The sequence below is a fragment of the Xiphophorus couchianus genome, chromosome 9 (genome assembly GCF_001444195.1).
Source record: "Xiphophorus couchianus chromosome 9, X_couchianus-1.0, whole genome shotgun sequence".
Lineage (NCBI taxonomy): Eukaryota > Metazoa > Chordata > Actinopteri > Cyprinodontiformes > Poeciliidae > Xiphophorus > Xiphophorus couchianus.
In genome coordinates, this window is record NC_040236.1 from 30,429,799 (window position 1) to 30,533,967 (window position 104,169).

At 37.2% G+C, this 104,169-nt stretch overlaps 5 protein-coding genes across 7 annotated transcripts; 2 read left to right on the top strand and 3 right to left on the bottom strand.

Moving 5' to 3' along the window:
• The first annotated feature begins 413 nt into the window (after positions 1–413).
• cfap144 (cilia and flagella associated protein 144) lies at positions 414–2,568 on the top strand. The gene is made up of 4 exons (XM_028028906.1): positions 414–625; positions 1,471–1,530; positions 1,625–1,728; positions 2,459–2,568. Exons 1-4 carry the CDS (start codon positions 502–504, stop codon positions 2,552–2,554), a joined length of 384 nt encoding a protein of 127 aa, XP_027884707.1. The 5' UTR covers positions 414–501; the 3' UTR covers positions 2,555–2,568.
• Positions 2,569–2,574: 6 nt separating this feature from the next.
• On the bottom strand, positions 2,575–6,665 carry ebna1bp2 (EBNA1 binding protein 2). Its single transcript, XM_028028905.1, has 10 exons — positions 6,602–6,665; positions 6,429–6,510; positions 5,450–5,533; positions 5,176–5,348; positions 4,205–4,328; positions 3,882–3,971; positions 3,718–3,793; positions 3,479–3,569; positions 3,197–3,365; positions 2,575–3,109 (listed from the first exon to the last, which is right to left on the bottom strand). Exons 2-10 carry the CDS (start codon positions 6,501–6,503, stop codon positions 3,062–3,064), a joined length of 930 nt encoding a protein of 309 aa, XP_027884706.1. The 5' UTR covers positions 6,504–6,510; positions 6,602–6,665; the 3' UTR covers positions 2,575–3,061.
• A 22,363-nt stretch (positions 6,666–29,028) lies between these two features.
• On the top strand, positions 29,029–43,488 carry tmem125a (transmembrane protein 125a). 3 transcript variants are annotated; one of them, XM_028028734.1, is made up of 4 exons: positions 29,029–29,292; positions 33,774–33,895; positions 35,290–36,542; positions 41,017–43,488. In XM_028028734.1, the coding sequence occupies exon 4, from the start codon at positions 41,389–41,391 to the stop codon at positions 42,085–42,087; it is 699 nt and encodes a 232-aa protein (XP_027884535.1). In that variant the 5' UTR covers positions 29,029–29,292; positions 33,774–33,895; positions 35,290–36,542; positions 41,017–41,388; the 3' UTR covers positions 42,088–43,488. The 3 variants fall into 3 exon arrangements, with proteins under 3 accessions (XP_027884535.1, XP_027884534.1, XP_027884536.1); XM_028028733.1 differs by lacking the exon at positions 33,774–33,895; XM_028028735.1 differs by lacking the exons at positions 33,774–33,895; positions 35,290–36,542.
• A 3,281-nt stretch (positions 43,489–46,769) lies between these two features.
• On the bottom strand, positions 46,770–82,380 carry ap1m3 (adaptor related protein complex 1 subunit mu 3). Its single transcript, XM_028028465.1, has 12 exons — positions 82,179–82,380; positions 73,515–73,671; positions 72,848–72,915; positions 72,263–72,393; positions 63,459–63,606; positions 62,282–62,408; positions 57,151–57,293; positions 55,380–55,451; positions 54,241–54,399; positions 52,830–52,955; positions 51,446–51,521; positions 46,770–48,223 (listed from the first exon to the last, which is right to left on the bottom strand). Exons 1-12 carry the CDS (start codon positions 82,218–82,220, stop codon positions 48,201–48,203), a joined length of 1,272 nt encoding a protein of 423 aa, XP_027884266.1. The 5' UTR covers positions 82,221–82,380; the 3' UTR covers positions 46,770–48,200.
• A 1,353-nt stretch (positions 82,381–83,733) lies between these two features.
• c9h1orf210 (chromosome 9 C1orf210 homolog) lies at positions 83,734–91,845 on the bottom strand. The gene is made up of 4 exons (XM_028026703.1): positions 91,693–91,845; positions 86,813–87,302; positions 85,748–85,942; positions 83,734–85,052 (listed from the first exon to the last, which is right to left on the bottom strand). The coding sequence occupies exons 2-4, from the start codon at positions 86,952–86,954 to the stop codon at positions 84,853–84,855; spliced, it is 537 nt and encodes a 178-aa protein (XP_027882504.1). The 5' UTR covers positions 86,955–87,302; positions 91,693–91,845; the 3' UTR covers positions 83,734–84,852.
• Positions 91,846–104,169: the final 12,324 nt, after the last annotated feature.

The following is a 104,169-nucleotide window of genomic DNA, read 5'->3' on the forward strand; positions in this document are numbered from 1 at the left end:
GAAAATAATTCCAAGTATGCTAAGAATAAGTTTCTAGATCTTGATGTCAGTCATGTACGCAGACAAAGAGCTAAAGTATACATATCTGAAGCTGCTTGCAATATTAAGAAATCAAGCTTGTTTTTTTTTTGTTTTGTTTTTTGCAGAAACCAGTAGCCAAAATAAATATGCAGTAGAATGAGACACCTACAAGAGTTAACTTATTATTTTTTCTTTTTTTCAGTAACGTTTTCTGATATTTGCCAGTTTTCTTGCTCTTGTTTAGGAATGTCTGTACATAACAGATTTCTCCTCATTCTCCCGGCACAATTTCTAATTTATTTCAGTAGAAAATATTTCTTTAATAATTTGAAACTTTCGTGAATAGCTGCCGGGCGCGTGGCACCATCGTGCGCTCGAGCCTCGTAACTGCAACTTAAAGCAACTTTTACTGTTGCTGGGCAACACACAGCCCGTCAACTAAAGAAAGAGGGTCCTTGCCCTGCTACGCTATTTCCAACTATGGCCGGTGGTAGGGAGGAAAAGGACCTTGTTCATCTAAACGCAATTCACGTTGAGAATGTAAAGAAAGAGCGGCGATATCAAAAACTGCACACCGAGTTCAGCATCAACCCTTACAGGAAGAGTAAGTTGTCTGTTTTATCCCCCTTTAATTTCTACAAAACAAGTAAAGCATGAGCACATGCTGCAAGATTATTTACTGTGAACTTGTAAATAGTACAAACAATTTCAATTAATTTCGAGATCTAAAAACAAAGAACTATATCACAAATACGTGTTTAAAATCACTGCACAGAAAAAAAAAAAATGCGAAGGCTTATTAGGGCCGTATAAAAAAGGAGTACATTTCAGCCAAGAAATTCAGGAATGAGATTAACCTCAGACGTTTTCTAGAAAAACTTTCTGAGATCCAAAAGTTAAAGATTTGCGAGAATAAAAAAACTTTTTATTAATGTCAAATTTTCTAAGTTGTTTTTTTTTTTAGAGGAATTTACTCCTCGTTTTTTTCTACAATGATTCTAAATCGACACCGTGAAAAACTAACCTTACATTCATTATTGACTTTACTACTATGGGCATTTCTTTTTAGACAATTAGATGGATAAAACTATCCCTTACATTTCCTTTATAGAAGAATAAAGTTAAGTGACACTATATAGTTTAATTAAATGTCAAAGACATCATGTAACAGTAACTTCAGCTACAATGAAACAGCTCCAATTTTTACCGTATCAAAAGATACGTTGTAGATATTTAAAAACAATAAGGTGGAAGGTTATTGCCTTAATACTTGTCAACATTTTCTGAAATGAAGTTTTCAAATAAGAACAAAGAGTCAAATGATTACTCACTTTTGTCTGAGTGTAAGTTTTTTTCTTCCAATGTTTCACTATCCTGAATGCATTTATATTTAAATACATTCAACTATTTGATTCAAAATTAGTTTTTTCATGAACCTCTCTCTTGTAGTACATGTCCTCCCAGACAAACCCATGTGCAGGAAGCCACCAGAATCACTGTCAGAGGACAGTAAGTTCATTTACACTGAAGAGAAAATATTTGTTCTAAATTAAAAAATCGTCAGTGTCATTAAAAAAATAAATGTTTGTTTATTTATTTGCAGCAACCTATATTGACGCCTACCGAAGGGTCCGCATGGCACCGATATTAAAGTATCCCAGGCCCATCACTGAAAGTCAAGAGATTGGATGGTTTGCCAGTGAACTGGTAAGGAATAACAGGTTTTATTGATATAATGAAAGTCCAGTGGACACACATCAGAGTTGGTTGGGCCTCTTTTTGCTTGAATATTGTGTGGCATGGGGATTAGCTGTGGCTATGCTGAAGTGTTAGGGGAGTCCAGGTTACTTTCATGCCGACCTTTAAATGGCCTGCATTGTTGCCTCTAGTGTCTCATCTTCCTCTTCAAATTACCCCATGGGTTTTCAATGGGTTTGATAGCCATTGAAGCACAGAGATATCTGTGAACAATGTATCGGTACTTTCAGCAGTATGGGAATGTAAAAGTCCTGCTGAAAAGCAGCATTATCACTATAAATTATGACTGCAGAAAGAGCATGAAGCGCTTTGAAATTTCTTACACAACAGCTGTGCTGACTTGATTTTATAAGACACAGCAGGCAAACCTCAGCAGATGATGCAGCTCCCAAATCAGAGACTTTTGAAATTTTGTGTTGGTGTTTGAGCATTTAGACTCTGTGCTTCTTCACTCATTTTGAACTCTGAGGAATTTAATTTATAGCCAACAGCCCGAGAAACCCCAAACTAACCAATGAATGACATATCTAACTATGTGCGTTATGCATACTGAAATAAAAAAACCTTCCATTTTTTTATAGAAGATGGTCAATTCCCTCAGAATACTGAATGTTTATTAAAAATAAAACAAATCTCCAAGTGTTACTCAAAACTCTAATTCTGCTGTCTTTCCCACTAGCCTCCACATGACCGTCAAGACCCAAGATTAAACTTCCCACGACGTAAGACAGATATCACTCAACTTGCTCTTTTTGTGAAAAAGCGTGGCGATTAAACCATAAAAACACATCTGTTGTGTTCATCATTAAAACATTCCTGCTTTATTTGCATATGTGTGGTTTACTCTCAAAGTAAACCACAAATCTATACAAAACACATTACATACTAATGAATGGGCAAAGGCAAAACTGACAGCAGCTTGGTAATAAAAGGTCATGCCACATAGGAGAATCTATTAAGTCCAGGGGCAGATTCAGAAAAACACAAAAACAGTATCCCAAAGTCAGAATACATGGTATCCATTAGACAGCACGGCAGCTGGAGTAGATACTGACATGTGGTCTCCAAAAATGGCTTAAGACCATCATTCGATGACCAATAAAAGATGACTTGAAAATGCCTGGAGTAAAACATCTGTTTTTCATCCAAGTCTGCAGTTAACCTCTGTCTGAACAGGATCCATCTTAAAGTGTGTGTTCTAAAAGGGTTTTACGGTGTTCCAACATCTGCACACGATTCCACGTTTAATAACATTGTATAAAATATATACATGTAGTCCAGTTTATGAGCGACCCTTCATCTTCCTGCGGACAGACTTGCCTGGACGTTTCTGAAAATCCAAATGGAAAATTTTAGGAGTCTTTTTACAAAAAGTTTGCCCCAGTATATATGTTGTTTTTATGTGCATTTGACTCACATTTTTATTTTTATTCCCTCCTTTGCCTTTCCTTGCTCCCTTGTCGTGAGCCATTTTGGCTCGGAAACCGGAAACATCGTTGAAGCTCTCTTTGGTGTTCCACTTCTTCCCGCTCTTTTTACCTCCAAAGCCAAACTTTTGATCCTTGTATTTTCGCTTAGGATTAGGGCTGTCACAAGACATGAACAAAACAAGTTGAGGCTTTAATAAAAATGAAAATGAAGAAGTATGCAGCTTTAAAAAAAAAAAAAAAAAAAAAAAACATATGGAGAAAATAATTACCCCTTTTTGGGTAAAGCTTTCTTTGACCCATCAGACGAATTCTTAGATGCTTTCCGGTCTCCTTCCAAGAAATCCAGTTTGTCAGTCATTCCTACAAGGAAAAAGAAAAAATTTAGAGAGGAAATGAAACCCATAAAAGACTCACTACATCTACCAAGCTTTTAAATAAATAGAATAAACATATACGTTACAAGAAAAAGAAAGCCATTTAAAAAAAATTACAGATGTAAAAATCACACCTTTCTGGTATTTCTTTACTGCTGACATCATAGCCTTCTTCTCCTTCTGTCTCTTCTGAATCACCTCTGTTTGGACCTGACATCCAATCAGATTCCACATAGTTTCTCTTGTTAAACTGGAAAATGTGTGTTTAAAATTTTGTGAAAGAAAGGCACAAACAAACCTTTTTCCCAAACTTCCTCTGCTCACGCAGCTTTTTGGCCTTTTCAGACCTTTCCAGGATCATCTGCTTTGTGATCAACTTTTGCCTTATCTAAAGAAAAAAAAAATCACATGCATTTAAATAATTTCTGATAAAACATCAGCAGACCTGTGTAAGTTTTGTTTTTAAAGTGTGGAAAATTAAAGTCTAAAAGAGGCAATTTGTTTTGTTAATTTTGTAGTTTGAACAGCAATGATCAAAGGTTAGAGTGAATACAAAAATTACTAGTATAAACAATGCAGCTTTGCAAGGGGACAGGCATTTGTGAAAGATGAACAATTTACCTTCTGCATTTGCTGATCTGACTTGGCCATCTCTGCAAAATAATCATCCGGCCTCTTAGTGGCTATATTGTGCACTTTGAGGAGAGGCAGGGCCTCCAGGACTGTAGCCTGACCTTGTCGGTAGCTGGAGTTTAACACAGATTGTGTCAAACAATTAGTAATCATTGGCAAACTGAATAATAAATCACAGTGAATAATTGTCAACATGCATATAGGCCATTAAAAGCAACAATAGTGTGTTTTTTGTTTTTTTCTCCACAGTTTTTTTTTCTCACTATTAGATATGAACCAAGAATAGCTGGTGACTGGAATCAAATGATTTTTTACCATCGGCATAGACAGAATCTCAATTATTCAATGTTTTTCCCCAATCAGTGAACGATAGTAAGCACAACCAGGTGATAACTTTCTTCAGTGTGGACACAGTTACTGAGTGAAGTTAGCTTTTTCAGCATCTGTGAGGTGTTCCACCTCACAGATAATGTTAGATGAATGTTAGATTAAATAATGTTAGATGAAACCTAACGATGTAAGAAGCTATTTAAATGAAGTGAAATAAATTACAGCAATTCTAAAGGCAGAATGGCAAAGTTGCTAAATATCATCATTCCAAGCTGTTAAAATGAAAACAAGGATTGCTCTGTTTTTGTAAACAGAGAAAACAGTGTTTAAAATGTGATCGTATTACCCATTTTGCCTTTGTTTTAAGTTGAAACTGAAACCCTGCTTTTAAGACTTTCATCTCACACACTTGGTGTGATCTGTGACCTGTCATGTCACAGATCATGACAGGATGGCTAGAAAAAAATATTCTGAAGGCTGTTGTTGTATCTTACAGCTCAAAAAAAAAAAAAACTTAACCGGATAAACTGGTATATGTCACAGAAGAAGAAAAGACAACAGGGGTTGGGGGAAACTTATTTTTTCAAATGTTCTTATTTTTTTCTGTAGTCTAACTAGCAACTACTTACAAGAACATTTCTCTTTGGAAATCATCATCAGCATCGAGTTCTCCATTGGTCCCCGCAGAAACTTTCATTTCAATTTTAGAGACGACATCTTCAGCTGGCAGATTGGTCATGTCTAACCTCTCCACCCAAGGTAGGTCTTTGCGGAAATCAGCTAGGCACTGTTTCAACCCCTCCTGCAAAACAAATACACAGAACACACATTAAATGGTCACATTAAAAGCTTCCAACAGTTTAAGTGTTATTTACAGGTATCCTGTAGATATAAATTACTCACCACATTGTTGACAAGCTTCTTATTCTTCTCCACCAGAACGTTCATCCCAGGTTTTAGCAATCCCTTAGAGAAAGCTTCCTGAAGCTTGGAAATGCACACAAAGAGTCTATGTAACTAAACAGTAAAAGTGTAAATATCCACAAATCGTATAACTTTCATCAAATGTTTTATAATCATTTTAAAACAACACTTTCGGATATTAAAGTTAAAGTCTTAAATACAACAATCTATATTATGTTTTACATTCTTCCAAAGATCATGAAAACCTCCAGACATAAAACTCAGTCCATCTGTGGCATTTTCTCTGTAGCTATTCCATTCACATCAATAAATCTTAAACCTTTTCACATTTAGTCAAAACAGTTTTATTTTGCAAGTAAGAGAATATTTCTCTCATTACACACTTAAAAAGCACTTTAGTGTAGTGAGGCAATTGTGTTTATCATTGGCATCACTATTTTCCATAATATCTCATTATTACACACAGATTATTTTGTGTGTAATGAAAAGGGGAGTATAGCACTCTCCATTTCATCTTAAATGGACAGTGCTGCACTCTCTTCATTTAAGGTGGTGGATTAAACTGTGTAAAATAATAATAATCAAACTTTTGTGGCCCCAGAATCATTTTTAGGTCCCCATGGTAAAAAGTTTGGACGACACCGCTTTGAACTCAAGACTTTCTGAATGAACTCAAAGGTGACAATAAGTAAACATAACTCAAATACACTCAATGCCAAACAGAAAAAAAAATAACGGAAATGAAAATGCTTTAGCAAACTATTTTCAACATTCTTACTCAGACCTTGGCATTTTAATGTTAGATACATCATGTTTTTGAAGCCAGAGCGGAACGTTTTTCAAAACAAATACACCAACACCAGTCCGAGTATCATTCGCTTGCAAAGAGCACAATACATTCCTGTGTTTGTGGTGCTGCTCAGCTAATTAGCACCTTTGATGCTAACATAAAACCTACCTGTCCATCCGATAATTCACTGGCTTCATCCTCTGAACTCTGGTCGTGCAACGAGTCCTCTTCTGCTGACTCCATAGTAAAACTGTGGAGAACAATAAGATCAAAAATGTGTTCCTAGTTGTGTAAAAACGTGGAATTATCTGGCGACGATACAACGTAGCACAGCCACTCACATGCTTGAAGTAGCTCGCGTGGGGAGGAAGTGACGTTCTACCGGAAGCACGTGGTAGAACAAAGGTTCCTACCCAGGAAAAAGGAATTCAGTTATGTCAGAAAAAGTAAAAACAAAAAGAAAAAGTCTCAGATTTCAATATTCTAACTGTTATTAGAATAAAGAGAATAATTTAAAGTAAAATTGGCACTTCAAAAACGTGACGTTTGACTCAAAATCTATTTTCTCGTAAGATTTTAGTTGAAATGAAAAAGAAGTACGCATGGGGGCGCTGTTGTGCACATAATATGACATTGGATAAACAGCACCCTCATTGTTGGAAAAACAAACAAACAAAAAGAAAGAAAACTTGCAGTTTTGATCAGAGATTTAACAAAATTAATTATTTCAATAGTGTCTTTCAAGTATTTTTCTTGAATAATAACTCAACAATCATTCTCTGTGTTGAATGATTATATAATCAACAACTGTGAAGTTATGGAGGATTTTATACATTTATACATTTGATACACGTTGAAAATTATACATACAGTAGAATCCATCAGAAGTGCTCTAATAAAATTTTACCTGGATATTTAATCAGATTTCTTATCAGTCTAATCAATCCCCAAATTTTCTATTGACTGTAGTTGGAGCTATTCCAGAGCATTACATCTCAGATGCTCTAGCCACTCCAAAATCCAGTATTAGAGTATGTTTGAAATTATTGTCCTCTTGGAACACATTATGATGTCCAATTGTCAACTATTATGCTGTTTATTTGAAGAGAAACAGAATAATTTGGAGTTTTTCCATCCATCCTTTTTATTTCACATGATGACGGAAGACCGTTTTTACTTTTATTTTATTTTGGAGTTGAGGTAAAAGCCAGAGTGTGTGCATGGTGAATACAAATGTACTCCTACCAGGAGCATGAAAGTGACTTGGTCTTTCTCCAAATGCCACTTCAAAGGGAATCATCTCAAGTGGTCAAGCAAGAATATTAACCCAACTACTCCATTGAATACTGACTTGAATAACAGTAGGAATACATCAAAATAGTGTGTCAAAAATTTGAGCTTAATATAATATCTCAAAACATTGTCAGTTTATAAAAATGAGTAAATAAAGGCACAACATTTAGTTAACCTGTCCAGTATTCTTGTTCTCTTCTTACTTACTATTACGATTTTCATTATAATCTAATTTATACTAAATGCTAAAAAAAAAAAACTTTTTAGTTTTGTAATTCACAATTCAGTCTAGTGACATTTCCAGCAGCAACGTGAGAAGGTATTCAGATATGAAGAATCCCCTCATGAGTACCGTCACGAGATCAATCAAGACAGAAAAATCTGAGGTACAATGAAAACAAAAACTGAATGAAAACACTTTCACACTAATCACTATTTTCAACATTTTAACTAGTGAATGGCATACCTCCCAAGAGATTTTACAAATTAATATCATTCACTATATATTTTAACATGTTATTTTAGATACATTTAAAAGATATTCTAAATACATGCACATTTCTACAGAATATCCGGTATTCCTTATGAAGCACTAAAACATGATTCTGTTTTTAATCTGTTCATTGTGACACTGACTTCACTGTTTTAAAAGTTGCATTTAAGCTTAACAACATAATTGTTTTTTAATTATCTACATGAAATGAGCTAAAAGAATAATAACAGAGAAAGAGATTATTAAGGAATATAAATCATATTATTTAGACATGTACACGTTTTAAGAACCTTTTCTTTGGTATTTTAATGAGACATTTGGGATGGAGTTAGAATATGCAAATGTTGTTCTTCGTCTATAAGTCTTATAGACTTCAGAAGATATTCTATCACTGATACAGAATACACACGGGATGTTTCAGATAAACAATCCAGGACCTCTGATGCTCATTTGAGATTTTACAAACCTCTCAGTTCCTTTTCCTTCTTGTCCTCAAAGGAGAACTCTCTTAGACCCTAGACACTCCCAGCCTTTTTTTGTCTGGTCAAAATTGATGTTGATGATTTGTGCTTTATCCCCTTAATTCCGGCATTCTATGCATGAGGAGCTTTTTGAGACACCTTCAAAAGGAAAAATACCATCATTTCCATTTCTGTCATCATATTCGCTGAAGTCAGACAGAAAGGCCGTCACCTGAATTCACATCTGACTGTCACTACTTATCACAGAATGACTGGCTGCTTCCTGACAGTGGATTGAAAGGAAGCTGCATTCGCTCAGAGGAGTTTTTGTGTATTCATGATGACTCTTGGCCAGAGAAATAGATGACAGCCCGGCTGAAGCCTTCTGGAGTCTGTACTTTGCCACTACTCTTCAAACTATTTGACTCAAATAAAGTAGTAACTACTGGTAGTTAGTTGTATCTGTTTGCTAAATGCTTCACCGTTTTTCAGGGCTCTTGTTTTTTTCTATTTTCTTAAGTTTGATTTCCCACTCATCATACATTTGAGTGTCAGATACTTTTGATGGCATTTTTAAACTGTTCGTTTTCTGTGTCACTTGGTCGACAAATGTTTTCAAGGAATTTCGGAAACAAGAACTTTGAGCACAAGTTCAGTTTTTGGACTTTCCATAATGTACATAGTAACAATGTTGGTATATTGGTATGTTTATATATCTGTGCCCTATTTTTTAACTTCTTTTTTATAATCAATTTAAGTTTTAAGTAGTTATTCTTCTCTGAGAAAAGAACAGTAGAACTACATCATTAATTCTGCCAGTTGCTAATATCATTATTTGCTTATTGTATTTAACCTTGATTTTACCAGGCAAAATATCTGAGAATCAGTTCTCTTTCATATCAATGTGAGGATATTTTTTTTACCAAAACTATATTATTCTAACTTTAAATTACAAAGTTATGTCTCCACCAAAGCTTTTATACTTTAAAGCAACAACTGCCATATTATTTTAAGTATGTATCCAGAAGAAATATTTCCAGCAGTTACTTAATGTAATATGTACAGTATGATACAAATAAGATTGACTTTTCTGTTATTTTGTTGTTGTTGTTGTTGTGTTTTTTTATTGCAGTTCTTGTCCATAATATGAAAACAACAGTGAGGTAAGCACAGAAAAAGTAGAGCAGGCAACTATTTGCTATATCATACTAGTATTAAATGAGTTCTGACTGTCAGATTTACTAAAACTGCTGACAACATATGCTGTGATAATTCAGAAATGTAGTTTGGAGTAAAGAAACAATGAGTGCTTCTGTGCATTTTAACCAATTAAAATACTGCAGAAAACTGATGTGACTGAATTTAAGGAGGTAGAAGAAGAATAGGAAGCAAATACCCGGAATTTAGTCCGAAGGTCTTCTGTTATGAAGACCTTAATTTTTTGTTAAATAAAATTGTAACAACAAAACTTTGTATCAAGGAAGAAGATGGCAAAGTAGACACTGGCACCGATGTTTTCTCATTGAGATAGAAAGCAATGTCAGATTTCATGTCCCACATAAATTAGATCTATCTGTTGACATAATGTATAAAAACTGTGAATGAATATGACATGAATAAAAGGTGTCTAAAGGTGACTTTTTCTTATCTGTTTTCATCCTTTGGAGGGAGTTCCCGGTGAATTATCAAAAGGCCCGGATGTGCTCTGTTTATTTCCCTGGACTTTGTATTTTTCTTTTTCTGTGATAAAATAGTGTGCTGACCCAGAAAACAGCTCCACACCCACAGGATGTGTAATGAGGAGGTCAGACCAACCTTAACTATTCATTAAATTTTTTGCAACAATCAATAACACTTTATCTGTAACTTCTGTTGATAATTAGTCACAGGTGGACAAAGAAGAGGTACGCCTATTTTAGTTGAAAGCTTGGTTCTTATTACATGCTCTTGTCAGTATATATGCAGGAAATTTTTAAGAAGAAAAAAAAGCTGTCTAAATGTATGTAATATAAAAAAAAATGCATATATTGTCATGTATGGTTTTCCTCTCTGGAATTAAATGCATGTATGCCCTGCAAAATATTTCTGCAGTGTTTATTTTGTCCATACAGCTGCTGATTATGCTCATCTGTAATAAGACTTGTAATATATATATAAAAGCTGGCATGAATCATCAGACTGCTTGGCTTTCTGTCAGGGGAGTGCTCAACCCTCAAACCAATTAGTGTGTGTACTCCCTTATGCTTAGTTATATTGTCTAACTCAGTAACTGCAGCCTATGTCTTTCTTAACTCACCACCTCGTGATCTGCCATATCTTTGTGTAAATAAAATAAAACAAACTTTCTGCTGTTCTGCTAAATAATTAAAATAAAATTCACTAAAGTTGATATTGTGAGAACGTTATGTTTTCACTCTAAACAACTAAGACTTTTCAACTGAGAGGTAAATCCTTGTAAAAATGATTCTTACCCTTTATTTTTGGCACATTACAACACAAATTTTAATATATTCATTCATTTAATTTATTTTATATAATAGAGCGACATAAATTAATTAATAATTGAAATGTAGAAGAAAAATTGCTTGTTTTTAGCTTTGATTTTACTAACAAAGAGGCTTACCATTAAACCAAAACGTTACATTTTGGTTTCACTTGAGCAGAACACCTTCTTTCACCTGTTTGCCTTGTCCTGTAAAGGAAAGCGTTTTGATATGTTCAAGCCTTGGAATATTTTATAATGGAAGTATATAATGTTTCAAACTTTTAATCAACTTTATCTCTGACCTGCTTGGTTTGTCCCTGGGTGTTTGTTGACTTTCTGAATACAGTTGACTGCATTCAGAAGGCTTTTTTTATTTAGGAAACTAACAGGAAAGGGGACTAACACTTTTTGCAATTTTATTTTTAGGGAAATTTGTGTTTCCATTTTAGATATTCTCCACCAGATTATTTTGTATTTTCATGCTAAAACTAGGCACAGGGTAACTTCTATGGCGACTTCTCAGATGTGGATTCATTAAAGGTGCAGATCTGGCAGGTTCATACATAAACATGTCCTGAGGTGGTGAATGAAAAAAAACTGTAGACACTGTTCATTTCTGGTTATTAATACGTAAATTCAATTTCTGGGTTTCATTTCAGTGGTCTGCCAATGGTCTCTAATCAAACACTTAGAGGAACCTTTCTCGCCTTCTTGTTTGCTTTCATTACTTCTAGCCTCCTCCCAGCCGCCCCTTACTCCCTCATTTCTCCACTTCTGGGTTCCTCCTCCATTCTGACACTGATTAGAAGAGAAGAGACAAATTAATCTGGGAGCTCCAGGTTGCCAGTTTTCTCTTACGAAGGACATTCACTGAATTTTTATTGAAGATGCAACGTCAGCTTCTATAACAGCTAAGGGGCTAGATGCGTGTGCGTGTGTGTGTGGGCATGCATGTGCATGTGGGCGTGCACGGGCGTGTGTGTGTGTGCCGTACATAATCACCTTATTATATGGCTGTGAATAGAATAGAGAATTGATCTGATTAAAGGTTGAAAAAGAAGAAAATGTGAGGGGAGGGGCCTGCAGTGTGGAGCAGCTCTGAGTTAAACATGATGTCACAAGCAGGAAATTAAAGTAAGAAGAGGGTGATAAAGGATAGGATAGACAGAAGTGGAGAATGGAGGATAAAATGGGTAGAGAACAAATATGAAGTTAGACCAGAAAGAAGAACCTGACAGAAAAGCAGAGATGTAAAGAGAAAAATGTATTTGAGTAAACTTGTTCTGTCAGTGAAGTACTTTTTAAGCAAAATTAAAATGTATAAAAATTTACGAAACTGTTCTAAAAGTTATATTTTGTCACTTACTTTACATAAATAAATTTTAGCATGTACTTGATATGTATTCCTGTCTACATAATCAACAGAAGGCAGATGGACGCTTGCACTGAGCCCAGGTCTTGTTCTGTTGGAGGTTCCTGAAAAAAGTCACTCTGTGTCCTGAGGACTTGCATGCCAGTGACTGTGCAGTCAGCTGGATTATCTTAACAAGGTAACATCTAACTCTTTTGAAATACAGGGTCAGCCAAATTCAGTTTTTTTTTTCCATTTTTTTCCATTTTTTTCTCCGCAGAGTTTTTGCGGCGCTAGTGGCTCGTATTTTTTCGACAGTAGGCAGACAGGAAGGAGGGTGAGGAGAGGGGGAAGACATGCGGCAAAGGTCGTCGGGACCGGGAGTCGAACCTGCAACGTCCACGTCGAGGACTAAGGCATCCAAACTCCCTGCGCCACCACAGCACGCCCTCAAATTCAGTTTTAAAATGGATTTGGATTTGTAATTGGATCAGAATTGGATTGGATATTGGATGTAATGGAATGAATTGGAGCAATATCAGTCTTGTGAAGTATCATGTGATGGTGTGTGTGTGTGTGTGTGTGTGGGGGGGGGGGGGGGGGGGGGGGGGGGGGTTGTACAAGTACCACTGCCACTCCATTGCCACTCTAGCCAGTTAATGTCTGGACCGATTCTTTTGGGTGTGTCTCCATTGGCAGTGTGTTCCTCACTATGTGGGCGTGAACATGGGCAGGAACGTGGCGGGGAATGTGGTCACATGGGCAGACAGTGAGGACGTAGGAACTGTGGTCGGCGCTCCAAAGATGTCATTTTGTACAGTACCTTGGGCATCCAGTTTCTCCAAAACCTCTCAGTATACTTGTTTGTTGCTGTCCAATTGACAAAAAGGTTTAGATCTGTAGGTTTCACCATCAAATTACTGAAAATGAAAAATGGTCTGGATGTTGTTGATGTAAATCCGCAGGCCAATCAAAGAATGCAGTCTGCTGTCCATCAACCTGGCTAGGTCTGGGTTGTATCACCCTTGAAGTGGTTCAAAAAAGAAGAACCTCTTAGTATCTGTATGTAGAGGAATCTACTGTAGCTGGGGCTGACTGAGGAAGAACAGGTTAAAGCCACACCCACAGAGAAGGGACTAAAGTGATTGCATAATAATATTTCCCAATATAAAAACAAAGTCACTGCTTTATCAGTCTGGAGTGACATTGCTGAGTTACTCCAGATTGATCCACAAAAACAAACTGCTCTTTAGTCGCACAGCTCCTCAGTTAAACCATCCCGTTGTCCTACTCAGAAATACTCTGGATTCATCGCACAAATGCTCGAGCTCACAGTCATGCACCACACACATCAGCCAGTCAGCAATTCCCTGGGAGGCTCGGCACTAGATCATAATTAGAGCCAATCAAAAAAGAAGCGTACAGCCTGTTACTTCCTGCCAGCCGGTCAGTTGGTCCATCTGGCCATGCTCAGGCCGTCTGTGCTCCACTAACTCTCTCACAGCAAGCAGATAGATTGTTCTTATTTGGGTGGAATATGTTCAAGTCATGTTCTGACACAGTTTTAACACACAGCACTACCTGATGCCATTACTAAGCACTTTCAAAATGATTTACAAGTGTGTGTTTGAGCATGTGTTATGTGTCTGAACCTATGTCCCTCTGTCATATCTTTGTGCTCCCAATCTGTACTTTCACTTTACTTCCAACTGTCCTTTTTTCTTTGTTTTAATTTTCTTTTCACCTCTCTTTATCTCTGTCTGTTCGCTTCACTGCCTCCTCTGTCCTGCTTCTCCTCCTTTCAGTATGTTCCTCCCGATACGTAATTGCCTTTCTCACTGACTCATTCTCTCCTCATTTATCTCCTGTCTCCCTGCATCTTTCTGATTACCTCTCTGGAATTCAGGTTTCCTCATCACTTTGCTCCACAAACAACTTTTTGCTCCATCTGTGTTGTGGTTTCATGACCTTCAAGCAGTTTGGCAGATTTATTCTAAAGCTTTTATGTCACAAAATTATTTGTTTTAATGTTCAACAATTGAGTTAGTTATTCCTAATTTATTACTTTGTTGAAGCACCTTTAATTTCATTTCAGTCATTTTTGTTAGGAGTCCAGCAAAAATGACTGACCCCAAGTGAGGATCCCACATCCTCACTTGCTAATATTTGTCCCCTCTGCTTGTCAAAGAATCTATCAGGTTGTCAGGACATCTCTTGTTCAAAGCCCTCTCCAGGAGAATTCACAGATCTTCTTTTGAAAAAAAAAAAATATATATATATATATATATATTTTTTTTTACAAAACCTTATTTTTTAAATTATGAAGCAAGTCTTTTGTTGATTTGACTGTGTGCTTGGACTCACTTTGATGCTGAAACATAAATTAGTGTTATTCTTCCAGATTCTTCTTGTGAATGTTTAGTCAGTTTTATAGAGAATATAAAAAACATATAGGGAATATAAAAAACCAATGTGACATGAAGCATAGATATGTCATTGTTTAATGTTTCTGCAGCTCTTTCAGTGTCGTTGGCCTATTGGCAGTTTTCCTGAAAAATGTATTTGCTATTCTTCCTATAATTTTGGTGAAACATGTAGTTTGTGTAATGTCCAGGTACCTTTGTTTAATTGATCCTTTAGATTCTCTGCAACCTTCATGCAAACTTATGGCTTTAACTGAAAGCTGCAAGTGTGGAACAGTTAAGAAAACCCAACTGGGGCAGCAGAATCTTATTTCAGGCTAATCAGAGTCATAATTAATGGCAGGTGGAAACGCAAGATGACAGAAAGCTGAAAGTCAATCAGAAGGTGCTTCAGCCAAGTGTTTGTTTGCATAGGCAGTTGCATTATAGCAGCTTTCTTAAATATTTTAAATTCAACTGCCAGACAAACATAGTTCAGTTGAATAATGTTTACTTATTACTTATCCAAGTAAATTTTTTTTGTTTAAAAAATCTGACATTTTTACAGGAATATTTATGGAGCCATGATGAGGGATTTGTGTACGATGGACACCATGATGGGACTTGCTGGGAGAACCCAGTCAGATGTCTAGCTCATGTCCAGAAAGGCTATGTTTTCATTCTTCCCAGATTCTTTCGAAAAGTAATTTTAACTACATTATTTGTACATTTTAACAAATTTATCCTTGCATCCTTTTTTTTCTGAAAAGTGGTGTTTATTTTAGTGTTCAATGAGGCTCCATTTTCAGGCAGCGTGGAGGAGTGATGGTAGGATATACATGCAAGAATGTTGATTACTTGATAAGAACCATGTCATGTTCCGTGTTTTTCTGTGTGTTTATTTTGAGTTTCCTGTGTCTCCATGTTGTCCTGTCTCCCTTTGATTACTCCCAGGTGTTTCTCATTCCCTGATTACCTCCTGTGTATTTAGTGTCACCAGTGTGTCTTTGTCGGGTCCTTGTCTAGCTGTCGTCTCACTTGGCGTCCTGGTCCCTGTTGTCCATGTGCCCAGTCTCTCTCCTATCCTTCGTGTACCGGTTGCTACCGGCGTCGAGCCCAGGCTTCCACTCGGCCGTGTTGCCCGGCTTTTGGATTTGGTGGACTGAGTACTGGTTGGACATTACTCATTAAAGACATTTATTTCCTCACATCCTGGGTCTCCCATCTGCTGCCTTCACCAACTCATACTGTTTTATGACAAATCAAGAGTACAAACTTTTAGGACTGTCCATTTTTTTGTCTTTGCTTCTCTTTGCATGACTGTTCTTGTATTAATCAGACCTATAAGTTTGATGTTGATGCTGCAAAAATCCTATTTTTAGTTATAAAACCCTATCCTAAAAGTCGTATTTGCAGAGTTGAAACCTTCTGATATGACTTTAATAGTGAAGACATTGACATACTGGAGGATAATAAGGGTCTGAAGGTTCATTTTAGATCTTTCATCTGTCAGATTATCATTTTCAAAACTCGTGAAATTTACCAATCTGATTTTGTGTTTTTCTTACTAAAGGAAAGACTTAACATTTTATAGTTATCTTATTTAGTAAAAGACACAAATTCACACCTTAGCTGTAATCCTTTATGTAATTAGTTTTCAAGCCCAATGAGGAAGAAACAGATTTGATTGATATTTACTTTGAAAAGTGTCAAAATAAAAAAACTAATTGGATAAGCAAATAAATGTCTCTTTGGCTTTAATGGGAAGATTTAACGTGTGTATTCATATGTGCTTTTTTGAGATTCTCCGCCAACTCATGAATAAAGATTTGCTCGGAGTGCAGCAGCTGCTGTTCACGTTGGTCTGCTGTCAGACTGGTTTCCAGCTCTACCTAATTATAATACGTCTGAAAACAGCTGCTTATATTTTAAGCATCTTTACATAATACAATATCAATGGATTTTTAGCTTTTGTAAGAGGTCTTAATGAGAAATATTAGACAGCAAACATCTCAGCAGAAGCACACATCTGAAAGGAGAGTACCTGTTTAATTTTCTAGGGCTTCGTGTTTGACGGGAGAAAAATGTGCTTGAGATTTCAAGGTTTAATGAGAGAACAAAAGGAAGTAAGACCTGAACAAAAAATCTTCTAAAGCCACAAGGGAATCACATTAAAAAAGATCAAACAAGGTACAAATAGAAAATAAAGCCTTTTGGTCTTACTATTCCTTCTATTCATGGTCATCTAATTCACTTAGTTGAAAGTCAGTTCACTCTCTTACAAACCACGTAAAACGAGGTAACAAGGTTATTTTTGATTAATTACCTACTGGCTTTATGCACACAAACCTTCATAAATCTTGTTAAGACTAAAAGCAAAACTCTGATTAACTTGTCAATCCTATTTTCACCCTTTTTTCACCCTAACAGTTTAATTACACTGGAGAAAAGAATGTTTTGTAAAAAATTGTTTTCAGCAAAATAAACATGCTAATTCGTTGATGTGAACCTGAGAAGACTTATTATTGTGTCCTTCTTAGCTAACAGAAAAGATTTGATGGGTTTAAGGATAAACTTTGCCAAAGTTTTGATTTAATGCAGATAAATACTTTATATATTGAGTATCCATATTTACTTTTCACAAACTGAAATCTAAGATTATCAAATGATCAAATTAACTGATTGATTTCTTTAACTAACCAGACTGTACAGGTTAATATTGTTACTTGTTACGTGTTTTTGAATTTCAGTGTCAATTCATTAGAAATTTAATTAATGTGAAATTCACAAAACTCAAAAAGAAATATTTAAGATATTGATAGACTACTCAAAGAGGTTATGTAAAGCTTCTAAATTGTTATAATAGTAAGTTCAGCATTATCAAGAACAACAAAGTGTCATACTAAATTATCATGTCACATGAACAAAATACATCAGAAAAAAATACATGTGAACAATAAAAAAATAGAATGTTTGTCAAAACATTCAACAGGAATGTTATTATTTGATTACCTCTCAATAGATAAAGCAATTTGGTTGATCACAAGATAGCAACTCCATGCATTTAGACATCTGAAGGCGGTGAAGGCAAACTGTTTAAACCAAACATCACAACTGGGAAGAAAGTGCGTTTCAGTGACTTTGTAGTTGACATGGTTGTTGCAGTCAGACGGACAGATTTCAGAAACGTCTGATCTTCTATGATTTTTCATGCACAATGTTGTTGCGCAACACCCCCCCCCCTCCTTTCTGTCTCTACTCTCTCACTCTCGTACTTCCTCTTCTGAGAGGGGAGATGTGCTACCAGCTCTCCGTCTAACGGGTCCGTTGAGTTTCCTAAATCTGCTGGGATTTACCCTGTCCAGAACTGAAGTAAACTCTGTTTAAGCTGGTTTCGAGAAACGATTCGCCTGGTTATCTGACGGCCTACATCCAGGTGTCCCACCCTTCTTCCCCCTGTGAATTAGCCAGACTGAGCAGCCTACAGCCAACTAGTTTCACAGAGCACACCTGTTAACGGTCGCTCGTTCTCTATTTTGCAACTTGCATTTGTTATTGAACCAGGTAGGTTTTAGTGACTCGGTCGAGTCCCAAGGATGATGTTTTAAATATGGGCTACCAGCAACCTAAAAACATTTTCCACTTTTTCCTCTCCAGAATCAAACATCACAGCTATTTTACAACCATCAAAGAACTTTAAGGTGACTCATTAACTGAATGTCCACAACATCTTTTAGATTTTCTTTATGCTAAATATTTTATTAGTAAGGCATTTTTGCAAGGGTCAGTACAGCTTAATTCAGTAGCAGAAATAATCAAATAAGTAAAATCAATCATCTAGTCTATCTTTCCCTACTGCTGACACTGAGAACTAAAAAAGGGAACCTTTGAGAGAGACGGACGGAGTTTGGCGTCTCGAACCCCAGACCTGGCACGACAACGAAGAAGGTGCGGCAGCAGGAGGAGGAAGTTGATCGACGAAGGCAGGGATCTCTGTAGGTCCGATGAACTTCTTCTCCGCATGGATGGTGAGGTCACACAGGACTTGGTGCTGGCAGGAAAAAAGGCACCAGTTCTTCTTCCTTGTCTTTGTCTTCATCTTTGTCTTTGGGGTCTGAACCCAGCCGATGAGAGAAGTGCGATTCGAAGCCACAGATTGTGGGCCTGACGGGTTGGTCTCCATGTGCAGGACAGTCTCCGGCTCCGTGGCCCCGGCTCTTCTTCAGCTGCAGAGTTCTTTGTCCATCTCGATCTTGGCTCGAAGCTGCCCGGAGGATCCAACGAACGGTTCCTCTTTTGCACCCACCTTTTATAGGGTTTATCCACCCCCCTGGTGCGCCTGCTGTCTGCTTAGACAGATGATCTCATATCCATCACTGTCTTACAGACATTTCCTGATGTCTGAGCCAATGTCTCAGGGTTGCTCAACCTCCTGTTTCCATATAAGGTGCTGATCATCTCTGCTCTCCTGTTAGTTCCCCTTTTTCCCTTCCTGTCACCTTTCACCTACCATCTACCTCCAACATATCAGTGATGTTTAATTGCAGTTTTACAACCTTTTACACCATTTCAAGTTCAATGTCAAAATCACATTTATATCACATTTATTTTCTTTAGCTTCTCTGATTTAGCATTCATTTATAATTTTATAACCATAACTTATTAATTATTCTTATTATAATCTTAATGTGAGTTATTACAGATGTTTTCTGAAAAGAAACCAAGAATAATCCATGATTCTAATTATTTGATACCAAAGTTACAGTTACTTGTTTTTCTTGTAAGTGTTCTCACAAATATAAGTGTAAGTATTATTACAAGTAAATCAATATTAATATAAGTATTTTACTTTGAATCTTATCAAATTACTCAAAATGTTTAGATTTAATTTTTTAAAACTTTCATGCTTTAAAATAGTCTCAGCTATTTTTATAAATCTGCAGGCTGGAAACTTCCTCTTTTTCCAGGAAACCTGCTTTTCCTGTTTAATGAATCTTTCTGACTGACTATGATTTCTTATGATTAGATAGAAAAAAGTAGAATTAAAGCAAAGTTTGCATGAGACAAAAACAACACACACAACTAGATTTATTTTATTGACACTTAAGTCTACTGTTGGGCCTTGATGTCACTTGACTGATTCATTATAAAGATAACTTTATTTATTATTACTGTTAAACTAACTTTATTGACACTTAAGTCTACTGTTGGGCCCTGATGTCACTTGAGTGATTCATTTTAAAGATAACTTTATTTATTATTACTGTTAAACTAAAATCTCCAGCATGGGGAAGTGGGATGAGCTCGGATTTTCTTGACAACAACCATCTGAACATCATTCCAAAAACAGAAAATATGCAGTGAGCGGTGATCGTGTGGACAAACATGTCTCGCTGATGTCAGAAGTCAGAAAAAATGGGACAACAGAATAAATAATCTTTTGCACCTTAATAGTAATAGATAGAATTACTTTATTCATCCCAGCAGGGAAATCATTTCACAGTTACAGCAAGAATTTTTTATACACAGATTAACACACACACAACAGGAGCTGCGTCTGCAGGCAGCCAACGCCATTTTAAAGTCGTCGGGACCGGGAGTCGAACCCACAACGTCCGCGTCGAGGACTAAGGCCTCCAAACGTGGGGCGTGCTAACCCCCTGCGCCACCACCGCACACCCCTTAAATTAAGTTTTTGATGTTGTTTTGAACCCTGACGGTGTTGTGAACAAAAACTGTTAATTTAGATGCATGTAAGACAAATGTAAAACAGTGGTTGTGCAGAAGTCGGTAAGCTTTTGAAATAACCTATAACCAATTAATGCCTTCCTACTCCTTCAAATTGGGATTAAAGACTTCTTGGGTATTTACTCAAGATTTAGACATGAACATGAGTCTGCTTTGATTCAACTAGATTAATCATCAAGAGCAGTTTATCTATCTATCTATCTATCTATCTATCTATCTATCTATCTATCTATCTATCTATCTATCTATCTATCTAGTGTTATTGGGTGAATGGACTTTTCAATTTGTACTAAAAGTTCCCCTGTAGTTTTTGGTTGATGAGAGTACTTTAGATGTCTTCTTTGTGTCCAATTGTGTTAAAATCTGGTGACCGTGAAGGTGATACAATATGATTCAAACATTAACCTTTATCAAACAATTCAGTGACCCCCAGTTGTACACAGGAACCAGGCACTGTCATTTTTGGAAAAAAGGACTACCTTCAGACTAAAATGCTTCATCATGAAGTGCTCCTTATTTCCATAGATGAAAAGTTGACCCAGAACCAGTGAAATGGTTCAGATCATGGGTCTCCTCACATTGGGGACAGCAGCTCGTCTCAAATGTAAACGTTTCTCTTGTCCTTGAGTCTGGTTTTTAGATCACTTTATAATCATTTCTAAATATCTTGAACAACAGTGCTGCTTACATTTTCTGTGTAATTAGCATCAAACCAAACCTATTGACCATTTTAGTAATTAGAATTTTACTGTTTTTTTGCTCTGGTGCATCAGAATCAAGTGTTCACCACAGCCACTGTTTACTGATGACTCTCTCAGCTCTAACTGCAGATGTCACTGTAGTCCCTGTAGTATTAAAGCAGACAGCTGAACAGTCTTGGTGACTACAAATCCTGCCCTCTGTTTCCTAACAATAAACTCTCTTTCAAAGTCACTTAGACCTCTTTCTGTTACTCAGCATTTTTTAAAGACAAAAAGGGAGTCATTGCTGGATACTGATGACCTCATCTCACCGCATATCTCCCTGGTTTGTCTGAATTAGTTGTTTCCCTTCTCATTTATTCACTTGAACTGCTTTTTTAAAATGCCTTCAAACAAAATACAGCATCCTCCTAGCCCACTGGCAGCCCAAGTCAAAAAGCATAAAATACAGATCCTTAGACTACACCATCAGAGTACATTTATATTGTGAGGGATAAAAATCTTCCCTGACAAGAAACAACAACACAGAGTAACTTCTGTGTTGTTTCAGCCATCTGGCTATAATTAATATCCTGCTCACAGGCCCCGAGGCCGTCCAATTTCACTTTTCTGGTAGGTTCCACCAAATTGTTATGTGAAACATCTGGATATTTCATAGATGGATGAACAGATGGGTGGATGTTTTAAAGAGTTCATTTTGCTATGCACTCCACTATGTTTTCTTTTGGAAGAGAAAGGCCCACAGCATCACAGATCATGTCCGACATTTGACAGTAGATAAAAAGCATGTTTATAAATATGTATCCTTTGTTTCAGGAAGATTTACCTGAATTGTTTGTTTTCAGAGTGAAATTAGGCTGCTGCAATGAATGACTCATATTTTTCCATATCTTAAGAAGGGTTAGCAATAAGTGTCGAGAGCACCACACGTTGCATTTTAAGACAACTTACAAGCTAGACTTGGAAATGAATTTACAGAGTCAGATTTGTGATGCTCATTAGAGTTGAAAGACACAGCCAGATATGAATAATTAGTGCATCCTCATAGTTCTGGTAGAGCTGTGACCCCATAAAAAACGGGAATAAGGGTTACTGTGGGCTTTCTCTCATTATTGGCAGCATGTAGCTATTATCCTACTACTGGTTTGGTGTCTTTAATACATGAGATTAAGATTCATGCCACATGCATTTTAGCTGTTGATTACCCTCATTCGAAGGCTATTTACTTTGATAAGATTAAATCAAAAAAAGACATGAAGAATTTCAGTCTTTATCATAATAAAATGTAAAGGAATGCAAATGATTGGCCATGTTCAATGGATTGGCAGTAGGTGTTCTAGAAGAAGCAGAATAAACTGAAAGTGGCAGTGATGGTATACACATATTGTGTTCAAAGCCACATTGAAAAGTTACAGGTTTCAGTTACCGTAGGGTTAAGAGTTGCAGATTGAGAGTCAAAACTGCAGTGCAGAAATATAAAGATGGAGCAACAGCATTTTAACAAACATTGGCCAGATCTATTACCATTTCTGAATGGATGCAGAAGACAACTGGAGAGGGGCAGATGGAGAAAATCCCAGATTATAAAGCAAAAACTCAAAATCCTAGTGCCAATCCATGTGTCTAAATGCAAAATCATTAAACAGAATCAAATCCCAAATCAGGTGTAGCTACTGACATCAAGATGAATTAAAAGCAACTTACAGAGGGATCCGACAAAAAGCATGGACAAGAAAACAGGTTTAGGAGAAAATAAAACCACAGGACCAGTTCACTGAACCACTGAGACAAGGACTGCTTCACACAATCTGGCAGAGAGCAGGTGAAACAGAAGGGTAGTTAAGCAGAGTGGAACAGGTGCAGGAATTAAGGCAATTATGAATCTGCAGAGGTGGTGCCTTCATCAGTGAAGACAGACTCAAACTGTGAAAGGTTACTATTCATTGCTGTGGCTTCGCAAAAAACTATAATAATGTAGTGGTAATCAGCTTATGAGTGCTGTTTAAGAAAGAATGTCAGGTAGGTTGATTGACGTGTTTGGTCATCCTCTTCTCATTTAGAGTTGTAGTAGACATTTAACAACAATATGGTTCTAATTTTTTTTCCCTAAATGTTCTAAAAATTTGCATTTTTAGAATATAACAAAAGCGATCTCATTTGCAAGTAACCAAAATTTTTTTTGATATCTTCTTTTAAGTCCATCTTTAGTCACTTTGTTGTTTAAGTATTTAAACTTTTTTTCCCAGAAGTTGATTAGGGATTTCACTCAAATCATTTAAGTTTGATCAAATGTTTTTTTTCTAGTTTTTCTTTTCTTTTCTTTTTTTTTTACATCCTCTTTATGCTCTAACTGGGCTGTTTTCATTCTAAATGGCATCATCTCAGTTTTTGTCACTAGATTAATCAAAGTCTATATCTTGTACGGATGAGGAGATCATGTTGGAACTTCTTTTGGTAAGAAGCAAAGTTTCTTTTCCCACCATCATTGTTGACAGTTGCAGTATCAGCCTACCAACAAGGTGGCCTTAATTTAAATGGAAATGAGTTATTGGTCCTTTTAGGTCAAGGATCAGGGACCCAATCAGTGCTGGTGTATCTATTGAGCCTTTGCAAAATTCATTCATATGTGTGCATCTTGTGTTGTTCCCTTTTGAGTAGTCACGGTTTGATAGTTCTTAAAATCCTTTCTGAGAATATTCTGGGCATCATGCTGGGTTATTTAATGACCGACTCTAGGTTTCAAAGTTTTGTAAAATTTAAGCTAGGACTGGGTGTGGAAAATTTATCAAATTTAAATAAGAGTTATGTACAAACTCTTTGAGGGGAAACATTATCAATCAATCAATCAATCAATCAATCATTAAACATTAGAAATCAATCTGAAATTAAAATCAGAAAGCAAAAGTAGACAAAATGTAGAAATAAAAACAATTTTAATTGATAAACAAGCCAAAAAGTAAAGTTCATAAAAAAGCAGATTTTGAACTTTTAAGTCAGTCAACAAATTATGTTTTATTTTTATAACATTTGGTATTAGAAATAACTTTCTGATATGTAATTTGTATTAAGAAAATGCTTTTTTCAAATTCAAATTCAAAAACACCTTAATGATCCCAAAGTGATAATTTAAGTTTGCATATGAATGTGTCTATGTTTTAGATATCTCTTTGTTTTGAGTTTAGACAAAATATGGCTAGATTCCAGTAATAGTCGTTAGCAAAAATGTGTGTGCAGATGTTATAAGTTGCCTAGTGGCTTCCATTAATCATGAACAATGTCCTTCTTTCTTCGCTTGTTACTTCAAATGTTCCTTATATCCTAAGACATTATTTATCAATATTTTTCAGTTTAATGTTGTTTTTCAAAAGTCTTTATTTTTCTACATTACTGTACGGATCTCTGATTTACCTACTCTCAAAATACTGCCAATCTTTTTTGTTAGAAAGGTTGCTGTCTGACTACATAGTCATGCTTCTTCTTGGAGGAAATGTGATGTTTTCTGATGCCAATGTCACTGTTTCTGACAGTCTGTCACAGTTCTGCTCATAAGTCTTCCAGGTGGAGCTCTGCACATGATAGACACAGATGGAGTCTTCCAGCCACGAAGAGCAACTGAAGGAAAACAACTCATTGAGACTCACAGGCTGTCAACCTCTAAGCAGTGAGCAGGCATCAGAGAAAAAAGCCATATTTGGAGTCCAAATTTGCAACTTGTTTTGCCTTAAAATGTTTATGCGTTCAAATTATTGTAATGTTTTCTACAGAAATAGTGGACTGTGAAGGACTAACTCTTAGGAAGTAATTAAAACCAATTCCAATAAAATATATCAAATTAATCAGTTTTCCATGAAGGAACTTGATTGATAAAATCATTATCTTGTATAAAAAATATCTTGCTGCATTTCAGTTGACCATATCACTGCACAATTTGACATTTTGAAAATAAATCCACTAAATGGAAAAACTTGTGTTTTGATAAAAACTTCTGGCGCTAGAATGATTTGGGCTTTTGAATGTATTTAAATGACTTTATTTTACAAAACTGCAATGGAAACACACAAGTCACATGATCAACAACCAGATGTTGGCAATGGCGCAAACCACGAAAAAGAAGACGACAGGAAGTAGTTGAAGGAACGTGGCACGGCATGTTTGTTGATGACTTATCGCATGAACTAACTTATTCACATGTGACTTTAACTGCGTTTCTTATTTAACCGAAACAAGATAATTGCAAATGCATCCAGTCCAACACCATAGAGTTAAATCTCCAGGGAATCTGAGAAATCGGAGAGTACACCGGGAAGGATAATGCTAGCAAAATTTATGATAAAAAAGCAAGTGACAATAAATGGGATTAAGTTTAGTAAAGCAGATTTATTCCATCTGGAAATAGTTAGTCTTAGCCATGTTGGTCCACTATACTTTTGTCTTTTTTAAAATGAACTATTATTAAATTTACCCGTAACTCTGAAGAATAGTGTTTTTATATGATTCCAATTATGACACATCTCTGGGCAATACAGCAGCTAAATGGATGTGAGGTAGTCTTGGCCTAGCCAAAGAGAATCAATCATTCAGTCTTCGAGTCAGAGACGCCTTGATCAATGTGTTATATCACACACCAAGGTTATTTATCAGCCCAACCAACTGACATAGAAGGTATTTTCTTTCAAATAAAAAAAATGAAACGCTGAGAAGACACAAATTGGTGCTGTGATGCGTGTGATGAACAAACAAAACGGCAAAAGTGTTTCTGCATCCAGATGCAGTCCCACTTTCACACTCCCAGATTCGCTTTCACATTCACAATACTGTAACCAACACAAGTACACTAATCAGCTCCTGCAGCTTTGGTCTATAAATAACATTTTTCTGCCAGCACATGACAATTCTGTGGTAGCACCACAATACGCAAGTGACGAACCATGAATGAGGTACTTGATCTAATTTTGGATCGCAGCCCTGATGAGGATGAAAATATCGAACTTGAAGAACAAGCACTGCAAGAAAGAAACTTGCTGAAATGCGGAATATGATCCACACTGTTACCGCTGTACTGATGAAGAGGCACAAATAATGCCACATATTCAGAGATGAGTTCACACACATGAATGCTTTCTGAACCCTATCTTCTATTTTCCAAAAGCTGTTCTATTATCACATGTTATATATGTAGTTTTAATAATTTGAAAAACCCTTCATGTGTGATTATACGTAAATCTTTGAAAGAGACAGTAAGTTTGTAATTTGTATTGCCTATAAAAGAGCCTTGCCAAATATTACTTTGTTCCGCAACTTTCAAACTAAACTTTTAGATTATCTGAACTAATAAAAGCTATAAAATCTGAACTAATTAAGGAACACAAACCCAGACCAAACCATGTACTTAAAGAAAATGTCATCTTTGCCCAAATGAAGGTGAACCTGATCAAAAGGGAATATGTTAAATACCAATGAAGATATTAATCAGCACATCATAATATTAACCCTGTGTGAGAAATGATTGTATGCCTTTAATTGGTCATTTCAAGAACTGCTTGGATAAATACCATTTCGGAATATTCTTTTTCCATCCATCCATCCATCCATCCATCTTCTTCCGCTTATCCGAGGTCGGGTCGCGGGGGTAGCAGCTTCAGAAGGGAGGCCCAGACTTCCCTCTCCCCAGCCACTTCTTCCAGCTCCTCCGGGGGAATCCCGAGGCGTTCCCAGGCCAGCCGAGAGACATAGTCCCTCCAGCGTGTCCTGGGTCTTCCCCGGGGCCTCCTCCCGGTGGGACGTGCCCGGAACACCTCACCAGGGAGGCGTCCAGGAGGCATCCTGACCAGATGCCCAAGCCACCTCAACTGGCTCCTCTCGATGTGAAGGAGCAGCGGCTCTACTCTGAGTCCCTCCCGGATGACTGAGCTTCTCACCCTATCTCTAAGGGAGAGCCCAGCCACCCTACGGAGAAAACCCATTTCGGCCGCTTGTATCCGCGATCTCGTTCTTTCGGTCATGACCCAAAGCTCATGACCATAGATGAGGGTGGGAACGTAGATCGACCGGTAAATCGAGAGCTTCGCTTTTTGGCTCAGCTCTCTCTTCACCACGACGGACCGGTACAGCGCCCGCTTGACAGCAGACGCTGCGCCAATCCGCCTGTCGATCTCCCGCTCCCTTCTTCCCCCATTCGTGAACAAGATCCCGAGATACTTGAACTCCTCCACTTGGGGCAGGACACCCCCCCTGACCCGGAGAAGGCACTCTACCCTTTTCCGGCTCAAGACCATGGCCTCGGATTTGGAGGCACTGATCCCCATCCCGGCCGCTTCACACTCGGCTGCGAACCGATCCAGCGAGAGCTGCAGATCACGATCTGATGAAGCCAAAAGGACCACATCGTCTGCGAAAAGCAGAGATGAGATCCTGAGGCCACCAAATCGGATCCCCTCAACACCTTGGCTGCGCCTAGAAATTCTGTCCATGAAAGTGATGAACAGAATCGGTGACAAAGGGCAGCCCTGGCGGAGTCCAACTCTCACCGGAAACGAGCCCGACTTACTGCCGGCAATGCGGACCAGACTCTGACACCGGTCATACAGGGACCTGACAGCCCGTATCAAAGGGCCCGGTACCCCATACTCCCGGAGAACCCCCACACAGGGCTCCCCGAGGGACACGGTCGAACGCCTTCTCCAAGTCCACAAAACACATGTAGACTGGTTGGGCGAACTCCCATGCACCCTCCAGGACCCTCGAACCTCGGATTCAGGAAGAGCAGTGTGGTTTTCGTCCTGGTCGTGGAACACTGGACCAGCTCTACACCCTCAGCAGGGTCCTGGAGGGAATATTCTTTTTATGTAAGAAATATTGCTTACTTTACTTTCAGACTTACTTTTATATCCTATTCACATTGTTAAATGCTTCAGTCCTAAGAAAAAGAAATTTACAATAATTAAAATTTCAGTTAGATTTCAGAGAGAAATTAGCATCTAGATGCTGCCAATTAAATTCACCGAATTATGTGAAAGTGCTACTTCTAAAAAAAAAAAAGCAGCTTTTGGCAATTCCTGCTCTGGTGCATGCAGATGTATTAACACAATGCCACTCATTATTGACTTTAGTGAAGCCATTACTGCTGTGCATCAGTGTAGTCTGGTTCATAAGGTTATCTTCAAACAATCATGAAGGCATTATTCTACAATGATAAACTTTATCAGTGTGTAAAATCTCTAAACAACTTCATTCCAAACCACAATGCTAAAAAAACAACAGAAACAAATCAAACAAAAACTAAAGTTAATATTTTAAATGTATAGATAATTTATAGATAACCAAAGCTTTGTCATACAATTTTAATGGCTTGCCCCAAATCATAAGATGTCTGAAATACCTGAAAACACAATGACTGTAACATATTGATTAATGCAAAAAATATATATATCTTAATTGCAGTTTTTACTCTTGCACATTATTATATGTCGCCTCTGTATTTGTAATAACGTTTCTTAAAAAAAGGAATACCAGAGCTAATACTAGCTGGAGGTCATGCATATCCAGTCAGTGTCCAGAGATTATTGATTCCACTTTATTATTCCACAGGTGCTGTAACACCTGAGGGGATAATAAAGGATATTTCTATTCCATTCTATTGGCTGACTGATCTATCACAGATGGTCTGGAGTTGTTAAAATGACTTCTGTTCAATAAATCTGTCCCCCCTCGGGGTTTTATATGTTATTGGCTCTCGTCACGTGCGGGGCTCCCCGCTAAGACTCGCGGCGGTGCATCCGTTGATTGGGCGCCTCTTCCTCTCTGTCTCCACCCAGCAGCGTCCCCTGCCGCCGCGCGCTGCCATACCTGCATTAAACGGGGGAAGTCCGTCGATGCGGTGAGCAGGCGAAGGAGAGAAGCTGAGTCTGCGGACGGAGAGCCAACGGAGGCGGCGAGGCGGGCACTACAGCCGCAAGGATCGGAACATCCTGGTCCAAAAGGCTGAAGGTGCTCAGCGAGATACAGCTGTGGGACTTTACGTAGCCCATGGCTGAATATTAAAAAAAGGACCTTCACGGCTCAGAAAGGAAGACATCAGACTGACAAACCAAGTGCGCAGGTAAGACTCGTTTAATAATCCAGCATCCCTAAAGAATGGAGCTGTGCTGTTGGGGTCTAACTTTTTTCCTTTCTAAATCAAACTTATTTAATTTGACTGGTTTAAACTTTAATGTAAGTTTTTTACTATCACATTAGAATGCTTTTTGAATGTTTTAATTTTGCGTGTAGGATTGATTAGTTACCTAATTATTTAGATAATAAACTTAGCCCTTTGTCTTTAGTGCGTTTTGTGTATTATCTGTCTTTCCTTTTCCCTTTCTTTTTTCTTTCTTTTGGAAGGAAATTATTCGTTTCAAATAGGATCTAGTTAGGGCTTATTGTATGATCTTTAAAGTGCTTCAGCGTGCTTAGCTGTGTAAAATAAAACCTCAGCAGTAACCATTATGATGTGCCTTCTAATCATACTTCACAAAACATTAATTTAACATTGTTACATAAAGTTTTTACTTTGTGGGTAATTTTCCTGACAGGAATAAATCTACACAATACAAACTTTTTAGCAATTTCAATAAAAATCTTTCTAATATTTTAAGAATCTGGATGGACTTCCTCTAAAGCGTTATACCTCTGCCTTCTTTTATAAACTGTGCTGTTCTGTTCCATCAAAACAAGGACGTAAAACATGATGTCAGTAATGAAGCACACCCTAACCTTTGCACTGGCAAGGCCTGCAGTCTCAAAATGCTTACTGTAACACTGAAATACACTGTATCTCATCAGTTCATAAGGCTACTGTCATATCAGTTTTGCTGCATTGTGGAAAATCCATAAAAACACACATAAAGGAAGTGTTGTTGAAGCTGTATTCAATATTGCAATTGGAACAGGTCGATACATGGTTGCACGGGCATGACCCCCAATGGGCTGCTATTATAGATCGGTCATAATGTTGATGGGAGATTAATCATGACAGGGCATATGAAGTAGGCTTAACATGCATGCAGTCACCCTCAGTCTTCTGAAAACACTCCTCAGTGCTTCTAAGGTGACGTCTGATGCTTAAAACACAAGTCAGGCCGAAAACAACATGTGATAGTCCTCGTTAAGAAACAGCCTGAAGTCAATAAGAAGAGCAGGATGAAAGAAGCGGAGAAAAAAACAACAAAGTGAGTCAGTAAATGAGTGTGTGTTGAAGTTACGAGACCAAAATATGTGTATGTGTGTGTAAGAGATGGACATCACATACACTGTGGAAGTAAAGGGTAGATCATAGTATGAGATATCCTCCAGGGATTTTTTGCACGTGCACACAGTCTAGCATGTAGGGTGTGGGCAACAGCAGTCGTATTGATTGTGCTCACTTCTGTCCCTGGGCACATTACAAGGCTACTAATAAACATAATCAGTTTCACACAACCCTGCAAAAGACTACAATGACTTCTTTTTTTAAAAGATTTTCTCCTAAATTTGTTCCAACATCACTTAGGTAATGCATTGTTAGCATTTTGTTACCCTTGAATACCCAGAAAATACATATAGCATAACATTATTTGTTTGGATAAATAAAATAGCTGACATAGTAATACTACATAGTAGTATTTTAGGCATAGTAAATTATTTCAAAATTGAAGCCTTATCAAGAAAGAACATAAACAACTCACAGTCTGCAATTTGTAAGTTACCCTGCCCCAGAGAAAAGCATGGCCACATGATGAGGATATCGCTACCATGTTTCATTCCAAGGATGGTGTGTTCAGTGTTTTCTTTTATATATATATGTTTTTATTTTTCACTACATACACCATACACTTTGTATTTAAACCACAAAGCTTAACTTTGGTCCAGTCGGCCAAGAGCCCTTTCTTCCATATGTTTGCACTGCCTTCTGTCTTACTTGTTTCCTTTTCTCAACAATTTTACAAGCTTACAACTTTTCAATAAACATGAGATTTATAAAGTGAATTACTAATAGTTCTGTTATCCAGTTTCTCTCACCTAGAATTTCACTATTGAGGTGGTAATAATGACAGAAAGTGATTTCTCTAAAAATAATTCCCATTTTCTCCCTTTTAAAAATCAAAACTGTATGTTAATTAAAGAACATAGACAGTTTAAATTATATCAGTCCAATTTTGACAGATTTGTATACAGCAGTTATCTTGCTTATGTCAGCGTAGCTTCATCCAGGTGCCAGAAAAAGCTTTAAGTAATCTTTTTGGATTTTAGAACACAAAATGAAATAAGATAAAAGTTCTCAAATTTCAGACTATGCTGTTTTTGAAGAATATCCGTTAACAGTAGAATAATTCAGTTAACAAAGGAGCTCCTGTAGAAGGCTGTATTACAGAGGTATATTAGAATCCTCTGAATGAAGACACTCAGGTGTTGTATATCATTGTCATGAACAGGCTCATCAGGGTGTTTTGTATTGTTCTTCATTTTATGAAGTAATGTCCAGAGGTTCTACAGCGGTCTCCTGAACAGAAGCAGGATTCTTTATCACCTCATTTACCCTTTTGAAGTCACTGCCTGTGATGCTCTTACACCAACAGATGATGGCAGAAGATTTCACAAGAGATTTATGGCATCTTGCTCCAAACATTTCCACTAGAAATGTTTGGAACAAGATCTCTGAGCGCTTAAAGATCTAGAAATCTTTAAGCACGCAGTGAATTTTAAAAAGCAATGCTAGGTGAAATTAGGAAAAAAGCAGTCTTTCACCCATAATCAGCAGCAAAGTGGCAGAAGGAGACTTGCATGTTAATTGGTGAATTTATTGCTGTTGTAATATTCACAGCTGTGCATGGCCATAGGGAACAAATGGCTGGCCTGCATTTTTATCTTTTAGATTTTTCTTTTAAATTGAGAATAACTGAGACATCTATTGGGTCTATGTGCCGCGAGTTATACACATCACTGTTTCTTTACTGACGGTTTAAAAAGAGTCTGTTGCGTAATTATATGTCAGTCACATCAACCTGCAGCTTCTTCAGTTCAAATATCAAAGACCAACCACTAAATCCCACTTTATGATTATCAGTTGTTTAAGTGTATTTATGGTTAGGATGATAAAACTCCTGGTCATTTAGTTAATTTGCAAGTTTGTACTTTTACGGTTTTGATCATTTTGTACCCAGAACTGTTCTGGATGCCAAATGAGTTTTTGTACCAGCTGTGCACCAATCTGTACCAGCCTTAAAGATGCTCCATATCAACTTTGATTATCTATAATGTAAAGTACTATTTAATAATCTGGTCACATGCTGGTGCTAGGAAATGGGGTTATGTGACCCATATGAATTATATCTGTCTGCAGGAAGTCATCCAAAGTTATTTTGGGTTGATCAGGGCTCCTAATCTCTCATATTTGATAAGAGTCAACTGATCCAAACAGGGATTAAAACCACAGTAAATTGACATTGTGTTTAATATCAAATATTCAGTAAATGATATACAAAAGATTAAATTCTTAACAAGATTAAACCTTTTTAATGATTTTTATAATCTTTTTTGACACTACTGTCATTTATTGAATAGTAAATAGAGTGGAGAGAGAGGAGGAACACATGCAGCAAACAGTCTGAGACCAGGAATCGAACTCAGGACAACGACGTCAAGGACTGTAGCCTCTGCACATGGTGCTCATGCTCTACCAACTGAACCGCCCAATGCCCTAATTATTTAACTCTTTAATGAATCACCATACCTAACTACCAAGACAAATACCGGTAAACTGATTATGCAATGATTAAGTACATAGGTACGCATTGACCCAGATACAGGTACAAAATGAAAGGCTGGAAATGTTAATGGATTCATCCACATTGGGTGTATTGTGAAATAACAAAAGCACAGTGTTGCTTTTAATTCTTAATAGGCACAATTTGCTGTCATGAAAGCTAAACATAAAGTTTTGCTTCTGCTATTTTGACGGGAAAACAAAAATGTACATTATGCACTTAACAGCCTCCTGTCTTTGTGCAAAGTAAAATGGGGGAGGATGGTTACCAGGGTGTATCTACACAGATTTCCTCCCTTTGCCTCGAAACATATTTGGCCAGTTTATTGTGAAGTGAGGGTGAGCCTATGAGTGTCTGCCTCTGTGAAAACCTTGTGATTGACTGATCCTTGCTGTACTTTACCTTGTGCCTGATGGCAGCATCTTTGGCCTTGAAAACAATAATATATGTACACAGAATGTATGACATGACCTCCAACCAGAACTGTATTGAATCAGATAGTGTTGGGCTTTATCTTTATCAACAGAAACTGACAGTCTTCTTATGTTAAACTGATAAAAATTTATATAAGCAGTCTTACTTTTTTTTTAAGACCTAGGCTTTTACCGGTGACATGCATTTCTGTAAGACCTTACTGAGGTGGAATAGATAATGTTGACACAGGAAAACAGTTGTTTATGTTAGCATATATTATTCCACAAGGGCATTTGAGTCAGACAATCTCTTACTTGGATCCAGATGAGGATCTGTGGCAGTGGCAGGCAATCTTACCTCCCCCATCTACTCACCCTGTCTGCAGCACCAAAACTCCAACAGGCAGCACAAACGAGAAACACAGAGTGGCCACTGAGAGGAGGTCTGGTGGTGAGGCAGAGGAGCATAGGAGCAAGTTGCCTAAAGCTACAGCTTTATGCCAGATAAGTAGGTGTAGGAGGGAAAAGATGGACATAAATGTGTGTGTGTCTGACACACTAACCACATGGTTGTATGTGGTTAGTGTGCCAGTGGGAAAAAGTTGATAGCTTTCTGGGCTGCCCAGAGGCTGTTTTTAACCAAAAACTGATAAAATATCTTAGTCAGTAAATGTCTCAATTAATCTGGCTGGGACAATTGTGTAAATGGGAAGTTTAAAATCTAATAAAACTTCACAAAAGTCTATAATCACACAGGTAGCCCCATTAAATTGTTTCCTGAAACATAAAATGCTGATGTTTTTCTGAAATTCAGACAATTGTCTTTAAAGTGCAACTGAGTTTGATGGGCATACATATCTGGTGTTAAAAAAAAATAAAAAAAACATTTGAACATATAGCACAATATAATGGGTTAAAGTGTCACTCACCTATTAGAATCTGCATCCCTGCAGGATCTCAAATTTCACAGCATCCATCCTAAAAGTTAAGATATTTTTCCATAAAGGTTATTAAAGAAGTCTGACAAAATACAAAATACAGTGGTGTTTTCTACCACTGTCATTTAAGTATTTTACTGCCCAGATGTGTTTTTAGTTGGAGAGAGAGGAGTGAACCTTTAATAATGTTTCAAATCTGATTTGATAAAAACATTGGCTTTATGGCCAACTATTTAAATGTAGGAACATAGAATCTGGTTAGAGACATGACATTGCCAGCTGGCAGAATGAGAAATCTTAGTCTAAACAACAGGGCAGGTGAAAACAACATCCATTTGTGCTTCAAAATAAGCCTTAAGCCTAGCTACATCAGGATTTCATGGGTAACACATTTCCATGTTCATAGTGAAACCTTAAACCACTACAGGGACTGGAAGGCACTTTGCTAGACAGACCTGACTTTGTTCAAAAGTATTATATTTGAATAGCCATAGATCTCATGACAAAAAATCCTGTTACATCCCAAATACTGTACTATACAGTATATCTTGTATTATATATAATTATTGTCTTGCAAGTTTACAAAAATACTTTTAAAGTTTTAATGACCAGTAGTTGTCAAACCTTTTAAGGGTTTTTCCAAGTTTTCTGCAGACTATGCTCAGTTGTCTCCCATGTTCAAACTTTTGTTGGTTCTTTATCAAAGTAGTAGTTTAAGGGCGTTCACACTTATGCAGCCAGGTTTTTGAATTCCCAGATGAAGAACTCATGATAGATGTGACATTTAAGACAGAAAACTTTCTAAAATGATTTGTGTAACACTCAAATACAAAACCCTGTTTGTATCATGTGAGTGTGTACACTTTCTACTGCAGATAAGATGTTAGAGAGAACCTCAGAGACAGTTACAGAACAGAAGGTGCTGTTTTGGTAAAAAGTATTTCTGTCTTTCTGCCTCTCTTAGGTTTTCCTTTGTGATCCCTAACAGAGAGGACAGTGACACTGACTCGGCCATTGTCTCTGCACCCTTTCCGGATAGAGTGAGGCTCCCCGAGGTCCTTGCCTGTCCATTGTATCAGGAGAGAGAGAGAGAGAAAAAAGAAAAATCCAGCTTGTCTACATAAAGACCTATTCAGCATCATTCCTCTTGGCTGACAGTAACAGAATCCACCAAGAAAAGCAGTGTCCTTAGCCCCGAGCAATTCCCTTCATCCTTAGCCCCTTCTTCTCAAACCGCTTTACACCTATTCCTCCCCCTCAGCCTCAATCCACTTCCCAGCCTTATCCCCTATTTGAAGTCCCACATGACAGCTCAAAAACATCCGTTACCCTACCAATCCACACGAGCCTGCTCTCCTCTCCCTCCAGCCCCTGTGGCGCTTGGCACCAGTGCCCATCACATAGACAGATGGAGCCAACCCTGACCCCTCTCTTCGCCCATGGGGACGCCAAGAGATTCAACGCCTGAGTAAAGGAGAGGGGCGGGGGTTGGAGTGAGAGTGAGCGTGAAGAAAAGGAACAGGAAGAGCAGAAGGAGAGCATCACACTGTCACCACGGCAACACATCACACAATCTCCTGTGGACTCCCCATCAGCTGTAGTCGATGCTCTCGGATAAAATCACGCGCAACGGGAAGTTCAGCACATGTTTTCCCATTGGCATGTTTTTACTTTGGGTGTTTGACAGAACAATCTTCCTCTAGCTTCTTTTTGTCTGGGCAAGGTGTCATTAAAATACTTGATGAGGAAACCAAAGATATAGGAGGAAAACCATTTTTCTATGACATACAGACTCTGAACACTAATTTCAGATAGAAGCGAGCACCAAATGGAAACAGACTGAGAGAACTGAGTCAATCATTTGTTTCACCTGAGGAAACCAGAAGAAACAAATCTTGTGGGACTTCACACACTGTGGGTGTGCTTTTCCTTCCTGTTACCTGTGACATTCATATATGCAATACATTAATTGCATGGGTATTAACTTTGCACAGGAGCATTATCAGGTTCATTTTCCTGATGCCAAACCTTTCCTGTTTGGATCCTGTTTTATACATTTCTCTGCAGCTGATCAGGACTCAGATGAGCATACAATGCCAGGCAACCAATTTTAAGAGAGCCACGTTCCACAATAAATGAAGTGCTAATAGCCAGTGAAATGAATCCAGCTGGCCAACATAACAGAGAGGGGAATACCGGCATCCCAAAGCTTCCCAGGTAATTGGAGTGGAGTATACAGTGTTTTACTCTGAGGCACAGCTCCTCTCATGACCTAGTAGGCTGGAAACATGGAGGGGATGCAGAGAAAAGGAGACAGAATGATACTCTGTGTCCAGGGTTTACAGTTACAATGTCTTTTGAGAGTTGTCATCTTCACTCTCTGTGAATTAGCATAACAAAGACTGTTAGGACTATTAATGTCTATCTGACTTTTTTCACTTCAGTTTATACTGAAGCATCTGGAACACATTTACTATTCCTGTCATCTAAGAGACAAACATTTTTAAAAATGGTATCTTTTAGCATCAGTCATTTAATCACAAGTTTTGAAGTGTGCAGTTTTCTACTGGTTTTTAATGGTACTTCAGAGAGTAAAAGACATTGATATGATCCGCAATTAGTAATAGTTTAAGTGCGGAATAATTGGAGTACAAGGCAACTGAGCATGGAGCCAAAGCTGCCAAAAACGATGACATTACATTGAAAATACTGATGTTGAGCAAAAATGCTTAACACAAAATACTAAAGCCCACGTTTCTATAGAGAAACATTTGAATGGCACTTTGTTGAGTGAAGGGAAGGAGGCCATTAGAAATCTTGTCTAAGAGTACTATCTTGAAGACCTAATAGTTACCCATAAGATAGATGTTGTAATTTCTTCTCCCATTCTGACTAGTATTCTTACTTTATCTTAACAATATATTCTGTACTTAGAGTTATCACTATCTGTCTTTGCTGTGACATCATTATCCCTGAAGGGAGTTGTAGATTTTTTCTTCAAGCGTAAGCTCTCCTGATTCTGTGTTAGACAATGAATTGTTATTCAGCAACAAATGTCTCAGAACCAAAATCAGCAACGGTGTCCCTCAGGGATGTGTTCTCTCCCCAAACACCTCCTTTCTTTACACAAATGGTCGCTTCTCATTGGAACGATCTGTGAAACTTGCAGATGTCACCGCTGCTACTGGTCTGATCCAGGACAGTGATGACTCTGCATACAGACCGGAGGTGGATCGGCTTGTCCAGGGGGAGACACATTTCAAATAGACTGTTTTTTTTTTTGGAAGGATGAGGAAAAGTCCAATCTCTTCAGCTAATTTTTTGCAGGGGAAATAATTTAATTTAATTTTTAGAAGTATTGGTTGCACACATGCAATATGTGTGCTCATCCTCCACACATGATTTAAATCCAAAGTCCAAACTATGATAGCATTTTCTCTTTAGTCATATCGTTTGAGTTGTTAGTTCATAGTTAGCATCAACAAAACAAATAAATAGCTGAAATGCTGTGGATTAAAAGAGACAAACAAATAACTATTAAGTTGTGAAGTTCTCACTTTAAGCATTAAGGTATATTTTAGCATCAGTCATTTTGTGAAGTGCATTTAAAATAATCTACATTTATCTGTGTCATTATAGTCACAATGTTAGGTAAAATCTTTGCAATATAAGAAATGTCAAACAGATCAAGAAGTGTATCTCTAAGAATCTGGCCACATCCGTTTTATTATATCTGATGGTGATAAAACAATCATATACCTGTATGTCTGTGAAGATATTCTGTAAGACGTTGTTTGGCAAAATATAATAATACACTTATCATACAGTTTGACATACATAGTCGGACTGCTTGTTAGTCGTTGTTTTACAGGTTATTTTGGTTCACAGGAGATTTCTTACTGCTTTCCTCACCATATTATAAGTTTTTATCAAATGTGTCAAACAGGAATGCCTATTACTCTTCTGGAACCTAGAATGAACTAAACAAAAAACCTTTACTCCTTGTAGCAATGCTCAAATTAGTCCAGCACAGACATGTTTGGTCCCATAGTTTGTTAATTTTTGCTTCCCTGTATCATCTTTCTGCTTCTTTAAAGTAGGCCAGTGAAGCAGTGAGTCAGTGCTTTTCTACTGATATTTATGACACCAATCTGACACAGCTGATATAACAGAGTTTAGAGGTCACATAATGGATAAAAGTAGAAAAGCAGACAGAGGACAGCGGTTGTGCCTCTCTGTGTGTCTGTGGTGATGAGACTGTGGCCAACACAACACAAGTAAGATATAGTTGTGTCATTAAGGCTTCGATTTTATCTTATGATCTTTGTTGCATACCATTGCCTCTGGTTCAGTCATCCGGTGGCCTCTCTGCTTCATGTTTCTCGGGGCTGTTGAAGGAAATAAAAACAATATTTCATGAAATGGTGCAGCATAAATCAAGGAGGCTCAGTAAACGTTAGCTGTAGTATAAAGGACGGTTCTTCTCAGCTTTACAGCTTGGGTGGCTCAACCTTTCAGACACTAAAAAAACCACGCACACATAATACAACTCAATTATGGTGCTATTTCTGTGGCCTTACCTGTCACTGACACTGAGCTGAAACCAGCTGGGATTAATTAGTGACTCACAAACACACTCACACACATGACTTGCACGCCAAATGTATCTTCATTTATGTCTTTCTTTGACAAACACAATGCAGTCACACCATAAAAGTGATAAAGCGACGCTACATTCATATTGTTACCTATCGCTATTCATTTACAACTGTTGGCAGCTATAAACACACACAAGGCATGCGTGTGTTTTTAGCCTAATTATTCATCAGACACAGGATGTGAAGAGCTTCCATGACAGCTTGTTGCCAATAAACACCTCCCACCCCCTTGCTCTGCTGTAATTACCTCACTCTTCATTTCACACCTTGGTTATGCACCCTACATGTCCCCGTGTCAGGTTGCTATTGCTCTGCATCAGCGCAATGCAACACCTGTCCGAGCTTGCATTTAGCATTTTGGGTGTTTTTTGTAAATAATTCTCCCCCGAAAAAGTCAGTAAAGAATCATGTTTGGTTCCAATATGGCTCCCAAAGATGGAGTGAGTAAAAAAAAACAAAAAACCCCAGTCTTAAAACTGAATGCAAGATCATGTTTTGTTTACTCAGACTGTAATAGATTTTTGTTTGCCGGAGCGGTATTTGTGTTTGTGAGATCAACAACAGGCGAGGACAAGCTGTAACTCCTGTCAGCTTACGTCGGCGCGCACAGACCCATGCTGCGCACTAGTGACTTTGATGGAAACAGAGCCACTGACAGGTTTTTAAAGGCAAGCTGTTGACTGCCATAACCTTGTGGCTGTTTAGTCTTCCAGTGTGTACTGTTTGTGTTAACATGATTTTGAAAAGGGGCTTGGATAAGGTTACAAACAATGTCGCAGAGGCAGAATTTGCTGAGCATCAGGGAAATTACTAAAGAAGGAGAGAAGATGGAATTGAATGTATTGGGCCATATATAAGGATGATAATCTAATCCCTCATAAGACATTGGAAATGCACATAAGATATTAGGACTCAGCTGATATTCTTGCATGAGTTTGTATTTGGGAAAAAAAAAAAGTTTATATATTCGCTCCAGAATTTCATCTGTATCTTTAAACACAAATTGTTTATTCCATAGGAAGCTGATCCTTCTTTTTACCGAGCCGCCGCCGTGGTGGCAGCTCATTACCATAGTGATAATGAGAAATAGAAAAGGTTGCTGGAGTCAGCACAAGTTTGTTTTTCCTTTTTTTTTTACACAGTCTGAACAGGACTTTTGAGTGTTCAGAAAACTGTGCAAGAATCCTGTCATAATGTTATGTGACAAACATGATGATCTACGTTTGTCCTAACACCTTGTACAGTGAGCAGGATAATGATATATAAATCTCCAATAATTTCTAATAAAAATCCTTACCAAAGACTGGCATACTGGGATCTATAGATGCAAACTCTATGTTGAATTATTCAATAGGATGCCATGAGAAAGCTCTTTCTTTCTTTCAACCATAATCCCTCAATAAAACAAAAATCAAAGAATAAATATGAGATGAGCCTTATGTCCACTGTAATGTATGGTGGAAGATTTGTGATGGAGAATCTGGAGAAAACTTTTACTAATCTTTTATTCAGAGGTGCCAGTGTGTTGGGAGAACAACTGACCACATGTCAGATATTACTCATGCAGTGTGCAAAATATTTAATTTAATTTAAATACTGTTGATCTGTTTCGTTTGTTTCATTTAAAAAATCTATAATTTTACAATCTGCAAAGGAATGAGGCTGAAAGTTTTTCCTTTGCTCAGCATAAAAAGATAAAGATTCTATATCATGTGCCGACCAGACACTTTTACTAACTGTTGTTTTTTCAGTGGAGCTTTAATACTTCAAAATTGAACCTGATTTAAGATTTTGTGCATATTTAGGCATTTTAGTAAAGTGCCTCTCTGCATGGGCTTGGTGGGGAAGAAAGATGGAGGAGCACTGGATCTATTTCTGTGCAGTGATTTATTGTCTGGTTAGGAACAGAATAAATGTACCCAGTCAGTCATTGCAGCGTGCTTGCCACAGATCTCAGAATCAGTGGCAGAGAGGGCACCCATGAGAAAATAAACCCCACACACTACTGAATATATGTCTGTCTTATCTTCCAGGTGACTGCTGCCGCCGTGGAGGGACAAGCTAAAAATTCTGCTGCTGCTGCCCGGATTCTTTGCTTTGAATATTGATGCAGTAAAGGACAATTTGTATCCACTGGCTGTGGGCTATAAAGATTTTCATTCACACAGAGGCAAGCAACCTAAGATGACTTTCTGGAAACTTTTTGTACACACCGGTGCTGATAAGATCTAAATACACTGGGCTTAGAGGAGGCTTACAAATCCTGTAGAGTTTTAGATTTCCACAGTTAGAATTATGAATATTTTATTTAAATCATCTGGAATCTTCTTTTGTGTTTGTCACCGAGAAATCTGACAAAAGACTAAGGTCATTGGTGGATTCTGCTGTTGTCCATATTCAGCAGGATGCCAGAGTTGGACAACTTCCCCCCACTGAATGAAGACAGAAGCCCAGATCTGGGCCTTAACGGTCCGGCGGACCCGGCCCAAATTCAGCACAGCATCCTTGAGGAGCAGGTGGAGCTGTGGTGGTTCAGAAACCCCGGGCGGTCTTTACTTTGCTACAGTGTCTCGGTGCTCCTAATCCTGGGCTGCGGACTCGGAGGCGTCGGCCTTCTCTCCACCACCACCAGCGTATCGAGCGAATGGCGGCTCGGCGCAGGAACGGCCCTGTGCCTGTTGGCCCTGGGGGTCCTGCTCAAGCAGCTGCTCAGCTCGGCCGTGCAGGACATGAACTGCGTCCGAAGTCGACAACAGATAGAAATGCTGAAAAGCGGCGGCTTGTCTGACATCTTGGTGGTTCTGATCACAGGGATGTCGCTGTTGATTTGTGGAGGGGTTCTCCTGCATTTGGCGCTGGTTTACCATATGCCGAAGCCGGGCCAAGCCCTCAATGACATGTACATCTCTGGAGTGGTTTTGCTGACGGGTGGAGGAGTCGCCGTCGTGGGCGTTGGGATATACACTGTGGTGGCTGTCCTGCTGGGGAGAACAAGGCACGGACGGAGACTTGTAGACCGAGTTCTGAATGTGTTTACCGTGTCAGGACACATGGACCGCCACGCTCGCAGAGAGACCGCCTCCAGCTTGGCCAACCTCATATGAGGTCCGACTGCAATGAAGCCGTGTTGGATGGTTCCTGTTTCAAGTTTATTGGAGAAAATTTAACCCGAATTATCACAAGATTTTAAAACAAGATCCATTATTTTCTTCATTCAAATGTGCATGAAAGAAAAATGAAACAAATTTGGAAGATTTATATGAAGCTGATCAAACACAGAGCAAAAATAAAATATTTTATAATAGTGAAGCACAATAATGACAATAATACAAATAATACAGTTGAAATTAGTTATTTACATACACTGTATAAAAAGACATAACTATTTTGTGCCACCATAAGTCAACTAAGATAACATTATTTATGTTTTGCTTGTTGCTTTTATCAAAGTCAGAAGTTCACATAGAATATTGCGCCTTTAAACAATTTGAGAAATCATGTCATGGCTTTGGAAGAATCGTAAGATTGAGACACGTATTTTAGGACAACAGCTAAAACCTGGTGGGACATTGTGGACAAATGAAAGTAAATTTGTCAAAACACCAGGAAGAGAATGGCCTGCCCTGTCTGGTTTACACATTTGGTGTCATTTACAAGACTAGTTATAAAGTGATCATGTCAATATTCTGAAGCGGCCAGCTTACACCCTGATTTTAATCCTGTTATAAGTCACCCAGAATGTTTGAGACAACATATTTGTGGTAAAAGAAAATTGTACCAAATACCAGGGAAATCTACATAAACCTCTGATTTGAACAAAGTAAAAACAAAAAACAACAGAAAAAACACTGTTTCAATAATCTGGAAATTAGCAAAACAAAATTATTTCAGTTATTCTAATTTGAAAGCTATTGATTTGCTTTAATGTCAGTGAGAAAAAAAAATGGTTATGTATCTTTTTTATACAGAGTAGCTACATTTCTGGTTGGGACTGTATATTCTTGTATATTAATATTGTTTAAAAACATTTAAAGTGTATGAAATCGGGCCTATGATTACGTTTATTTATGTATAGAATCTCTGGTAACATTGGTACAACCGATGAGAAGTTAGTGTTATGAAGAGCATCAACTTAAAGTATAAAAATGACATTTTTTAATAAGAGGATGAATGTTGTTTTAAGTGATTCTGAATATTCAGAGACAATACGAACATTTTACAGTTCAGCACGTTGCAAATGTGGCAGCAGCTGTTGCTATGAGCAGCAGCTAAATGCATCGTAATAAATGTCATAAAAGTAACATCTGCTTGTTTAAAGGGTCCGCTTTATTTTGCAGGTATTGCATTCAAAATTATGCTAATTCACATCAAAGATTATTCATCTGACCCCTGGACAAAACCTTTGACTAATATTAGTACAATAATAGATAATTGTTCAGGATAAAAGCACAATCTGGAATACAAATGGGAGAATAAAGGATGGAAAGATTTCCAATGAAAAGTGATGTTTATGAACTGTTTTTTCAAGCTCTTGTTTATTCAGAACCACACTTAGTGACATGAATGTGAAAGAATTTAGTTCTTCTTATATTAGTGTGGTTGCGTAGTTCTTCTTCCGGGGTGAAATGTTGACACAGCATGCAAGTTTATTTTTCAAGATGCATTTGCTTCAAAAAAACAAAAAGTGGATCATGTCAGAAAGTGATCTGTCTAGAGAAATTCCTCGAAACTTTGTTTTAGGCCCTAGTTCTTTGTTGTTGTTGCTTTCTTTATGTTTTTCCAGTAGGAATGATTGCAAGCCATAGGAATATATGTTATCATCTCTGTACTGATGACACCTACAGTACATTAGCTGGGGCATTATTTTAGGATGTTTGGATTTCACATTTATTTATTTTTTCTATTAGCTGAGAGAAAATAAGTAATGGTTATATGGTCATTCTTCCCAGCTGACAGATGAAACTGAAATGATCACTCCCACTGCCACAACATCCCTGGTTCATCTCAGAAATCTGTGGCTTTTGACAGCGTAATGTCACATCATTCAAAACACCTTATTTAAGGCATCATTGGAAAATCTTTCTAACACTGGTAATCTCTCTATGCTGTACAGAAGGTTAGATGGTTGATACTTTGAGTCTCATCAGGACAATGATCCCCAACACACATCAAAACTGGTTTTGGAAAAACTAAAACAGGCAAACAGCAAGTTTCTGGGAAAGGTTCAACATCAACCCTATTGAAAATGTTCTTAAATGCCAGACTTGTGCCAGAAAACTAACCAGCAGTGGTCAAATATCCAGCCAGAACACCAGAAGCCTTGGGGACGGCTACAAACACAAAAATGTCAGAAAGCCCCTGAGGTTGTTGGGTCAACAACATCACACTTTGAAAGTCAGAGCTTGAATGCATCATTAAAAGTCAAAAATAATATGGTGTGCTTGTAAACCTCTGACCAGAATTTTTTACTTCAGTGAAACATCCTTCCAAATGAACTTTCAGAACTGATTTGGATAGACAGATTGGGGCCTCATCTGCAGTAATGAGGTCTGTTTAGTTAAAGAAAGAAAAGAGCTGAAAAGCAAAGATGCTTTGATAAACAGGAAGTTTTTTTTCTTGCAGCTGGCATAACATTTTGAATGAATAAAAACTATTTTACTTTTGTTAAAAGTTTGACAAGCCGTTCAGTTTAATTTCATCTCAGATAAACAACAAATTTCCATTGTTTTTCATCCGAGTGTTCATGCAGATCATGCCGCTTTGTTGTCTGAACACAAACGCACATCTTGCTGCCTTGAGACAAACAGGGTCAAACAGTTCGCCATTGTTAGTGAGATGACAGACAGCAGACTGAAAGAACAATGCACAAGGCCATGATCTTTAGGGGCTGGTGTAGGCTAGTACCACTTTTTCCTCCTGAACACAACAAACAAAATAAAAGCTGTTGTGATTTTTGCTTGTATAAAACGTGTCCAGCGAAGGCAATCAGCCCCAAATGAGATGAAGAAATTGAGAGATAAATTTCTTTTTCCAAAAAAAACCCAAAAACAAATACCGTATTTTCCGGACTATAGCGCACACTTCACTATAAGCCGCACCCACAAAGTTTGTTTTTTTTTTAAACTGGAAACTTACAGATATAAGCTGCACCGGGCTATAAGCCGCATGGTTCAAAGTGTGGGAAAAAAGTAGCGGCTTATAGTCCGAAAAATACCATACTCAAATATAATATTCTGAAAATTAGGACATTGTTAGCCTAAAGTGTTGGTCAGCTGCATAGTTTTTGCTTTAAAATCTACTTCTATATGAACTTGGATGAAATTTTGGGGGAACACACACTTGTGTTTGTAAGACCCAATAACTCAATGCATTTAAGGATAGAAAGTAAGCTATAAAGCCCAAGAAGGCCCCAGCAGACCCGACTGATAAAACGGTGGTAAAGTATAGACCCTGGCAAGAGCAAAAGAGAATTTAAAAAGCTTCTGGCAATCCCTGGAGCTCAGTGGCCTCAATAATTGTTAATTGGAAAAAGTGCAGAGGCACCTGCATTCATCGGAGATTCAAATGTATGGCTCGACTGAGCAACCAACCAGAAAAGGACTTAAAGCAAGAAGAAAAAGTCTGTCTGTTCTGATTAGTCACAACCAGTAGACAACAGAGCTCCAAGGACAACACACACACAAATCCAACACTGACCCTGTTTCTTGCATTTCTGTGACTTTAATGACTCAGAGACAAAGAAATACAACCCTCTAAGATATTTATGGACAAGCTGATAGCAAACTGATAGTGGGTGAAACAAAAATTACAAAGTCAAACTCAGGGCCTTTTCAAACTGGTTGTGATGACATGGTGTACCTATAAAACTGCCACTGCAGTAGCTAACTCACTCAGATCGGAGTCCGCCAGCCCCACATCGGTGTGTGATTACACAGGAGCACAAGCTGACAGACAATAGCATCATTAGTAAGAGGTGTGTGTTGCCTGCACACCCTCCCACACCACACATACAAACCAATACCTGCATTTCAGAGGCCTCCGTGTTGCTAGCATGATTCGGATGCACAAAGACAGATTTGGTCTTTTTAGGTTCTTTTACAGAGTTTCCGAATGCATAAATAAACACTGTCCAAAATGTTTAAATGTTATCTGAAGCAAAATCCATGGAAAGGAGAGCTGGTTGAAGACTTTTGCACATTACGGTTGGACTGACAAATGCCCAGCACTTCGTCAAAACATCCCTAATGTGCAGGATGGCGGTGCTACAGCGAGTCTAGGACACACTTGTATTTTTCAGGGCTGACAGGGATAAATGCACACATATACTGAGAGGCACTTAAAGAAAATAATCATCTGGCTGTTTTTGAGTGGCCCATCTCTTCAGTTTGACAAAGCTCAAAAGGCTCTGCCAGACAGAAAGAAATAAACTGCCAAATCCAGGTGTGCAAATCTGCTCAGAATAGAAAACATAAATCTGCAGCTGATGGCAAAACAGCGTTCAACAATGTGATGAATGATTAAGAGAGCGGTGAAGACGTCTAAGAAAATATGCTATCACTTTCTGAATTAGAATGAAATAATGTAGTTTTAAAGAACAATCTTTTACTAATGTACAAAAGGTGTAACATAAATACACTGAGTCCCAAATGGTTCAATGGAAGATCATCTCTGCAGAGAAAGGAGAATTAAATGAGTCAATTTCTAATAATGGTATGTAGGTAATTTTATGACATTATTTACAAAGTAGGAGTTGGTCTGGTAAAAAGCAAGGAAGCAAACTTTCAAGACTGGTTACAAAAAATTGTTTATTTCCAAATATATCCCTTTGTTTCCTATGGACAAGCAGTTGATAAATAAATCAGACAATATCACACACTTAAAAAAAGGCCCACTTATGTTTGTTCTGATCCAAGATGAAGGATTGATTGCAATAGAGACCCTTAAAAATATTCTAAAACCAACTGTTTAAAGCAGTGAAGTAACGTGATGTAAAATCTATAAAAGAGAGTGGGTTTTAAGTATCACAAATGGGTCCAAAAACTTGTAAAAGCCAGATGTCAAAAGCCAGCAAAAGAAAACAGTACTGGTAAGAGTTATAAGTTTACAAAGTCAAAATTTTGTGAAGCAAAAAACAAAAACAACCTATTCTACCTTAGCCCTTCCCATCACACTGTTAAGACTTCTTAACCCATTTGTTCTTTGATGCTTGAATCCAAACTGGATAAAATAATGCTGCATAAACAAAAGATAAGATCAAGATTGTTTTTCTCATACTTCTTCCTGGAGAGTTTCAAAGCTGTAAAGCAGATTTCAACAACAGGGACAAGGTTATAACCTCAGTCAGTGGGTTTTATCTTACAGTCGATGCCTCTGACAATATTGTGCCTTATTAATCATTGACCTGGTTGCTGGTGTTGGTTTCAGTGCACTGAGGATTATGTTCACAGTGCCTGTGGTGATGGTAGACATTTTCAGGGCCCTGAACTTGTATTGCCTTTCAGGCAGAATATATATCAGAGATAAAACTGTATCACAGTGATGTTTCAAAGTGATCGAAATATTAATAACAAATATGGGGAATGGGAACTTTGACAGTTTAATGAGCCGACTGATTTAAAGCTGTGGTTACGATCCGTCATAAAGCAACAAGGTAATGTTCTCCATTGACGAAGAGAAATTGGAAGCACATGGCACATTTTAAGTTTATCATATCACAAATCTCCATTATCAATGTCCCTCTTAGAAATAAAAACCTGCTTTAGCTCAGAGCTGCTCCTGCTCCATGTAATCAGTTAATTTACATGTTATACATACAAAACATCACATCAAGAGTAACACTTAAAATGTCAAGTTCTTACTAAAATTGTGTGCTAAATCAACAGAAATATATGACATTAAATTTGGAGCAGCAGAAGTCTGAACCAAAGTTGTTAATTTATTATTCATGTAATAAAAACGTTTCACTAGAGTCCTGGAAAACCCTTCGATGAAATGTAGGTCAGAGGTGATGAAACACTTCTTCCATCTTTGAAGATTGTAAATGCGGAAGACATGACTTCCAGTTACCATTTACAGTGGGGGGAAATGTTCAGATGTCCTCCTGCTCTTGTCCTCAGCTGTCGTCTCCTGACTCCAAGCTGGAGAAATGGAGACAGAGGAGACGGAGACAGGCAGAAGGAGGAACTACCCATTCGTCTAGCAGCAGCAGCTGTGCCCTTTAGTTCGTCCGGAGCTGGTAATCTGCCAAGAAATGTAACAGCGGAGCATTAACGCCGTTCCCGCAACACCCCAAAAAGTGCCATCAGAAGTGCTATCAAAGTAGGTGCATACCAATAAATCATATTTTAAATATTTGATCAAGTTTAAATGAAGTGAAGTGAAGGTTGTTTCCCAAACAAAATCTAAATATCACATTAAGTCATATTTATTGTGAAAGACAAGATCATCAAAATCTCCAGTAAATAATTTTTCAGCATCAGAATTGTGAGTAAAATCCACCTGTTCGAGTCAAACATGGAGAAATATGAACAAGATCCACTTTTGTTTCAAGAGGCAAATACATGATGGACAAATCTATGGATCAATGTTTAATTGCCATTATTTACCTACTCACTTTGGAATATACAGCATCCTCCAAATCAGTGGGACCCCAGAAATGTATATGTAAGAATCCAAAAAAGCCTCAATTTCTTAAAATCATAGCACTATTTCACACAAAACTTTGTCAGAGCAAAAATGGAAAAACATCTAGAAGTCTGATTATGGCTTCCAATTATCTAAATCATCCTACCATGCAATTTTGGTTAGAAAACAAACAAAATAAATTTAAAAAAATAACTATTCCGTTTGAGATGTCCAGCCAGTTTCATGGACTCTTTGATTAAATTAGTTTTAAATTGCTTTTCTGTAAAGGGTATTTTAAGCTCAAATTGTAGAATGTTAAAGTTTATCTCAGTAATGCTGCCAACAGAAGCACTAAAGTCATACACTACCTTGTTATTGTTAAATATACGGTGTGTGTCTGTGTCTCATAATTACATCTGAGCATTTATAGGTCCTATATGTGATGCAAGATGAAGCTTCAGACTGTACTTTTGGTTAGATTGAATAATACCACTCAATCATGTCAAAAGATGGTATTTAAGAACTGAGTTAGAAACTGTGTTCATGGATTCAGAAATATTCACTTTATATTATATTCTGGCACTGTTAAGGAAATAACCAGACATTCGCCAAAAGTCATTGAATGGAGTCTCTAGGAAATCCAGAAGAGCATTTATAGCTCCTTTATGATTACAAATATAATAGAAATAGGACAAGAATAGTTATTATCATTCATTTTTCATTAACTTAATAACAAGACTGCATGAAGAGTCTAAACTATTTTCTCTATAACATGGTCATAAACCAGGTGCAGCTTTGAACACAGAACTATTTTTCTGTACAGACAGATCATGTAAACTCAGCCCTTATTTAATGTTGGTTCTGATGATCTCTGAGCCAACCCAGAACCAACATCAACAGCTGATGGGATGTGGCAAATACTGCTTGTCAAATATATGCTCACGTCTCACACCATCCTTTGGTGCTTCGATAAAAAAGCTCAACAAAACACACAACACTTTGGCATGTGCCTCTTCCCATATGGAACGACTGAGCATGTTAACCATCCAGCTCAAAATGCCATAATTAAAAAGAAAATTGGAAATATATATTTTTGTTTCAACTCATCAAAATTGGATATATGTAATAAACGGATGAGAGAAAACTTGTTTAAAACTTTTTTTGTTTGTTTTCAATGAAGTGTCATAATCTCAAGCTTTTCTAAAGACACGACTTTGTTTTATTTACCCCCCCCCACCCCCCAGGAGAGGGAAAAAAGCATCAATAGAAAAAATCACAGTTAATATAAAGTTCTTAGTACAATACCATTACAAACCACTTATAGTGTTTACATTATCCTCATCCCCTCTTAAAAGTCAGAAGAAAACCATTCAAAATATTAGAAAAAGCATCAACATGTTTTATACCTGCCATTGCTTCATGCTACTTTACTGCTGTAAAGTACAACTGGGTGTGTGTTCAGTCATTAATAACTCAGTACCTTCAGTCTACAGTATCAGGGCATTATTTAATCAGCATGAAAGTAGTGGTGAGTGAAATTAGATCTTGTCCTTCTCTCCCCCGGTGCTGTCGAAGCAACAGTGAGAAAGGCGATAGCATTCCCTTCAGTCACCATATTTCTCATCACTCTTCTTACTTTCATCTTTACTCATGGCCGCCCTCCTGCCCCTTCCTCTTTCTCCTTTGCCTCCTTGCTGATGAAGCAGCAGGCAGAGTGAGGGGCAGTGGCATTTGCAGAGTGCCACCCTGGGAGATCTTTGGCACTCTTTGGCATCATTCAACCTCTTCACTTCCTGACAAAAGCCAGGTAATGAATATGACAGATGCAATAAAGATGACTTTTGTCCCTGTGGATAGCAGGTTTGGCACTTAAGGATTTCTGGCAGTGGGCCAGCATGGGGATTTGGTCTCCATCTCCATATCATTTCTGTTTGTGCCCTTCATGAACCCAGTGGGGAGGTACAGAGGATTATACTGAAGAGTATTACTTTAATGTGACTCTAATCCTGTCATATGAATTGCTTTGTAATATTCTCAAAAACCCAATGTGTTTAGAGGAAAGGTTTTACTACATGTTAAAGGAAGGGTATAGCAGTATGAGCAGATTATCAGACTTTCTATATCTTGTCCTTAGTGCCACCCAAGGACAAGGGTGGCACCAAACAGAAGGTTATGTTTGATTTAATTTTTGTTCAGACATAAACATAAGTGAAGCATTTGATTTTGATCATGTTTCTTGCACTTTCCTTCACAATTCCATCACATTACATTTCTCTTTTCATCTCAGCCCCATTTTTTTCTCCAATCAATCAAATTTTATTTATTGAGGACATGTTGTGAATGTTATGAATTGCAGATATAGACAGATGGATGGACAAGTGGATGAACAAACAGACAAAAGAGTAAAGGAATGGATAAACAAATGTGTAAATCGATGGTCAAACAAATGGCCGATGGATAAATACACCCCTTTACACCAATTTTTTTTTTCCCATTCTCCATTTTTTCTTGCAATACTTATCCACAACTCAAAAATCATATTGCACACACTTCCACACTGAGTAGGCACCCTGTTGGTTATAAGACCTTTCAGCCTTTATTGAGCATAAATCTAATATTCAAAAAGCCCATAACAAGGATTGACTGGGGTCTGAATCACTGCTCAATAGGTTTTAACTTTCTTTTTTGAACTTTTTTTTGGAGAAAAACCCTTTGCTTAAAAAATCCCTTCGAAAAACCCCACACTTTATCTTAACGAATGCATGTTAACTCATGAATCCAGATCCGAGGGTTGTGTGTGTATTTCATTGTTAGCTTTAACAATATTTATTCTCTCACCTCCACTTTGTGTGATGTAGCGCACCCACGGCAACGCCTGGTAGCCACTCTTCTCTATGATCTTTAGGTAGCGCACCTGAATAAATATACATATTATTTATAGGTATTTCACTCATTTACACATAAGCGGACACAGTCTGTAAGATATTCATTCTGAAGCTTGTAATTCAGCCATTAACTTCACGTAATGTCTGCAGCAGCGTGTTTCTAGCTGATGTGAAATTTGTGCATCGCTAAATCCAATAACTATCACTTTTATGATGCACTGAAGTGTCTACAGAGTGCCCACAATTATTAGGCAAGTTGATTTTATTACCGAATAAAGACAGTGCTCTTAGCCAGTCTAAAATTGTTCATTAACATCAGACCTGAATATTTAAAGTGAGATTTCTGGATTCCTTAGGAGAATATCTATGTATCAACAATTATTTGGTAGATATTAATGTGCAGAATTATTATGTAGATAAATGAAAAAACTTATTTTTTTCATCTTATTACTTTGTTAAAGTAAGAATAGTAAACTAAACTGTTTACATTTCTGTTAAAAAAAAAAATCAGTGGCCTGGACAGCCACCATTTCCCCCCTCAGCAACAGAAACTCTAATGGAGTCTCAGTTTCTTGATCTGTTGACCATCAACTATTTATGTAGCAGCAACCACAGCCTCCGTTACACTGCTCAAAGTGGTTGACTGTTTTCCTCCATGAATCTCCTGTTTCAGAGAAACCCACAAGTTCTTAATAGTACCGTTATTGATCCAGCCATGGCCCCATTCATTTGATCTGTCAAGAGTCACTTATATCTCATCGATGTAAAAAACTTTGACAACTGCATCTTCAGATATTTTTGATATTGATATTTCATGTTTGGTGTAGACCAGTAATTAGCCTTCTTCCCCTTGGTCATATCACTAAGTATTGAACATCTTCTATTTTTGGTAGGTTGCAGTTCTGAAATATAATCTGTGGAGCAGAATAGGTCACACGTTTGACAGATAATTTGTCATTTCTTTTCCACAATACATTTCTCACAATTCTATTGACTATTTGTAACAAATAGTTACTTAGTTAATTATAGTTTTCCTCCCAAAAATCTTGGAAATCCGAATAGTGCGACCTCAGTTAAATCAATTTTATAGCCTATTTGACCTGAGGAATAGAAGCTGCCTAATAATTATGCACATCCTGTTACAGGTGTTGATGTACTGAGGCCACACAAATAAATCCAAACATTCAAGTGATGCTCACTTTTCTAATGATTGTGGACACAGTGTATTTTTCTAGTGTGATGTGAACTAACCAAAAAAAGACCAAGTAGATTCAAACATTTTACTTCACCCATAAAGTCTTGTTCAAAATAAGAAACTTGTTCCTGAGGAGCTCTACCTGAATCCCAGAGACTGTGAAATAAGGGATCTCAAAATCAACTGTGATTGGTCTCTTTGCTTCCAACTCGTCGCTCTCTACACTGGGCAGCCCAAAGTGGGCCCGCATCACATACTCCTTCCCGCCCTGAAACAGAAACAAAATCAAGGCAACACATTGGTTACTGACATTCAGATGACACAGAGTCTTGTAAACTTCAGATATTTTACACAAGGAAAAAAACAAACTGCATTTATGGTAAGTCAAGACAACTTCCTCAGTCATAACAAGGTGAATCATTTTATAGAACTTCTGGCAAATAATGCTCCACAAGAGACACATAAAAACTGTTAATCATTCTTCAGAACATTATCCCAACACTGACTTTATCACGCTGTACTTTGGTTTTATTGCCTGGACATCAATTATTGTCAGTTCTGACTTTAAAACCTTTCAAATGAAGTACTTCTCTTTGGACGTTTAATATTCATCCCATGTAGAGAGGAAATAATGACTTCAAATCTGGCAGGAAAATTGTGCAGTCATGCAGTCCCCCAACTGTCACAGCAGACTGATTAATAGTTAGATAATACGATTGCAGATTTTTATAACCTTGCGCTTTTACACAAAATAAAGAAAAACACAATTTAAAGATATTCTTAGATATCTTTAAATTATTGATGAAAATTACATTTAAACTGTAGATGCATGTATTTTTAGTAGATTTTTTAGGTAAAATGGTATTTTTAGAGCAGGTTTATACAGGGTTGCAACATTTACAGACTGATGCTGCTTGCAAGTGAATGTAGCCACTGGCTTGTGATTTCAACCAGCCGCTGCTTTGTTTGTTTCCTCAACCTCCTTCATTAATTTCTTGTTAACTGAGGCTGTCTGGGAGAATATGCAATTTTACAGCGTTCAAAGGTGAATAATAGCATGGCAGTTACACATGAGCTGGATAACAAAACCACATCGGTAATTCCTAGCCCTTCCTGACAGGCTGAAGGTTTAATGAAGTACAGAGAAGATATCACAAGTTGACAGATGAAAGGAGTCTCAGCTGAATTAATAGGCATTAAGTTGTTTTGTTTTTTTAAAAGTTTTTTAAAGAAATTAATTTAAACAGGTTTTAAAGCAAAAAATGCCAGTAAAATGCAGATTACCAGTAAAACAGAGAGGAAGAAGATAAAATGCATGTGAAGAGATCAGGCAATGCATCCTGTGTATCTAAACACAACAGCTTCACTTTGTCACAAGCCTAAATAGTGTGTAAATATAATTGTCTTCAGTATTTTAAAAAATATAAAGGAAGATAACAGCGCAACAAAAAAAGCAGACTTTGCACCACCTGCAGTGAACATTGTGTAAATACATTTTGTTATGTTTACATGTGTATTTAAGTGACTTAGGAAAATTAGTATTTCACACTAACAGGGAAGGATTTGATGTTCCACTGCACTGCGCTCTTCTCAGGGACCCACTTGGCGCTGCCGGTGCTGGTCTTGAACTTGGGTGAGTCAGCGTCACTGGGCACCGGCACCATAATGGACACATTGTTGGCAGTGGAGCGACTTTTAAATTGACTACGGGCCTATAGAGGGTGACAGAGGACAGAGTTCAAAGGTCATTCAAGAGATTTTGAATGAATTACATCCTAAAGATTGTGCAGTGTGTGTGGCTTTGAGGGCATCAAACAGATGGTGAATGAAAATCCATTTGTCTCAAACATACTAGATAGAGAGAGAAAGAAATTAAACTAAGGGGAAGGTGTTTATTATTTTTATTTATTTTATTAAGTAATAAATAAAATGTTCCACTTTTTGTAAATTAAAAAAAAAGTGCAAAAATGTCATGAGTTACTGTTTTACAGTCCAAGCCTTATTGAACCATTTCTCAGTGGGAATTACGGCTGCAAGTCTTTTGGAAACTTTCTCATCTTTACAATGTAGCCTACAGAAATTAATTATTTTCTGCAAAGTAGCTCCAGCTCAGACTGATTGAGAGTTTTTGCCCAGCAATTCAAGTCTCACCACAGATTTTAACTTGCATTTGTGTCAGGACTTTGACTGGGCTGTTGTCCTGCTGCCCTAGTCTCAAATCGTTTTCAGCCTCTAACAGGTTTACTCCTAGGATTTCCATTTATCTTTTCATCTTTTTGGTTGGCTTGCCGTTTTGCCTTACTTATTATTTTTATTTTATTTATTTGTTTCAAGGATAACCCCTTAAGATGTATCACCTCATTTTCAAGGGGCTCCTTATACTTTTTGCATTATTCATGATTGGACAGTCTTCTGTAAGACATTTAAAGCTTGGGATATTGCTATTCACCCTAAACATAATTGCTTCAAAATATTATTCCTAAAACCGGCTGGGCGCCGTCTGCTTACTAATATTCTGGATATCAGAGCAAAGGGATCTAAATAAACCCATGATCCACTGTTTAAATAAAAAGAAATGTTGGAATATTGTTTCAATGATACATTGCTACACTTCTTTGTGTTGATCTCACATAAAATCCTGAAAAAAATACATTGTGGTCAGGCACTGTTTAATTTTGTCACTTGTCCTTACCTTCACTTTGATCTCCACACGGCTGTGAGAAAACTTTTCAATAACACTTTCGATCCATATAAGAGGCTTCACCTGTCGGGAACACACCAAGAGACACGGTGAGCAAGGTCACAAGAGCAAGAGTGCATTGCGCTGAAAACATCACATTACTAACAGAGTGGACAAGAGAGGAACCATGCTGTGCTTGTAAAAATGGAATAAATTAAAAGCAGTAAACATTTTAGTCAGGATTATAGCACAGGAGACCTTTTAGCAAATGTCTGACAGAGCACAACAAACCCAGGTCAATACACACTGGCTTTTTATTATTGCTATTTTTCCAATTGGTCATTGCAGCTCAGTATGGCTTAACTAGTTAAGTGCATGCTCAAAAACAAGTCCAAATAAAAGATTTATCAAAAACAACACAGAAAAATATTTGGTCTGCAGCTGGAAAAGGGGCAATTTATATATTTTTGCATGAAAGTCTCCACATTTACTTTCATTCACACAGCAGCAGTTTACAAAGATATTACACCATTAAATGTGGAAAAGGGCTCGGCCTGTGCTTTTTATACCAGCGATTCATCATTCATTTAATGATGCTCACATAATGAAGGCGCCTATTGTGCATATTAAACAGCAGCTAAATAAAATAAATGAAGAATACAAGGGAACAGGGACCAAACCTTTTCAATGATCCAATAAAAGATTGGGAAAAGAACTTAATAAATAAAAGAGTCAAAAAAATATGCTTGCTGCATTAAGTTTGAACAGGGAAGAAAGTTCTGTTCCTTTACAGAAATGAATGTGAAATCTACTTCTCCCTGATGACTTTGAATTACTGCAGTCTGAAGCCTGCAGTTTTCCCCTTTAAGTTTCATTTAAACTATTCTAGTATAGCATATAATTATAAATCTTATGAAAGCTGTTCATGGTTTTTTCACCTTTTTGCCAAATGTAGTTGTGGAACTTCTCATTGACAGCGTGCGAACATTTGCAGCATCAAAATCTCACATTGTCCTTTGATCTCTCAGAATTTCGTCTGTTTCTGCATCCCTCCAGTCAGAGACACTACTCCATGCTCCTACACCATTAGACACCAGACACCATTTTTCATGTGACACTAGTCACATGAAAAAGTTTCACAGTAATTGAATTTTCAAATTTATTACTATTTATTGATGCTTTCCTTAAACAAACAGTGTAGAAAATAGTAAAACTACCAATCCTGACAATACAAGCAGTTTTAATTAAACACAATTAATTGGAATTATTGTGACAATGATAAATCAAAATTCTTATGATACAAAATGTATCATGATAAATGATAAAATGATACAACAGTTGGGAGCTCTCATATTCTAAAAGATTTTCACAAGACGAAAAAAAACACCCCTTAATTCTTATTTAGGTGATAGCTTTTTGACTTGTCCTTGTAAATTGCGTAAGCTTGTAGATATTGTCTAACATACTGTGCTGAAACATCAGTCACACAAAAATAACTTATGACTTATATAAGTAAATCCTAAAAACCAAAACAACAGAAAACCTGCTTAAAAAGTGGTTAGGATTTGCACACTTTCTCTTATTATTACCACTACAAATGTAAGCAGAAGTAGAGGAAGGAAAATATTTTCTGGATAAACACAGAAGCGGCTGTGATGCAGGTGTCCGAGGCTCGGCACTGAATGAGGTGAATAATTCATGTGTTCTTGGCTCTGGTAATCTGCAGGTGGTTGATGGTACGTGCGCTCTTTATGAGGACAGATTTGTTTGTGGGTCCGCTCACCGTTGTGTTGAGGCGGTACGACATGAGCTCGCTCTCGCCATCGGGGGGGATGAAAGAGATGGTCCGGTCGTTCTCGAAGCGCGACAGACGGACGCACTGATGAAACTTCACATCTTCCAGCTCAACCGTCTTGCTCTTCTCTCCTGCCACAACACACAAACAGAAAGTTTTTAACGCAGTCCTGGGGGAGTGAATCAAGGTCAAGGTAATGACCAACCAACATGCACTCCATCTAACATGCACTGTAAGAGTTTTATTCTTCCATATCTACTTGCCCCCCCATTTCCTTCCCGACTATACAAATAGTTTGCAGCCCTAAAAATGGAGACATCTTGCCCTTGACACCGTCTGCTATCATTCCCCCACCCCCACTGAAAAATATAGCTACACCCACAAAATGAAATCAATTTCAACCTCAATTTTTAAAACTTAAAGTATCTTCAAGGTACGTTGTTAAGCTTCAGCAGCACCACACTTAGATAAAATCAATACAAATGAACTAAAGAGAGTTTCAATTCACTGCTATATGATCGTTAATAACTGCTTTAGTCATGTCTTTTGTATTCTACAGGGACAAAATAGACTAAAATATAACAAAATTCTAGGTTTTGAAATATCTCTCTCACACACCCATCTGACTGGTCAGAAAACAAAATAATTCAACAAAAAAATCTCCCAATTTCAATAACATCGTTTAATGCTTAATTCAGTAACACAGATCAACAAGTCATTGAGTCATTTGGAATAATAAATATTAAAAAATAAAATTAAAAATGTCCTTGCTATGTTTTCTGGCATTTAGCAAATATGAATAATTTTGGTAAATCCAACAAACCTAAAACAAGCAAAGTTCAGAGAGTGAGAAAGAAAATATGTTATTAGGTGAATGAAAATATCTGTTAAAATGTAAACATTTTCCAAATTCAGATTTTGTATCAAATGTTAGATTGTACTTTATTACAAAACCTCTGCAAATAGAATACCAATCACTTTCAAGGTCTTTACACAGAAATCAAACACATTATACTTAAAAACACCTAACTGAGGATTTCCAACATGATTTCTAGCACCTGTATATACCATGTAAATAAATTTAAGCAGAAGACAATTGTCTATAGCTGATTAATTATTTGCATTATCTTCCCATATTATGAGTTTTAAAATGTTTAAAACTTTCTGGCAAAACTTTGATGTGATTCAACTAAAAAAATTCCACTAAATATTTTTCCTACAGGCAGTGGAAAAGTGTGAGTCTGTAAAATGTAACACTCAACCTCTGGAAAGTCTGTATCTGTAGTGTGAAGCAGAAAGCCTAGCGCTCCCATCCACTGTGGTTAATAGAGGCTGCTGAGTTGTGGAAAAAGGCTGTAATGACTGTGGGTCTGTGGGCCCTTGGCTAAATCCTCCCATTGAACAGTCAGCCAAAACCTGCCTTACCTGCTCTGAATGCAACCCTGGACCAGCACTTAGGGCTGTCTGAGAGAAAGCGTATGAGCATGTGTGCATATTTTCGTATGCAGCTACCTTCTTCATTGTCCTCTTGAGTCGGTGTACGTGCAAAGGTTTATGCATCGCCTGTCTCAGCAGATGTGAGAAAATTGCCTGTTTCTCTATTGATTTCGGTTTGTGTGGGTGTGTGTGCGCTTGTATGTGTGTGACATTCCCTGAAGTCGGGACTGGATGAGGTCAGGTCTAAACTGACTACAGCTCTTTTAGTTAGGAAATGCAGGGAAGCCCTTTGAAAATGCTTCTGTCCTTGTTTTTTTTATAAGTAAGCAACACACAGACCATACCTTCCATGCATCATCAGCACAAGAGAGAAAGGAAAGGTCATATGGAACGCTCTTCATTGCTTGTCATTGCTCGTATGTTAGGGGCCAGAGGACAAGATAAATGGGTGTTTTTGTGTCAGCGGGGGATCGGCGAAGCAGCCAAGTCCCTTGTGGTCCACCTTAGGGCCACGCACACCTGTTTCCATGCTCTTAGTGCACAGAAGTAGACAGTTGGAACATAATCGGGTCTGCCTTTCACAGGAAACCTGTTTGCATTGACATTTGGTCGATCTTCCATCCATCTTGCATTTGTCTGAGCTGTGGAAGTGACCATTTTCACGACAAGAATATGAATTTTCTTCTGCAGATCTTGTTCTTATTGATTGTGAACAATGTGTTTTCACTTTTCATTTATAAAATTATTTAAACAAGTCATTTTTAAAATGTCATCTAGGCATAGCTTAGAATTCCCCTGTAGCCATCAGTATGTTTTTCACCAACGTTGGAATAATCTTGAGACAGCTCATTGGTTTTGCCAACATGACATGTTTCTTGTGAGACACCTTTATAATGAGACTCCTTTTTATAGTCAATCAGTTGAGATTGAAGCAGAAGATATTAACTTGCACTCAGTGGCCAAATTACTTTTTAATTACTGAGAGATTTTGCAAGCCTCTTTGCACCCCTCTCTTCATTTGCTCAATACCTTTTCCCCTTTGCCATTCCATTTTATGACAAATAACTTAATTTATGGACATCAAAGGTTTGATTTCTTTCCATGTGGGGATTGGATGGTTTGTTACAGACACCTGGTAAGAATTTAATCTCAATTACACCTTAAGAATTACATTTTCTTACAAGACTGGGGAATGGTGCAGTACTTCTTTAATTTTCTGTATGTTATTGCACTCAAGGAGATTTAACGTAATGGAAGGCCCCTTGATGCAGCCGACCCTGGAGCTGATACATTCATGTTGTCTTTCTATGTCAGATGTTCTAATATGTTGGTAAAAAGACTGAACTACTGGCATATCTGCATTTATAAAACTATATTAGACCTTCTTCTTTCATATTAAAAATTCAACATCCTCAACAAAGTGTTTGAGCCAACAATGTTCATTAACAAATCATGCTAATCTCAAAGGTAACAAATGATTTTGCTAACTTTTGTTAGAAAGTTGTCAAGTATTTTGTCACTCACGTTTTTTAAGATGTTTTATTGGCTCTAGTGGCCTTTTGATAGTGAATTGGCAGGGAAGTGGGTAATGAGAGAAGTGAAAAAACATACGGCAAGGGTCGCCAGGCCGGGAATTGAACCTGCTACAGCAGCATCGAGGGTGAAGGCCTCCATATGTGGGTTGTGCTTAACCCCTGCGCCACCACAGCACCCCTGTCACTCACTTTTTACCGAGTGGATTTAAGCTACATTTGGAACTCTGTAAATACCCGAATATCTAATTTTTGCTTCATTATGCTGTTTCAGTAGTAAATCTCAACCAGGTCTTTGCTGGAAAATTGAATTAAAGAATTAGACTTAATTAATATATGACTTAAACAATGAATGTTGCAGTGAAATGGAACATTGTCAATTAAAAAAAAATTATATCCTTATCCAAGTTCTGTGTTGTAGCATTTCTGGGCTTTGGCCAGTAGAGGGCAGCAATAAATGATTTATACACTCACTCCCATGTCTAACGAGACGGGATGCAAAAAAGTACAGATAATTTAAGAATATTTAGAAATGGCTATATATATATATAAATTATAAAACAAAACAAAAAACAAAAACACGTCTGAGTGCAAACGATAAGTGAGACTGATGTTTCTATTAATATTCACGGAGAGTCTGCATGGATATCTCCCAGAGTGTTTGATCATTATTCCTGATCAGCATTTCTAAGGCATTATGTTATTTGCTACATTGCAACACACAGCAGGGGGTGGAGGGAGCGGTGGATGTTGTGGACTGCAGACATTCCAGAGAGACGTCAGATAGCCACAAACCCTCACCTTTCATCTGCAGGGCTGCCGCCCGAGGTGAGGATTAACTCTGTGGCAAAGAGGCTAGACAGAGATGGAGCCTTCCCTCCTCTGTGAGAAGCAGAAGGGCGTGCTGAAGAAATGTAGGCTACGGAGGGGAGGAAGAGGAAGATGCTCAGGGAATTGGGAAGGAAAGATGTAGCTGTGGGAAACAATGAAGGTAGAAATTTCTTGGCAGAGACGAGGGGGGTAGATGGAAAAGAAAAGCAACGCACAGGAGTACGACAGAAAAAGGAGGCAGGGAGTGAAGGTGGGTTCAAGGTGAGTGCGAGTTGGTTTCTATCATTATTAACTTGCATATATTTTGCATTCCAAAATACACCTACAAAGCAATTATGTAATGAATTACATATTTTAGTAAATTCCTTCCTGTCACTAACACAAACTGGCAGTGTTTATTCAGTGTCAAACATCTTATGAATTTTTAGATGTCGAGAAGCAGTATTAAAAATTATGTGTAACTTTATGCAATTCTTGCTTAGTACTCCATATGAATCTTTTATAACCAAATTATAAAAATGATAATTTGATAATGATGATAATTTATAACTAAATTATAAAAAGGATATGACACCAAATGGGAGATATTTGTTTTAGTAATAGCTCATTTAAGGAAAATAAATACTATATTCTACATACCATATTCAGTCTTAACATTTGGTTAAAGACAAGAGCTACAGCTAGTTATGTAAATAAAACTCAAAATGCTATAATGATATAAGAATCAGGTGTGGTACAAAATTTTAAGCCTAACAGATCAGCTTGTTTCAATGGTACACAGAAGTTTCTTTTTGGTTTGTTTTAAAGAGTTCCAAAATGAAGATGATCTTCTGGGCCAAAATCTGACTGACTCCTGAATGCAGATTGAAAATAAGTTCTTAATGGGATTCGAAACAGAGGAACTTCCTCACCATCCTGTCAATGTGAAAAAAATTTATATAAAGAAAATGTTCATCATCAAAGTGTCCGATCATTCGAGAAATGGCTTCTGAGAAATGTGTTGATCCCGTTATTGGCTCATGACTGTTTATAGTAATTTTTTTCTTCATGTCTATTCTGAATGTTTTTCTTGGAGAGAAATGATTTTCTTGCTACTGTTTGACACCTGGCTAGCCTCCAGAAGTGTTGCTCACTGTACATGAACAGTCACACAATCCATCACTACACAACTATTCCAAAGCACAAAACTGCTTCCACTGTCAAAGCACATGAAGTTCCTACTTTCATTTTGACCGAATATTAAAACGAGGTGCCACTCTTGTTATAAATGTTTTTAGAGACACAAAGGGCTCTGAGTACTTAACCTTAATGGTACTTACTGCCGGTGAGCTCAAACAACACTTTGTCATTGAGTCCCAGTCTGAGTTCAGGCATTCCGGAAAGGACGACTTTTAGCTTGATGCTGCCCACTATTTCACTGCGCAGGACACTGCCATTGGCGCTCACCTACAAACAGCACAAAAAATCATTTTACATCAATAAATGTTACTTTTATCCCCACAGTATGCACATTTTATTTATTTATTGAGGACATAAATGGTGTGCAAAATTAAACGTTTTGTAGGCAAAAGGTTAAAAAAAGAATTAAGGAAAGACATTTAGATGTTAGATCCTGATCATCTATTTTTATGTTCATGTAGTTCCTGCTCATATAGGAGACAGTATCAAAGATACTTCATTAGTTTCATCTCAACTAGTACAAAACTGCTGTTGTTTCTGCAATACATGAAATATGGCATTTGACTGCAGTTGAGTTTATCCAAGTTTTGGAAAGAGAACATGTATATGTATGTACATCTGATCCATTTCTTTGGAGGTTGTTGTAAGTCATGAAGTAAACAAAATAGTCCTCTACAGCCTCTGCTGTGCATCGCAAAACCAGATTTTAGACTGTTTTAATGGCAACAGAAATAAAAAAACTGCGGGAAAAAACTGAAATATGTCATTCAAAACCTGCTTTTATTTTATTACAATTACTGTTAAGCTTTAGTTTTTGGTCCTATGATTACTGTTTATTACAAAAGGCTTGTAATTTAAGAAATTTTTTCTGAAGTTAAACAAAAAAAGATTAAAAATTCAACATGTTTTCTGTATTTCAAGGGTCCTTTTGAACCCTGTTGGGTCTTAAGTTGTTCAAACTTTGGTTTAACATGATCAAAATGGGGGTGGGTTTAAAGACTGCAGTATTGAAATTCAGTCAGAACAATAATAAAGACAACATTGCAATCAAACATGGTGAATAAACGGGTGAATATTTGAAAAACAGATAAACTAACAAGCCAGAGATTTGACAGATTTCAACTCTAATCCGCACAATAACGGCCCTTTTTTATTTTAATAAAACCATTCAGGAAATGAATGGAAAAAACATAAAAATCAAACAAATAGCTTCTTTTTACACTGTTTGAAAGCATAAAATATGCAAATAAATATTTATATTAAAAGTAGAGACTTTTTCACATTAAGGATTTCTAGCAAAGTAAGAAATAGTCTCACCAGAAGATTTACAGACTCTATAACATCCATGAAGACTTCATTCTTCCTGTACTTGATGCCCTCTGACCGCCATGACACAGCATTGGTGACAGTGGCAGGTGGTCGAGGTGCCCCAACCTCCAGCTTATGCCCCTGCTGGGTAATGTACCTGATAGAGACAAAAAACAGAGAAAAGATATTAAAAGAGCTCCTGCTGTGGCCAATGTCACTCAGTAATCCTGCAGAGCCTGACACCTGAAAAGCTGTGAAAGAAAATTTATTACAGCAAAAAATAATGCTGAAAGTCCTCATTAAGAGGGTTTGGGAAGATTAAGATATTATATCTTTTGAGAACAAAGACAAATGATTCAGTCATGAATTATTATTTATTAAAGACTTCAGTCTCCAGGGAAAAAAAATAACAAAATGGTGAGCTTAAATGGTAGGCACTCTGTCTTGTAAGGAATGTTTTTCCAGGTGATAATAAATGAGCTACTGTGGAGCAAAGAAATTAAAGGAGATTTGTATTTATTTAGTAGGAACTCTATTCATGCTCGTAATTGGAAAAGAGAGATTTACATAATCCATTTTAATGGTGCACTTGTGTTTGTTTGACTATAAACTATTGCCAAAGTAAACGAGCTGAACTAAAGATGTGTCATGAGTACTAAGGCATAAAAACATGCTTGAACACCTTGTATATGAAGACATGTACAGATTAAATCCTCAAATATAATAAACAAAAGGAAAACCTCATTTGGCACATTTTTAAAGGTACGTCAATTAGCTGTAACTCAACGGACTGGTGTCAAATGATCAGGGGATTGATACAACTCGATCTGGTACCGACTGATTCTGATTGAGTCACCAAAAGGTCTTGTTCAAATTTTCACCCACGCTAACCGTCAGCTTTATTAGCATATTTTGCCAACAGGGGTTTCCTTGTTGCCAAGCACAACTATCAGCATATCTGGGTTTCTGATGTGAAACTAAAAACTCGGTTAAGCTGGGTTTCATGTCATTACCAGATCCACATTGTAACGTCAGAGGTAAATGTTTAGCCACCAGCGTTGGCCTTTAGTACCCCATTTTGTTTTGCTTCTCACTCATCGGTTGAAACTTTGAGTTCCTGAAATATTCTAACCTGGGGTTTTCTTTTAAGCAGTAGGCTAATTGTTGTATCGTATTTTATTTTAGTCCTGTTTCAGTTTCAAAAGCACAGACAAGGAAGTCCCTCAAAACCCCAGTTGTCTCTGTACTATATTCACCACGAAAAGACACCATCATAAGGGCTAAGTTTAACAGGTATAAAGACATGTTTAATCAGAAAGAAATCACAGAATATTTCTCAGTTTTAACTCTGGGACAAAAAACTCATTTACTGTATACCATCAACAAATCTTTCACATAGTTTTTAATACTTAGGTACTCTCAATAATGATTTAGAATTTTTAAAGTCTTCATAAAGTTCAGTATCAAGTGGATGTGCAGAATGTTCTGTTCAAATTCTTTATTGACTGCAACAAAAGGTAAATAAATTATTCATTAGAAATAAATGGTTAGAAACATTAGAAACTTTTTTAAGAAGGATCCAGTAATCTATAGGCAAAACAGCTGCACAAGGGATTACGTCATCCCTAAGTGAGCTAATTTGTTTTAGAGGTCCTTTGTTACTCCAGAGACAAATAATGACATGTCATGAGAATAAAAAAGCAGCTGCAGTTAGATAAACAACATGTGACCAGACCTGTTGTAACAGTAACACCTGCGCACCACTCTGTACTTCTTACTGGCCTCATTTCCTCTGCAGAGCAGAGTTTGTCATTTTCTATTTCTAGAATATGATGCACTGCAAGGTGAGGGTCAAACACATTAAAATGTTAGTTCTAAACTGTGAAATATATTTATCAGCTTGTGAAACTTCTGATTATTCCACAGAGTGCAGTAAGAAATGTCTTCAAGTTTTCCACACAAAATGTTTTACATACAAATATCAGACAAAGATAAATTGTGTAAATGCAGATCAAGCAGGTGTGTTGTGAGAGGGGGAGACCTATACAAACCAATCTGATCCTATGTGAAAAAAGACAGTAACCTGGTAAACTTAATAACTACATGTTTGTTGCATCTATGTCCAGCATTGATTAGACCATTTAAACCCCCCTTTTTGGTTTTTTGAGTTATTCAGAAATGGACTCGCAGGTGTGCTTCACCAAGTCTGCATAAGCTTACGGACAGAAACTAATGCACAACCAATTCCATTCTGCATTTTCTGGTTTGAGAGCAAAGTTGATTGTTCCATCAATTACAACAGGTTGTCAAGGTCTTAAAGCAGTAAAGCAGCCCCAGACCATCATACAATCACCATTATGGCTGTGGGTATGATGTTCTTTTTCAGAAAGGTTTGTTTTATGGCAGGTGCAATGGGATGTCAAATTTCCAAAAAGTGTGACCCACTCATCGGTCAACAGAATATTTTCCGAAGTTTTGACAATCAAAAGGTTATTGATTGTTATTGTTAGCAGCGGTTGTTGGTTTAAAAGTCTCTCATACAGGCTATTGTTGCCAATTCTCTTTCTTCACTGTTGAATCATAAGCACTACATTTAACCATGACAAGCAAGGCATGCAATGTTTAAGATGTTCTGGCTTCTTTTGACCTCAAAAATTAGTCAAAAATTAGCGATTTCAGTAATTGCAATCAGCAGGCAGCTCCTGGGGAGGTACTCCACTGCTGCATGTTTTCTCCACTTGTGGATCATGGATGAAGTCCCAAAGCATTAGTACCAGAACATTAAGGACTCAATTTGACTCCTGATGCAATTTCAATGCTCTAATGATGTCAAATTAAACACACAGTGGCAGCATGCAACTCAAAAAGAAATGAGCAAGAAAGAGTAAACACTGGAAGAAAACAAGCCATAAATTCACTACATGGGCAATTGTGCAATAATTGACGTGAACATTGTTTTTAAATCCAACACTATATTGGATAGTGCCCTTTTTTATTTATTTATATAAGTGTTGTGTCTGTAAAATAACTAGTCCCATAAGAAACACCTGTTCAGTTTTATCTGTTATTGCTGGTGTTGTCTGATCTCAGATAAATCAGTCAAAATTTGACACAAGGGCTGCACAAAGGAAAGTATCATCTCTGCAGACCCCACACATTCTGGTCACAAACTGTTGAAGCTGTTACTTTCTGGGCAGGGCTACATAATGCCCTTTTCAAAACCCAGCCATCACAGAGACAGTTTCTTTGATGATTATTTTGACCAGAATAATCAGCTACTCATCTTTGAAACCAAAAAATATATATATATTTGCACAATGTTACACCAATCATGGTCTTTTTTTCTTCACAAAGAAATGACTGCAAATACATCTGCATATCATTCCTTTATCTTTATTTCATTTCCCCTTTAATATATGTATGTCATTTCTGTAGCGTGTAAGTAAGCGCCTGGAAACAAAAGTTACTTTCCTTGTTTGTGCTCACAATCTTGGCCAATAAAGCTGATGTTGTTTCCACTGCTGTACTTTAATTTAAATGCTCTGCTAAAATAGATTAATAATAATATTTAAGTGTAAGAAAAACCGAACGTAGAAGAAATTAGATACTCAAAAGAAGGGCCTGAGTCATAAATCGTTGTATTTACACTTAATGGAACTTTATACAAACAGCATGTCTTTACTGAAGCATGAGAGACAGTTCTATAAAACAAACAGTACTTCAGTTGCTCATTAGAACCATTCTGAACTGGTGCTGCTGACCTGCACTTGAACTTACATAGAGTACTTGGCTAATATTCACAAAACGATTTGATTCAGATGTTGTGCAGCCTCATGCTTTGATCTCCTTTAAAATAAACTCCATTAATTTCAAACACCAAGACAGAAAGTGATCCAAAATGGCAGCTGCTGCAGCAGTCTTCTATCCTCTCCCTCTGTGATCAGCCATAAGGCACGCACTACAAAGCAAGATTAGCAGCTTAGAGAGGTATCTCCAAGTTCAACTCTGGGTTTTTAGTGTCACAAAACTCTGACTGGTTCACTTATTTCTGAGATGAATCACCATGGTAACTTTTGCTGGATACTGAATCTGCTTCAGGAGCAGATCAGATAAAATAAAAAAAAGGAAAGAAATAAATCCCAGTAATATCAAGTCTTCCTGAGCAACATTTTGTATGTATATGTTACCTACACATGTACAGTGATCAGTTGGAGATCCCATATTAAGAAACAATTACATTTGGGCACTGTAGATATAATTTCCGAACTTTTATTTTTCAATTTCACCTTTCCTTTGTTGACTGAAATGTTTTTCTTGTGACTTCTCTTGAGAATCAGATTATAACTTTTTCTTCATATTTACCAGTTGGCATCTAAATAAGGTGTTAAAGCAAATTAAATAAGAAGCAAGCTTGTTCTTGGTTACTTGTAAAGGTTTAAATTCAATAGAGCTTTGCATATTCAGCAGATACAAAGCCAATTTTTATGCATAAATCCTCTCTTTGGCAACCTTTATCCCTTTAGCTGATTTTAAGTCCTAAAGGAAGCACTCATCTACTTTCATTATGAATTGATCAACATTAAGATTTTTTTTATTTGAATGTACTTAGAGTAAGTACAGGTACAGGGTTGAAGAAAAGTTCTTTATGCGTTTCATTTATGTAGTTTCAGGACTGTGTTTATAGCTCTGTTTTGATTTCCACTAAGGCTTGAAGGAAACATCTGTTTGGCTGTGCCTTTCGTCTACACAATGCTGCTCAGAACAGTGAGAGAATAACAAAACAATAAAGCTCCAGCCGGACAGGCTGAACAATGAGCAGCAACCAGTTGAAGAAGCATGTGAAGCCAAATTCAAGAGCAAATTTTCATTTTCGTGTTTTAAAACTACAGATAGAATAAAATCAACTGGAGCTGCTCTAAATCGACAAATCTTTTTAGCATGCTACCAGTGTCATGAACTATGAAGACAAATTCTGTAGATTAAGGAGGAAATACAAATGCTAATTGAAAGGCCTTGTTTTCGCTTCAAATGTACAGTTCTGTTTAAATGCCAACAGTAAAAATGACAAAAAACAAACAAGTTTAGGATTGATTGACAGATTAAAGCAGGAGATTTTCCCTTGTTTTCTGTCCCAATTCCTCACACTTCAGGGTCTTGAAAAGCCTGCTGAAATGCAAAAAAGTCTGATAGAGATGAAAGACTTTGACATATGAGAGTTTGGGTCGATGTTGAATTGTTTTGATGTTTTTCTATTTTGCCCTGATTCTCCTCGGAAATGCTAATGAAGGGATCTTGAAGAGCGTCTGGCACTAAGCTGACAGATTAGCATAACAATAGGAGAAACATGCAAACAAAGCCAAGGTTTTACTATAATAATGCAGATATTTGACCTTTCAAGGTAAAATAGGCATAAAATACACAAATAAAACTACATTTCTTACATTCAGTGTCTCATTAAAGCATCAATACCCCTTGACTTAGAGAACAAACAGCATCATTAAGACCAACAAGCAAAGCAGATATATTAGGGTCTGTCTGTGTTCTGTTTTAATGAGAATCTTAAAGCAGATGTTTGAAACAACCCAAATTTTGAAAATAACCTAAGTTTTGCCAAAAAAAAAATTGGCACAAATGCCCACCTTCCACAACATGGCCACTTAAACTGATTGGCCAGCAAGTTTTCTAACAAGATAAAATCTTCTGGCAAATCTGCTATGTTTGCAGGTATAAGTTTTGCAATCATAAGTTTCACAATCTTTTAATATGTTATTTATGCAAGAATCACAATAACATTTATTTAAAAAAAGTTTTAAGACTTTTTCTAGTTTGTCACAAGCCAAGCAGGAGACACAGCAAGAGTGAAGGAAGATGACGACGAGACTAAAACTGAACTTTTTGTCCTACATGAAGGCTTCAGTGTGAGGTAGGAAACTAATGCTGCACATCAACCTGAACATGACAACTCCACTGTGAAATATGGTGATGGCATCAGAAAGCTGGTCAGAGTTGATGGGATAATGGGCTGAACTAAATACAAACCAGTCCAAAAAAGAAACATCTTAAAGGATGCAAAAAAAAAACAAAAAAAAACTTGCGATTGGTGCAAAGGTTCACCTTCCAGTAGTGAGAACTGTCTCCCCTCAGACCTGCTGCAGGCCTTCTATCACTGCTCCATAGAGAGTGTGCTCACGTACAGTCTGTGTGTCTGGTACGGCAGTAGCACATCCGCGGACAAGAATGCGCTCCAGAGGGTTGTTAGGGCAGCAAAGAGAACCATAGGCTGTCCCCTCCCCACTATGGAACAGATTTACACTTCCAGGCTCCCCAAGAAATCTTTGGACATTTTAAATGACTCTTCACACCCTGGCCATGGTCTCTTCCAGCTGCTGCCATCAGGCAAGAGATACAGAGCAATAAAAACCAGGACAAATCGCCTAAAACACAGTTTTTACCCGATGGCAATCATGGCACTAAATTCAAAGGCATAAGAACTTCTGCTCTTGACACCACTTTGTTAAAAAATGTAAATTCTGTTGCGACACCTCCAGGCGCTGCAATCATCTTCTGATGTGTATTTATTTCTCATTTTGTACTATTTATTTCTTTATCTTTTTCATGTATGTATGTATATGTATATTGTATATTATGTATATACATATAACCTGCATTTTAACTTGAGTGGAGCAAATCTCAATCTCGTTGTAATCTGTTGATGACAATGACAAATAAATCTTATCTTATCTTAAAAATGCTATTTGTCTAATCCGATTGAGTTTAAGCTATTTTGCAAAGAAGACTGGACAAAGTTGAGACATTTCTCTTAAAACTCACTGCAGAACTAATTCCAGAAAAAGAAGTCTACCAAGTATGGACTCAGTGAGGTAGAAATTAAATGTATACTAGATTGGTCAGATTGTATTTGTAAAAATATGAAATCCATTTATCAATGTCATTCTCTTTCACAATTATGAACAATGGTGTTTTTGTCCATCACATCGCCCCAGTTAAATAAATTGACTCTTATAACTAACAAAAAATGTGAAAATAATTTCAGTATGACTACTTTACAAACCACTCTAGATTCATAGGTATATTTTTATGCATGAGCAACTTATTCTTTTTCCCCCACCCACACAATAACTCTTGCCAAGTATGCAGTGTAATATTGTAAGCGTTCTTATTGCTGCTGGGTCATTAAAAGGTTAAAGAACTGAAGTAACAACCAGAGACAAAGACAATCGGAGTGTGTGTGTGTCTATGTTTGGGGGTGGGTGTGTGTGTGTGTGTGTCTACTGTCTGCAGGGATGAGAGCGTGTTTGTCTCCGTGGAGGGTAGGGGAGCTGAGCTTTTCTGTCTGAGAGTCTTAAGTGTGTTCAGCTGAAGGTACCATTGTGTAAGTGCCAGTTGGAGACGAGTGATTCTCAGCATCATTCAGTCAACACACACACAGTACACAAGAGTCTTAACATCAAGCTACATGCAAAACTAGTTACACATAAGCAGCTAAGTTATACAATTGTACTTTTTAATGAAAATCAAAAAAGATAATGTGCAAACTGAGGCAATGTCAGAGAGTTGCTGCATGTTACAAAAAGTTGGGTCTTATCCTTGAGACAAATGCCTTTTTGAGAAGGGAGTAGAAGAAGACAAAGCAACCCTGTCTAAAACCAAAAGCACAGGAACAAAGTGTAAGCATTTCTCACCTTCCTCACTGGTTACGTTCTGCGTTTTATTATGACCACAGTTTAGGCCAATGGCTCTCAAAGCCTACTCATTAGGTACACTAATTCCCTCTCTGCTGCTTCCTGACATTATACCACAAAGTAGTTATCTCAAAGTCTCTTTATCCCTGATGGAAAATACAAGTGTCACTTGAACATGTGTAATTGGATCGGAAATTAGAACAAAGTGTTGCAGTTACTGCTTTCACGGGGCTTAAAAAATATAACCTTATTCACTTATCAGCCCTATGTTTAAATTATCATTTCTATGGAAACATTTGTTAGATATAATTGCCCAATCCTTGTTATAAAGACTGGTAATTATGTTACCCTTCCCTTTTGTTTCCTGCTGTGAACTGCTGTTGGGTTGGTCTGAAAATTTGGTTCCAGAATGTATTGGTGTGTTATCTTATGCAAAAACTGAAGCACCACAATAATTTCAACACAAAATGATTTTGACACCAAACCAGAAAACCACTCCATTTTCCACAAAAACCCTATTGGTTAAGAAATTTTTGATCACTAAACCACTTTTAATGCCAACTTAAACTGGGAGAAAGAAGAGCCAATTAATTTTGAAAAAATTTCAAAACGGCAACACAGGCGTTGGCGGTTCAACCCTACGTGAAGCATTCTGGGTTTGGGTAAAAAAATAAAAAAACCAATCACCCTTTGTTCCCTGCAATTTTGGCTTATGCTAAAGGATAAGCAACTGCTAGGAAAATCCTACAGCTAAATTGTATAATTGACAGCAGGTCTAAAAATAACATCTGTTTTCAGTTGAATTGTAGAGAGGATCTGTCATATTAAAGATGAAAATAATTAATCATAGTGGCTTTTTGACATCTGCTTTATGCTCAGTAAATATAATGTCAAATTAGTGATCTCAAAGGTTGACTACTGAAGGCGTCAGCGGAAGCCCAGTGGACTGATTTTGTGGGGAAGCCCATTGGTGAAAGACTTAGAATCCCTCCAAACACAATCCAAAGCAGCTTTGGCCTGTCATTATATTTAAAATATCACCTCGGTTATAAGGAACAGGTTAATCCAAGGACTTTAGTGGAGTCACAGATTGTGCATCACTTTTCTTACTCTTGTAGGATCTTGCTCTCAGTTGTCTGGGGGAATCCAAAGTCCATCACTTCATCCATCAGTTCATATACTGTCACAAAGTTGTCACGAATACTTTCCTCCTCCAGCTCTTTAAAATACTCCTTAAATACCTGCAGAAAGAAAAACGAGTTGGAGTTTTTTACATCAGCTCAGATAAAAAAAAATACATGGTGTGACAGTTTGTCATGCTGTGTAGGAACAGATTCTCCCTACAACAGGGTAGCAAATTACCCCTATTGCATAACTGAATTTACAAGAGCAAGCTGTAACAATTATAAAAAGATAAAGATAATGAGAGAGAGAGAGTAATAATAGGGAGTAGTTTTGGGCAGGGAGATGGAGATAACAAATGTAAAGACAAAGATGGCACACTTAAAACAAAACATACAACCACAATGCATTGTGGGATGTATGCACAGACATGGAGGCAGAATATGGAGTTGGCTGCCAAAGGGGGAGGAGCCTCCAAGTCCCAAAAGACCACCCCCAACCCAGCAGATGACACAGCACTAAAGGGATTTCCCTGGTATTAAAGAAAAGTTAAAGAGCTGAAGTATGACTCACCTGAACTATTCTATAAAGAAAGGAGTACACCAGAGCAGCGTTGGCATTCTTCTTTGTCATTGCTACCACTTATGAAGAAACTGTTAAGAAAAAACACTTTTCATCCAAAGGTTGCACCCAAAATAATTATTTTCACTTATCCTTTGCAGAAGAACAGAAGTTAAAAAATTGCACATGCAACAGTATATAAAGTTACCAGAATGCATCTGATTCAAAAGCAATTAAGAACATAACCCAGGGTTGAAGAACAGCTAGGATGTAATTCAATGCATTGGGAATAGCAGTTACTCCCAACTGCAATATGATGCTGAATTAATAATGTTCTAGGAAGACTGACTGTATAATCTCACAGTAGAAAAGGGGAGGATATTCTGCACAGTAAATCATACATTGCTCACTCTGATTCATGATATGCAAAGGCAGACAGTGAGAAGCTCAGGAGCTGCTGGCTACACAAACTTGGAGCATAGGGCCTCCTGTGGTTCTGTTCTGGGAAGATAAAATTTTCCCGTATCATAAATAGAAATGACTGACAGGGAGGGGCTGACACTTTGAGGTGGGATTGTCAGTCTTCATGAGAAACTACACCCATTGGTGAATTGAGACATCCACAGTGAAGACACCTTTTACACAAAACATCACACAGAAATAAACTCGCATTGGATACAGTAAAGGTTGCTGTGTTTGATCCAGAGGAAGTGTGAGGAGCCATGGCTGACCAGCGGTGTCATCTCAGCATCTTCCTCCCTCTTCATCAATATGGGCATGAAGTGGTCAATTTCATTCATGTCCATGTTTCCCATGTAGTTACGGCAAATCAAAACCTGGACAGATAACACAGAGCAGAGAGGGAGAGGAAATATTATGCAGCAACCATTCAGTCATTAAAGATTCATAGCTTTGGCTGAGATACCAAACCTGCACTCTAGTCTGAAGATGCTTCAGGAACCTTTGGCTGACAGTTGAAAGAAAAGACAAAAAAGAAAAGAAAAAAACTCATCCTTTCTCAGTTTCTCTCGCAACAAAATGTGCAAACAGTGTTTCATGCCTGAACGTTTTCCTTGAAGCTATAATGGACTGATGGATATCTCAGCATGAATGATGAATGGCTTCCTTAAAATAAGAATCAGAGTAGATCCCAGCAAAGTTCACAAGATGATTGAGGTCAAAATTCAAAGAAACCATGCTGTGTACATTTCTATGGGAAAATACAGGGTAAACGTTCAGGCATGCAACATCTCAGTATATCGAAGGTGTGTGGATGTTGGGTCTTTTCCCTCAAGATCAACAATTAAAAAAAGAAAAACCCCAACAACGTTCACATACCTTTAAGTTATTTACTTAATGAAAATCAAAGCAAAAGCTGTTGGAGCCTTTTCCATGCCTGAGCTCCAACAGACAGGATTCAAAGGAAAATCTTGATATGAAAAGAATACAGAATCTTGGCATGCACAGCATGCATCAGACGTTTAAATTAAAAAGTATATTTACCAAAGAAATGACATCTCAATGACTAAATTTCAGCACAGCTGGATTTTCAGCAGCTCTACAAGTAGTATCCTGATTTAAACAAATTAAGTTTAAGATTAAGACTGATTTGTCACGCTGCAGTATGAGCACAAAAACAACCGCCCATTATTCTAGTTAGGAAAACATGTTTTTTTTTTTGCCCATGCTACATTGTTTTCAAACCACAGTTGACTAGCTCAAGGCAGCAGACAGCATGCTGGCTAAAAGGTCAGAAATCCTGGCTAATTAGATAATATCAGCTTTTTAAGTGTTATGGTACTTTAAGAGCAAAATGGTACAATAACATGAGGAATAAGCACTTAAAAACAGCTACTTGGTTTAGCAGGCGCTTCCCATTTTTGTCACAGTATATGTATCAAATAAAATGACCAATAAATTGTCATTATATTTAACCAGTTACACTGTGAAAATCTCATAAAGGTCCATGTTTAAAGGAGATAGGCCAGGACAGTTTAAAAATATATTTATAGCAAAACCATAATAATAACAAGAATGCAAATTCATGGTACCTTGTTAGAACATTAGTAACAATATAATTGTCAGTGGTACATAATCAGTACCAAATGAACTGAATTAAATTTTGGGGTCGTAAATCATTTACACAAATGTCTGATTGAGGTCATATTTAATTAGTAGTATGAACGACTATACAAAACAACATAAACAGCAAAATCTGAGTATCAAAATTGAAACTGAGTATCAAGACCTGTTGTGTGGACGTAGCCTAAGAAAATAACTTTCCAGATTAATGTTTCCTAACCCTGGTCCTCAGGGCACACTGGCCTGGATGTTTTAGGTGTTTCCCTGCATCAGCACACCTGATTTCAATTGAGAGTTGATTAAGGGGCTTTTCCTGAACTGCAGTCCTTAGAATCAGGTGTGTTAACGCAGGGAAGCATCCAAAACATGCAGGGCAGTGAGCCTCCAGGACCAGGGTTGGGAAACACTGTTGTGGACCATGGAAGGAGATTAAGAAATAAAAATTCCTCTGCTTTGGGGGTCTGTATCTTTCTCTCACACACATGCACACACCAACACGCACAAAGACAGACACACAACTCTCCTTTGTCTTTAATAGAAACTTTGTTGTGGAGAGGTCACACATGGCCAGGTACAAAGGGAGAAGGAAATAAGATATAAAAAGGAAATTCCAGCCAAGTAATCCGAGGCTGTGGATAGGCCGATGCTCAGGTACTGTGAAGAAAGATGGAAACCGCCGAGTGAGCAGTTCAAAGGTCAGAGGAGAAAAAGAATGACATATGGACAGGTTGTTGCATCAAAAAACTGCAATGCTGAATATTGCCAGTGTGTAGAGATTCACTTTGAAGTTCTGAAATCAAACTAATAGAAAACAACAAGACAGAAAACAACAAGACATTCTTTCTCTAAAGTATTCAGCTTCAGTCGTTCTGGAGTCACTGCTATCACAGATCATTCTACTACAAAGAGATTTTGGATAGAGTTACTATTTTAAAGCAGTTGACATGTATTGCAATGGGATAAAAAAATAAATACTGGAACATTACATAATGGAAATATTGGCTCCATGCTACATTGTCTAGTTAATCTGCGTTTTAAAAACTGGGAGATTGATTAATAATGTATATAAAGCTCTCAGGGCTCATAATGAGCTTTGACAAGTTTCCCTTATCACCCATTTCCCTGCTGTACATTGAAAAGTACACAACTGTCATTTACCAAACAACTTCATACTCTGGAGAGGTATTAATCGTTTGATTCTACAGTGACAGAAAATGAAAGTGTCAGGCTTCTTTCTTGTTAGCTGTGCAGAGAAGAATGTAACCTGGTGCAAAATATCCTAAATGTGACTTTAAGATGAGGAAGACGTCACTGTTGTGTGTTAGTTTGTATGACTGTCTAATTAAAAAGGACAATATCATGCAGTTTTGAGTATTATTTATTTATACCTGGGTTTACATTCCTCAAATGGAAAAACAATCCGAAACTAAACAAATCTAAGGTGTACTCAAAACTGCATTTTTATTAAATCACGTGTATCTAAAACTGTAGATAACCTAAAAGAGAGGGAAGGGAGGGAAAAATAGCATTTAGAGGAAATTTGGGGCAGGGGCACACACAACAATGGGTGGCTGTGTCCAGAATGTGAAATCAATACAATCCACTCACTACTGACCTCAAAGACAAATAGGGACCAGAAAACCCTCACTGGAGTGTTTGACCCAAAGGCAAACTAGACAAAAAAAAAATCTCAGCAAATCTAATGTCAGTTTGGATCACCCATCAACACTTTGCAACATAAATCACAGTATAAATCTCACTGAGTCACTCCAATACCAGGGTGATTATGAGATAAGCTAAAGAGCTGTTGACAGAAAATGTAGTTTGCTTATGAAAGGGCTACTAGACCCCTAAGAAATTCAGATATAATGCCACACAGTTCCTTGGTCAATAGAAACTATTTAACAACAGAAATGGTCACAATGCCTCCTTTTTATCCCAATCTGAGATTCCAGCTCAAAGTGACACTGACAGCTCCATTGTTTAGCAATTGGGAGTATGTTAACATGCAAACTACTATCATTGTTGTCTGGAAACAAATTTTACTACCTTTTGTCCAACTTTAAGTATTCTGACCAAAACTGCTTCTTTGTGGTTTTACTACACCAATATTTGGAAATAATTACGTTAAAGTGATCTTGTACGCCACCATTTTTGGAAAAAGCCAACATTAAGTTTGGAGCTGCCAGTAGTTGTCCAGAGGAATTACAGTGGAGCACCTACTCATGATTTGCAGATTTTTCTGTGGATTGCAGCTCCAATTTATTAGCAGAAAATTCACCCACTATTGCAGGTTTTTGAAAATATTAAATCAAATGCTGCTTTGGAAGCTGAAATAGCAATAAGCAATGCTACTTGAATGCTATGGGCTCTTTGCACCTCAGCTTCCGCGTTCGGGGAAAAGCTGCTCAATCTTTTCCCATCTATTGAAAAAGGCATTTTACACTGGATATTTGCAGGGCTTGTCCAAGGTAACAATTAATGATGTACATCGATCCGAAGCTCTAACAAGTAAGCTGGAGAACGGTTTTAAGATGTACTCCTCTTTATACACAGATACAAAGGTGAGTTTTACTTTCTTTAAACTTTGTGGCTAACATTAGCTTTAGCTTATGCTAGACATTTTTCTTGTAAAAATGTGCTATTTAAGTATCTAAACATTTTTCATCATTCATTAACGGACAATGTTTTTACCTTGTTTTCAAGTATATTACTTGTGTTTATTGTCGTCAGTGTCAGAGACCAAGTAACGGGGATTGCTTCTGAAGCACAACAAGCCCAGCTTAACAGCTTAACTAGCTTAACAGTAGAGCAGCTCTGGTGTCGGAGTTCTAGTTCAGCTGATGGTTCAGAGTTGTTGGTTTTAGAAAAATATGGCCGTGTTCCGTAAGGTCTCCGTGTTACTTCGCTTTATTAGTTTTGCATGCTTCTTGTGAAGCAGGACGGTGTTTACAGCAGTGTGTTCAGGCGGAGCAGTTGCTCAGCTGTCTGGCTCTGGTCCGCTCTCTCGTTCCCATAAACTCTCTTTCAGGCTGAATACAGAAGTGATTCCATGGAAATAACACAGGAGGCTCCTTTACCTTCTGCTTTAGGCTGAAGAAGTTGATCCGGAGTGAAGTGAAGGCTGTACACTTTGCTGTGCGGCGTTAGCTTTAACTGGTAGCCACGAATATTTACAAGCCACCATCTTCTTAATTCAGGACTGTTTGGAAATCCATGAAACCTTAAAAGCCCATTATATTAGGAAGACAGCAATGTTCATAGTATTGTTTTATTTGCGTCTGAAATAAGACTTTGTCTTTTCTAGCTGTCATGGTAACTCAAAGTGGAAAAAAGAGAGCCGCATTTGCGCATGCGGTTGTGACGTCAGCGCGGCAGGTGCAAAGAGTCCATTGGCTGGGATTTGCAAAGCAGCCAATACAGAAACTCCATTCATTTTCCTTATTTCTGCTTATTTAAGAGCAGAAATAACTAAATCTGTAGACTATTATCTTCTGTAGTATTGCTAAAACGGCTTCCACTGTGCCCATTAAGATATCTTTGGTGTTTACACTTATAAAATAGACAGTTTTAAGCGTGTTTAGAAGAAGTCTCAAGTATTTGTGAATTTTAGCTGCCCATTGATGGATGTAGTTCCTAATCCCTGTGAATTTACTATATGTTATAACCTTTGAAACTGATTCATGTGACCAGATGAATCAGGCTACACAAACTGTGGGGTGTCTGAAGGGCTGAGTCTGGGTTTAATTTAGCATTTGACAGAAAAATGAAAGGATGGAAAAATGTCAAGACATCTCTGTAGTAATGAAGGCATATCCTGTGAGCCCTATGGCAATAACTAATTTTGAAATCACCCCAGGATCCATTTGGGATTTTTAGTTGGAATCGACCAGCAGCTTGGCATTTCCATCCAAAAAAACCACACAAAAAAAACAAGCATTGTGACTAAAAACGAAAGCATCACAAATTTGAAACATCATATATTGAGGAACCAATAAACTTAAAGTTAAACTTCTCAGCTTGCATTTTTGAATCCAAGTATCTAACTCCTTTAGTTATTTTACACTTACTATATGACCACGTTCGTCTGCTGGAGACATCTAAATGCTCACAATAACCCTAAACTTGAGCTCAAGTAAATTACTGTATAGAAAAATTCTATTTTGAAGCTCTAGCAACAATTGATGCCGTGATGATTGTAATAGCTTGACATTTTGGTACATCAGTGAGTCCCAGAAGCTATCCATGTTCAGGCTGGTGCCCAGGAGGTTAGGGTGGAAAGGGGACGGCTTTACGGTGGAGGGATAAAGGGCAGATGTGGAGATTGGCTTCTGCCTTCTTGTGCATTTTAAGGAATGTCTGAAAGCTGAAATGGGCAGGTTGTGCTTGACTGTTTTTTTGTAATGTCTTGTAAACTATGTAAATACTCATTTAGAATTCAACCTTTTACTCTAGCTAATTACACTTTTAATTACAACTACAATGCACATTTGCTCTATGAGCACTAAAATTTAGAAACTTGTCTGATCAGGACATTGCCAGAGGCACAGTGAGGATGGAAGGTGAAGCACTGCTAAGTAGCCTGGGGGCAGAGATAAGTAGATTGCAAGAGGGAAAAAGAAACCTTTAATCTGTACAATCAGGCACCCAGGCTATGAAGGATGGATCTTTCTCCCTGATGGGCATTGTTGTCAAGCAGAAAAGGCTATTCAGCAATTCCTTTTGTTGCCCTTGTAGTGACTCCAGGACTGATTAATCATCAATCAAATTGACACGCAGATTTTGAATCAATCATTAGGTCTGTAAATGTCAGATATGTCAGGATCCCACAGGTTGGTTTGTATTATTTGTATTTGCTTATTTGTAATGGGTCTTTTGAGATTTACAATCTCATTTACAAGGATGTCCTGGACAAAACCAATACTAATATAATCAGATGTTTTGGTCCAATCAAAACCTGAAAATATATACACCGATGCAGTTTTTTTTTTCATTTTCTTTCACTGACCATAAGAATTTCTGGGATATTGGTAAAACAAAAAATATAAAGAAAAACAGTGAGTTTCTAGGCTATCAACATCTGACTTTGATTGCATCAATGTCTGATGTTGCAGTGTAGAGGTGTCCAAAGTCAGTCCTCAAAGTCTGGTATCCTGCATGTTTTACTTCTCTCTCTTTGTTACTACCTCCTCAGCATGTGAATGGCATATATTAAAGAAATGAATCCACATAAAATCAAGGAAAAAAGCCACAAATATGAACATTATTGCTCTCAAAGTTAAGCCCCACAGGTTTTCTTTGGGCAGTGTGACTTTAAGACACAGTGCCGGGTTTGCAGTGCTGACCAAACAATCCCAGCATGCTGCAGACATTTTTGTTCCTATTCTTAGACATTTTTTTGTAAGTTAGTTCAAATTAAAAGGAAATATGAAATACGGGTCTAAAATATGCATAGAAGTCAAAACAATTAAAAACAAATACATAGCTTAGACTAAATACTATGTAGATTACACTAAAAGTAAGTAAGAGATTTCAGAGCATTAAAATGAACAAAACTTGGCATTTTAATTGAAACTGAAAAAAATGAGTTGACAAAAAAAATCCCACACATTTACACATTTAATATGAAAAAATATACTCTAACAAAATAAACAGCAACAGACAAAAATCAATATAACATTTTAGGGCTTGACACATCTCTCCATATCCAGGTGGACCTCGGCCAATGACGTGCTCTTATTCCTCCTGTGTTTACAGCTTGAACAACCACCCTACACGCAGAGATTTATGGTATGAGGCCGTTTATAAAGGTTTTAGAAAGGTTTATAAGGACACAATCGAAAAGAGAAAAAAACTGTTCTCACAGGAAATCCAGGAAGTTTTGGTTTCCTTGTCACAGAGACTAAATATCCACACTGCAAACCAAAATTATCTCCTCACTGACTTTCTTTGAAGCTAGCTTTTTTTTTTTTTTGGGAGGGGGTGTTCAGCTCATGATTTGACCCATTGAGTGTTTGGCACTAACCTTTGACTCTTTTTTTGTCCCTGTCAGTTTATAGACATGAATTAGACCTAATTGCCCTGTATTCTACTGATTAAAGAAAGAATAGCCAAACAATGGACCCTAAATAAGAAATTATTCATTATAAAAAACGAGAACGTTACTTTCCTCTATGTCCTTATTGCTTACCAAAGTACAGAGTACAAGTAGAAATCTAGGACAAATAGCGTAGAGCTGATGCTAACTGATCAGTTTTCTGCTTAAATTGTACAAACTTTGTTTAGATCAGCAATCACCAAATCCTGCAAAAGTCACTGTAGCAACTTTTACATGGATCCCTGCTCCAACTGACCTGAATCTAATGGGCTAATTTCTGCAGAGGCTATTTCAGTCATTCATGTGATTGAAGTGTGTTGGAACGCAGACGGATCTAAACGTTTCAAGGCAGTGGCTCCCAAGTTGTGTTAAATCTCATTAGCATGTTGAGAGTCAAAATTAAGTGAGTCTAGGATTAAGTTTGTGTAAACAACCTGAGACATAAAATTTTATTAATTTTGCAAACCTACTGATCAAACCAGAGTAGGGTGGAGTTCAGTACACTATGCACACCCTCAGCCTATCTGCTGCAAAAATAAGCAAATCACATTTTATAAATGTTTTGAAGTTCTTGTTAACTATCAAACAAGAAAATATGTGCAAAACATCAATGGGAACAAAAAGTAAACAATTAAATAGGACTTTTAGAGACAAGGAAAGCAATACAAAAGAAAACGAGAGATTAAATCCTTGATCCAGTGGAAAGATATTTTCTAATGACTAAATTATGTGTAAAAGCCTAAATTCTATATTTTCATGCACGTTGAAACACTTTTCAAAGGGATCAGTTGCAATTAAAAGAAACAATAGCTCCAAGAGATAAGTTCCAAACTTTGAAATAGGACACATCACATATAATAAGGGCTGCATCGGTGCACAAGAACAAGCTCTCTGTGTACACTCAGCATCGATAAACGAGTTTGGCGAGTTGGCTTTCTCTTCCTGTTTTATGTCAGTGTTACAACCCATTTAACCTTAATTCACTAACTTACTCTCTTGAAACACAACTATGCCGGAAATTTTCTAAATGCAGTAGAAACAAGCACGGTGAAATAAAAATATATACTTCAGCAGAGGCGCTTCCTTTAGTTTAAATAGTCCTCGTATTGCAGGTGCCGCGCTGTTAATGTCAACTTCCCCACCAACAAGTCGCCCAAAACTTACCTTTCCCTTCAGGTCGAGGATGAATATCGCCGAGGCGGACATCTTGACGGAGAAAAAAAAAACCTCGAGAACAAGAATGAGGCAGGATGATTCCTAGGTCTACTGTAGGATATGGGTCATATAAATGGAAGAAAAAGTCGCTCCCATCATTCTCCTCCTCCCCCCTCTGAGCTGCGCTCTGTTCAGTCGAAGCGTTTCGCTGCAGCGCCGCTTTTCCGGAGCGTCAAACTCACTGTGTTTACAGAAGCACAATTTCCGGCCGCAAAATGAGCTCAACCAATCTATTTCCATCCTCAAATTTTGTTAATGTCAACCTCAGCACGATGTTGCAGAACGCTTAAATCAGTTTTGTTTGCCTGGCGTAGCTCTTAGTGTTGCTTTTTCAGTGCAAAGGAGCCGTTTTACACTCTTAACAAGGCTTGGATCTTCTGGAAATAAAAGACTGAAGAGGTTGTGAATTTTGAAATGATTGACAAGACAAGACACCTCAGATCTCAACAATAAAGATGTAGAACTTATGATAAACATTTAATAAAATATGTGTCCTTGAGAAATTGCTCATAAAAAAAGTGAATATTAAAATAAGGCTTAATAATAATACCCAACGACTGAAAAAGAAATATCTAAAATGATTCAGGCAAGGCCAATAATATAGTTAATGCGAAGCTTCCTTTATCTGTAAGAATACATTTTAAGACAATTGAAATAGCTTCAAAAGTCATAATTCGTCGTTTCTCTGGAAATACCTATCAGTAATAATATACACTTCACATTTTTAATGCTTTTATGGGCTGCCATAATATTATCTGTTTATGCCTAGATTATAAACTAGAGTTTGCACAGATTTGAAGTTAAAGCATTCAATACTTTGGGCATTATTATTATTATTATTAAGTGGTAATCGTGTCTATTTTCATGTATTTTTCCCGCCCATGGGCTGACAGTGTGAAATTCAACGCTTTTGTTTTGAAGGCAAAATAGCTCTGCTTCTGGTTTTGCTGTGAACTTGACGGGCCGCTCTTCCGGATGCAGCCTCGCCAGACAGCTCGACGCAGACCTGTCAGGCTGCTCTCATCAGCTGTATGGCCTCACACAGAAACGCTTCAGGGCTCGACCCAGCGCGCAGTGCCAAGCTTAATTACTGTTGTTTATATCAGATTATGTCGCGGAGTTTAAAGAAGGAGAAGGTGAGTGACTCGAGTTGGTGCTCGTTGAAGCGAGAAGTCCTAAAGTTATTCCTTCAGTTTCAAAATCAACTATATCTGTTCCCAAAAGTGACACGGTTACAGTCACATACTTTTAGGTTTTAGGAAATTAACTCTTATAAGGAGCTCTAAGAAAAAAAAAGAAATATTTCTCTTAGTACTGGTACTGAAGGGATGAAACTATATCTGAATTTATGATGCCGTTTTTCTGAAGCATTAACTGAACTGTTTGCACACAACACATGCAGTAAGTATTTTTTTATAACAAACGTACAGGTGGATTTCAAAAGATTCGAACCCTTAACATTTATTTCAGCTATTCAAAAGTAAAAAAACAAAACAGACAAAAATATCAGAAGACAATGTTCATTTTCTTACAAAATGTGTCTGTTAAAAAAGCTGTTTTAGGCTGTAGCCACATTATGAACTTTCTCTTGACCTGACAGTTTTCAAGCAAAGTGCCACATTGGAAATTAAAGCAGAAGGAAAAGTGTAATAGAAAATAATGTTCATACAGTTGGATAACAGTGTAAGAAGCTGTATGATTTCAGAGACAGATGAGTGACATGAAATGCATCTTTAGTGTACTGTGATTTATTTTTAAAATATAACCCTTCTTTGCACCCCTTGTTAAGCCCCTGTAGTTTGCCACCCTAAATGCAACCAAAAACACATTCAGTCCCACGCCAACGTATGTACTGCTAAACCGCTCAAAACAATTTAAAACCTTAAAAATATTGATATGTTCGGCACTGACCACCTCACATGTCAAAAACTGCCACTTCTGTACCATAAAAACAAAGATTCAAAGTTTCACTGTGCAAAACTCACAACTCTTAAAATAATCCCACTACTGTCATTAAAATACTTCCTTGTTTTGCTGCTTGTGAAAGTAATAAATTGCTATGTAAAAATTTTAAACTACGAGGCAGATTAGCTGTGCTTTTAGAAGTTCAAGAGAGCCATAATGGATTTTGATATCACTGTTAGTTAGAAACCTTTCACTTTTAAATAATTCAGAATGCCTTGGTCGCTCCAGTGGTTTTTGGAAATTCTTACTTGCGAGTACAAACGAAATGCAGCCATGTTCCAAAAATGTCTTATGTAGCTAAATATCCTTGGTTATACTGGAAATTAAAATAAATTCTTCAGGGGATTAAATGTTTGCTTCTTGCAATGTTTCAAGATAGCCAGTGCTTCTCTCTTGCTGATTTTGACTTTTACATGATTGCATGATTGCATGCTCTTTAAAACATTTTGAAACTGTCAGCAATATGAATTTAATGGTCCTTCAGAGCCCATATTCAGATCTTCAAAACTAGAAGGCATGTGTAATAATTAATTTCAATATAATACAATTAAACGCAGTGCGTATCCACTTTGAAAAACATTCACACCAACTGACAAGACAAACAATGGAGTAGAAATGGTTTCTGGCTCAACCAATGAACCACATGCATCCAGAGACTCTAAGTGATGCTGAATTCAATCACATCCATCTCTTCTTCTGTGTCTTCCTCCATGTCCTCGGCTGCTCTCTCAGCCCTGGCTCTCTCACTTGCCGGGATGTAGTTGTCTTCAATAAAGCCGTCGTCATCCTCCTCGCTCACAGGGGGGAGGGAGTGAGGGTCCATTCGTCCCCTGCGCATATCAAACTCTACATCCATGCCTGCAGCCAGGAATAAAACAAGCATCAGTTAATTAAAAACAAAAGGTTCAGGAAGTCATGCTGACTGAAAGGATCATTGGTCTGTCAAATAAAAAGAAAGGCACACATTTTAACTGATAAGTCGTGTTTATAGAAAGAGTGATATTTTTGCTCTAATTTCTTTTTAGTTTTGGTAGTTTCATCTTTTTAGAAGAAATGGAAACATCCAAGAAAACAATTAATTGTTTTAAATTCCACATGGCTTTATAAGCAAAGTTAGCGGGAGAGTCAAATCTTATATTTGTAATTTTCTCTGAATGATTGCCTCTTACTACATGTACTACATAGTCCCACGTTTCTTTATTGAAATTTTTTTGTTGTTTTGATTTTATGTAATATTTGTATTTTTTGAAAAACAAAATATCTTTTTAGATGTAAGCCATAATCTTGATGTGCTGGTAATGTTTTTAAGCTCACTTGCTCTTTTAGAAATGTGATGGATGAAAAAAGCTAGACGGGAGATGCGATATAGTGTCAAAGGTCAAATGTCACATTCTGATGATTGTAGATTTTTGCATTTACAAGATGTTGTAAAAGGCTTGCATTTTTCCCTTCTACGTTATAATGCCAGACTTCAAACAGGTTATACCCTTATCAATTATGCCTCATGTCAAAATGTTCATCAGTTTTTTTTAGGTTTGTGTTTAAAAACCAACCTGAAGAGTCAGAATGGCTAACAGTATCGGGCTCCCTCAGGCGTGTGTGCCTGTAGCTGGCCAGGTAACGTCGGACCACCTGACATTTGGCGAGAAGGGCGAGGATAAGGGAGACAGAAATGGCTGTGGCCAGAACACCAACCAAAAACCCCCAGTTGTGACTGGGGTGTTGTGGTATGCGGGTTGCCGTGGTGCCTGTAAGAAAGCATCACAGAAAATCACATACTTTGCAATGTTGATGTGCTTTGGAAAACGTGTAACAGTAGAATGGGCTTCAATTGTTGTTTATCCAAACAATGGTAAAAAAACATATATATATGTACAATTTTTGATTGTATATGGCATAAAATAAGACAGCTCTGGCCCTCCATTAGCATTCTGTTTACTGCTAATCAGCTAACTGAAAGAAGAGTTGTGAACAAAACCAGCAAAAATCTGACCTAGGACTTGAGAGAAGTGTTATGCTTCAGTTGATCATCTACTTTATGTACTTTGTGCAGGTCAGAGTTGGCTTGCCGAACAGGCAAAACAAGTACAAGTAAATTCATGAAACAATAACTGGATGACAGCACAAAGATTACAAGAAAACAAGCAAAACAAAAACATTAAGCTTTCCACTTTTAAATTGTTACAACAAAGCATGGCTCCATAAGAAAATCAATTTTATCATTAAAGATTGTTTAAATCATGTACCAGAAATTATCAATGATAGGAGCAAGAATATGTCAGAGATTTATTTGTTAATGTCTTAAAAATCAGAGATTTACTATCAGAATTATTAATATATGTTTAAACAATGGGGAATGCTCCGATTATAATGTCATGACTTTCGAAACGTCTGAAAGGTTAACTGGCCCATTTGAGCTCATTGGAGACACAGCTGCTTGTGTTTTAAGGCCACGCCTTAAGCACACTGCATTCTTGTTTGACACATTGGGAATGTGACAGTAAAAAAAAAGTCTCCCAAGATATCAAGATTATCTTATATAATGTAAAAAAAAAAAAATAATGAAAAGAATAAATAAATGTTTTTTTTTAGGAAGGGACAACAAACTTTTCTCTTACCATTAATTGTTAGTGGTGGTATGGATGTTTGATTTACTGATGATGCCATTTCCTTTTGATGTCTCTGTTGGAGTCTTTTTTTTAAATTTATTTCCTGGTGAATTAGGCCTTTTGCTTGCTTTAAGTGAACCAACTCTTGCATGAAACCTCTCGTTGTGGGAATATCTCCCGGATAGGTCACTTTGTGTTCTGCAACACATGCAGAAAACTCGAAATCATGCTTTTCATTATTTTCATTTTCAGCTGTTTTGTGTTACATTCGTCCCAGTAGGTAAAAGGTTGAATATGATGATTGGAAGATGTTGCAGGGAATGCAACTCCCCAGATGAGGGGGGTAGTTGGCTGGTTTCTCTGTGCCGGATCAGAGCTGAACCTTTGTAACTCCACTAGGTGGCAAGATTGAGTGACAAGTGACCTGCTGGTGTTGACGGACAGGTGGAGACAAGCTGGAATATAAATCAGACTCCTTCTGAAGCAGTCAAACCAGGTCCTGTAGAAAGTAGAGTAAATAACATTAACTTTTTGCTTGAGCATTTTTATTTTTTTTTACCTGTTTGCATATTTATAAGAAGGAGTAGAAGCAATCTTCTCCAGTTAGACTCCCAAAGCTCCTGAGAATTTTAGCTGGAAATGCAAAAAATTATTTTGTGCCAAAGAAAGCAAATCTCATCAGAATCAACACAATCAAATGACCTAAATGTGCCACTTAACACACAAAAAAGTAAAATGGAAAAAGAAGTGATTTTATTCTGAAGCCATTAATGAGGACAATCTCTCTGGAGTTCACTCAAAGCAGGAAAAGTGTGTCGTAAACAGGAAGTCCCACATTCTGCTGAAAACCTTCTTCTGAGGTGTTGCTCAACAAATAAAAACTCACAAATTTGTGTGTGAGTCAACTGAGTACATGGCTTCCTACAACATAGACTCTGCAGCCTCTTAGGATCTTAAAAGGCAATAAGAAGGAAGCCTGCAATCATTATTTGTTTTGCAACAACAAATAGAAAAGTTTTTTAGATTTATTTCTTATTGAAGCAGCGCTGAGGGGAAATGTCCTCAAATTAGAAACACTGCAGCATTTGGCGGTCTTTCTTACTTTTTGTTGTGTTTAGCACAAAAAAAGGAAATGGAAACACTTTAAGCAGTACACATTTTCCCCTCTGATACAGCTGAGATAACTTTGTAGATCTTATAATGTTTGGCTTTCAAGTTAACAGAAAAAATATTTTTATCATAAAGAACTAACACATTTTTATTTAAAAACCCCTTTCAGGACACTCTAGGATGCTGTGCAGTTACAAAATAAACATGCAACAGAAGCAACAAATCGAATAAAAAAGTACTCTAAACATTTTTTTTTTTTTAAGTTAAGTATATGCTAATCTATAAAGATGTGATCTGTGTGGAATCAACTACTGGACTTAGTCTGATGGCTCTCTTCATCTGTCATACACTGACTTCGTGCTGAAACCATCATGTATGTTGATTTGCTTGATGGAAGTACTGTGTCCACTGAAGATCCTTATGTAAAGCTATTTAAATGTTTCCTGGACATTTGCATCCAGGAACGTGAAGGAAAGTTCCCTGTATGTAAAGTACAAACAGATGTACAAAAAAAAATCCAGTCTGACAGGATTACACAAGCTTCTTTAACTTCTAATGATCTCAGTAAACATGAATATTTATTTGTATAAAAGCTGTGGATCAAGCTGTTTAAAAAACATGTTTCTCTTCCTGCAGATGTTTTGGTTTCACATTTTTAACTATTCTTTCTAAAGTATTTTCTGATTGAAATTTGAAGTAAAGATGCTCCATTCCAACAACAAGTAAAACCAGATATTTACATAGAGTGTATGAAAATAAAATTTTTTTCATGCTACAGGCTTGACTTTTACATCAGTTAGCACTGACCAGATCATTTTCATTTGCTAAATGGCAGATTATTATTAAATAGGAAATTTTAGACATTTTTTATTGTAACTTTCTTCAAATTCATAAGTTTAAATGCATTTCCTTATTTCATACAATTTCTAAACTGGTAAACTATTGTATTTTTGTGTTTTTCCACAAACTCATAATAATTTGAAATTTTGACCCTTTCTTACCGACAGAACTGGTCTGGCAGAGTTCAGTTTACATGCCGCCTTTATGGTGCTTACAGTTTAGACCACAAATTTGCCTGTTGTCTGTAAGCCACTCTGTAGCTTATTTAGCTCTGTCTTTAGGGTCATTGTCCAGCTGGAAGAACCACATTTTGCCAAATCTTTAAAATTCCCTTGCTGATGCCTTCTGATATTGCTTTAATCGATTTTATGTTCTTTTCTCCAGTTTGTAAAACATGCCAGTTCCTTTAGCAGCAGATATCTACAACATTATCCTCTGACGGTCTTCACAGCTTGGATCGTGTCCCCAGATTTGCAGTCTCCCACTGTTTTCCTCCAAATGTAATGATAATTATTTTTGGCTAATTTCAAGTTTTATGTTGTGTCTCATGGCCCTATTTCTGTTTGGAGACAATATCCTGATTTTTTATGTTGCTTTTTTAATAATTATTTCTTCTTTTCTGAGTGACCTTTCAGCCCATGTTGACACAGAACTCTGAGGAAAGTAATACTCTCTTAGTAGCTTTAGCTTGTATCTTTAGAGTCATTTATGTTAGTTCTGGTGTTGAAATGAACATTTTTACCAAAGCATAATCATCTTTGGGACATGGAACTCACTTCTTTCCTTTATAGTTTGACACCTAAAAGTTCCCATGGCATTTACATTTGAGTATAACTGTTTCAACAGATAAATGGGGTGCCTTTGTCGCATTTTAAATATGTTAAAAAGATGAGTCAGACATGTGGAGCTCCAAAATTCTCTCACACAAGTCTGATGTGTCACAACGAAGTTGTACTTGAGATGCAACTTCAAATGCTTCCACAGCTGTGCTTCCATCTAACTCAGAGATTTAATTTTTGTTTATCAGAGTCTTATAAAGTTGTGGCATCATCACTAGAGCTTCCCAAAATTGTTTAAAGGGATGGCAATCTGCCTATAAACTTCTTACTTTGAAGAAGTCTAAACACAAGTCTCTCTTTTCTTTATCTTGTTATTTAATGAGACGGTGAGAAAAACAGTTTTATGTCTTTTCATTCTGTGTATGTGAGTGTGGCATTTCAACTGTGTGTGTAAGATGAGACAAGTTAAAAAGATCCCCCATAAATATTGGGGGGTTTTGTACCACTGCCAGCAGTTTTAGCATGAGAGGACCCATGTGAGGGGTGTTGTCTGTTCATATCCGTACTACTTTTGCACTACATTTAATTACTGACTTCTCCGTGAAAAGATCTTAGCAAGTGGAGCTGGAAGGAATCAAGTAAACAATATTTGAAATCTGTGTCTCTTTTACTAATTACAGTGCAGATTGAAGGTCTTGGATTGAAGACGTGTTTTGGATTTTTTTGGATTTGCAATGCCATTACTATGAAATTACTGTATAAACCCCATAAACCCGTGTCTTTTTTTTCTTCATCTCATTCTAACCCTTCAACATTGCTAAAGAATGTGCCTAAACTTCTGTTAGGCAGTACCACAGATAGATTTGGAGTTTAAACTGTAATCTGGGACCTCAGAACTTCCCTGAGTCTCAGCTATCAGCTTTTGTGATTCCTTTTCTGGATTCTCATTCCCCTGTGATTGCAGCACAAACTGATCTCTGTGTGCAAGGAGCTTAAGCATGGCATAGATGTTAGCAAGGAGTTCTTGCCTAAGGGCAGCATTTTCAAAACAACTTTGGTGCTAAGTTTTTCATATACTATAAAATATCTCACTGAAGTGCAAAATAGATATTCAATAGGATCCATATTTATGCATCAAAGCATATGTCGCTAAATATTATCTCACATTTATTAAACTCAAAAATTTGTATTAAAGCAAGACATTTGCTGATTCACTTAGAGAACAAAAATCCTTGGTTTGATTAATTTGGACAGCATTAGATGAAGACAAAAAGACTTTTCAGGATTTAATCGTCTGATCACTGATCAAGGGAAACATGTACACTATAAAATAGATTAAATTTTTTTTGCCAAATGTAAGAAAGTTAAAATGTTTCCTTAAATTTACAGTTGTCTAAAGTGTTGAAACCAACCAAGCAAATCATAAAATGGCAAAAATAACAGAAACAATAACGTAATGCTGTCGATTATTGCTTAATAATCTTGAAGGCAGATCTGAAAACTGTGCTCTCTTAGTTATGAGATTAATTTATCAGTTTACTTTAAAGTCACATTGAATTACAGTCACAGTTTACAATCCCTATTACTATGCATTTAGCGTCATCTTTTCTGGTATATATATGTTATACAATGACTGAATCGGTATCTTAAACCACAATTGTTTCCAGTTTTGAATGGAAGTGCTGCCAATAAAAGTAGCTTTCTTGTTAATAAAATTCTACTCCTAGCTCTTTGACTTTATTTCCATAGAAACTCATGAGATACATATAAGTTGGCTAGTATGTGTTACAGCATACACTGAGTGGTTGGCCAGGCTACAGCAACTACAACTAAGGATCAATAATAAGTCAGTCCGGTCAACTATTTGCTGTAAAAATGTTGTAGTTTTACATTAAAGGAACAAAATGTGAAAATGTTTTTTTCAACACAAGTCAGGCTTGCTATATTTTCTCAGCACTTTTTGTAAAGATCATCAAACCAAATAGCTTATTAGCTTGACTGCCTTTGAGTGCTTTTATATTGCCTCAAGGTAATAAATGTTACATTTACGCAGTTTTTGTAAGTAGCCTTGTTATACTTGTATTCAGGAGAGAAACATTTACCCAGCCTACTTCTAACAAAATCCCTTCTAAAAGCCCAGTTGTTTACATTAGGTCTTACCTGGTCACCTGTTCATCAGAGTCCCAGCGGTATCAGATTACACCTGCTCTCTTTGACTTCCCTCATAGTTCAAGTGAGCTTTAACATTTTCTTCTGCTTTTGCCTGTGACATAGAGAAGTGCTGTGCAAAGGTTGATCTTTGTTGTGCTCTGCAGCTCATTCCCAGAATAGCATGTTAATGAGTAACTTTGGTTACCAAGGTGTGCTCCTCCTGCCCTTCCCTGGCCAATGAGATATTAGACCTGGTCAGTGGCAACAGTGCCAAACCAGGAAGAAGTTAAACACATAATGAAAGCAGTATGTAACCGTTCAGGTTGTAACTACCTGTTTTGACATGCAAGTGACATAGTAACTAACCAATCTAAGTGGTTTTTACAGATGTTCTGTGTATGAACCCATCCATAACCTGAGGAATTTTGTTTTATATTTGCTTTAGTTGTGATATGTCTCCTCTCCTTCTGGTGTGTCTGTTTGTATGTAATTGCCTCAGGTGACAGACTTTGTCTCGTGAATTTAAAATATAAACATTTTCTCCGCCCTCTTGGGAAAGGATGTGCGACTAGATACTTGCGACGTCTAGAAGTTTTGTTTATATCAGATCCACAGATTGAACAGAGAAATGCCTCTGAGGTTTTGAAAGGAAAAGCGATGTGACCCTGAGAACAATAGCGCCACTTCCTGACCTTCCTGTATCTGTACGTTTAACTTCCATACCAATTCTCCTTACCTCCCTCCCTGTTTATGTTCCAGGATGCTTTAGCTGCATGTCTTGTGGAAAATATCAGGGACAAAGATGGGTTCAGAATCAAAAATGATAACTCAGCATCATCTGGAAGATGTAGTTTCAAAAAGGCTGGTAGTAGCTTTTTGTTCTTTATCCATGTAATTTTGAGTATTATGTATTTCATAATACTTTTTCATTTAATACTTTTTAAGAAAAGATTGTTTGGAAACGGTTGCTTTTTTGCATTTCTCATAAGTGCTTAAAGTCAAAATACTTTGTGCTGTTTAAAAATTAACTATCAGGGCAAAGATATATTAAATATATAGTCTCACACGGTTCAGTAACAGAACCTAACCTGATTTGTGAAGTATTAAGTAAACTACAGTTTCTTTTATTTGTAGATGACACTACTATTTATATTTTGGGAATGGCATAATGAAAATTATGGTGGGTGAAATGTTTTTTTTCTTTTTAGGTAGAAGTAAGACAATATTTGTACATTTTGGTAGCAAAAAAAGGACAACTTGATCACAATAATTAGAGTTTCAAGAAAATTGATGCTAAAAGCAGAGGCTTTAGAGTTAATTTTGAATAATGATCTTAATTAAAAGCGTTACTAGAGGGATTCTCAAGTATTCAGGGGCGGTTGTGTTCCCTAACCTCAGCAAATACTGGGGATCCACTGCAGCATAAAACCTGTACCATTAAAATTACGTATAAATGACATTGACAACATATTTTGGTTTTAAATTAAAATACAGTACTTTATTTTGCAAAGACAGCATAACATTGATATCAGTCAGTTTTTTATCAGTCTTAGCTGATAACTTCTTTAAAATCAGTGACAGATAAAGATGTTTAATTAATCCTCTCTCTTAGCTTTCTGGATAGTTTAGGATCATAACAAAGACTCAGAATCTGTATAAAATTATCTTGCAAGCACTTATCTTCCACCTCTCCCCTCAACCCTTCTCACTCTTCTGCTGAATTGCATTGTTTACTCTTTGCTCTGCAAGAAAAGTGCCGGGGTCGGGGGTCACGGCTCTTTTTGTGAAGAAGATGGGAAAACCTTACAAGGTCTTTAAAAGAATGGGGAAATAACAGCACGTGCTGTGCTGTACATAACAATGGACAGTTGCACTTGAGGAGGAAAAGCTATGTGACAAACAATCCTGTGTCTGGCCATTGGTCATTTGGAGGAGACAATCCAAATCTCTCTGGAGGTTTGCTGGACAGAGAGTAACTACCAGTTTTCTTTTGTTTTTTTTCTTCCCTAAAAACATTTCCCTTCTGAAACAAATCTAGGTGTGAATTTTACAAGGTGAGAGTTTCACATTTTTCACATATTTTGGAGCTTATGAGTCCATGTGCTGTGGCCCTGACAGGAAACAGGAGAATGTGAGACAGGATTGCTACACATCTGCTTCAAATCTATATATCTATGAATAAAACATCTGCATCTGCATTTTTTTTTAGCAACTTTCACCCCAAAATTTATCTCAAGGGCCTCATGTATTTGTGGTTATAGGAAAAAGATACTACCCCCTCCTTTTAAATGTAGAGTTTTACCTGTCATGAAAAGTCATCTGATCTTTGTGAGATTATGAAATTATTTAAATGTAAGCTCACGTGTACAAAACACACAATAGACTCCTGCCAATACTATTCAAGCAAAGAAAGAGTTAAAGGGTATGAAAAACTAAGCCCACCCTATGATTCAGTAGCTTGTAGAACCATTTTTAACATCAGCTGTGGAAGTAGATGTTTCCTGTATGACTTAACCTACACTATTCTGGAGAAGGTATGGCGGTGATTCACCACATAACAACTCATCATCATGGGGTTCCAAAAATGCCATACATCATAACATTTGAATCAGGCACTCTATCAGAGTACCTGACGCGAAGGAAGCCTGGCAGTGAAGCACAGGAGCAGCATCCCACAGGCCAAAGAGACACAAGGAAAGATGCAGAGCACAGATCCAACCCCCACCCTACCTCACCACTACATCCCCATGCACAGATAGAACAGAAAATCTGGTCAAGCTGGTGGCTAGGTGCCCGCACAAGCTCCAAGCGTTGCACCATCAGACTCTCTCAGACAGTCCTATAGGAAGGTCAAAGGAACCGGCTTAGCACAGTGGAGACTGCAGCCAGGGCCCCCCAAAACTCCCAAAGGTGGCCACCCTCAGGTGGGGCACCTGTGGGAGCTGCATAGGTACAATCCAGGGGAACACATGCCAGCTGTGCGTAGGCAGTGTCCAGAGTGCCGACCAGAAGTCAGGGACTCCCAAGACCAGGCAGAACCACAGAAACCAGCGGGCCCTGGCAGTTCCACCATCACCTCACACTAGCCTTGGCTATGACCTAAAACTGCTAGGGTCCTCTGGTTCCTGTGGTTCTGCCTGGTCTTGGGAGCAACCGTCATGAGAATAATAAAAAGAGGAAGAAATGCGTTAGACTCAAATCTACATTTTCTCTAAGATAGATTTTTTTTTCTTTACCTTTAATAACCATTCCATGCTAAATACCCTATTGCATTTACAACATGAAACTAGGTACTTAGTAGCCATAAATAATCCAGTTCTGGGCTTGATCTTTGTAAAGAAAATGACTCATTCTAATGAAATGTTCATAACCAGCCATGCTTAATAACCAGGCATGCTTAATTCATTGTTTGTTTTGGATGTCAGGGTTTCATGAATTTACACCAAATCTTTAAACAGAAATGCACCCAGTATTACAGAAACACACTTTGTGAAGGTGAAACAAGGAGCATTATAAAACATCCATTTCCCATCTACCTTGGAGTGAGCATTAAAGTCGCCACAGTTTTAACATGCTCCAGCTGCACTCTTTCTAATGCTGTTATTGAAGCTGTAAGTCTGTTAATGCGAAAAGTGAGAGAGCCCAGAGACACTTAATGACAGAGTATCAAACTACTAATGCTTCTACGGTTTTTACTGCATGAATGAAATGCAGCTGTAACTCCTACAGCAGGTATCCAGTGCATATAGTAACTGTATTATTTAGGGGTACCTCCAGTACAACTTAGCTGATACATAAAATTTTGGATGGAAATCATAAAATCTCTATAATGGGGCCCATATGAAAACATACAAAAAGAAGCACATAATGTTTAGTGCATCGTTCAGCTGCTGACTTAGAAGTCCCTAAAGTCCCTTCTTAAGAAAAAACAATATTATTTTTATTTACAGACTGCAAAATTAAATAAAAAAGGTGATCATGTAATTGATAGTTGATAAAAAAAAAGTTGTCATTCTAAAGCAATGTTCACTCAGCAGATAATTGCGACCCAAGTCTGACTTTTTCAGGGAATAGTCTGATCTTTTCAGCCAAAATAAAGTCTGACTTGTGTCAATTTCACATGTGGTACAAAATCGTATATGTATCTGGTAGTTTTGAGAAGGTCTGCAGTCTGAAGGGTCATGTCACATTTGATCCGACTTTTACACCATTAACATAAAAGTTATTCAGTAACACTTTATTTGACGGGTTGTGAATAAGACTGTCATAACACCGTCATAAACATGACATAACACCTGTCATGAACATGGTTAAGTCTACATGAATATTTATGACTGTTGTCATAAAGTGTCATTCGGTAAATCATGACACTTTTAATACAAAGTTGGCATTATTCAAAATGTCTTCGTTATGACAACTTGACATTAACCAAGAAATCATGATCTGACATACATTTGTTATAAAAGTATTACTGATTAAACTTTAAAAATTATGTAGCTTTGTGTTATTAAAGCTAAAGTTTAATCAGTAATACTTTTATAACAAATTTATGTCAGATCATGATTTCACCCAAGTATCTTCTGCAACATGGAGGCAGATTAGACAAAATCTGAGAAACAACTTAAACTGTTGGCTTTTCCTGTTTTTGTTTGCTTTAGTGGCTGGTTTTTAACCCTAACAAAGACTAAAGGATGTTGGTAAAAAGAACGCATTGTGAAGAGAACACTGTGAGCACAGCAAATGCTGTTCTCTTGGCAGTTCCCAGTTTTTACCAGTGCTTTTCTTTCTTTCTTTCTTTCTTTCTTTCTTTCTTTCTTTCTTTTCATTTGTGTCCACTAATAAAGTTTAATTTACATATGTCTTTAAGGGCAAAAGCAGAACAATTAAAAGAGCTGCTAGTGTTTTTAATTTATTTACAATAAAGTGTTCCAGTCTTAAATCAAACAAAACGGCTAAGGATCATTTCCTGCAGCTCATAACTCCAACTGCTACTGCATTAAAAGGTGGATTTCCTACAACAGAATTACTGTTGATTGCACCATTGTATTTACAGTAGCACTTTTGCACATAATTAAATGCACTTACACTAACTTCCTGAGTTAATAAGTGTGCATGTATGTTTTGCCACCACTAGCCATCAAGCTCTGACTTACTTTGTCAGAGATTGGATTCTTGTTCTCACAGAACAAGAATCCACAGCCTGCAGAGCGATGTGTTATATGTGATTCCGTATGTTTGTGTGTGTGTGTCCGCGTGTGTGTGCGTGTGCTTCAAACAAGCTATCAGACTGAAGCGGACACCCTCCACCTCCACTCCCACCATCACCTCCACAAGGCCTTTCCGGTCTGCAGGGCGATTCCTGCCCCTGTGTTCCCTCCACTTCCTTCACACACATATCAGCCCTCAGCAGACGTACCTTTTCCTGAATCTGGCTCAAGTCCTTTAGACACTTTAGACAAGCAAAAACAGCTCATCCATCTCACTCTTTTTTTTTTTGCTTTCTTAAACTATCTCTTGGAGCACTCTCTATTTGACAATATCATGTTAAATCACACAATTTAACATATTTCAATACATCAATTTTAGGTTGTACAGTTTTAACTGATTACCTCAAAAGAGATTTCTAATTAGCAAAGTATTAGACTGAAGTGGAATAATTTCAAAACGCAAAAAATTCTTCACATATAGACTGTACTCTTGAAAACATACTGGCAATAGTAGCTGCTGCACTTTTAAACTTCTGAAGGTTCCAATGAGCGCTGTTGGAACCATAATCCAGAAGAGGAAAGGACATCTTTTCATCATAAACCACCTTCCACAAAGATTTCTTACAGAGGAAGCAAAAGAATAATCAAACGTTTTCCAAGAGTTAAGGAGCACTTCAGAAAAACCTAAAAATAGCAGATACAGTTTCTTCATAAAAACTGCAGTAGTCTCAATAAAACCTCACTGCTCAAGACTCCACTGCTGAAGATAAAGCCAGTGGAGCTATTTTTGGTTTGCTGCAGAATATCTGGATAAATATACGGAGAACATAGTCTCTTCATATTCTGGACATTGCAAAATCTTTCTCAAATTGCCAAAAAAAACAACACTCTGGGCAGACTAGGAGTATTCAGTGTCACTTTGGAAAAAAAAAGAAGCCAGTAATTCAATTTTGATTATCATTTCCTCTGTGTTATTTCAGAGCTTTTCTATAACAATATTAATGAGGTGAACGTCTGGTTACGCTACAGCTACCTGTGAAAGGTCACCAGGGGCTGAAATGTTGACATCCTGAAAACATGGAGGGTGTGTGTGGTGTCAGACTGGTGGGTCACTGTACTCTACATCTGGTGATGGACCCAGATCACACCAGTCACATTCCCCGTCTCATCCCAGGAGGCAGACTGGGAGAATGGGATTGATGGCAGGTCATTCAGATTGAGTTTTGTACCATGTTTTCTGTCAGTGTATGAAACTAATGTAAAATATGTTAGTGACCAAGTAGATTCACCTCTGTTAGTTTTTGGTGTGTATGTCTGTGATTCATGTGCAGATACTATCATACAGAGACAGACAATTCAAAAAATGCCTGAAAAGTATAATCTGTAACTTTTAAAACAATGTGGCTAAACAATGTGGCTAAAAAATGTGTTGTATTTTGTTGGGAGACACAGCAAGAGAACTGCTCCTCAGCTTCTTGACTAATGACCATTTTGGATAGGAAAAAATATATTAAGTCATCGTTTTTTAGAGCGGAAAATACACAACATTCCAAGTAACATAATGGATGTCAGTATTCATGTAAGAAGAAACAAGTCCAGTCTAAATAGATTTTCCTCTTATCATGGTGTTAACTTATTCATTTATTTTGACATAAAAGAATTGTTAAAACTACTACACTTTACTGTTGTAAAGACCTAAATTTACAAAGAACCATGATTTTACATTAATAGTAGTTCTTCAAACTGTGTTTCCTGAAGGATGCATGAATTAAACACAAGACTGCTGTAATGATGCAATTTGGACACTACAAATAAGTGAATATATGGTCTTACAAACCACTTTATCATGGATGCATCTCAGTTTTCCACACAGTTTTTCTATTGTGGCATTTTTTTCAAAAAATAAAATGCGACAGTGTGGAAACTGTTCTCAAGCTGAGTTTGTTTATTTACATTTGGTCAAATGAGATTATCAAACTTATCAAGAATATTTCTCATCAAATGTATGTCAAATATTTTGATCAATTTTCCAGTTAATGATCAAAGGCAGTTAAAAATAGGTAGATTTTTAGTCTTGGTTTTAAATGAACTCAGTGTACTGCCTGGCGTTTGGCTGGAAGTGTGTTTCAGATTAGTGGAGCATAATCACAGTCTTTTTACGTTTGTAGCTGTTTATTCTGGTTATTCTAAAGTCAATCACCTGCCTTAAATTTAGTATAGACCTATTGGCTAAAGTAAGTTTATCCATTAAATTTAGATAAATGGTTTGACTAGACGCCCTTACAGAAAATCTTTTTTGTAAAAAAATTTATTTTTTATATTCAGATTTGAAATGGTACAGTTATCCATGTTGTGACATCACAATATTTATCTAATTGAATTATTACTTTCTACATTTGCTTTTGCTTTCCAAAATGTTATTATTTTTAGTAAAATAGAAATGACTTTAAGATGAAAGAGAACCTCTTTTGCTTCTTTTATGGGCTGTATTAGAAAACACCTCCACTTTAGCAATTGATGTAGCAATAATGGTCTTCCTATGTTGTTTAAGTCCACTATTACTCACTGAGCTTTCTGCTTTTAAAGCTATAGAGTTGAACATTCTTTCAGCTATCCAAGACTGTATAGATCATATTGATCTTTTCTTCTTTAATATCTTGAGAAACTTGCCTACATACATGTTGAAACCTCTCTGATATGGGTTAATAACATTTTGTTGACTATAATTTGACAGAGACTTACTGTATGTGGATGTAACATTATTACTTCTGTATAATCGTCAGTCTGTGTTATGGTTTGATAATAACCATAAAGTCTGTCTAAATGTTTTATAATTGTAATGAGACTGCTGGTGGAGGCCGAGGAAATGGGAGGGGAAGAAGGGAAGTGTTCCTGTCATTAGAAACATGAAACCCAAATCATGAGGCTGTTAAACGTGACAGTAACTCGTTTTGTTTCCAACCCAACTTTAGGATACAGTCATATGAGGTTAGATGTGGGTGTCTGCAGTAGATAAGTAAAGGATTCAAAGGGTACTTTGAATTTCATGCTCCTGTGGAATGAACTTATTAAATGTACTGTACATGAAAAAAAAAAAACAGATTCAATCTTACACTTCATTCACCTTGAGTTTTATCAACATATTCTCGATCAACTCCAGTTACAAAGACTTTTTTATTATTTCAGGTGGAATGTCAGAATCTTCAAAATATTAATGTTTTTTTTTAATAAACCATACATGTATTATGTTCAAATCAGTTTCCCTTAATGTCTGTCATTATATATTTGTTTTGTTAATTTTGAAGTTGAAATGATTTATATTTTGAATTTAAACATGAACTAACATGTAAGATTCTAAAATGGAAATCTGTCTTTGTAGACAGCAAAGTAGAATAATTACATGAACTCTTGAAAATGGAGCTGATTGGCTAATCTTGACCTCATGAAAACTCCTTTCCTAGCAACAGCTAGTATACATGCTAAGACATTACCATGCAGCTATACAGTTCAGATGATTATGTCATGACTTTGTGAGAGTCAGTTACAACATCTTATTTAAATGAAGGTTTAGAATGAGATCATTTGTACTTTAACTCTTTGCGTCGCAACATATGCACACCATCTATGCACATTTCAGATATAGTTTTAAGAACAGTTTTTTATGTGACGTTTACATAAAAGCATCAAAAATGACAAATTCATCAACATAATATTTACAATTAAGTTATTATTGGCCAAAATATGAACAATAGAATATGGGACCTCTACAACCCTGGTTCCTCAATGTGCAAATTTCCACATTTCCTAGGTCTCCTTGCTCTTTTGTTCAAATGAGAATATTTAAGTATAAACCCAACAAAAGTCTCCAGTCATCAAACGGTCAGGAAGGTAAATAGTTCTGTGTTCCTAAGGTCAATGTGTTTTGGTGTGAAATGTGCAAATCAACCACAGAACAAAAGTGAAATATTCTGCAAAGATGCTCACTGAAGTTGAGAAGCGAGTGTTTGTATACAGAAGAAAAAGAGTCCTGCACCAATATGACTGACTTTCCACTACTCTAAATGTCACATAAAAATTTAGATTGTAGTTTGCAGATATGCTAATGGACAAAGATGTGAAAACCATGTTCACATCTTCCCGATCCCGATCATAATGACCATCTTTATATTTAGATTACAAAAAAAAAAAAGAAGAAATACTACAAACCTGGTAACATCATGCCAAGTGTAAATATTGGGGTGACAGGATTATGTTATGACTGTTTTGCTGCCAAAGGAACAGCTGCACTTCACAAAATAGATGACATCATGAAGAAATAGAGTTGTGAGGAAATATTGAAGCAATAGCTCAAGGCATTAGGCAGGAAGATAAACTTCCACATAACAAAATATCCAGTGACACTAATCATACCACAAAGTTAGTTAGAAAGTGGCTTAATGAGAACAAAGTCAATGTTTTAGAGAGGCTGTTACAAAGTCATGACTTTGAAAAGTATGAAAAACATAAAAATATGTCATTATTTCAGCATTTTGAAAACATAATTAATTTTCTGAATCATATAACTTCTGAATGTAGTTTCAGTTGTATCCTACTTAAAATACTGAACATTCAATAATACATGCATTAAAGTGCATGTATTATTGAATACATGCATGTAGAAACATAGTTTGTGGGGCAAAACTGACATTTATTTGAACTAATTTTATTTACTAAGTAGTGTATTTTATTTAGATTTTTTTGTTCTAAATAGTTGACAAATGTTAGTATGACTAATAATTAATATAACTGATTAGATTAATGTTCAGTTTTTAATTGTCTTTCAGTTTAAATTTAAGTTTTATCAAGTTTATCCTAAAAAATCTTTTTTTAAAAAACACCTGATTTTCCTTTATGTTGGGATAGTTATTGCTCTACAGATTAGTGAAGGATTTATACAAACTTACTTTATAGATTCTGTGCCTGGTTATTAGACTGATTCATCTGTTGCTAATGTAGTTTAAGAAGTTCCTAGTGTCATTTGAAACCCATCCACGTTGTCCTCTCTGTCACTATGCCAACCCTTGTTTGTTTTTCTCTTCTATCAAAACTATTGTCATCATTTCATTCGCTGCTCCATCTGTTTGAGGGTTTTTCCTCTGTAGGTTATGTCAATGGCAGCTTTTCTTTGTGAGAATGTATACAGTGGAAAGTGAGAGGAAATATGGCAAAGGAAGTGACATGTGACCAAGGGTGTGGATTCCAAAATGTTGACACTTATGCCTTCATGTCCTTTAGCCAAGAGTGTGGTTTAATGTCTCTTCAGATATTTTCACAGCTGTACCATTCGGAGGCATTTGTGTGAAGGCGGTGACAAATCTGAGGTTGTCTTTCTTGGAAAAGCATTTGGTCCACATCTGTCTGTTGCTGGTCCATAACATCGTTTTGATGTTATGGGGATCGTCTCTTTGCAGAGATATTGTGGTTAGAAACATGATTGTGCCCCGATGCATCTGATTTAGAAATGAATAAAAACAGTTTCATTGTGTATTTTTTTTGTTCTCTTTTGGTGAAAAGCTGTAGACATCTGGTCTGTCACTAAACCATAAAAAGGTGTTTGTTGATCCAGAAAGATTCTCTGATTTGTATTTTGTTTGTGCAGATGAAATCTTTCTCCATGCAGTTGGTCATTTTCTCCTTTGTTTTTCAACAGACTAACCATCCTGACATTAAAATATTGTAATTTGTCATTGTGGTCTTTCAATGAATGTCTTGACAATATAAACTGCAGGCTTCCCTGTTTCTTCATTACCTTGTAGTGGAAAACAACAAAGTAAAGAAGATGTCCTGGTATATAAATACATTCTTTAACAAGTGGTTAAGAAAACTATGCTTTAAAAATTGTTGAAAGAGCAAAAACCCGATCAAAATTCCCACAGAAACAGTGTTATCAGGCTTTTGTGGCTGCTTATCGTTGGGGAAATCCGACTTGCTCTGATGGAGGCATCTAAAATCTGCTAATATTTGTCACACATGCATACTTTATCTCACATTCTGCCATTTTGTCTTTCATCAATTCATTTAGCAATGTTTACATTTACTCATTTCACTGGTGTTACCCTGTTTTCAAGCACACACTTAGAACTGAACATGGTTTCTTTATCAGAGATCAGGGGGTATGGTGGGATAAAGGTCAAGGGTTTGAAACTGCAGTTAGGGAGAAATCGGTTGGGGTGAGCTGGGGCTCCAAGAGGTGTGAGCGACCCCCTTTCTTGGGCTCCCAGGGCCCAGCAGGATCAGTGCGTGTGGATCCAGGCCAGCTCGGCACACAATGAAGGGAAATGGGAATTTAATACAAACTTTCTCACAAAGTCTTTCAGACCTCCTGCCTCTGTTGTCGTTCTCACTTGCACACACCCCTGTCTTCACCATCGCCACCTCCACCAGTGCGACAACCACAACAAAATGTCAGAAACGCCAAAACATACTGATGGGTGTGCTACAGTAAGCTGTTTGAAACAAACATGGCAGGCTTTCTCCATAATCAATCAGTGCGTTTTCTGAATGGAGATTTTTCACATTGCAGACTTCAATGGAGAGTGTGTGGATAGTTTATGTGATAGGTCAGCACAACACAGCGCATCATTGAGAAGGAAAGAAAAGAACTTATGGCTGTTTTACTGTTTAGAAAGAAAAATTTTATATATCTTGATTTTCAGCATGGAAATAAATGTCACTGAGATATATGCTGTTTAACAGAAATAAGAAAAAGAAGAAGAATTACTTTATTCATCCCAGCAGGGAAATTATTTCGCAGTTACAGCAAGAATTTTTTATACACAGATTAACACACGACAGGAGCTGCGTCTGCAGGCAGCCAGCTGAGCCGGCGCCATTTTTGAAGGAGGACATGCGGCAAAGGTCGTCGGGACCGGGAGTCGAACCCGCGACGTCCGCAGGTCTAAGGCCTCCAAATGTGGGTCGTGCTAACCCCCTGCGCCACCACAGCACGCCCCTTTTTTTTTCTTTTTTTTTTTTTTTTTTTGCTTAAAATAACTCCTTAAATGTGATGAACTGCCTTCTAAAGCTTTGACATCCCAGTGCAACCCTTTATCTTCAGAATGCAATCTTAATCATTACTTGTGATCAGACAAAAAGCAGCATGGAAAAGACGAAGAAACACAGCAGAAAGGTTCTGGATAAAGTTGTGGACAATTTTCAAACAGGGTCACTTTGTGAAGCAATATCCTGAACTTTCTGTTCACTTTGCCATCTGCACACCTGCAAGCCTACAAAAACATGG

What these genes read in the sequence shown, in the direction of transcription:
- cfap144 (XM_028028906.1), top strand. Translation starts at nt 502, where the DNA reads ATGGCCGGTGGTAGGGAGGAAAAGGACCTTGTTCATCTAAACGCAATT. An exon ending in AGAATCACTGTCAGAGGACA is followed by an intron (nt 1,531 to 1,624) that starts GTAAGTTCATTT and finishes ATTTATTTGCAG; the next exon opens with CAACCTATATTGACGCCTAC. An exon ending in GATGGTTTGCCAGTGAACTG is followed by an intron (nt 1,729 to 2,458) that starts GTAAGGAATAAC and finishes CTTTCCCACTAG; the next exon opens with CCTCCACATGACCGTCAAGA.
- ebna1bp2 (XM_028028905.1), bottom strand. Translation starts at nt 6,503, where the DNA reads ATGGAGTCAGCAGAAGAGGACTCGTTGCACGACCAGAGTTCAGAGGAT. An exon ending in AAAGCTTTACCCAAAAAGGG is followed by an intron (nt 3,366 to 3,478) that starts GTAATTATTTTC and finishes GTCTTGTGACAG; the next exon opens with CCCTAATCCTAAGCGAAAAT. An exon ending in GAGGGAATAAAAATAAAAAT is followed by an intron (nt 3,110 to 3,196) that starts GTGAGTCAAATG and finishes TTGGATTTTCAG; the next exon opens with AAACGTCCAGGCAAGTCTGT.
- tmem125a (XM_028028734.1), top strand. Translation starts at nt 41,389, where the DNA reads ATGCCAGAGTTGGACAACTTCCCCCCACTGAATGAAGACAGAAGCCCA.
- ap1m3 (XM_028028465.1), bottom strand. Translation starts at nt 82,220, where the DNA reads ATGTCCGCCTCGGCGATATTCATCCTCGACCTGAAGGGAAAG. An exon ending in TCCTCGACCTGAAGGGAAAG is followed by an intron (nt 73,672 to 82,178) that starts GTAAGTTTTGGG and finishes TTATCTGTCCAG; the next exon opens with GTTTTGATTTGCCGTAACTA. An exon ending in GTGTGGAGATCAAAGTGAAG is followed by an intron (nt 54,400 to 55,379) that starts GTAAGGACAAGT and finishes CACCCTCTATAG; the next exon opens with GCCCGTAGTCAATTTAAAAG.
- c9h1orf210 (XM_028026703.1), bottom strand. Translation starts at nt 86,954, where the DNA reads ATGCAAGAGTTGGTTCACTTAAAGCAAGCAAAAGGCCTAATTCACCAG. An exon ending in ACCACCACTAACAATTAATG is followed by an intron (nt 85,943 to 86,812) that starts GTAAGAGAAAAG and finishes GCTTTCTTACAG; the next exon opens with GCACCACGGCAACCCGCATA. An exon ending in TAGCCATTCTGACTCTTCAG is followed by an intron (nt 85,053 to 85,747) that starts GTTGGTTTTTAA and finishes TCCTGGCTGCAG; the next exon opens with GCATGGATGTAGAGTTTGAT.